This window comes from Budorcas taxicolor, chromosome 17 (genome assembly GCF_023091745.1).
Source record: "Budorcas taxicolor isolate Tak-1 chromosome 17, Takin1.1, whole genome shotgun sequence".
Lineage (NCBI taxonomy): Eukaryota > Metazoa > Chordata > Mammalia > Artiodactyla > Bovidae > Budorcas > Budorcas taxicolor.
This window is the reverse complement of record NC_068926.1, coordinates 11185427-11329605: the sequence shown is the minus strand read 5'-3', so window position 1 is coordinate 11329605 and position 144179 is coordinate 11185427. Positions and strand designations below refer to the sequence as shown.

The window sequence follows — 144179 nt, the reverse complement described above, 5'->3', positions numbered from 1 at the left end:
TGACATTAAATGGAGTTAGACACTATACAGGAATACCATAGAATCAAAAACCTTGGAACTGCTTTCGATTCTAGTCTAGGGAGACTTTCTAAGATAGTAACTTCTATGGTTGCTTAGCCTCTAAAGAGAGCAAACAAAGAATTCCTCTCCAGATAGAATCAACTTTCTTGGATAATTTCAATTTCATTGAGGTTGATATTAATCTGGAAATTCTTGGCTATCACTTTAATTAACATTAAAGTGCTAATTAAAATACATTAACATATTTCAAGTGACTGATTTTTTTTTTCTTTTTTTGCCTATAAAACTTTGTTAGCTCTTTGTTAATGTCATGACTCAGCATTTACTACAGGTTTTTACCCAGAAGAAGAGAACATGTTTAAAAACAGCTATAGAATTAAAACACCATAAATAAATGTCCAAGTAAAAAGGCTTGGTTTGGTTTGGCCACACATCACACAGCATGCGGGATCTTAAATCCCTAACCAGGGATCGAAGCTCGAGCACCCCAGTTTTATATCATATATATTTTAAAATTCTGTTTAAAGGGAGAGCACAGGTCTAAAGTTAAAATGCATACAGCTTGTGGGGTTCACACCCAAAATCTTTTCCATACATTATGAAAGTGTATTCTTTGGAATTTAATCCAAGTTCACTTAATTTAGTGTTCAAAAAAGAAGAGAGTAACTGACAGCTGCTTTTCCTCACTAACAAGTCAACTTTAAGATCAGTCATCACAAAAATGCCATTATTTAGATCACCACTTGTGTTACGGTTTTACACGACACACTGATTTAGAAGGGGTGGATATTTGATGAATATTTGGTTTCATCTTTGGACTATTGTGAAAAATGCTTCTGTGAATGTTAACATAAAAATATTTGTTTAACTGTTTTTACTTCTTTTGGATACATAAACTAGTAGTAGGGTTGTTGGGTCATACAGTTATTTTCTGTTGAATCTTTTTAGAAACGGCCAAACTATTTCCCATGGCAGTGGAACCACTTTGCATTCTCACCCACAAAAGTTAAGAGGGTTTCAACTTTCCCACATCCTCGCCAACACTTGTGATTTTTCATCTTGCTTTGGGTTTCCACTTTTAATTATAGCTATACAAAGGGATGCGAAGCAATACCTCATTGTGGACTTTCCATTGTTTTGGTATAAAGCGTGTGTGTGTGTGTGTGTGTGTGTGTGTGTGTGTGTGTGTGTGTGTGTGTGTGTGTGTGTGTGTGTGTGTGTATTTTATTCACTCAGTCATGTCCAACTCTGCAACCCCGTGGAATGTAGCCCGCCAGGCTCCTATGTCCATGGGACCTCCTGGGCAAGAATACTGGAGTGGGTTGTCATCTCCTTCTCAAGGGAATCTTCCCAACCCAGCGATCGAAACTGCATCTGCTGTGTCTCCTACATTGCAGGCAGATTCCTTACCACTGAGTCACCCAGGAAGTTGTCCGGAATATTGTCCGAAATATTAAGACTGAATGATACTTTATTCTACATATATATGATATTTTAACATTTCTTTATTTATTTGGCTGTGCTGGGTCTTCAATGCTGTGCAGGCTTTTCTCTAGTTGCGGCAAGCAGGGATACTCTCAAGTTGCAGGGTGCAGGCTTCTCACTGCAGTGGCGTTTCTTGTGGGGCACAACTCCATGAGGTAGGTACTACTATTTGCTCCAGTTTACAGATGAGGCAACTGGGGCACTAAGATCTCAAGTGACTTGTCCAAGCTCTATAACCAGTAAATCGCGAAGCTGTGACTCAAACCCACCCAGTCTAACAGTAGAGCTTATTTTATTCTTCTGTTGCCAGCTGTGCCCCAAAGTAGCTGAAGGCCCGAGGCCTTATAGATCGATATAAAGCTGGTGAAGGTAATTTAATTACAATATAGAATTCAAATTCAGGCCCTCATGCTGTGTTTAAAATATAAATGTGTGATTAGGGTTTTAGGTCTTTGTTTTTAAAGGACTGTTGTTCAGTGAATTTATTTACAAAACAGAAACAGACTCACAGACTCAGAAATAATTTATGGCTACAGGGGGTGGGGGGAAGATTGGGGGGAAGGGATAGTTCGGAAGTTTGGGATCAACATGTGTACACTGCTATATTTAAAATGGATTACCAGCAAGGACCTACTGTATAGCACAAGGAACTCTGCTCAATGCTACATGGCAGCCTGGATGGGAGGGGAGTTTGGGGGAGAATGGATACATGTATACGCGTGGCTGAGTCCCTTTGCTGTCCACCTGAAACTATCACAACACTGTTCATTGGCTCTACTCCAATATAAAATTAAAAGTTTTGTGTATGTGTGTTTTTTTAATGACTGTCATTATATGTGACCCTGAATGCACTTCCACTTTTAGTAAGGGTCAAACACCCTTTTGAACTGTGGTGTTGGAGAAGACTCTTGAGAGTCCCTTGGACTGCAAGGACATCCAACCAGTCCATTCTGAAGGAGATCAGCCCTGGGATTTCTTTGCAAGGAATGATGCTAAAGCTGAAGCTCCAATACTTTGGCCACCTCATGTGAAGAGCTGACTCATTGGAAAAGACTCTGATGCTGGGAGGGATTGAGGGCAGGAGGAGAAGGGGACGACAGAGGATGAGATGGCTGGGTGGCATCACCGACTCAATGGACGTGAGTTTGAGTGAACTCTGGGAGTTGGTGATAGACAGGGAGGCCTGGCATGCTGCAATTCATGGGGTCACAAAGAGCCAGACACGACTAAGCGACTGAACTACCTAACTAACTAAACACCCTTCATCCCTGCTGGGTGGGTAATGCATGCTCAGTCATATCTAGTTCTTTGTGAAGCCATGGACTATAGCCCACCAAATTCCTCTGTCCACAGGATTTCCCAGGCAAAGAATGCTGGAGTGGGTTGCCATTTCCTTCTCCAGGAGAGCTTGACCCAGGGATCGAACCTGTGTCTCCTGCACTGGCAGGCAGACTCTTTACCGCTGAGCCACCTGGGCAGCCCCAGATGGGTCATGAGAGAGCCTGATGGTCAGGCCCTAGGTAGCCCAAGCGGCTTTCTGCTACCATAATGCTGCCACCTCCTACCCGGAGGAGGCGCCATTCCACTCCACCACCCAGTAAGGACAGCTCTGACACTTTGTCTCCACCAACCTCGCCTCTCCTGGCCCCATGAACAGAGGCAAAATCTGAGCAAGCCAGTAAGAAACTATAACCTTTAGCTTTCCTAGTTAGACTTGCTCCATCTTCCCCCAGGCCTCTGAACACTGGAAGCAAATTCCGTGTCTCTGTGCAGAGGGGAAAAGAGTCCATTTCTCCTCTGCCTTTGGAACTTGACACTCAGTACCTCATCGGCAGTTCCCAATTCAACTCCAAACTGAGAGAAAGAAACTCCTCTCCTTGACCTTACAGCACATGCAGAATTTCAGGTAAAAAGAACATTCTTTTCAAACACCTCCTCATTCTACCCAAACCACAGCAATCAGTCTTCAACTGGTTAAGAAAAACTAGTTTTTAAAAAAAAAAAACATGATAGTAACAAAAATCATGAACTGCTGCTAAGGATGTAATCAAAAATTACCACAATATGACAAAGAGTGACTCAGAAGGTTATATAATGTTCTAGAATCCCCCAGAGGGTCCAGAGAGCTCTGCAACCTTTGCCCTCCTCATGCTTATCATTCCAGCCCAAGTGACCAGTGTCTAGGCGGTGTTTGTGGTGTGCGGCCATCCCACCAGACGAGAGAGAGCAGGCTTTGAAAGTACCATTGACATGTATACACACTGCCATGTGTAAAACAGAGTCGTGGGAAGCTGCTGTACAGCCCAGGAGCTCGGCTGGGTGCTCTGTGATGACCTAGAGGGGTGGGATGTGGGAAGTGGGAGGGAGGCTCACAAGGGAGAAGATATATGTATGCATATAGTCGACTCACTGTATTGTACAGCAGAAACTAACACAACATTGTAAAGCAATCATATTCCAAAAAAAAATTTTTTTTAAAAAAAGAGCAGTCTTGCCCTTCCAGCCCATCACCACCCAGAAACGAAGGACCATCCAGTGAGCATCTATGTGCCAGGCACTTTATCAAGCATTTTACAGACACAGCAGTAGCAACTGGATTTGAGGAGGGCAGGGGAGTCAGGGAGACCAAGGCGTGACACTCAAGGTCAACTCTCATCACCTGACCAACTCCAGGCAAGGTACCTAACTACTCTGCATCTCGCTTTGTATACTAGTCACGGTCGTGTCCAGTTCTTTGTAAGCCCATGGACTGTAGCCCACCAGGCTCCTCTGTCCCTGGGATTTTCCAGGCAAGAATATTGGAGTGGGTTGCCATGCCCTCCTCCAGGGGATCTTCCTGACCCAGGAGTCAAACCCAGGTCTCCCACCTTACAGGCAGATTCTTCAACATTTGAGCCACCAGGGAAGCTACATCTCATTTGCATATCTGTAAAATGTAATGGCTCAAGTCTCCTAAAGACTGCATTACATACCATTTTCTAGGGCTCTGCACATAGCCTGGAACAGTGGGATGGCTCAGTGAGCATTTGCTATGAATAGCAGCACTGTCATTATTATTGTTCCATTAGTTCACATTCTCTTCCTAAGCAAATTCAGAGAAAGCTCAGAATGGGAAGAACTCTAAGATTTAAGTTAGCTCTTCCCAGTTAGCCCCAAGAGACACTCTGGAATGTAAAGTGTTCCTTTCTCTTGGATGTCCCTGCCATTAGGAAGCATCAAAGCAGGCAGCAGGATTCAGTGCATTGCTCTCAACCTTAATAAAGTCTGTTCCATCGCTGCCAAAAGCATGAGTCCTTACGGTTCTTTCTAAAAGGACTTATGAAGACAGGGTTCTTCCCCAAATGTGGACTTATGCCCCTCACAGCAACAAAAAATGCCATTTCAATTGCTGTCACAGGTCAGGGGTGGGACTAAAACGAAAGACCAGCACCTCACTGCGAGGAAAACCGACTCCTTCCTGTTAAGGGTTTCCATCGCTAGTGAATGGATGAAAAGTCTTCTTTAAAATACCTCATGCAAGATGGGTCTGCTGAAAACGTTTGCCCATTTTTAGAACAAAATTGGAATGGGCCTTTTACGGTGATTCAAAAGCAGGCCGATAGTATCTGCAATTATTTGCTTCTTTGCATTTATGGAATTGCTCTTTCCCCCAAAGCAGGTGGCCTAAAGCAAACTGCCAGCTGTTTCCAGAATAATCCATGTTTGTACATTCACTCCCCACACACACACTCGAAAAAAATCAGACAGGAACTAAACAGAAACAGGCCCATGGGAAAAACAGGTCGCTGACGCATGCACCTCCTCAGCCCACGGTCGGCCAGACTTCTTGTCCTCCCTTTTCGCTCTTGGATACTTTTTTAGCTCTAGTCTTACTGACTCTTTGAATACTTTCTGAAGCACTTACACTGTTATGTAATGGAAACTTTACAGCTTTCTGGCAAGTGCCTCATCCCAGTCCTGGTGACTTCCTGCTCCCCAGGCTCTCCTGACATCTTTCTGCTCCTCTGTCTCCTCCTCTCTGGGTGCATCTTCCTGGCTTCCCTACTCATATTGTCATGTCTCCCAAGATGTTCACCTCTGTGCCCGCCTCTTCTCAGTGCGTATGAGTTGCATCGTGTGTGTGCATGCACACACACTCAGTCGTGTCCAACTCTTTGTGACCCCATGGACTGTAGTCCACCAGAGTCCACCAGTCTCCTCTGTCTATGAGATTCTCCACACAAGAATACTGGAGTGGGTTGCCATTTCCTGCTCCAGGGGACCTTCCAGAACCTGGGATCAAACTTGTGTCTCCTGAATCTCCTGCCACGTAGATTCTTTACCACTGTGCCACCTGGGAAGCCTCGTGGTACATATAATCTATTACTGGGAGGAATGGCATCTGAATAACATATTTTATAGAGAGAGAACTGTAAAGTTAAAATCTTCCTTTTTTAAAATAAAGTAGGAGCTCATGCATTTTTCAAAGGTACTTGTGTGCCTCCAATAAAGCAGCTTAACATAAAGCTCTAGATCATGTGTCGTTTACAAGAAGGCTGGGACACAGGCCTGCTAGACATAGCTAGCAGGAAAATTAAACTGCTATAACCATCTTGAAAGCACTTTAGCAATAATTATCAAAAAGCCATTACAGGGACTTCCCTGGGGGTCGAGTGGTTGGGACTTCACCTTCCAACGTGGGGAGTGCGGGCTGGATCCCGGGTCCGGGACTGGGATCCTACGTGGCTTGGGGCCAAAAGACTAAAGCATAAAACAGAGGCAGTGTTGTAACAGGTTCAATAAAGGCTTTAAAAAAATGGTCCACATCAAAAATAAATCTTACAAAGAAATGCTGTTACAACGTCGGTACACTTTGATGCAACGATTCTATTTCCACATAATAATTAGGAATATATACTAATATTCATCTTAAAGCTTGATTTGAAATAGCTTGAAATGTGAAAGTAATCTAAATAGTTTGATAAACTATGGCATATCCATATAATGACACTATAGAATCTCCCAAATATCGGGAATTCCCTGGCAGTCCAGTGGTTAGAATTCTGTGCTTCCATTGCAGGGGACCCGGTTTAATCCCCGATGGAGGAATTAAGATCCCAGCAGTGGTGGAGAGCCAAAAAACAAGTAAATAAGTAAAATCTCCAAGATACATTCTTACACAAAAAAGTTAAAAATAACAAGTAGAGTAAGACCCCAATTCTTAATATATGTATATATATTTGAACAGACATATAGAAAACAAGAGAGGGAATATGGAAAGAGGTCACACCCAATACTGCTAAAGAGTCTTTCTCAGTATAAGAAAAATGGATGACTTGTATTTTACTCTAGGGGCTTTTCTATATTTTTGAAATACACTGAAACATCATGGATTACTATTATAATAGGAGGAAATAAACTTTTTAGGAAAAAGTTTAAAAACTTCTGAGAGAGGTCATATAAACATAATGAGAGGAAATAAACTTTTTAGGAAAAAGTTTTAAAAACTTCTGAGAAAAGAGAGAGGTCATATAAATAAAGATAATATAGTAACTATTCTCCTAGAACTTGTAACTCCAGTAAGTTATATGTTACATGTAAGAAAATTATAAAGGAACTTCCCAAGCAGCTCAGCAGTAAAGAATCCACCTGCCAGTACAAGAGACACAGGTTCAATCTCTGAGTCAGGAAGATCCCCTGGAGAAGAAAAGGGCAACCCACTCCAGTATTTCCGGCCTGGAGAATTCCACGGACAGAGGAGTCTGGAGGGCTACAGCCCATGGGGTCATAGAAGTGTCAGACATGACTCAGCAACTAAAACAACAAAGAACATTATAAAAAGTTACAGATAAGAAAAGTTGATGCACCAAGACTATTTGAAATATATTTCAGAAGAGATGTATTTGATTTAACAGACTTTCAATCCCGCTTGAGGTTGGTCTAGGGATAAACATCTAAGGGGAGATGTCTCACCATAACTCTAAGCAGGGAAGAGAATAGCACCTGGTTGACTTCAGAATTTGTCTAGAATTAGCTCAGCTTTCTCCAATGAAGTGAGACACAAAGTGTAAAGATGGAAACACTGCCTTTGGAATTAGAGTAACGTTGTTCACTGTCTACCCACCCCACTGACTAGCTGGCTAGGTTTATAGAAATGATTCAGCAACCTTAAACCTCAGAAATTTTTTTAATTGTGAAATAAACATAACTCCTACTTCACACAATCTAAATGAAGAAATCAGTGGATTCTTATTGTCCACAATTCCCTATTTGTGAATTCCCTACCAGCTAAAATTTATTTGGAACCTCAAAACAACACTCACATGACTTTTCCTGATCATTTGTGAATATGCCCTAAGCAGGAAACATTTTGACTGTACAACCCACACATTCAGGCTAAGGTGGAATAAGTAACTAAGACTGTGAACAAATGTCTTTTCCATGGTCTATTTAAGGCCATGTTTTTCACATTTTTGTGGCCACCTAGAATGGAAACTGAAGAACAGCCACTATGGAGAACAATACAGAGGTTCCTTCAAAAACTAAAAATACAGTTACCAAAGGATCCAGCTACTGGGTTTATATCCCCAAAAGATGAACACACTAACTCAAAATGATACATTTTGAACATGTAAGTGGAAAAACAGTGACACAATGTTCACAGCAACACTATTAACAATAACCAAAACATCAAAGCTACCTAAGTGTCCATCAACAGATGAATGGATAAGATTCCATACACAGTGGAATATTGCTCAGCCATAAAAAAGAACAAAATACTCCATCTGCACCACAGGGATGGACCTAGAGATTATTATACTAAGTGAAGTCGATTGAGAAACAAAATGCCATATATTATTTACCTGTGGAATCTAAAAAAAAAAAAAACAAATCAACTTATTTACAAAACAGAAACAGAGTCACAGATATAGAAAACAAACTTATGGTTACCAAAGGGCAAAAGGGGAGGAATAAATTAGGAGCATGAGATTAACAGATACAAACTACTATTTATTTTATTTACTTATTTATTTTGGAGGTTAATTACTTTACAATATTGTATTGGTGTTGCCATACATTGACATGAATCCACCACGGGTGTACACGTTCCCCATCCTGAACCTCCCTCCCTCCTCCCTCCCCATCCTATCCCTCTGGGTCATCCCAGTGCACCAGCCCTGAGCATCCTGTATCATGCATCAAACCTGGGCTGGCGATTCGTTTCACACATGATATTATACATGTTTCAATACCATCTTCCCAAATCATCCCACCCTCACCCTCTCCCACAGAATCCAAAAGACGGTTCTATATATCTGTGTCTCTTTTGCTGTCTCGCATACAGGGTTATCATTACCATCTTTCTAAATTCCATATATGTGTGTTATTATACTGTATTTGAACTAAAAAGCCTCTTGATGAAAGTGAGAGAGGAGAGTGAAAAAGTTGGCTTACAGCTCAACATTTAGAAAACGAAGATCATGGCATCTGGTCCCATCACTTCATGAGAAATAGATGGGGAAACAGTGGAAACAGTGTCAGACTTTATTTTGGGGGGGCTCCAAAATCACTGCAGATGGTGACTGCAGCCATGAAATTCAAAGGCGCTTACTCCTTGGAAGGAAAGTTATGACCAACCTAGATAGCATATTCAAAAGCAGAGACATTACTTTGGCAACAAAGGTCCATCTAGTCAAGGCTATGGTTTTTCCAGTAGTCATGTATGGATGTGAGAGTTGGACTGTGAAGAAAGCTGAGCACCGAAGAATTGATGCTTTTGAACTGTGGTGTTGGAGAAGACTTTTGAGAGTCCCTTGGACTGCAAGGACATCCAACCAGTCCATTCTGAAGGAGACCAGCCCTGGGATTTCTTTGCAGGGAATGATGCTGAAGCTGAAACTCAAGTACTTTGGCCACCTCATGCGAAGAGTTGACTCACTCACTGGAAAAGACTCTGATGCTGGGAGGGATTGGGGGCAGGAGGAGAAGGGGACGACAGAGGATGAGATGGCTGGATGGCATCACGGACTCAATGGACGTGAGTCTGAGTGAACTCCGGGAGTTGGTGATGGACAGGGAGACCTGGCGTGCTGTGTTTCATGGTGTCACAAAGAGTCGGACATGACTGAGTGACTGAACTGAACTGATACTGTATTGGTAGTTTTCTTTCTGGCTTATTTCACTCTGTATAATAGGCTCCAGTTTCATCCACCTCATTAGAACTGATTCAAATGTATTCTTTTGAATGGGTGAGTAATATTCCATTGTGTATATGTACTATGGCTTTCTTATCCATTCATCTGCCGATGGACATCTAGGTTGCTTCCATGTCCTGGCTATTATAAACAGTGCTGCGATGGACATTGGGGTACAGGTGTCTCTTTCAATTCTGGTTTCCTCGGTGTGTATGCCCAGCAGTGGGATTGCTGGGTCATAAGGCAGTTCTAGGTCCAGTTTTTTAAGGAATCTCCACACTGTTCTCCATAGTGGCTGTACTAGTTTGCATTCCCACCAACAGTGTAAGAGGATTCCCTTTTCTCCACACCCTCTCCAGCATTTATTGCTTGTAGACTTTTGGATAGCAGCCATTCTGACTGGAGTGAAATGGTACCTCATTGTGGTTTTGATTTGCATTTCTCTGATAATGAGTGACGTGGAGCATCTTTCCATGTGTTTGTTAGCCATCTGTATGTCTTCTTTGGAGAAACGTCTGTTTAGTTCTTTGGCCCATTTTTTGACTGGGTCATTTATTTTTCTGGAATTGAGCTGCAGGAGTTGCTTGTGTATTTTTGAGATTAGTTGTTTGTCAGTTGCTTCATTGGCTATTATCTTCTCCCATTCTGAAGGCCGTCTTTTCACTTGCTTACAGTTTCCTTTGTTGTGCAGAAGCTTGTAATTTTAATTAGGTCCCATTTGTTTATTTTTGCTTTTATTTCTAATATTCTGGAAGGTGGATCATAGAAGATCCTGTCGTGGTTTATGTCGGAGAGTGTTTTGCCTATTTTCTCCTCTAGGAGTTTTATAGTTTCTGGCCTTATGTTTAGATCTTTAATCCATTTTGACTTTATTTTTGTGTATGGTGTTAGAAAGTGTTCTAGTTTCATTCTTTTACAAGTGGTTGACCAGTTTTCCCAGCACCACTTGTTAAAGAGTTTGTCTTTTCTATATTGTATATTCTTGCCTCCTTTCTCAAAAATAAGGTGTCCGTAGGTGCGTAGATTTATCTCTGGGCTTTCTATTTTGTTCTATGGATCTATATTTCTGTCTTTGTGCCTGTACCATACTGTCTTGATGACTGTGGCTTTGTAGTAGAGCCTGAAGTCAGGCAGGTTGATTCCTCCAGTTCCATTCTTCCTTCTCAAGATTGCTTTGGCTATTTGAGGTTTTTTGTATTTCCATACAACTTGTGAAATTACTTGTTCTAGTTCTGTGAAAAATACCGTTGGTAGCTTGACAGGGATTGCATTGAATCTGTAGATTGCTTTGGGTAGTATACTCATTTTCACTATATTGATTCTTCTGATCCATGAACACAGTGTATTTCTCCATCTATTTGTGTCCTCCCTGATTTCTTTCACCAGTGTTTTATAGTTTTCTGTATATAGGTCTTTTGTTTCTTTAGGTAGATATATTCCTAAGTATTTTGTTCTTTTCATTGCAATGGTGAATGGAATCGTTTCCTTAATTTCTCTGTTTTCCTATTGTTAGTGTATAGGAATGCAAGGGATTTATGTGTGTTGATTTTATATCCTGCAACTTTACTATATTCATTAACTAGCTCTAGTAATTTTCTGGTGGAGTCTTTAGGGTTTTCTATGTAGAGGATCATGTCATCTGCAAACAGTGAGAGTTTTACTTCTTCTTTTCCAATCTGGATTCCTTTTATTTCTTTTTCTGCTCTGATTGCTGTGGCCAAAACTTCCAGAACTATGTTGAGTAGTAGTGGTGAGATTGGGCACCCTTGTCTTGTTCCTGACTTTAGGGGAAATGCTTTCAGTTTTTCACCATTGAGGATAATGTTTGCTGTGGGTGTGTCATATATAGCTTTTATTATGTTGAGGTATGTTCCTTCTATTCCTGCTTTCTGGAGGGTTTTTATCATAAATGGATGTTGAATTTTGTCAGAGGCCTTCTCTGCATCTATTGAGATAATCATACGGTTTTTATTATATAAATAAGCATTCACTGTACAGGGAACTGTACAGCACAGGGAACTGTATTCAGTATCTTGTAACCACCTGGAAAAGATCTCTAAAGCTGTACACCCAAACCCAACACAATAGTGTACATCAGCTATAGTTAAATAAAAATAATGAATTAATTTAAATTCAATGGCCAGCTGGTGTAGTGCTGAAGTGTCACCTAGTGTCCGTAAGTGCAAGAAGGCTATGCTGTGCCTTAAGGGAAAAGTACATGTGTTAGATAAGTTTCATGGAGACATGAGTTACAGTGCTGCTGGCTGTGAATGTTAATGCCTCAACAATATATGTTAAATAAGGTGTTTTTAGACAGAAGCACATATAAAACAAGATGACATGTACTGATTAACTGACCAAAAACTGCATGACAAGAGGCTTCTAGGAACCTAACTTTGTACCTCCCCTAGAAGCAGTGCTGTTGCTAATGTGTTAGTCACCCAGTCCTCTTTGCAACTTCATGGACTATAGCCTGCCAAACTCCTGTCCACTGAATTTTCCAGGCAAGAACAGTGGAGTGGGTCGCCATTTCCTTCTCCAGGGGATCTTCCTAACCCAGGGATCAAACCCACATCTCCTGCATTACAGGCAGATTCTTTGCTGTCCGAGCCACTCTATATGTGTCAATCAGTTGGCAAAAAACATGTATGACCAGAGCTTCCTAGGAACCTAATCTTGTAGTTGCCCCTAGGAGCAACGCTGTGGTATTTGTGAATTTACTGTTCACAGCAACCTTATAAAGACCATAAACTGCCACAAATAATGAGAACCAACTGAAGATAGGATTCGCTCATGCTTTCTACAAATATCAAATTAATTGCATCATGAGCTAGACTTAACACAGTATCTAGGTGAAGAAAAATGGGTAATAAATATCTGTTGAATAAACTTAATGTTGCCTTAAATAGAAATGACAGATGTCATAATACACCTGTTTTTAATCCAACATTTACGTACCCTTTCTGAAAAACCTCAAGCATTATAACTTTATAAACTTCCTTTTCCTGGGCTATCTTTGTTTGCAATGGCAATTAAACCTCCATTTCTTACAAGCCAACCCAACACTTTGATAACCAAATATTCTTACAGAGGAGAACATCCAAAACAGCTTCACAATTACATCCTGGCCTAAAGGTAACTGTTGATTCTCCTTGAGGAGAGCTTTCTATTCATTTAAGTTATTTCTTCAAAGGGCATTTAGTTTTTCTCCAGCCCAATCTATTCTCCTCCTGCATAGGGATACAACTGCAATGTCCTTTTCATTCACTAATGGAGGTACAATGATTCTACAACATTCAATATCCATATTTCCGAAAGAAAAGGGAAGAAGAAAACAAACTGTTCAAAGAGAAAAGGAAATATCCATAACCTCAATCTAACTATGAAGAAACATCAGAAAAATTCAAACTGAGGCACATTCTACAAAATACCAGTACCCTTGAAAAGTTTCAAGGTGACAAAAGACAGAGGAGTTGCCACAGACTTGAGAAGACTAAGGAGGAAGGACATGTAAATATATGATCCTAGGTTGGGTCTGAAAACAGAAAAAGACATCAGTGGAAAACTGAAGAAATATGAATCAAGTCTTTAGCTTAGTTAAGAATATTGTATCAATGTCATTTCTTAGCTTTGCCAGTTACATCTCAGTTATGTTTAGTCTTAACATTACAGGAAATCAGGTGAAAACTATGAGAAATCTCTGTAATCACTTTGCAATTCATCCCTGAGTCTAAAATTAAATTTGAAAAAAGATTTTAAAAGAGAGAGAGAGGAGAGGGTAAGAGAAGAAAGAGATGGCTCATCCTATAGTCCAAGTATAAATGTTGAGTTGAAGCCAGGATGGGGAGGAGGGAGGGACTGACTAATAGTTACTTTGATTAATCCGGCAAATTCCCTGGAGCCCATAGGGGCCCATCATTTTCTGAAAGAACTGACCAGAAGTAGTTCCTTACTAATACGACATGGGAAGCCACTTTCTCCAGAGCCCTTACCTTCCTGTCCCCCAGAAGATTTCTCCAGGCACCCTGAGTGCTAAGACATGTTCTGGACTGGAATGATCCAGACAGAGGAGAGACCTGGAAAGCTGGAACTCTGCAAATTCAGGGCACTTTGGGAACCTGTATCTCCCCTGAAATTGTAACATACAAGGCTCTTCATGGCCTGGCAGTGTTTCCTCCGGGCATGAACGCTATGTCAGAGGGACAAGTGTCTTCAGATGACCTGAGAAAACAGAAGCCCTTGAGCCCCAGTATCATGCCGTCACAGGACCTTGATGATTCTGGTTCTTATTCATCACAGGCTACAATTTCCCCCAAGTTCTTTTGAAAGTCTGTTTTTGTGTAAACCTTTGCCTTGGTGTGATTACTAAAAATCACAATGGGCATGATCCAAAGAGAGGGTAGGGAACTACACAACCCCTTCCTGAAAATATATCAAAGCTGGAAAGTGTTCATCTGCAATACTGGGAAATTTCTTAATTTTCATGAGTTATATGAGCCCTGATGCTGGGAAAGATTTGAAGGTGGGAGGAGAAGGGAACAACAGAGGATGAGATGGTTGGATGGCATCACTGACTCAATGGATATGAGTTTGGGTAAACTCCGGGAGTTGGTGATGGACAAGGAGGCCTGGAGTGCTGCAGTCCATGGGGTGACAAGGAGTTGGACACGACTGAGCAACTGAACTGAACTGATATGAGCCAGTCTTTCCTGACAGTCAGCTGGTGAGTAAAAGGCACTGATCCCTGAGACTAGAGATCTGAACGTCCATGGGGCATCTTTCCAACTTTGGAACCATCTTCGTGATCACAACCTACATCTAGCCAGGAAACAGGAGAGCTCAGAGCTATACACCAAAGTCAGTCTATCAGATGCAAGAAATCCAAAATACTTGCCTGAGAGTGTCTGTCCATGAGATTCTCCAGGCAAGAATACTGGAGTGTGTTGCCATACCCTCCTCTAGGGGATCTTCCCAACCCAGGAATCAAACCCAGGTCTCCAGTAGTGCAGGTGGTCTTTACCATCTAAGCTACCAGCGAAGCCCAGGAAATAGCAGAGCTCAGAGCTACACCAAGGTCAGTCTATCAGATGCAGGAAATCCAGATACTCACCTAAGAGTGTCACACTTCCTTTCCCCAGAAAAATTCAAGGCCATAAACTTTGAGTCTGCTTGGAAGAAATGCTTAAATTCTGGGATATATTGAGGCATAGATGACCCGAATGTGGCGGCAGTAATGACAGGGTAGAACTGTAACACAGTAGCAGTAATAATAATGATGGGGACTTCTCTGGTGGGCCAGTGGTTAGGAATCCATCTTGCAATGCAAGGGACCCGGGTCTGACTCCTGCTCGGTGAACGAAGATCCCCCATGCCACAAACGAACTAAGCCCCTATTCCACAACTACTCAGCGCACACACTCCAGGGCCTGCACACCACAACTAGAGTTCATGCGCCAAAACTAGAGAGTTGGTACACCACAATAAAAGGTCCTACACGATGTGACAAAGATCCCGCATGCCACAACTAGCACCCAATGCAGCCAAATAAATATTAAAAAAAAAGAATGATGGTAACAAAAATGCCAACATTTCTGAGCATTTACTATGTCCCAGGCACTGTATTACACACTTGATGTGTGTAATCTCATATAATCCTCTCCATAACCTTCTGAGGTCAACTGGATTACTGTCTGCCATTTGAATGTAAAGCAACCAAGGCTTTACGAGATTAATAATTAGTCAATGATCGCAGAGCTAGTAAATGTAGCAAATGAACAAAACTGCTGTGACCCAAAGCCTACCAGCTTAACCACTACACTGCACTGAACGCTGTGTCCGTGATAAATTCCAGGGTATCCTGTCAACCTAATTTCTGTAACAACATGGCCTCTATGAGATGCTTCTGGGAAGAGTAAAATGCTGAGAAACCATCTTTGGTCCCTTCCCACTCCCTTCTGCCTCCCTACAGACACACCTTGCTCAGGCACTGAGGCTTCACTCTTGAAACCATCTGTACAGTCCAAGAGGCTTTGACTCACAAGGGAGTTTCCTACCCAGTGTTTGAATGCTCCCTGGTCCTCAGGGAAAGCTCTCCTCTAGCTGATAAGGGAAAGAGCCAGGAATAAGGCCTGTTTTCTGATCCTACCTCTGTCTCTAACCATCTCCTTGGTCTTGATTAAACCTCTATTTCTGTGGGTTTACCTCTGGATGCATATTCACATTTACTTCATGGAGATGTTTCAAGACACAAGAATTTATATTCTCAAGAGGGAGGGGATATGTGTATGCTGCTGCTGCTGCTACATATAGCTTATTCATTTTGCTATACAGCAGAAACTAACACAACATTGCAAAGCAATCATACTTTAATAAAAAAATTTATCTGGGCATTAAAATACTTATTACTAAACCAAATTGATTTAATACTGAAAAATCCTGAGAGTTTAGAGTCACTCTTTGGGATGTAAAAGTCATCTCACTGCTATATTACATATCTATATCACAGCCTCACGTTACATATGAGGCTCACCATCTACATTACAGATACCACCCAGTCTCTTTAGCGGAATCACTGTCACAGCTGCAGGTAGGCTGGCAGTGTGGCATGGGTTGTTTGTTTTGTTTTGTTTTGTTTTTTTTGGTAAATTTCCTCTGGCTCTCCAAGTCATTCTGTTGAGTCCATCCATCACAAACCTCTACATCCCCTGCCATAGATGGTAGACATATCACCCAAGATGACCAATCCAAAAAAAATGTATCTTCCTCACTGCTGAACAGCCCAAGAAGGGTTCACCCAAGTCCTTTCTGACATATTGACATGAATGTCTCTGTTGCACTTTGATCCCAAGCTGTAAGAATGCGTGTGTCCACTGGGGATGTGTTGCCATAGAGAGAGCCTAAGAATAAAACAGAGTAGTGAAAAGTAATACTTATCACTCAGAGACATGCGAGTCAGACAAACAGAGACTGTGATGGAAACAGCAACAGACAGAGAGCTGATGAGTTGGTCTGAACCCCTGGATTCAGCCATGTCTGAAACCAGACCTACCACTTGAAGTTCCCAGTTAAATAAACCAAAAATGTCCCCTTGTATATTTGGTTTGTATACGGAATTGTCTCTCACTTGCAACGTATTAATTCAGTCCTAACATACATTACAAGGTCACTGATACCAATGTCTCCTAGTAAGTCCTTTTAATTTAACTGTTGAGAAAGTAGAAAAGTATAAAATAGTAAATTTTCTCTTACAAAATAGAGAATCATAATTTTTCATGGACTAGCAGTTCTAAAGTTGAACAGAAAAATTACAGTAGTATGTTTGGGAAGTTAAAATAATAAGCTAAAAATGCCCAGAGGTTGTTAGCTTCAGAAATAGTGAATAACATTACATATAAATTAAATGTGCATATTAAAACCACATTTAATCTAGAAAACTCCGTGTGTGTGTGTGTGTGTGTGTGTGTGTGTGTGTGTGTGAACCTGCTAAGTCACTTTAGTCGTGTCTAACTCTTTGCAACTCTGTGGACTGTAAACTGCCAGGCTCCTCCGTCCCTGAGATTCTCCAGGCAAGGATACTTGAAGGGATCTTCCTGACCCAGGGATCAAACCCGTGTCTCTTACGTCTCCTACATTGGCAGGTGTATTCTTTACCACTAACACCACATGGGAAGCCCATGTATGTGTATATGTACGTATGAATGACTTCCAGCACCTCGCCCCTAAATGCAAGACTCATTTGTCCATTTGCCAACTGGATATCTCCTCTATGATGTCACTAGGCATCCAATGTCAAAAAAACAATTCTGGATCCCTCTGTAAAACCCGATCCTCTTTAGAGCTTTCTTTTTCAATAAAAATCTTTAATTCACCTAAAGGCTAAGGTACAGTCTTCAAGTTATACTTGATTCTATTCCTTCTTTCACCTCACATCTAATCAATCTACAAATTCTGTTGTTTCTGCTTGAAAACATATCCTGAACCCAACTACTTCTATCTCCACCAGTATGAGCCCGGCCCAACCCACACCACCTCTCCTCTGGGTTACTGCCACAGTCTCTTAACTAGGATTTCTGCCTTCACTCACAACCCCTTCAAGCTGCTTGCTCACACAGTAGTCAGGGGTATAACTTTTAAAATATAAATCTTATCATGTCACACCTGTTTAGAACCTACCCACCCCCACCATGGCTTCCCATTACATTCAGAAGAAAAGCCCAAGTATTTACCATCATCTGCATGATGACTTGGCCCCTGGCAACCTATGATGTCATCTTTATTCGTGCTTACCTCATTCATTCTGCTTGAGTAGCAATCACCACAATACAGCCAGCATGCACTCACAGCAGTGCCTTTGCACTTCCTATTTCTTCTGTCTAGAATGCTCTATCCCTCAGCTATCCTCACGGCTTGTTTCCCCTCTTCATTCAGGTCTTCACTCAAATGCCACCTCAACCAAGAAAACTTCTTGGCAGCCTGAGCAAATGCACCTCTCCTTTCAGCTGCTGCTGCTGCTGAGTCACTTCAGTCATGTCCGACTCTGTGCGACCCCATAGACGGCAGCCCACCAGGCTCCCCCGTCCCTGGGATTCTCCAGGCAAGAACACTGGAGTGGGTTGCCATTTCCTTCTCCAATGCATGAAAGTGAAAAGTGAAAGTGAAGTCGCTCAGTCCTGTCCGACTCTTAGCAACCCCATGGGCTGCAGCCCACCAGGCTCCTCCATCCATGGGACTTTCCAGGCAAGAGTGCTGGAGTGGGGTGCCATTGCCTTCTCCGTCTCCTTTCAGAGGTGGCATTAAATTCCCCAACCTCTACCATAAGAGTAGGCTGCATGAGTGACTTGTTCCTGAAGAACAGAGTATGGAAAGTGAAAAAATAGTAATTTCACAACAGAAAAACCTGGCAATCACCACCAGAACACAAAGATCAAGGTTAATATCCCAGCGCTAAGTCATGCTGACAGGCATGTGCCCCATGATAGGATGTGATGAAAAAGGCCTCTGGCCTCTGTGGTATTCTTCCCAAACACCTACCTTCCCAATCGAACCATGAGAAAACATCAGACAAACCCAAAGTGGGAGATATTCCACAAAATATCTGACCAGTACTCTTGAAAATGTCATGGTTGTGAAAAAAATAAGACTGAAAAACTGCTACATATTACGGGCAACTAAAGATACATGAAGATTAAATGCAATGTGATACCCTGGACTGGATCCTAGAATAGAAAGAGGACATTTGTGGAAAAACTAGTGAAATCTAAATAAAGTCTGAAGTTTAGCTGACAGTGATGTACTAATGTTAGTTTCTTAGTTGTTAGACATGGACCACAATGAGGCAAAATGTTATATGGGAGACACAGGAACTTTCTGTACCACCTTTGCAGCTCTCCTGTAAATGCAAAATTGTTCCAAAATAAACACCTATTTTCCTTTAAATGGACAAGGAGAATGAATAGGCAAATCATTAAAGAAATACATATGATCAGAAATCTATGGGGACTTCCCTGGTGGTCCAGGGGTTAAGACTTCTTTCAGTGTAGGTAGTACCAGTTTGATCCCTGGTTGAGGAGTTAAGACCTCACGTGGCTCATAGCCAAAAAACCAAGACAATGAAGCAGAAGCAATATTGTAACAAATTCAATAAAGATTTTTTAAATGGTCCACATTAAAAAAAAAAAACTTTTTAAAAAAACTATGAAAATTATGTACAATACAGATAATCAAAGACATTTAAATGATGAGTTTTCACCTATCAGAATGATGATGATTTTCAAAAAGGATAATACCTAAAGTTCCTTAAAAGCGAGTGGATTATGAGTGACTTATTTTTCCTTCTACATAGTTTTTGCATTTTCTGATTTTCTGCAATGAAAATGTATAATTCTGATTATGGGAAGCATACAAATCTTTTTAAAGAAAAAATTCAACACCAAAAATATGTAATTTGCCAATGGAATCTAACGTCTTTATCAAATACATACCTCAATTCATTTCCCAAGGAAAAAAGCAAGTACTCAATGTAATAAATAATATTTATTGAACACTTGCAATGTGCCAGACACTCTGAAAAACAGTACATAAGCATGGGATCATTTGATTCTGCTGCTGCTGCTGCTACTGCTAAGTCGCTTCAGTTGTGTCCGACTCTGTGCGAGCCCATAGACAGCCACCCACCAAGCTCCTCTGACGATGGGATTCTTCAGGCAAGAGTACTGGAGTAGTGGGTTGCCATTGCCTTCTGATGATAGTTCTATAAAGCAGATCCTCTTATGATCATCTACATTTCAAGGAAGAGAAGCCTAAAGTGTAACCTTGCTAGATTATTCATTACAGCAATGGCTGTTCCACTAGCCATGCCTCGCTGTGTCTATGGCCTGGCACAGCCCCTCCCAAAGTGACTCTGGGTTTGTCCATCTCACTTGTTTGAGCCAACAAGATATAAAGCACACACTGCAAATAGAGGATCTGCTTTTGAAATCTTGCCTCAATGTTAAAAAAATTCTCAGCCACTGACGATTCAAGGTCAGCCAACAGCCACCACCAACTACCAGATATGGGAGAGAAGTCAGTTGAGACCATCCAGCTTCTGGTGAGTGCTCAAGTGATTTTAGCCATGTTAAGGGACTCCAGGTGAAAGAAGCTGAAGATCCACCAAGCTGATTCCAGAACACATACATTCATGAGCAAATAAAATGCTTATTTCAAACCACCAAGTTTGGGGATAGTTTGTTCTGCAGAAATAGATAACTAGTCACCTTATGAGAATTTGTTCTTTCTAGTTTATACCTGAAGAATCTAAGACTTAGTAATTTGTCTAGTATGTGGCAGAGCTGGGCTTTACAGAGACATAGTAATTCATTTTTTTGTTTGTTTTTTTGGCCACACCATGCAGCACCCAAGATCTTAGTACCTCAACCAGGTAACGAGTCCACATCCCCTGCATTGGAAAGGCAGAATCTAACCACTGGACTGCCAGGGAAGTCAGGGACATAGTAATTTTAATTTTAAAAGTCAGCATTCTTTCACTCTGTACTGATCCTCCCATCACTCAATGCAGTAAAGTTTAAAAATGAGAAATTACAATTGAAGGATTGCAAAAGGGGGTTGTTTCAGTAATCTATGATACAGATACAACAGATGATACAAGAAAGTATCACTAATGACAGAATGGAAGGTAGTTATTCTCCTAGCCATACAAATCTATGGTTGAGATGAGAAGATAATGAAAGCTCACTTTTGCTGGGTGTTACTATGTATCAGACATTATTCTTGGAGTATTTTACATTCTCTATTTCATTTGTTGTTCATGACAATTCTGTGGATAGACTGTAAATTATTCTCATTAATTATTATTCTCAATTATTTCAGGTCCTCACTTCCCTAAAAATAAGGAAATAGGTTCAGAGTAATTAAACAACTTGCTGAAGGTCACAGAACTAACAAGTGGCAAAGCTGAGATGCAAACCCAGGGACAAATGGCAAAGCTGAGATGCAAACCCAAATGTCCAAGGCCAGATTCCTAATCACATCATGCTATTCTTTCCACGATGTATTTTTCTGTGAGAAAGATCAGATTACAAAAACAATAGGTGCTTCCATTTTGGTAACAGAAAAGAAAGGGTGGGTGGTCGTGGTGTGGATTTACATAGGCACAGAAAAGAATACAAAGGAACTTCTAAACATCAGGGTCAACAGCAGTGACTCCTGAGTGGCTTGTGAGTGACTTATTTCTTCTATACTGTTTTCTGTATTTTCTGATTTTCTGAAGTAAAAATTTATAACTCTGATTATAGGTAACAGACAATTCCTTTTAAAAAAAAATGCAATACTGCAATATTTAAAAATAAGAGATTTACAAATTCACAGAATAACTATCAAGTCCCACATGACCATGTAAAGAAATACAAACAGTTTTGTACCTATGTCTGGTGCCAGATGTTAACCAGACTTATTTTGGTGAACTCTTTGCAATATATACAAATATGGAATCATTATACTATACACCTGAAACTAATATAATGTCATATATCAACTATACTTCATTTTTAAAAAAGAAAATATGGTACAAACTAAAACAATCAATTAAAGTAATTCATCAGTTACAATAATTGACTAGTCTTTTTTCATCAAATGGGCATCTTTTAAATGTCAATTATACGTGCATATTAGGGTTCTGGATGCAATCTTCAGCTGCTGTCACTGGGAACATTATTGACAGAATCTTTCTGGAATTAAATTTAGCAACATATATCAAGAAGTAATTCATATCACATGAAATAGTAGCAATGAAGTACTACTTAAAAGGCAACAAATTGAAAAAAAACCTAAGTCTGAAGATAAGAATGGCTCAAAAGGTAATGCAGTGTTTATCTAATAGGAAAGAATACAGCCATTAAAAATGTTGTTTTCATAAAATATTTGATAACATTCATTATCCCATATTGCTTTACTTATCATATTAAAGAGTAGAATATTGGTAATTATCAATATAATTCATATGGAAGTGAATATGTATATATGCATGTGTAAATGCCCTCCCCAAAAGACCTTTGAAATTAAATACACAAAATTTAAAGCATTATCTCTGATAGATAAACTTCAATTTTCTGCTGCAGAGCTGTCAAGCACCCATGATAAGCCCATGTTGAAAGCAGTGGATACTAAGAGGCACAGAGGTTACTTACATTCAAGGTCAGGCTCTCTGGGCCGGTTCTGGGTCTGGGCGGCCACTGCACATTTGAATCCTGGCACATGGAGGACCACCACAGGGGCAAAGGCTGGGGGAAACTTTGTGTGCATCAGTAGAGCACACACGGTACAGTTAGAGAATCTACACACTGAAATTCTCAAGAAAGGGAACTCACAAAGCTGCAAGTATTTCAGGGGAGTCAGATACACACTAGATCCCCAGTCAGAGCACAGAAGGGTCTTCTCAAGCTGCTTTGGCTTGTAAGTCATTTTGGAATTGCACCTGTTAAAGAATAGCACCCATAAGCACCTGCCACTGGTGTGTGGACCAGTTCAGTTCAGTTCAGTTCAGTCGTGTCCGACTCTTTGCGACACCATGAATCACAGCACGCCAGGCCTCTCTGTCTATCACCAACTCCCAGAGTTCACCTAAAGTCATGTCCATCGAGTCAGTGATGCTATCCAGCCATCTTGACCTCTGTCATACCCTCCTCCTCCTGCCCCCAATCCCTCCCAGCATCAGGGTCTTTTCTAATGAGTCAACTCTTCGCATGAGGTGGCCAAAGTACTGGAGTTTCAGCTTCAGCATCAGTCCTTCCAATGAACACCCAGGACTGATCTCCTTTAGGATGGACTGGTTCGATCTCCTTGCAGTCCAAGGGCCTCTCAGGAGTCTTCTCCAACACCACAGTCCAAAAGCATCAATTCTTCGGCGCTCAGCTTTCTTCACCAGATCACCCCAAATCATAACATCACATCTTGAATGCAGCCACAGTAATCAGAATCTTCCATTGTGAGTACTTCTAACCTGCCAAGCCACCTTGTAGGAGGAGCAGAGGAGACCTCAGATCCTTTCTGAGAGATGGAGAGCTACCTCTGAGTCAGTGTTGTCATCTCATCCATACAAATAAATGAACAAGCCAGGATTCAAACTGTCAGACTGCAAAGCCCAGGATAAATTTTAACCTGGGCTTTCAGTCTTCTCCCCATCTGCTCCCTATTAAGATCATGGGAGGAAAGCACTGTACAGTGTGGGCTTAACCTAATGGAATGGATGAACTCATGGGTCTGATGGCAATTCCTAAGTTTGATCCAAATTAACTAAATCTTGACTTGTAGTCCAAATTATTATTTGTTAATTTTTATCCCCACTTCATTACCAAAACACAGCTTAAAAAATGCATAAAGTAAAATGAATTAGAAGTAGATGAGAAAGAAAAGTGAATGCAGATAGGGGCACAAAAAGGTGCCAAGATTGATGCTAAGACAAAATCACAGAACAACAATGTCCTTCTATGTACTTGAGTGTTCATTCTTTTGTAAACTTACATGGCATTTTAGAGTTCTGCCAATAAAACTCCAAGTCACATGATTTACCACCTAGTACCTAGTTACGTCCTAAAAAGACAGGTCAGCTTTGGTATAAATTGCTTTACGTGAACACTCATCACAGGTCAGAAAAGTTTCGTAGTTCAGAATTGCTTTTAGAAACTAAGACATTATCATGGATTGTGGATCAAAAGACAGTGAGGGACTCGTGACACCAGTGTTCCAACTTCTCTATCACACAGGTTGCGGTTACCAGTGCCTACAGGGGATAAAGATTTAATTTAAAATCGGGTAAATGTTAAATTCACTACCCACTATCATATGCCTCTATCATATGCTACAACTTTCGTTCCCCCAAATAATGATAGAACGGTGCTATCTAGAACAATGATAGAACAGTATACAGCAATCATAAACATACAGCATTCAACATTTATGGTGTTTAATGCTATTAAGATATTAATAATATCTTGAAAAGTGACTTACTTGATAGGAAACAGAAAACAAATGCAGATGTTCATTTGCACTTTGAAGAGCTATCAGTGAACTACACTGCCTATCACAAAGCACAAGTAGGTACTTACTTGGAAGCAAAGATTTTTCACTTTAAGATAAAGTCCTAAGATTCAAACATGGTACCCTCTTACGTCAAGAGAGCAAGGAAAAAGGTTTAGAGCTGATGTGTTGCCGTTGTTGTTTAGTCGCTCAGCTGTGTCAGATTCTTTGTGAGCCCATGGACTATACATAGCCCATCAGGCTCCTCTGTCCATGGGCTTTCCCACCCAAGAATACTGGACTGCATTGCCTTCTCCTCCTCCAGGGGATCTTCCCAACCCGAGGATCAAATGTGCACCTCCTGCATTGGCAGGTGGATCCTTACCACTGAGCCACCTGGGAAGCCCAAAGGGATGTGAAAAGAGCTAGAAAAACATCACTCTGGGGTGTGTCTGTGAGCACTTTTTCCAGAAGAGATTATCATCTGAATCAGTAAAACTGAGTGACGATCACCTCTCACCCCTGCAGGTGGCCACTGCCCAATCTGTTGAGCGCCTGGATAGAACAGAAAGGTGGAGGAAGGACAAACTTTCTCTGCTTATGCCAAGACATTCATCTTCTCCTGCCCTCGAACATCAGTCTCCAGATTCCTGTGACTTTGGTCTCAGACTGGATTCCACCATTGGCTTCCCTGGTTCTCCAGCTTGCAGACAGCAGATCATGAGACAGCCTCCATAGCTGCATGAGCCAATTCCTACAAGAATCTTCTCTTGTCTGTCTCCAGCTCTATCTCTGATCTGTATTTCTCTCTCTTACTTCTATTTCAAGCTCTTAACTCCATCTCTATCTCTCTTTTCTCTATCTCTATTTATCTCCATCTCTAATCTCTACTTCTTCTTGTTGTTGTTCAGTTGCTAAGTCTTGTTCGGCTCTTTGTGACCCCATGGACTGCAGCATGCCAGGCTTCCCTGTCCTTCACCATCTCCCAGAGTTTGCTCAAGCTCATGTCCATTGAGTCAGTGATGCCATCCAACTATCTCATTCTCTGTCGCTCCCTTCTCCTCCTGCCCTCAATCTTTCCCAGCATGAGGGTCTTTTCCAATGAATCAGCTCTTTGCATCAGGTGACCAAAATATTGGAGCTTCAGCGTCAGTCCTTCCAATGGATGTTCCGGGTTGATTTCCTTTAGGATTGACAGGTTGGATCTCCTTGCAGTCCAAGGGACTCTCAAGAGTCTTCTCTAGCACCACAGTTCAAAAGCATCAATTCTTTGGTGCTCAGCCTTCTTTATTGTCCAATTCTCACATCAGTACATGACCACTGGAAAAATCCTATCTTTGACTAGTTCTGCCTCTCTCTCTCTCTATCTCTACTTCTACCTCAGTCTGAATATCTGTATCTCCTATTGGTTCTATTTCTCTGGAGAACCCTAACTAAAACACTCGAGTAAAAACAAACTGGACCTTGTATGCATAACTGACTCACTTTGCTGTACAGCAGAAACTAACACATTATAAATCAACTATACTGCAATAAAAAAATAAGCTTAAAAAAATACTGGATTTCACAGATTTCTCAGATGCTCTTTCCCAGTTATAATCCTCAAATTTGGCTCACATAAAAATTTTCAATTCCTACTCAAAAAAAAAAAAAAAATACTGGAAATCGATATTTGGAAACAGCTGGATCTGTACTATGCAATATGGTAAATTCTAGCCTTGTGTGGCTATTTCATTTTAAGTGTAAATGACTTCAGATGAAATAAATCTTAAAATTTAGTTCCTCAGCCACATTAGCCACATGTTTAAGTGCTTACAGACACATGTGTCTAGTGGCTACCATACTGGGCAGCATGGAAGTACATTTCCATTACCATAGGAAGTTCTATGGAGCAGTGAGATGGTTCCATTACCAAGCATGAATTTAAAGAATAAACTACCAAGTTTACTCCACTGTAAAACAAATCAAAAAGTGACATCTTACACTGTCATCTGTAAAATTCCAGCCACCTTTGCTCAGGGGGCGGGGGGGGGGGGGGGGGGGGGGAACAAGCATGTGTCAGGACAACATGAAACCCATTAATAAAAGCAGCTTACATTCCTTCTTCCCAGCAAAGAGCAGTACAGCTCAGCCTCAAATGGAACATGACATTAATGGGCTAAAAGAGAGAGATGGGTAACAGAGAACAGCTGAAGCTAAACAGAACATGCCCCAGACTCTGCATACTTCATTCCAAAGTCATTCTTAACTGTTATCAGTCTATCTCGTGACCTGATGAGGAAACTAATACCAGTGAGAAAGTGGCTAGGTAATGGGGAGCATCATTCTGTGTCCAGCTCTCTCACAAGCAACAACAGCCAAAAAAAGAAAAAAGAATGTATTAGTCAGGGTTCTCCAGAAAAACAGAACCCATAAGAGACAGATAGGCAGACAGATATAAAGATAAAAAGATAGATATAGATAGAATTATATATATATATAATTTTAATTTTATAATTTATTGTTAGAGAGAGAGGATTTCTTTTAAGGAGTAGGGGCATGGGATTGTGAGGACTGGCACATCTGAATCCAAGGGGGGGCCCGCAGACTGGAACCCCAGGAAAAGCTGATATTGTACTTTCGAGTTTGCAGACAGTCTGACGGCCAAATTCCTTCTTCTTTGTCAGGCCTAGGCTTCTCATGTAAGACCTTCAACTTATTGGATGAGGCCTGCCCACATAGAGGAAACACCTGCTTGACTCAAAGGCTACTGATTTAAATGTCCCATCTAAAAAATACCTTCACAGAAATATCTAGACTGGTGTTTGACCCAACAGCTGGGCATCACAGCCTAGTTAACAAAGGAAATTAACCATTACAGGAGCACAGAGGTGATAAAAATCCTTGGATCCAGGTGCCTAGTATTTAAAGGCTACCTACCCAGAGTCCCTGATGGCTCGGCTGGTAAAGAATCTGCCTGCAGTATGGGAGACCTGGGTTGGGAAGATCCCCTGGAGAAGGGAACAGCTACACACTCCAGTTTTCTGGCCTGGAGAATTCCATGGAGTATCTATAGTCCATGGGGTTGCAAAGACTGGGACACGATTGAGCAACTTTCACTTCACATTCTACCCAGATCCTTTCCTTTCTCCTTTCCTCCAACTCATCAGTGGAAACTACAATGATATTGATGTTGTAATAAAGGCAGACTGAGCTGTAGGGACCCCTGTCACCAGTCCCACTTAAGTTTGCTGACAAAGTCACCATGAGCCTTCAGAATGGAACACCTGATGTCAACCCTGAAATTGTTCCAGGACAAGGGAAGAATGGAAAGCGTTGGCATTTCTCTTTTCCCCAAACTCTCCCTTGCCAAGGCCCACCTAAGATAGTGAAAATTGAAATTGCCTGTCACTTATTATATAATCACTTGGGAAATCTGGAAAATAAATGAGATGTTTGTCAACTATGTTGAATATTTCAAAGAAACAAGCATGGCTCAAAGGGAAAAGGGGCTTTCATTAAAACAGCCTTTCTAACCTGCTAAACACAACTTGAATTTTTCCCTGGATTAGGTAGGTGGAGAAGGTAATTTGCTCATCTTCTAGGAAAAGGGGAAAAAAAAAAAATTCTTTCAGACCATGGATTTCATGGTCTATGAAAGATTATCAGTTTATACTCCCACTAGAAAGTTCCTTCTGCCTTTCATTATTCCTAATTTTATATTCAGAACTGATGAATACATAGCCTGCAGTGGTGTTATCTGAGTGAGAAGAAACTAAGTTATAAATCTATAGAAAGCCTTCCTCCTCACAAATGATATTAAATATTGAGGAAGCAGGTTTATGGATTGATTTCTTTTAGCACTTATTTCAAAGTCTAATCATAAACTTTGTCAATCACAGATACTAATATCCAACTATACAACTTTGAATCCAACTGCAGCTCTCTGCCATTGCCTTGGCATAATCCTTGGGGTGTTTTTTTCCTAAGCATTTTGGTCAGAGACAGAGCCCCCCTTGGAATATCACAAGCCACATTATCTGCAGCTGCTTAATCCACAAGACACCGCTAAAATCCACGATTACCAGTTTCTCTCAGTTGTTGGTGAGAAAAGATTAGCAAAAACACAATTATTTAAATCCATAAAAGTATCGATTTATTTCCACTCCATGCAGACTTTGAAAGATTCCATGGACCAAATGCCACCATAATTGGGTTTCATAGGAAGTAGAAGGATTCTATGTGACTAAAGGGACTTGTTTCCACAGTCAATGTAAGTTCAAGGAACTAGTAAACTCATTCATATGGGATGAAAAATTAGAGTGAGAATATGTCCCTTCTACAACTTGGCCTTCTACCCACCTTTCCACACTCCAGACTTACTTCTTGCTACCCTTACCTACCCTGTCTTAAATCCCACCTTCTCAAATTCATCCTTCCCTTTGAATTAATCCAATCTATTCCCATTTATTAGACTCATTGAAAGTCTCATTTGAAGAACCCAGAAAAATAGTATGCTGCTGCAAAGTCGCTTCAGTCGTGTCCGACTCTGTGTGACCCCATAGACGGCAGCCCACCAGGCTCCCCTGTCCCTGGGATTCTCCAGGCAAGAACACTGGAGTGGTTTGCCATTTCCTTCTCCAATGCATCAAAGTGAAAAGTGAAAGTGAAGTCACTCAGTCATGTCCGACTCTTAGCGACCCCATGGACTGTAGCCCACCAGGCTCCTCCATCCATGGGATTTTCCAGACAAGGTTACTGGAGTGGGGTGCCATTGCCTTCTCCAGAAAAACAGTATAGATGATCTTATTTGCAAAGCAGAAAGAGAGACAAGAACAAATGTATGGATACCAAGGGGAGAAGGGGGGGAATTGGGAGGTTAGGACTGACACATATACACTATTAATACTGCGTATAAAATAGACAGGGGCTCCCCAGTGGCTCAGCAGCTACAGAACCCACCTGCAATGCAGGAAACACAGGAGAAGCAAGTTTGATCCCTGGGTTGGGAAGATCCCCTAGAGGAGGAAATGGCAACCTGCTCCAGGATTCCTGCCTGAAAAACCTCATGGACAGAGGAGCCTGGCAGGTTAGAGTCCAGAGAGTTGCAAAGAGTCGGACACAACTGAGCGACTAAACACACACATAAAACAGATAACTAATGAGAACCTAATATGCAGCACAAGGAACTTGGCTGTATGCTCTGTGGCAGCCTGAATGAGGAGGAGGTCCAAAAGAGGGAGGGGATGTATGTGTGGCTGGTTCATTTTGCTGTACAGTAGAATTTAACACAACATCGTAAAGCAAAGTTAGTTTTAAAAAAAAAAAAATCCCATCTGCTAGGTACTTACCATTCAAATCTCACATCTTTCATAAGCCTTCTAGTTCACGTCTCTAAGCACTGAGAATTTAACCTCTCCACCTCCATACTCTCAGAATGCACTGCCTTCACCAAATTAAAGCCTTTAGACATTTCAGATTGGGGTTCCTCATGTTTCTTTCTCATTATTTGTGAACTCTGATTCAAAAATTTACTGTGTATCATTTTTCTAGCATTTAACACAACCATATGCCCAAATAAATGGTGTGTTTATTTAAACAGAATGGGAGAGGAGGGAATGGAAGTAGTTCTAAGGGATAGCTTTGCAGGACCAAGTTAAGTTGCCAAAACAGCTTTTCTGAAGGTCCAGGAATTCTGTAATATAATACAATGTCTTTAGGCCATGGGACCCTAAAAATAGGGGACAAAATGTCCTTAGAGAAACTGACACAGAGAATTAGAAGAGGACAGAGTGTCCAGTAAAGGGGATACTTTAGCAAAAATCAAGGTGTACTCACTCTTCCGGAACTGCCTTAAATTCCTTCTTCTTGCAAGAAGAATCTCCCAACTCTGCCACTGAATCTTCCCCCATCAAGGTGAACTATGACTCCCTGCCGCCACCCCTACACCACAGACCACAATAACAGAGTAAGTGCAATTAAAAGCTCCTCCATACACACTTCCACGTTCCATTCCCTTGTACCTTGCGAGGGCAGTTTTCCTCATTTTATAGATGAAGAAAGAGAATCACAGAGATTCAGTCATTTCCCTGAGGTCCCATAAGCAGTTTATGGCAGAGCTGGGACTGTCAGCCAGGTCTTTTTTATCCCTGTTTGAGAACTGGAGTTGCCGTCTACCCTCCCACTTTGTAGGAGTAAGATTTCCAAGCCTTGGCTACAATTGAACCTTTGGGGGTTGCAGAGGGAAGAGTAGCAAGCAGTTCCAGCTGTGGAAGCAGGGGGCTCAGGCAAGGCAAGGCGAGGAGGGAAGAGGGTGAGCCCTGAGGCTGCAGTTTATTGGGAAGTTCAGAAGCAGAACCTTCCTCTAGCAGCATACTCTTTGTTCTATTCAGTTAAGATAAACCCTTCAAAGAGAAGCAGTAATTCAAGTCAAGTTCAAGGAAAGGACTCTATTCCTGCTGGCAGGCTGGGATGAGAGAGTGCTTGTGACCCACTCAGGAGTCGTAGGTCCAGTTAGGGTGGAAAGGATGAGAAAGGAAAAGGCAGGATCCTTTGAGCCCTGAAAATATGCAAACTTGAGACAACCGATCTTCAGAGACAGTGCAAATACCTCCTTGACTAAAGTCCATGACATCCAGCCACAGGCTGAAGTAGCCACTTCTCATGGACAAGAGCTGCTGACAAGGATGCCAAATTCAATGTTGTGACATTTCATGGCAATTAACCCAACACCCATGGTTATATATTAATGATAGGCTGGATAGAAAAGATGGTCCACAATTCAGGGCAAGTTTCTTCAAGAAAACTTTTTGACTCTTTGACATTTGGTATGAAGCCAGCATCAACATATTAAGTCAACATTGAACTAATGCAAAAGATACATCTAGTACTGAAAGGAAAAAAGCAAAACAAGATGATGGAAAGAGATAATTTAAAATGGAGATAGAAAATAAGCAAATCTCTAAATATGAACATCTGCTCATCATAAAAAGATTTTACATTTTAACATAGGTTGTATGAGTACGAATTTATAAATTTATTTTAAATATTATTCTATCTTGCTTCAGTAGGTTTAAGATATGCAAAAAGAATCTGAAATTATAAGTGTATGTGTATATACACATACACACATATATATACACACACACATATATACATACATATATACCTATATACACATACATATATACGTATACACACACACACGTATATATATACACATGTACATGCTACATGGCTTCCCTTGTAGCTCAGTTGGTAAAGAATCTGCCTAGAGTGCAGGAGACCTGGGTTCGATCCCTGGGTTGGGAAGATCCCCTGGAGAAGGAAATGGCAACCCACTCCAGTACCCTTGCCTGGAAAATCTCATGGGCAGAGGAGCCTTGTGGGCTGCAGTCCATGGGATCATAAAGAGTTGGGCATGACTGAGCGACTAACATTTACTTACTTACATGCATATCTACTTTCCTTTAAGATATTGGCAAAGACACAGAAATCTTAAGCAGGTTGTGAACTTTGGGTTCACTAGGCTAAACAGAATAATAATTGAGCTAAACAAACAAATTTTAAATGTCCATCAACAAAGGAATGCATCAAGATGGTGTGGTACATATATACAACAGCAGATTGCTCAGCCATAAAAAGGAACGAAGTTGGGCCATTTGCAGAGATGTGGATGGATCCAGAGCCTGTCATACAGAGTGAAGTAAGTCATAAAAAGAGGAACAAAATTAACTCATATATGTGGAATCTAGAGAAATGGTATAGATGATCTTACCTGCAAAGCAGCATAGAGACACTTATGTAGAGATCAAACATACGGATACCAAAGGGGATAGAAAGGCGGGTGGGTTGGATGAATCAGGAGATTGGGATTGACATATATAGCCTACTTATACTATGTATAAAATAGAAACTCACACAACACTGTAAAGCAACTATACTCCAATAAAAATTAACTTTAAAAAATTAATAAATTTCGAGAGGAATGAATGACTGTGCTGATAAGGGAATTTTCTCCTGGCTGGTCCAAAAAGCTACAGGGAAAGACTGAAAGTAGGAGCTGTCCTCACTCCCTCCCACACTCACAACTCCCAGATGTCAGCCACTAGCAAGTGAAGCGGGAAAGAAAAAGACTCAGTAGAGTGGTCTCTGGAGAGCTGGAGACCATGAGAAATTCAAAGAACCAAACAGAAAAACCACTTCCTCCTTTCCTGATCTAGAGGAAGAAATTTAAGACTCAGTTACAGCATTGCTATAGAGTGTGTGCGCATGTATGTTCTAATGCAAACTTAAACCAAGTTCTAAATGACTGTCAGATAAGCAGAACTTAGAAGCCTAGGAAAAATCCAAAAGAACTGTATTTTATCTGAAGAAGTAAATCCATTATTATTTATCTATTATGATTTCTTGCCTAATTAAAAGATGGTAGGGGGATTTGATATAGCTTTTTGCTAAAGTCAGGCATAAATACTGTTCGAATAGAAATTAAAACCAGAAAAGGAGTAAGAAACAAATATCCTAACCACAAAGGATAATACGGATACTGTGACTGAACGCCACGCCTGGCCCCAAGCTTCTTGGCAGTCAAGACCAAAAGGAAAACACAGTGAGTTATACAGTGCCAATGAAGGAAAGCCTACAAATGCTTCAAGGGAGAAAACCTTTGTTTCTGGTAATAAATTTTCCAAAAAGCATTCATCACTAAATTAAACAATAATTGATAACAGTTGAGGCCTTGCGGAAGGAGCTTGCATTTGTATTTCTGAAAGAGAACTATTTTTTATCGTGGCATAAATGTATAATTCCTCTCTTACTTATGAGAGGTTAATATGTCTGTGACTGATGCTACAATTAATTGTATACCTATACAAAAATGTCTAAGATCATGGACAATATGTTAAAAGTCTCTCTCGGTTTTTTTAATTAGCAAACTTTACCATTTCAATCAAAGCCAAATGCCAGTCCATGCTGGCACCCAGCAGAACTGATTTTAATCTTCAAATCTACTAAGAGATACAAGGCACCATCTCTAGCTTCATAAGTGAGTGAGCATTCTAGTCCCAATGGGATTTTTAAATAGCTTGGATATTTTACTATAGTCCAAAGGGTTTTTTTTAGTACAGTGGGTTTGTTCTCATTTTGATTTCAGAAGTGGCAGAATGGTTTTCTGCTTCTGCGTTGGAACAATGACACATGGAAAAGGGTTATAGAAAAGATTAAGAAGTGAAAAACAAAGTTGCAAAACAAGAGACAAAACAGGAAATTCAAATATCAAGGGAAAGAGTGTCAGCTATGAAGGACACAAGAAACATTTGCAGGTGGATTTTCAAGGAATAGATAACTTTTAGAAAGGACTGAAAGTCGCTGAAAATCTGCTTTAAAAGCAGAACTCATGAACTAATAGGAAGAAAAACTTACAAAGACTATTGACATTTTGGAAATCCAAGGGGTTATTACTTAAGAGTTCAAGGGGCCTTATTCTAGAATATATATCAAGTGTAAGAACAGAAATAATCACATCCACATGGGGATTTAAAGCCTGTGACTATTGCTAGCAGAGTTGAACAAAGTGTAAAGAAGAGGGTAGACAGGATAGGAGATTTGGTACAGAAATAAGAAGAGAAAGACCACCTACAGAGCAGCAGCATAGAAGGGCCAGTAGAAAGAGGCTGGACTGGGAGCTGGACGCACTTGGATGTGACTTCTCTTTTACCACTCACTGTCCTATCATGTGAGTCAAGTTACAAAACTTCTCCAAGCGTCGCATTCTTCATTCATAAAAATAAGGATAAGAACAGAGTTATCAGGCAAGGTAAGTGGCATCATACAAAAGATACCAAGCATAGTGCCCTCCACAAAGGCTGCTGCTGCTGCTGCTAAGTCGCTTCAGTCGTGTCCGACTCTGTGTGACCCCAGAGACGGCAGCCCACAGGCTCCCCCATCCCTGGGATTCTCCAGGCAAGAACACTGGAGTGGGTTGCCATTTCCTTCTCCAATGCATCAAAGTGAAAAGTGAAAGTGAAGTCACTCAGTCGTGTCCAACTCTTTGCGACCCCATGGACTGCAGCCTACCAGGCTCCTCCACCCATGGGATTCTCCAGGCAAGAGTACTGGAGTGGGGTGCCATTGCCTTCTCCGCCACAAAGACTACTGAGGCATTTACAGGGACTAGAGGTGGGGTCAGAGAAAGAGTGAGAGGTGAAAAAGGAAGGATGGGGAGAGAGAAGGGAAGGATGAGAGAGGGAGTAAGGAGGGAAGGGAGGAGAGGAAAAGGAGGAGACCCAGAGGAAGAAACGAAGGATGGAAGGAAAGGAGGGAATGAGGAAAGAGAAAGAGGGAGGGAGGAAGGAAAAGAGGCAGGAAGGGAGAAAGAGAGAAAGAAAGGCGAGGGAAGAGGAAGAAGGAAGCAAAGAAAGAGAAGAATCTCTACTCAGGGAGCCTGGAAAAAAATACAGACAGCCAAGTAAAATAGCGAAGAAAGCCCATGCTGTTATACACTACTGGACAGAGTATACTGGAGTAGCTATGCCTCAGAGACCGTGGTCCATGGGGTCGCATAGAGTCGGACACGACTGAAGTGACTGAGCAAGCAAGGTGCCTCAGAGATGAGTTCAACTCCAATCTCATAGAGAGTTAAGTCGTGTCCACCTCTTTGTGACCCCATGGACTGTACAGTCCATGGAATTCTCCAGCCAGAATACTGGAGTGGGTAACCATTCCCTTCACCAGATCTTCCCAACCCAGGATTGAACTCAGGTCTCCCACTCGGCAAGCAGATTCTTCACCAGCTGAGCCGCCATGGAAGCCCACATATAGTTAAACTGATGCCCAAAGTGGTTCTATCTCAAGATCTCACTGTGAGTTTGCAATAGATCTCTTCTCTGGGGGGAAAAAAGCTATTATACTCATTTTAGAAAATTAATGTCAGGCAAGATTGGGTGATTATTTACAATCATAAACAGGGGATGAGCATAGCCCTGGCTGACCTACATTTCCAAAATTTATTGCCTGAATTTTTTTACTTGCTTTTGGCCTAGTCACTTGAAGACATTCTCCTAAGTTTAATGAATAGTGTCTCAGATTCTACTTAAGTATAAATCTAAAGAACCTATTGTACATTTTATTCATTATAAGACTGCCAAGACTGAGCATGTTGCTCTTTGGAGTAAATAATTATTACCTCTTTGTTACTGTAACCACTGTCTCTGAAGGCAATTTAGCCCAGACATGTCAATTAATACCAGAATCATTAGTTCTTGGCAGCCAGTGCCCCTTGATACCTTCTCCCTTATTCTAGCCAAATCCTAGCAGCTATAACAACAGAGATCCTTTTCAGTGTCCTGTATCCTTGGTTGTTATTTTTGAATTGTAGCTAGAAAGTGCATTTCTGAAAGATTAAAAAAAAAAAAAACTTTTGTTTTGAAAAAAACTTACATATCCCAGCCAATGAAGCCTATTGTTGAATACTTATAGGGAATACAGGAACATGTTTCAGTTCTTTCTTTCATTGCTTCAAAGTCCAAACTAAAAAGTCACTAAAAAAATACTCATTGGAATGGGATTTGGGTTTATGCTTATTTTTGACATCAGCATATGCCCCAGGATCCACTCAGGTTGAGTTCATCTTAGGAAAATGGCAGAAGGACTTGGTTCCACCTTTTAATCAGATTTCACTTGGTGACCGCTATCAATCTCTTTTCAGGGATCAGACGTCAGCTCCGTTTTTAGACTCCTACATCTTTACAGAAAAGTACCAGGCAGATCCCCTCATTTCCTGAAGAAGCTTAGCATCTAAAAGGGGAGATGATACTTAAAAAGTTTAAAAGATGATCCGACGAGTTGGTAAACATATTAAAATTTTTATTGCATTCTAAAAACAAAGGTAATTACCACACAAGAGAAGACATCATCCTGTCAGTTACCAAATGTGTGTGTGCATGCTCAGTCACTTCAGTCATGTCTGACTCTTTGTGACCCCACGGACTGAAGCCCTCAAGGCTTCTCTGTCCATAGGATTTCTCAGGCAAGAATTCTGGAACAGGTTGCCATCTCCTCCTCCAGAGGGTCTTCCCAACCCAGGGATTGAACCGGTGGCTCCCGCAGCTCCTGCCTTGGCAGATGGATTATTTACCACTGAGCTACTTGGGAAGCCCAATTACTAAATGAGTAATTATTAAATGCATAATTTAGTCAATAAATGCTGAGCTGAGAGGGGTAAGATGGTCAAAGAAGACCTGCTTTCTCATCATGTCATCATCATCAATATCAAAATCACCATGTATCTAACATGAAAATTGCTTATCATGTGCCACTGGCTAGTTTAAGTACTTTATGCACACTACCTCATTTAATTTTCATAGCAACTTATGAGGTCAGTGATATTATCTTCACGTACAGATGAGGAAACTGAAGCTCAGAAAGGTTAAGTGACTTGTCCAAGATCACACAATTAGTAAGTACCAGAGCTGAGACTTGAATCCACACATTCTGGCTTCACAGTCTAAACCCAAAGGAAGTAAGGTTTGATCTCGGTCTTGAAGGACTGATAAGATTTCACTAAATGAGGAGGAGACTGAAGGGGGAAAGTATGTGCAAAATCAAAAAGGTGATAAAACTCAGTCCACCAAAGTGGAGAAATATGATTGGAGAGTTGTTGTTAACAACAACAAAACAACTGAGACTTCTTAGCAAGAAACAGAAAAATCAAAATGACATTTTAGGAAGATGACTCTGACAGTAATGTGCTTCAGTTCAGTTCAGTCTCTCAGTCGTGTCCGACTCTTTGCCAGATGGATTCAAACAGCTAAAGGACTAGTCGACAGACCTTCGTTATAAGTCAGGCTTGGGGATGTAAAGACTTGGAGAAGCAGTAATGAGAAGAACGAAATCAATGAGAAACATTACAATAAGAAGTGTCCGTCTCAGTCACTGAATGAGCCTAAGGGGTCAGAGAAAATGGAGCCCCAAAGATGGCTCTGAATTCAACCTGGACAAATAGGAATACGGTGTCATCCTGACAAATTTGGAGAGTTGATTTTGCAAAGACAAGGATGAACTAAATTGATAATTTCCCTGAAGTCTCTGGTTTTCCTATACAACTCAGTTCTTCGTTGCTTACTTCTGTCTCTGACATGCCATGTTTCTATTCCCCAAGGCTTAGTCTTTGATCCTCTTGTCTTCTTTCCCATCCTTTACCCTACATTTTCACGAGCACTCTTGACAGAAGTGTGATAGATCACCCTTCTCACGATCACTCTGAAGGTTTGGATAGGTTTTCATAGGGACAGTTGTGATAATATGGATTGCCTAAAATATTTTGCTCCCCCTTTGCATGAAGATGGCCTGAAAGTCTGGCATACCCTGTAGCCTGCACACTTCAGGATAGCACCCTTGCTGAGATCTCTGTGTCTAGCTTTGCATTCAGAGGATCTGGGCTGGCTGAATGATGCCTCTAGAATATTGTCATGTTTGCCTTAATGATATTTCCAAACAAGCTGTGATCAGAATGCCTAAAAGTGGACTAAGATTTGAGATTTGTGTACCCTTTTGTGCCTGCTTGCTAGTAAATGTTGCACGTGTGTTCAGATGTGTTCCAAAACTTGCTTTCATTGTAACCTGGTAATTAGGTGGTGAAGGAATGGCAAAACCTTTCTGGCCTCTCTTGATGGCTGTACCCAAAGGAACAGAATAATCATACATAACCAATTAGTCTGGGCTAGTTCATATTCTGTGGATTTAAGAGAGAACAAGGGAAAATAGAAACTGGGGACAGTAAGTACAGACAATTCTTTCAAGACATTTTGTAAATGAAACAGATTTAGGACCATGATGTGGTCAGGCTGGTGGAGGGGGGCAGGGTAGTGAAGTCAAGATGGATTATTGCATTCTTTCTGAGTCGTCAATAAACTAATCCTCCTTTCTAACTTCTTAAAAAAATATTTTCCCAATACACGAAAAGTATTACAAAGAAAAATAATTGAGAGCGTGTGATGCTCAAAGGTGTTCTAAGTTAATTCACATCTTAATAATTATTGTCTATATTTGAATGCACACATATGTGATCTATTTATTATTCCAAAGAGTTTGGCAAGTTAAGCAGTTTACTTAGACCAATAAAATCAGTTTTTAAGTTTTTCACATTTTAACCACTGAGAAAGAGGACAGTCTTGGGCTTTTCAGAAGGCATCTGTTATTCTGTTCCATTTCTATGGAATGCCATTCCCCTTCAACCACCACAAACAAACATTCAACAGTATTTGTTCTTTGGAGCATTTTGTTTCCATAACTTCAGGTCACAGGAAGGTTGGACAGAAGAGAGGGACTTCTTGTTAACGAATCCTTCTCTTTTTCCAAAGGCTTAACCCTGATCCATTAGAATGCTTGATTTTCTTCTACAATAAATATACCCCAAGGTTATTTTCCTTGGTGAATTAGCTGGGCACAAATGAATCCTGAATTTTCATGGCCTGACTTCAATTTTTTTTTTCTTTTACAATTCTCTGCCTGGCAGAATTCTCAGATTAAAGACTGACTCACACAGATGGCCAGATTAGGCATTCTGATTAAAAGAATGAGTCTTTTCAGCTGATGCTAGTTATTGTAAGGAACTAACCAAGGAAAGGTGAGTCCTAAATATCCATTTTAGAGGAAAGACTTAGCCAGCCAAAATAAATTAAGTACATTTAGACAAGGCACATTCTAAACATTTCTAAATCCACTATCCAGATGTTTCTATGCAAACATCTCCAAATTGGTTCCTTTTGGGAAGCATAATTTTGAAACACTGATGAAAACAAATGTCCATGTTTCAACAGATCTAATGAACTGTTCAACTTTATTAAACAGAGAACTTATTATTCTGCATTTTTCTTCCTATATAAAAGGTCTCATTTTCGTAATCAAAAAATAATATACTTGAGTTCAAGTTGTCCTCCACTTGAAGGAAGCCATGAATTCTATCGATCTTAAAAATCCACCTTTGAAGAGATATCATTGGCAAGGTATGAGGACATTAATAACTGACACATTTATTTACTTTAATTTCTTAAAGGAACTTCAGATTCATTCTCTCACAACCTACGCAATACAATAGAGACAGACAGGCATTATCATCACCATTTTGCAAATGGGTAAACTGAGGTTCAGAAATTTAAGGGACTTACTCAAGGTCCCAAAGCTTGGAATGCTAAAGGCAAAACACAATTATATGACTTCAAACTCCAACCCCACAGCTTTTCATGACATCACTTATGTCTTGTTTCAGTATCTGAGAAGACAGTGAATCTACCAGTACAGTTCCTATTTCCAACAGGTTTCATAACAACCATTTCTCAGCTGATTTAGTGACTGAATTCCATACGGGCCTTTCTGAATAGATTACTATAAAGATCATAGCTTCTATAGTTTAAAAAAATTTCAGCCACAAAATCTGTAATGCTCAAATAAGTTGATGGATCAAACATAATGAGTCTAAAGATTCAGAAGTGATTGAAATAAATATTTCTAGTTAATACTGCATTCATACTATAATGTTAAATGATTTTTTAACTCTAATATTAACTCCTCAACAGTTAGAAAGAGGGAAGGAAAGAGTGTATGTTTGTTTAAAAAGAGACTAAACAAGGTCTAATGAAGTCATAAACAATTGCTGTACAGAGCTCACGAAGTTTTCAGTTCAAGGTGGCAGAAGAAACACATGTTAACTTTTTATTCCTTCCCAAAACCCATTTGAAAATAAGAAGTTCTTTTTAAAGAATAAACCCCTAACAGCAATGGAAACAAGAAATAACATAATCAGTAGACCAGCAACTTTGAGGAAATAAAAAGCAGATGAGATCAAACTGATGGAAAATCCAAACCAGAGAAGACCGCAACACACAGTAGGTGTGGGAAAGACAGCCGTGAAAGAGACATTCATCTCTAAGGACTCGTCACAGAGAAACTGCAAGTTCCGAATCCACAAACGAGAGGGGCAGAGTGGATGATGAGGAGATTACCAAGATAAGCAATCGAAGAAACACTGATAGAACAGGTGAGCAAGGGTGGCCCTGAATCTCCCCATCTATGGAAATTTTCTGGCTGGGTATTGCTTCCACAGGATCTGACTAAGAAGGGCTCCCAGCATAGGGCATGAAATGGAAGCATAGCCAAGGCTGGGTTGCCATTCCCTTCCCCAGAGGATCTTCCGGATCCAGGGATCAAACCTGGGTCCCTGCATTGCAGGCAGATTCTTTACAGCCGGAGCCACCAGGCAAGCCCAGAGGTAACTCTAGACACCCACAATGGACACACGCACAAAAGGAAGCAATTTCCACACCCAAATATTTATTGCACTGGAAGTCCTGCGGTCTCAGCCTGAACAGCTGCTCCCAGTATGTAGTCTAGAAGAAACCATGTCTGCTTACACAGAAATTTTAAAATTCTCAATGAAATGCTATGTTCCTAGAAAACATAAATATACACAGTTCCAGAAGAAATTGTAAACCCAAACTAGATAATAATTTAGGGGCAAATTAAGTACATACGTGTGATCCCAAAAGGGTACTGGGTCCAGATCATTTTATGGGTGAATTTGTCACACAAAAAAATAAATAAATAAAATTAATTCTATTTTATTTAAATTGTCCCTTGACATTTAAGAAGAGAATAGCCTCCTAACTCATTCTGTGAGGCTGGCACAAATACATACACAAATATACTAAATGCTACTAGCTGGGTTCTCTGGGCCATGCCTATCTTGCCAATGATCATACTTAGCATTTGTAATGCTGAATATACATGTTATAGGAGAAGGAAAAGGCAACCTACTCCAGCACCCTTGCCTGGAAAATCCCACGGATGGAGAAGCCTGGAAGGTTAGAGTCCATGGCCTCGCAAAGAGTCAGACCTGACTGAGCGACTGAGCATACATATCAAGAGACCCAATATCCGTTCTATTACCACACTCTCCACTTCTCTGTGAGCCTCATCTACTCTACTTAAACTTTTTAGACAAATTAGCTCCTCTAGGCATCTGAGTTTACAGATCTTACCATAAACTAATTTCACGTGTGGGCGGTAATTTTAACTTCTTTTTAAAATATTAGCAAATTAAGACTATTCTTTAACTAGAGTAAAAAGAATAGAGCCTTATAACTAAATACAGCTTTACAAGGCCTCATTTATCATTGGAAACTTAATTCACAGAACTCACTCTGTTAGCATAATAAAGAACCATTTGATGGATGGACACACATACACAAACTTGAACACTTTATATCCATTCCTGACTCTTTCATAATTCTTAGTAAGTTAAGAATAGAAGGAAACTATTTGAAAACCATTAAATTGATAAAAAGAATGTATCTGAAACATGGGGCAGATAACATTCTTAAGGGTAAAAGATAAGAAAGAATTAAGAAAAAGACAAATCACCACTATTACTCAAACTTATCTTGAAGTTACTAGACAAGAAAGGAAATGAAGCATAAATATTAGAAAGAAAATAGACAAGTCTATGAATAGTTATAGTTCAAGATAATCAATTGAAAATTATTGGAACTAATAGTTTCCTGAGGGATCAAGATGTAAGATACATCAAATAATTACATTACCATAAAGCAATAATACCATTAAATGAAATTTAAAAATCATATTTATAATAATTTATTCATATATTTAAGAAAAACCAAAAGGTGTAAGAAAATGTTTAAATATTTCTGAGAAACTTTTTCAAAAGTCTGAATAAATATCAAAATGCATAAATAACTATATCAGTATTCTTTTATACATAGGACTATCCTATTGGTAAATGTATCGATTTTTGGCAAATCAATAGCTACAAATTCCAGGTGACTCTGATAAAAATCCAAACTATTTTTAATGGAACTTGAAGAGTTGATTTTAAAGTTTATTTGTAAATGTGACCAGAAAAAGAGCTTAACGTTGAAAAGAACAATTGAGACATTCTTCCCCAGCAAATAATAAAATGAACTATAAAATCATACGAACTAAAACAGAATTCATAATAAAAATATGTGAAGATGACACAGTAGTAAAGAAGCCTGCCAATGGAGGAGACCCAGGTTCAACCCCTGGGTCGGGAAGACCCCTGGAGGAGGAAATGGCAACCCACTCCAGTATTCGTCTGGAGAATCCCATGGACGGAGGAGCCTAGCGGGCTACAGTCCACAAGGTCACAGAGTCCAACACAACTGAGCACCTGAGCACACGTATATACATAGATACACACACACGAATCTCCAGAATATATCCACAATAGTGAAGAAAACACATGAAACAAGGAAATAAATGAATCTTACTAAGCACTGCCCTTTCAGTGCAGCAGTATCAGCCAGAGAAAAGTCTATGAGACTGCACAGTTGATAAACACTTTAAATGAAGTGTGGGACAGCTGTAAAGACAAAATGCCAGTAACCTGTTAGGGATATTATATATAAATGTAACAGTGATAATCTGGTTAAGGGTGAGCATTTCAGTTATTTTTAATCACGGGTCACTGTTGGCTTTTTCTTTGAAATACATGAAGTATGACCCAGTGGCAAAAGAATGGATGGAGGAGCCTGGGAGGCTGCAGTCCATGGGGTCGCTAGGGGTCGGACACGACTGAGTGAATTCACTTTCACTTTTCACTTTCATGCATTGGAGAAGGAAATGGCAACCCACTCCAGTGTTCTTGCCTGGAGAATCCCAGGGGTGGGAGAGCCTGGTGGGCTGATGTCTATGGGGTCGCACAGAGTCGGACACGACTGAAGCGACTTAGCAGCAGCAGCAGCAGCAAAGAAAACACTTGTACTTGGAAACATGTGGACCAAGGTTTCTCAGCTGACGTTATGGAAATCTGCAGCATCTAATCCTCGGTTGTGGGCATGTCCCTGTGCATTTTAGGATGTTTAGCAGCATCCCTGGCTTCTACCCAGGCCAGAAAAGCATTTGTTATAAATAAATCAGAGCACCTTTCTCCCTTATTCAAAATTCTCCAATGACTTCCCATTCAGTTCAATCGCTCAGTCGTGTCCAACTCTTTGTGACCCCATGAACCGCAGCACACTAGGCCTCCCTGTCCATCACCAACTCCCGGAGTTCACCCATACCCATGTCCATTGAGTCAGTGATGCGATCCAACCATCTCATCCTCTGTCATCCCCTTCTCCAGACGTGGCAAAGTAATGTCTCTGCCTTTAATATGTTGTCTAGGTTGGTCATAACTTTCCATCCAAGGAGTAAGCATCTTTTAATTTCATGGCTGCAATCACAATCTGCAGTGATTTTGGAGCCCCAAAAAATAAAGTCAGCCACTGTTTCCACATCTATTTCCCATGAAGTGATGGGACTGGATGCCATGATCTTCGTTTTCTGAATGTTGAGCTTTAAGCCAACTTCTTCACTCTCCTCTTTCACTTTCATCAAGAGGCTCTTTAGTTCCTCTTCACTGTCTAACATAAGGGTGGTGTCATCTCCATATCTGAGGTTATTGATATTTCTCCCGGCATTCTTGATTCCAGCTTGTGCTTCTTCCAGCCTAGCATTTCTCATGATGTACTCTGCATATAAGTTAAATAAGCAAGGTGACAATATACAGCTTTGATGTACTCCTTTTCCTATTTGGAATCAGCCTGTTGTTCCATGTCCAGTTCTAACTGTTGCTTCCTGACCTGCATACAGGTTTCTCAAGAGGCAGGTCAGGTGGTCTGGTATTCCCATCTCTTGAAGAATTTTCCACAGTTTATTGTGATCCCCACAGTCAAAGGTTTTGGCATAGTCAATAAAGCAGAAATAGACATTTTTCTGGAACTCTCTTGCTTTTTCAATGACATTACTTTACAGTAAATTCCAAGTTCTCCTCTGCTCTGTAGCTGCCTGAAGAATACACCACACAGGTCTCCAACCCTAGATGGGGAGAACCCTTCTCCCCACTCACCCACCTTCACAGCTGTGAAACCAAAAAGGTCTCCAGACACCACCAAATGTCCCCTTGGGGGCAAAATTACCTCTAGTTGAGGACCACTACTGTGAACAATTGAAATCAAGTCTCTTCCTCCTCCAGGTCTGAAGAACACCCCCCAGTGGGTTTGGCCTCATTTCACAAGTATTGTTAACACTCATCTCTGACCATCCCTTTGTATTGCCTGGACTTCTGACACTGCACACTCATGGGTCACTCTCCCAGAGTCCAGGACCAGAAACAACAGTTTCATCCCTTCTCTTTTCCTCAAATCTCCATCATTCTCCATCCTCGCGTTCAACTAACGGCTTTACTTCCTATTTTACTGAGAAAATAGAGGCAATTTTAAAATACCTTTCTCATCTTTCTATTACAAATCCTACCAGCATCCATGTGTCTGTACCTCTACACTCAACCTTTCCTCTTATTAGAGTGGGTGATTCCTCCCTGCTCTTAGCTACACTCATATAATGAGAGGTGGCACACACATTAATTTTCTAGCCATTAATAATGCATATTTGCCACCATCCAAAGTATATGCAATACTTTAATCAAGATACTACCTTATTCTAGTTGTAGAACTATTGTGATAATGCTCCATTTTTTATATCTGATTCTATAGCCTGGTAACATTATTTATAGACATAAATAAAGTGTGAGGAAACTTGATATATGATAGCTATTGACAAACTGTTTGGAGGCCCAGTGTCTTTTCAAAGAATGGATGACTCCATCCATCTGGTATCAAGCAACCACATTTATAACTTTGAATAAATTGAGGATGTTGACGCGAGTAAAGGTGAAAGTCATTGGGTGTTATTTTTAAGAACAATTCAGTGAGGAAAAAATATGAAAGCATTTTGTCAGGGATTTTATTGAGAACCTACTACACTGCTTTTAGACTACCTCTAAGGTAAGTGGAAGTCTTCAGTAAGGTAAGTAACCTCAAAGGTTAACTTTTTCTATTTGGGGGGAACAGGATATCCTTACAATGATTCACCTTATGGTGCAGTTCCCTGAGAAACTCTGGTAATAAAATAAGATTTCCCTATTCCTGCCCCACTTTTCTTATAGGGATGCTATGAGGCTTCACAAATGTTGGCTATACATGGAATTTGAAAAAGTTAAGTGAATTAAATGCAAACTATTACCCCCTTCAAAAAATTTCACTCCCCACCCTGGAAATATTCCATCCTAAGGTAGGCAGAATGATTGCTCTACGGTGCTCTTATAAGCTCCTTTTAGCTTATAAAATTTGCAGAACCAGGGACTAGTGTATTCTTTTCCATTATGAAGCCTAAATAAGGGGGGGGGAGGGAATACAATTAAATAAGCATTTAAGTTATCTAGAAGACAGAGGAAATGGACATATTCTAACTTCTGGAGTGATGAGTATAAATGAACTCAGCTGGCCACATCTGGAAAGAGCTCACAGGTGAGGTGAGTCAGAGGCTGTGATGGAAGAATGAGTGTGTTTCTGAAAAGGACCTGGGAGGGTGCTCTGGTCATGGTGGGTGGCAAGTGCCAAGGCTAGACATCAGGACAGGGCGGAACTGGAGAGCCTTGCTAGAGAGTTGTCAAATGTATTTGCCCAACTAAATTCAGAGAACATGTAGGCTTTAAAGTTAGTGCCTATGGAGTAACACATTAAGTGAAATAAGTCAAAGACAAATAGCATGATATCACTTATATGTGAAGTTTTAAAATGATACAAGTGAACTTATTTATGAAACAAATAGACTCACAGACACAGAAAACAAACTTATGGTTACCAAAGAGGAAACATGGGGGAAGTGGGGGGAAAATACATTAGGACTTAGGTATCAACATATACACACTGCTGCTGCTGCTGCTAAGTCGCTTCAGTCGTGTACAACTCTGTGAGACCCCACAGACGGCAGCTCACCAGGCTCCCCCCATCCCTGGGATTCTCCAGTAAAGAACACTGGAGTCGGTTGCCATTTCCTTCTCCAATGCATGAAAGTGAAAAGAGAAAGTGAAGTCACTCAGTCGTGTCCAACTCTTAGCGACCCCATGGACTGTAGCCTACCAGGCCCTTCTGTCCATGGGATTTTCCAGGCAAGAGTACTGGAGTGGGGTGCCACTGCCTTCTCCCATATACACACTATAATATATAAAATGGATCACCAACAAAGACCTACTGTATAGCACAGGAAACCATACTCAGTATTTTGGAATAACCAGGGAAAAGAATCTGAAAAAAGAACAGATATATACATATATATTTATAACTAAATCACTTTGTTATACACCTGAAACTAATACATCGTAAATCAACTATATTTCAATTCTTTTAATGGTTAAAAATAAAGCTTAAAAAAAAGGTAGGGCCTGACCTGTAACAAATTATAAATACAGACTAGTAGGATTTCAGTTTGCAAGGCTGTGGAGAGATAAGGCAAGAAATAAGGTGTTTAAGTTTTACATAGTTCAAGGTAGAAAATAGTGAAATACTGGCAGCGTCCTGGCAAGAGAGTGTACATGTGACTAAGTGTGGTTCTAAGGATGTAGAGTTGGCTCTGAATAAAGACAGGAAGGGGGATGGGGTGGGGTCATTTATACAACTCTTAAGTTAGCTCCTGCTGCTGCTGCTAAGTCGCTTCAGTCGTGTCTGACTGTGCGACCCCATAGACAGCAGCCCACTAGGCTCCCCCGCCCCTGGGATTCTCCAGGCAAGTACACTGGAGTGGGTTGCCATTTCCTTCTCCAATGCATGAAAGTGAAAAGTGAAGTGAATTCACTCAGTCGTGTCCGACTCTTACCGACCCCATGGACTGCAGCCTACCAGTCTCCTCTGCCCATGGGATTTTCCAGGCAAGAGTACTGGAGTGGGTTGCCATTGCCTTCTCCAAAGTTAGTTCCTACCAGGTATCAAATTACCAGGTATCCAAAAAAAAACTTTTTTTTAATGTTTTGGGGAAATATTACCATGTCCCAAAAATGAAAAAAAGAACATCTCCAAGGATAAAGTAGGCAATGGCTCAACATAAAAGAGCTTAAAACGCTTTTTTTTTTAATGTCTAAAATGTAATATCCTGGAGGCATGATTTTTTTTTAATCTCATGTGGACAGAAATCACAAAACTAGAGCATGAATAAAGCTTCTCTGTAGTGACTAACAGCAACACAGTACAGCTAAAATGGTGACTAATAACATCACCACATCCTTGAGACTCAGCTAATACCAGCATTGCCTAACATTACTTAACCACAGAACACTTTGTCGATGATAAAATGTTGATGAAACACCAACCTAGAAGATGGTCTGCACACTTGACTAAAAGGGGACAGCAAAATATAACTGCTTCAGGAAGATCTCAAAGTTGAATTCATACATTTGAAAAGAAACATTTAACAAAATCACAAGTGAATTCAATACAAAAAGATTCTTATGGGACTTCCCTGGAGGGCTTGTGGTTGAGACTGTGCCTTCCATTGCAGGGGGTGTATCCCACATACCCCAGGGCAAAAAACAACCCAAAAACATAAAACAGAAGCAATACTGTAACAAATTCAATGAAGATTTTTTAAATGGTCCACATCAAAAAATCTTTAAAAGAAGAAAAAGTTCTTACAGTTGAGAAATAATCAAATATCTAGACATGAAGCTTATAATGTCTATGATTTACTTTAAAATATTTCCACAGAAGCACAGACACTTGTGAAGCACGTACAGCAAAGGGCAGTACACGAAGCAGGACCAGACCCTGGAGCGCGGGGCTTCCATGCTGCCATTTTAGACCCAGAGAGCACGTATTAGATGCAGTCATGGCAAATATCGTATATTAACGCATATATATGGAGTCTAGAAAGAGTACTGATGATCCCACTTGCCAGGCAGCAAAGGAAACACATCTTGGACACAGTGGGGTAAGGAGAGGGTGGGATGATATGAGAGCACAGCACTGAAACACATACCTCATCATATGTAAAGTAGGCCACCAGTGGGAGCTTGCTGTATGTTGCAGGGAACCCAAAGGCAGCGCTCTGTGGCAGCCTAGAGGGGTGGGGGCTCAGGAGGGAGGGGACACGTGTATACCAGTGGCGGATTCCTGTTGCTGCATGGCAGAAACCATCACAGTATTGTAAAGTAATCATCCTCTAATTTTAAAAATTATATATACATATATATATAAAGTTGTAGTCATAGAGGAGCTGTATCTCGTCTAAGATGCCTATGTTAAACTCCTAACCTCAATAACTGCATGCGGAGACAGGGCTTTTAAAGTGCTAATTAAGGCAAAATGAGATCATGCGGTGGGCCCTAAACAAACAGAATTAGTGTCCTTGTAGAATGTTAAGACTAAAAACAAACATGAACTCACATGAGCAAAGACCAGATGAAGACACAGCAAGAAGGCTGCCATCTACAAGGCAAAGAGAGAGGAAATCTCAGAGCAAACCAAACCTACTAACACCTGGATCTCAGACCTACAGCTCCCAGAACTGTGAGAAACCAATTTCTGTTGCTGAAGTCACTCAGTCTGCGGTATTTTGTTACAGCACCCCTAGCAAACGAATACAGGTGCCTGCCCAAAAATATTCAAACCAGAGAGCTGTCAACAAATGTCCTTGAGACGCTGTCTAATCCACCCATCCTCCTTTAGGCAAAGCCACCTCTAAGTCTTCCAGTTGAGAGATAAAAAGTGCCTGGGAAGGAGACTTCATTCATGGAAGATGGCTGAGCTGTTGGTAATGGCACATTGAGAAAATTCTGAAATCTATATTTTAAGCCCTATAGAGCACAAAACCCATCATCAGTTTCGGACATCTAAGTTTTAGTCCTAAAGCCCTGATTGACAAATTAATATGAAAAACATTGGAAAGCTATGTTACAGAACTTTCCATTAAACATTACTTAAAAATCATCAATATACATGAAAAGCCAGAAGTCTTGATTTTTCTTGTATTTTTTTGTTTCATTCTTTAAATTTAAATTCTTGATTCATCTGCTATTTATTTAACAAACAAAACAGAGGTAAAGCCCATCCCTAATGCTTAGTCATTTCTCAGATAGTCTTTTTCCCACCGACCAATGATTTGTAACAGTTTATTGATACCACTGAGACTTCTGGAGTCAGACTGCCAGGCTTAAACACTTACCAGTGATGGCTTTAGGTAACACTATAAAATCAAGATAGTAATTGCACCTATCGGAGGGTCAAAAAAAATAATCTGGGAAAGGGTCCCAGTAGTTGACATGTAAGCCCTCAACAGACGTGAGCTACTATGATTATATTAAGCACTTATACATACACAGCAGTTTATTTCTGGATTCTATATTCTGTTGACTGGTAACTCTCCCACATCGAGGTGATCCAGACATAAACACTCCATAACCCAACTCCCTGCCCCACCTAAAAGCTCCGCTTCCCTCATTTTGAAACCAAGGAGGACATGTGGGGCTGCTGGGCACAAAGGTCTTTCTGTGTCCCTGATTTCTTTTTTAGACACACTGTGCAGCTTACAGGATCTTAGTTCCCCAACCAGGGATTGAACCCAGGCTCTGCAGTGAAAGCACCAAGTCCTAACCACTGGTCCACCAGAGAATTCCCTCCAATTTCTCGATTATAGGAAATAGGTGTCCTTCAGCCTCCATGACCTTCCCTGAGTTCCAGTGAGCAGGTTCAAACAGTTGCTAATCAGGGAAGGGAGGCGCGGAGGAGACAAGGGAGGAACAATCAATAAACAATCAATCAATAAACAAAGGACTTCCTTGGTGGCTGAGTGGTAAAGAATCCACCCGCCAATGCAGAGGACATGGGTTCCATCCCTGCTCCAGGCAGATTCCACATTCCTCGGAGCAACCAAGTCCCTGCACTGTAACTACTGAACCCACACTAGAGGCCATGCTCTGCAACAAGAGAACCCACTGCAACGAAAAACCTGAGCACCACAGCTAGAGACAGCCCAGGTGTGGCAACAAAGACCCGGGGCAACCAAGAATAAACAAAGAAACAATAGAACAGGCTTGGGGCAAGGTCTTGGCTCCCCCTCAAAGGATACACAGAACTCTACCTTTGAGCTGTTTTGCAGATATGGAAACCCCCACCAGGTGGGAGAAGTTAACCGTGTGCCGCCCACAAGCACAGAGACCTCAGACCAGTTGAAACCAGAGGTTGATGATACTGACTCCCATTTACCCACCACCAACCAATCAGAAGAAGGTCCAGGAGCTGGTCTCAATCACGCCTTCTTTGATCCATTACAATAAAGGCACCTTACTACCCCCTCAAGGTGGGGACACACAGTCTTGACAGCATTAACCGGCTGTGGCCCATTTTGTGTGGCAAAGCAAAAACAAAAAAAAAAAAGGTATTCTTTTCTACTTCACTCAAAATGCTGTCTCTGAGGCTTCAATTCTGTGTCAGGGTACCAAAGTCAGATTCAGCATCCATTTCAGCAAAAAATGTCTTATCTCAACTGCCTTTCTAATTGTAACTAGAGCCTGAAACTGTGAACCTTGGTGAGGTCTGGGTGGAAATAAGCCCCTGCTTCACAAGAGAGCAAGAATCAAAATCCAATCAAGGAACCAAACACTGGTAGGGGAAGGGGCCAGGTTGGGGGCAGGGGGCGGTGAGCAAGTTCCGCTGCCTCATTTTCTGGAAGGTCTCAGCCCTCACCATATAACTGAGGTTCTCAAAAATCAGTACCTGTCTTCCTACTCTAGTTTGCAGCTAGGCAAAGTCATTCACCTTGGTACCCCAGTGGGCCCTGAACTAGAGGTCACAAGTTTGAAGATTTGGAGCCACCGGCGTGAGGAAGGATTCCTACCTGGGCCTGGGTCCCGACCTGGCCATTTCCTCTTGGCTGATGGTGGGCAGGAGACTTCTGGACCTCTGAAATGTGCAGGGTCCAGCACAAGGGCAGGCAAGACAGGACCGCCAACAGAGCCCTCACAGAGAAGACGGCGGGGAGAGGCGGCAGGGAGGAGAAACGAGGGACTAAGAAGAAACCCTGACACCTTGTCTAGGGGAGGAGCCAAGGGAGAGCCGCTTCCTGCTCAACTGCGCAGGCGTGACTCCGGTGCCTGGAAGCCGGTGCGGTCCCTGGGCTGTGTGTCCGCTTCAGCTCCAAGCATCCCTGCTGTGCGCCAGTACCCCCATACTTCACCAATCGCTTGCTTCTCCTGCCCTAACCTGCTCACTTCCTGTGCATGCGTGTTAAGTCGCTTCAGTCGTGTCCGACTCTTTGTAACCGTATGGACTGTGGCCTTCCAGGCTCCCCTGTCCATGAGGTTCCCCAGGCAAGAATACTGGAGTGGGTAGCCATTTCCTTTTCCAGGAGACCTTCCCGACCCAGGGATCAAACCTGGGTCTTTGACATCTCCTGCACTGGCAGGCGGGTTCTTCACCACCAGCACCACTTGGGAAGACCACTCACTTCCTGCCTCTCTCCATGACTGCTTCTTTCCTTTTTTTAAGTTTTAAATTTTATATTGGGGCATCATTGATTTATGGGCTTCCCTCGTAGCTCAGTGGTAAAGAATCTACCCGAGATGCAGAAGACACGAATTTGATCCCTGGGTCAGGAGGATCCCCCTGGAGGAGGAAATGGCAACCCACTCCAGTATTCTTGCCTGGGAAATCCCATGGACAGAGGAGCCTGACAGGCTACAGTCCATGGGGTCGCAAAAGAATCTGACAGCACTTAGCAACTATCCAACAGCAACATAATTGATTCACTATGTTGTGTTAGTTTCAGGTGTACAGTAAAGCGGTTGTTAAGCACATATATCTATTCTTGTTAAATTCTTTTCCCACTTAGGTTATTATAGAACATTCAGTAGGGTTCCCTGTGCTACACAAGAGGGCCTGGCGATGATCTATTTTATATATAATAGTGTGTACATGTTCATGCCAAACTCCTACTTCATTCCTCCCCACAACCTCTCCCCTTTGGTAACCATGAATTTGTTTTCTTAGTCTGTGTTCTGTCGTGTAGATAAGTTCATGGGTATCCTTCTTTTTTTTTAGATTCCACACACATGCTGTCTTTCTCTGCCATACGTCACTTGCTATGATAATCTTTGGGTCCATCCGTGTTGCTGCAAACGGCACTATTTCATTTGTTTTAATGGCTAATATTCCATTGTGTGTGTGTGTGTGTGTGTGTGTCATACATATATAATACATATAAATACACACCACATCTTCTTCAGACATTCATCTGTCGATGGACACTTAGGTTCCTTTAACTCAGCATTCAGATAAAGCCACGGAAAACATCTTCACTTTTTTAAAATGTAAATTAGAAATTAGCAAAAGGCTTTGCTTCGAGCTTTACTTTACATGCAGACTTCCTTGTCACTTGTTCCCCTCCATATAAATGTAGAAATGGAACTATTTCCCAAGAAAATTATTTTCCAAAAGTTACCAGTCTTGAAAAAAAGCTTAATGTAGCACACACTAATTGTAGATGATGTTGATTTTTCTTCCACCTATTACAAAAATAAACTTAACAAAAAGAGTTATACTCGCTATTTAGCAATGTTTCCGCATGTCTTTCTGCACTGTTTCTAATTACTAAGCTATTTTGAATGTGTGTAAAGCAGAAAAGTTTCCCTAAAGGCTCGACTTGGCAGCCTTAGAACAATATCCCCCTTATTGCCCATCTCCGTGACCCGTCTCCACTCTTCATTCCCTTTGACCTCTCTTGACCACTCATTCATTCCTGAAACCCTCTTCTTTCTCTGTGCCACCAACACTGCCCTTCTCTGGTTCTTTCTCGGATATTCTCTCCGTTTGACCAGCTTCTTATTGAATGCTTGGTATGAAGCTCATCTTTGTTTCTTTGCCCTTTTCTTTACACATTCTCCAAGTGAAATGCATCCAACTCTTGGCTTCAGTTACTGATAACTATAATTTTATTTCAAGCCTGAAGCTCTCCTATGCCCTTAGATTCAAGCTGTTTAAAAACTGAATTTCTCTTCTTCCCACATAAACTCCACTTGCCCCATCAAACCTGGTTTCCCTTTCCAGGCACCCTAATGGATTCACTGTCCATCTTTTTCACCTGGTCAGTTGTATTCTAAGGCTCCTTTCAAGTGATCACAGCAGAGTTCACTGGTTGTGGTAGAGGCTATTGGGTTCACAGAGACAAAACTATTCACTAGACATCACTTTACAGAGAATGTTTCCCAGCCCCTTATCTAAGGATATCTAAGACCCAGATAGGTCTAATCCTAACACTTACTGAATTGTTTTTAAGCTGATTGCATAACTTTTCCCCATTAGATTCAAGGCTTCTTTAGGATAGGGTCCTATCTTATTTGTTGTTACTTTTTCAAATCTCTGTTCCTAGCTGAACCTAATACAGCTTTTGCTCAATAAATATTGATGAACAGTTCTGAAGTCCCTCCAGGAAATTTTAGTGTCATTCTTTAGACTCTTCTCACTTCATCCTATAGATCCTATCTGCACTCCTTCATCAAAAAAAAAAAAAAAAAAAATTCTGCGCTGCATTAGCTGATTTGCACAAATGACTAGTATAATTTCCTTTCTCTTTTTTCATGTCATTGTCTAGTCTTCTTCAGTTCTGACCCTGGGGCTTGTGTCACTTGCTTTGGCCAATAGATTAATAGCAAATATGAAGTTCTCAAAAAGTACTTGTTCATTGGGGCTTACCCTTCCTCGCTGCCCTGGGAACCCTGATACCACTAGATGAATGGGCCAGGAAAGCCTGCTGGATGATGAAAGACACATGACCCTGATAACTAACCCCTTACTCCAGCCAAGAGCCAAATATGTGAGCAAGGACATCTAATGCTAGCTGACGGCATTATGTGAGCCATCAGCATATCTGACAGCAGATATGTGAGCACACTCTACCGCGTGAAGGAGCCTAGGCAAGGCCAACAAAACGAACCACCCAGATGACTGAGCCCACATTTCTGATGTACAGAATCTTGAGCTAGGAAACCACTGTTGCTTTCAGCCAATATGTCTTTGGTGGGGGGAGGGGGAAGGATTTGTTTATACAGCATAAGCAGCGTAAGCTAGCTGCTACACCAGTCTTCTTCATTTTAAATGTCTCCAGGACTTTTGCCTTAAACATTACCTCCAAACCACCAAAGCGGTGACCATTACCACTTTATTCTCTGCCTCCATGCTTCATACTAAGATACACCAACCTAACCTGTCCTCTTGCCCCTAGTTACTACTAAGACATGTAAAACACTTTTGCCAAATTAGTCTTCCTGAAACTTTTCTTTCACATATCCTGATCAATGATAAATAAGGACATCTTTTTCCTAAACACAAGGTCCATTTTATCTCCTGAATATCTATTTTTATATTCAAAATATCCATTTTGATCCTAAAGCCAAGGAGCTTATATGATAAGCTCCATGCAAAAAGAATTGTAGAATTATAAAGCACCAAAAAGCCTAAAGTTAATATGATTTTACAACTTCCCGTTACATATGAGGAAACTGTCTATCCTATGACTATCCCACCATTGTTTTTGTAAGCATATGGCTTGTCTGGTTTCACAGGTTCACAGCAGGAGAGAACTTTTGTCTCAGGGTGAATCATACCTTGAGTCTACTTGTATCTTATTTAGATAATGTTTAAGTGAAACTTTTGGACCTTAGACTTAAGAATTGATGCTGGAATGAATTAAGATTTGGGAGCTGTTGGACCAGAATGAATGTATTTTGGGAGTTTTTATTAATTTGTCTATTTATTCATTGGCCATACTGTGTGGCTTGTGGGATCTTAATTTCCCAGCCAGGGACTGAACCTGGGCCCTTGGCCGTGAGAGCGCAGAGTCCTAACCACTAGACCACCAGGGAAGACCAAGGAATGTATTTTGCGTGTGAGAAGATCATGAATTTTGGTGTGGAGTGATATGAACTGAATGTCTGTATCCTATCCTCCATTCATATGTTAAAGACTTAGCCTCCATTGTGATGGCATTTCAAGATGAGGCTTTGGGAGGTAATTCAGATTAGATGAGGTCATGAGAGTTGGGCCCTGAGGACAGGATTCAGTTCAGTTCAGTCCTGCAGTCATGTCTGGCTCTTTGTGACCCCATGGACTGCAGCATACCAGGCTTCCCTGTTCATCACCGAAACCTGGAGCTTACTCAGACTCATGTCCATCGAGTCAGTGATGCCATCCAACCATCTCATCCTCTGTCATCCCCTTCTTTTCCCACCTTCAATCTTTCCCAGCATCAGGGTCTTTTCCAATGAGTCAGTTCTTCACATCGGGTGACCAGAATATTGGAGTTTCAGCTTCAGCATCAATCCTTCCAATGAATATTCAGGACTAATTTCCTTTAGGATGGACTGGTTGGATCACCTTGCAGTCCAAGGGACTCTCAAGAGTCTTCTCCAACACCACAGTTCAAAAGCATCAATTCTTCAGTGTTCAACTTTCTTTATAGTCCAACTCTCACATCCAAACAAGACCACTGGAAAAACCATAGCCTTGACTAGATGGACCTTTGTTGGCAACGTAATGTCTCTGCTTTTTAATATGCTGCCTAGGATGGTCATAGCTTTTCTATGGGATTAGTGCCCTCATAAGAAGATACCAGAGTATTCTTTCTATCATCTCATTCTTTCTCTCTGCCATGTGAGGACAGAGCAAGAAGGCAGTAATCTGTAAGGCAGGAAGAGAGGACGCTTATCACACCCTGAACATAATAGTCCCTGATGTTGGAATTTCAGGCCTCCAAAACAACAAAATTTCTGTTGTTTTAGCCATCCGGTTTGTGTATTTCATTGTGGCAGCGCCAGCTGACAATATCAGCATCCACAAGGCACTAACTAGTCAGGACACCTACCAATCTTTTCTGTCAATGTCAAAGTCTACCATGTTTCCCTGATATACCTAAATAACAATTAAAACCTAATTGCCTTTCCCTCTCCTGATATGAAGTTTCTACATATGAGACCTGCTATTGCCTTGTATGGCCAGACCGTTCAAGATGGCTGTTCTCTTGCTCTCTGCACATTCCCTGCTTGTCTACAACCTACGCACATAAGTGACCTTCTCACGTAATCAGAGAGCCCAATCAACAAATACCTACATATTTGCCCCCTGCCTTAGTTGGTGATTTTTCTAATCTTTAGATCAGAATGGCTCCCCTACAATAATTTATCAAATGGAAGACCTCTGCCCCTTAAAGGTACTTAGATCAAGGGGCTAAGAGGGCTGTAACTCTCTGCTGGTTTCCTTGGTAACTGATGAGTCAATTCCCCTTATAACTCATGGTCTTCCTATTTGCCTCAGGACTGAAGACTACTGCTGTGTCCTGCCGGCTGTCTGCTCTCCACAGTGGGCTATCACTTCAGGACACTTTTGCTTCAGACGTGTAAGATCTCCCATCTAAGAAAGCTCCGATGTGCCTGTCACTGACTCCAGGCTCTTTCTTCAGTCTTAAGGCTGGGCAATACAGGGCCTGCAGGTCTGTGGGGTGCAGCCCAACACACCTCCTTTCACTAAGTCTCCTTAATTCGCAATCAGGCTTTTTGTTTGTCTTCTTTGATTACAAGCGCAACTCACAATTCTCAAGCCCATTTCAGCCTAAGGATCATTCAAGAGCCAGAGACACAGTGATGTCATGAGAGGACCCATCTTGGCCTGTCCCCACTAACAAACTCTGGAACACTTAGGCCCCTCCATCTCTTTTAATTTCTTTTGGCCACACCACGCAGCATGTGGGATCTAAGTCCCCCAACCAGGGACTGAACCCTTACTCTCTGCCGTGGAAGCACAGAGGCCTAACCACTGGACCACCAGGGAAGTCCCAGGCCACTTGCGTCTTGTTAAGGATTCCTGCCGCAGTGTTGGCATCAGCTCTGCTGTGGATAAGTATTCTCCTCCTGACCAACTCAAGGCAGCAGAGCCCCTGCCAGCTTTTACCTTGTGCCGCTGGTCTCCCTGGCCTTAGTCCCTCCACTGCGCCACCTTCCTGAAGTGACCCAGGCCATCACATGATGCTGCTCATTCTGCTCCACCAGTCACCACACAGACAAACCAGGAAGGAACCCATGAACGTGAAAAAAGCTATCATTTATTGCCATTACTCCTGTCATGTGCCAAGACTGCAGGTATTAACACTTTCTTCTTTTTTTTTCCCTTAACTCTTATCTTTTTCATTTCTTCTTTGGTAGTTAAAAGTAAATTCTATCTCTCCTAAGAGAATCTTGAAAAGATAAGACAATTCTTCTATATGCCTCTCAATATCACTGAATAAATTAATAATTTCTTAATAACATCTCATACCTTGTGGTGGTGGTTGTTCAGTCACTAAGTCGTATCCGACTCTTTGCAGATCCCTTGGGTTGCAGCATGCCAGGCCTCCCTGTCCTTCACCATCGCCCAGAGTCTGCCCAAGTTCATCTCCATTGAGTCAGTGACACCATCCAACCACCTCATCACCCTCTTCTCCTCCTGCCCTCAATCTTTCCCAGCAGCAGGGTCTTTTCCCATGAGTAGGCTCTTCACATCAGATGGCCAAAGTATTGGCAATTCAGCTCTTCCCTGTTAGCTCAAATAGTAAAGAATCTAAAAAAAAAAAAAAAAGAAAAGAAAAGAAGCAGAATATTCTCAAAAAAAAAAAAAAAGAATCTAATGCCTAGTCCAAATCTAAATTTTCCTAGTTCTCAAAAAAATGTCCTTTATAATTGGTTTATGAAAACCAGGATCCAATCCAGGACAATGTAACTCCTCTATGTTTCTAATCTAATCCTTTTTTAATTGATTAATTCATTGAAGAGACAGGGTTAATTGTCCTGTAAAATGTCATAGTTTCTGGATTTATCTATCTGCTTCACTATGGTATTTGTTTAACTTGTGTGTTCATCTTCCATCTTTCCTGGAAACAAGAATAGCTAAAGTTTTGATTCAGGTTAAACATTTTGGGCCAGATGGAATATGTCATAAGAGGACACCTAATATCTACTCAGCCAATCATGAGTGATGCTTGATTTTTCAGCCCTCCAATGAGGCCACCAGCAGTTTATAAAACACCTGGGCTACATTCTACCTTCAGTATATTTGGATGAGATATCCTGCAGTCTTGACCACCAGGTGCAAAACACTGTTGCAGTGAGAAAACACTTTAGAGGGACTTTGCTGGCAATTTAATGGTTACGAATCTGCCCTCCAAAGCAGGGGACAATCCCTAGTCGGGAACTAAGATCCCACATACTGCAGGGTAACCAAGCCTGAGCATTGCAACTCCTGAGCCCGCAACTACTGAGCTCCCACGTGCTACAACTAGAGAGCCCACGAGCTGCAACTTAGACCCAATGCACCCAAATTAAATAATCAATCATTTATTTATTTGAAAAGCAACAGTTTAAAATACTTCCTTTTGTGAATTTAGATTAAAAATGGACCTTCAACTCCCAGGGCTTGCTTTTTCGCCTCCAGACCAGTGACACTCACTGCTAACAGCAAGTCTCAGCTCTGATAATGCCTAGTGCTGCTCTAACAGCTTCAGGATCTGGGGTACGCTTCTCCAATCTCTCAGTATCTCTCTTCTCACAACCAGCTGTCCAGCCTTTATCTCTGTGGTTCACACTGTGAGAGTCAGACCTTTTATTGCAGTTCAGATTTGGGGAGCTAAGGAATTAGCAATTGTGGAATGGGTCTGCACATTTGAATTAAGGAACTTAAATTAAATTCATAAGAACATTTACCCCAAGGACACATGAAAAGTTGCTTTTTAAGTGCTATCTTGAGTATGTCTTAATCTTCTGCAATTATTCTTCAGGAGATCAATGATAATATGACACTGAGAAAACCCACTGTAACTGCCATTACAGTAAGTCTCCACTTAATGAGCAGCTTGAACCAGAAGTCAAGTGCACCTGAGAAAGACTCCCTGCAACCTAGAAGATCTGCATATTGCATCCAATCCACCTTCCAGGGAAAATAAACAACCTTTGGGAGCTGAGTTGAAAAACTTGGTCGAAATATAAATTATATGTTTTTTAAAAGTATAAAGCAGAGAATACAGAAGTGGGGCAAGTATTTAAAGTCTTGGCTATGGGGAGAGGGTACATAATTTAAATAGCTGGTTTAAAATCCACTGAAGTCATTTTCCCCAAAGTAAAGCAGAGAGGATGAGAAAATAAATCTCCAAAAACTAAGGAAGGTTTGGATTGTTCTCACCTAGAATGAGGCAAATGTCTTACCAAGGCAGATCTATGCTGGCGATCCATATAAACATATTTGTTTGTATCTGAAGATCTTTCCAGAGAGACAGAAAGCTCTTTAATGAACTTATAGAGCAGGTCAAAAGATAATATTATAGGTGGGAAGATTTCATCTTAATGTCAGGAAGAATTTTTTTTATTGTGGTAAAATATACATAAAATCAATTTCTCATTTTAACCATTTTTAAGTGTATGGTTGTGGCATTAAGTGCAACCGTTACCACTGTCCACCTCCAGAACATTTTCATCATCCTATACTGAAACTCTGAAGCTCATTAAATAATAAATCCTCCTTCCCAGAGTCCCTCTTAACCACCATTCTACTTTCTGTCTCTGTGATGTCAACAACCACTTCAACTACCTCATATAGAAAGAAAGAAAGTGAATTCGCTCAGTCGTGTCCAACTCTTTGCAACCCCACAGACTGTAGCCCACCAGGCTTCTCCATCCATGGAATTTTCTAGGCAAGAGCACTGGAGTGGGTTGCCATTTTCTTCTCCAGGGGATCTTCCCAACCCAGGGATTGAACCCAGGTCTTCCGCATCGTGGGCCGATGCTTTACACTTTGAGCCACCTACCACCTAAATGAGCTGCAATGCCTCTCCTTCTGCGTTTGGCTTATTTCACTTACATCATGTCTACAAGTTTCATCTATGTTGTAGCCTGTGTCAGAATTGTACGCCTTTATAAGCCTGAATAATATTTCATTTACATGTATATACTACATTTTATTTGTCCATTCATCCATAGACGGACATCTGAATCGTTTCCATCTTTTGGCTATTGTAAATTATGCTGCTATGCTATTGTAAAATATGCTTCTATGAATTATGTGTATCTGTTCAAATTCCTGCTTTCAATTATTTTGGGTATGTACCCCAAAATGGACTTACAGTGATTTTATGTTTAATTTTTTGAGGAACGGCTAAACTGTTGTCCACAACTGCTGCGCTGTCTACATTCCCACCAGCAACACACACGGGTTCCAATCTCTCCACATTATTACCAACACTTGTTTTCTACTTTTTGATAACACCTAGCCTAATGAGTGTAAAGAAAGAACTTTGAATAATTAGACCTGTACCACAGCAGGATGAACTGTTCCAAAAGGTAGGGACTGACGGATGTGCTCTACCAGAGAATGACAGACTGACAGGTTCAGTTGTGCAAATATCCAAGTCATGCAGATATCCAAGTGCATCTGGTCACAAAGTAAATAAAGGCTGAAAATGAACACATGTTTTACATGCCAAGGTTTGAGCCCTGGTATAGAACATTTTCTTCCCTGAAAATATTATCAGCTTGCTAAGCCATGTGCCTGAAGTGGCACCTTTTATAATGCAAACAAAGGCACTTATAAAAGCTGTTAATTATTCTGACTGACTGACTCTTCATCATGAGGAAGATGCAGGTAGAACAGATTGATGCACAGGCTAACATCCAGTCTATTGGACTAGATGACTATTAAGGTCCTTTCCAATGGTGGTATTCTGTGGATCTCTTCGATACTATTACAAAATGAACCTTGAATCCTTTGACACGCCTTGCCTTGACAGGTGAAGTCGATAACCCCTTACCTTGAATCTGTGATCCGTGACTGCTTCACTAATAGGAGTAACTGGAATAGGAATAGGAATTCTGCAGGAGTAACACTGTATCAGTTTCTAAGCCCAGACTTTAAGAAACTGGCAGCTACCATTTCCTGTCTCTTGGGACACGCCTTCTTGGAACCCAGCCACCACTCTGTGAAGAAACATAAACCACTTTGTAGGGAGACACACATGGAGAAAACCCAATACTCATTACCAAGAAAGCAAACTATCCTGGAAGTGGAGCCTCCAGCCCCAATAAAGAGGATGATCTGTCCCAGCCAAACCCTGCCCAAATTGCAGATTGATGAGTAAGGTATGTTGTTTTAAACCACTACCATTTTAGGGTGATTTTTCTTTAGCTGCAGCTGATAATCAGAACAGTCTGGAATATAATGTGACCTGTGCTCCAAACTCACATTTCCACAACATGCCTCACACCAACAGTGCACTGAAGGATTCCCGGGTGAGGTCTTCCCTAAGGAGCCCTTGATTAATTTTTTTCGATAGAATGTTTTATTTTGATTATTTACTTGATATTAAACAATCAGATTATTAAATATTCTCTCATGATTTTTTATCAAGGTGTAGTTAATTTACAATATGATGTAAGTTACAAGTATGTAACAGTGATTTGTAATTTTTACAGATTATACTCCATTTAAAGTTATTATATTACCTATATTCCCTGTGCTATATATCTTTGTAGATTATTTTATACATAGCAACTTATACTTCTTAATCCCCAATTCCTGTCTAATCTCTTCCCTCTCTCTCCTCACTGGTAACCACTAATTCATTTTCTATATCTGTGTGGTTTCTTTTTGTTATATTTATTGTTGTTTAGTCACTCAGTCATGTCTGACTCTTTGCAACACCATGGATTATGGCCCACCAGGCTCCTCTGTCCATGGAATTTTCCAGACAAGATTACTGGAGTGGGTTGTCATTTCCGTCTTATATTTATTAGTTTGTTTTATTCTTTAGATCCCTCATATAAGTGATTACATACAGTACTTGTCTTTTGCTGCCTTATTTCACTAAACATAATATCCTTTGAATCCATCCATGTTGCAAATGACAAAATTTTGGGGTTTTTTATGGCTTAGTAGTATTCCATAATATATATATGTACTTTATTAAAAATCAGAGACATTACTTTGCCAACAAAGGTCCATCTATCAAAGGTATGGTTTTTCCAGTAGTCCTGTATGAATGTGAGAGTTGGAACATAAAGAAGGCTGAGTGCTGAAGAACTAATGGTTTTGAACTGTGGCGTTGGAGAAGACTCTTGAAAGTCCCTTGGTCTGCAAGGAGATCAGACCAGTCAATCCTAAAGGAAATCAATCCTGAATATTCATTAGAAGGACTGATGCTGAAGCTGAAGCTCCAATACTTTGGCCACCTGATGCGAAGAGCTGACTCATTAGAAAAGAGCCTGATGCCAGGAAAGATTAACGTCAGGAGAAGGGGACAACAGAGGACAAGATGGTTGGATGGCATCACCGACTCAATGGACATGAGTTTGAGCAAGCTCAGGGAGATGGTAAAGGACAGGGGAGCCTGGTGTGCTGCAGTCCATGGGCTCACAAAGAGTCAAACATGACTCAGTGACTGAACAACAACAACTTCTTTATCCATTCATCTATTGATGCATACTTGGGTTGCTTCCAAATTTTGGTGATTGTAAATAATGCACTGGGGTGCATGTATCTTTTTGAATTAGTGTTTTCAGTTTTCTTCAGAGATATACCTAGGACTGGAATTGCTGGATCATATGGTAGCTCTATTTTTAGTTTTTCAAGAAATCTCCCTACTGTGTTCCACAGTGGCTGCACCAATTTACATGCCCATCAAGAGCATATAAGGGTTTCCTTTCTAAGGAGTTTTTATTTCTTTTCCTCATCTGCCTCATCTCCTCTCCCATATTCCCATTTAAGATAAAACTGTTGAAACCCACCTTTGGCAGCATCTGCATCCTCCCTGATTGGATTTCTTGAGGAATCATAGGTTTCTCAGAGCCACACACTGGACCTTTCCACAGTCTCTTCAGATGCTCCTATTTCACCCTGAGCTGGTAGTATATAGACTTCACGGGACAACATAGACACAAAACGTCCTTGAAACAGTCAGCTGCTGTGCGTACTGGCTCTTTGTTGTTGCTGTTCAGTTGCAAAGTTCTGTTGGACTCTGCCACCCATGGACTGCAGCACACCAGGCTTCCCTGTCCTTCACTATCTCTTGGAGTTCGCGCAAATTCATGTCCACTGAATGGATGATGCAACCTAACCATCTCATCCTCTGCCGCCCCCTTCTCCTTTTGCCTTCAATCTTTCCCAGCACTTTAACTTGCTATAAACTTAAGAGGGAGCTTAGAAGCAAGCAAAGGGGCAGGGAACGCAGAGCATAAACCGCTGGTTCCGGACCCTGACTCTCTGCAGCTGCTCCAAGCAGAAAAAAAATCTGCTTGCACTCACTGGGGAGGGAAAGGTTTCTCAGCCAGCCCTTCCTTAGTTCTGGGTCTTGTTTGTTAAACTACCCTCCTCCTCGACGACCGCCCCCTCATCACCACCACTTTCATTTCAGGAAGGAAATAGTTAAAAAGACTCCAGCCCTTCAGGGCCTGGGAGGGGGCGGCCGCCTAGTGCTTATTGTGGCTGCATCCCTGGAGGGCTGGAAGGCTGGGACTTTCTCGCCGCCCTTGAGTGGACTAGATCTGGGAGCTTTGCGAGGAGAAGTGGAGGACAGACGCGAGGCGCGTTCCTTCGGAGTTTTCTTTTTCTCGCGAACCCTCGCGCGCGCACACAGCCAGCCCTTTGGTCTGGCGATTGCGGATCAGAGGTGGAGAAGCTCCATCCCACCAAGTGGCTGAAGCCTGGCGGCTCGGGGAGGACCTCCCCAGAGAAGCTGTGCCCAGGAAGTTTTCCGAAGCGGAGGCAACGGTGCAACCGGGGCCGCCGCCGCGCCGGATCCCGGGACACTCGCTATTCACCCTCGCCTGTTCGGCTTCAACTCGCCCGGGCGCCGCACAGGGACCGCGCAGCCGTCTGAGCCCGCGGAGCTCCACGGTCGGTGCAACTCTTTCCTCTGCGGGTCCCGAGTCGGGTGGGGGAGACGCTGGTGGGCCCCTGCGCAGGGAGGAGAGGTGACCTCCGACCGTTGTCGCCCGGCGCCGGCACCTCCTGCACCGGGGCTGGCATCACCTGCCCGCCGGGGCGCGTGGCTGCGCGGGCGCCTTCCTGGGCGGGTGCGCGCCCGGGAAAGTTTGGGGTTTGGGAAACTGATGCAAAGCCCCTCAGCCTTCCCGGGCGGGCGGCGGAGTTTTCGTCAAAAGAAAACCTGGGTCTCCCTTTATCAGGCGTGCGAGAACTTTGTGGACCATCACGCCCGTGTCGCTGGCTCCAAAGCCCGCTTGTGAAGTTTGCCCCGCAGCCCGCTGCTCCCGCACGCCCGGGACGTGCCAAGGGTAGCCAAGGGCACCGGGTGTGAGCGGCGGATGTGTTCGGGAAAGATGTTTTTGGAGAACCCCCAGGGCAGCTACTTTGGAAACCTGCCTGTGGAGGTCTGGGCGTTTTGATCTGTGTCCTCCTTTTAAAGGACACTTGTCGCCCTTCACGTGCGGAAAACGAGGGCCGTTCCCACATAATAATCAGCCTCTGTTTAACGCCATCCTAATGGCGTTCTGGGTACTTGGCGGCAGAGGAGGTGGGCTGGGAGGCATATTAAAGACAGGCGTTGTCAGTCAAAAGAGTTACTAATTTCTTACTCAGTGAGCAAAACCCACCAAAGTGGGGGGAGGGGGGCGGGGCGGGAAACTTATTTAAAAGTTCCTAGTTTATCTGTTTTTCTTTTTTCTCTTGTAGATTATTTATGTTCCCTCGCCCCCGCCCTCCGTTTTGTGTTAACTAATTGAGAAATACCCTGGCAATCATTTCATGTAAATTACCTGCTCTAAGCTCATGCCATGTGGGTAAGGCTGGAATTTCCAAATCACAAATTTGATGAACTTTGATCTGGAGAGTCCCCAGATGTGAAAAGGTTTAAGCATCAGGATAGAGTCCTCTTGCTTCATAATAGCTTTTGAACTCCAGCAAATCTTTAGACCCCAAAGATGAAGAATGCTGAATCTGTAAACCAGGTTCCTCAGGTCTGAACCTGAGAGGCTTCACTAGAGCTATGACTGATGATGAGTGATGATCTGAAGCCAGCATGACTTAGATCCGTGGAGATGAGCTAAGACTCATCCTTGGAGGAACATGCAGTTCAGAGGGTTTTTTCCCTCTGGTTTTGTGTCTTTCAGCCAATGATGATATGGCAGTCACATGCCTTTGCCAAGTATACCTTAGTTCTGCAGCTTCATGTGTGTACAGACAAGGCTGAGCGAGATGACTTCAGAAATGGTGGTGTCACTGTTGGAGGAGGGAGACAAGTGGTTTTTATGGTAGCCAGCTCACACTTTGATAACAACCCACAGTTTGATAAGACTCCTCAACTCTTGCAGTAATCAGCTCACCAAGCGAACCGAAGTGCTGATGTTCAAACAGTAGTGCTACTTTTGTGAACCACCTAGCCAGGTCCGTTCACAAAATATTCTCCTAGCAGACTATGATGGGCACAAAGCCATTCCATTTCTGAGAAAGGCCTTCTTGTCTCTTACTTTGAAGAAAACTCATTAAGGTTCATTCCCATTGGGAAACTGGAAGGCATTAATCACTTAAATAGCATAAGATATTGAAGAATTTCCTTTTTTCATCTCTGATCTGAAGAGGAGGGTGACGATATGCTTTATTCTTGGAGCGGTGTGGGGTGGAGTCCTGATCACCACTGTGTAACTGAAATAGCAGCGTTTCATAGGTCTATCAATATTTTGTCAGATACTCCAAACCGTAAGCAAGGGAAAAAAGAAAAACAAAACTGCGTACTATTTGACTTGGTCAAAAAGTTAATTTTGTACCAGCTTTTTCCATAAGCTGGTACAAAAAACCCAAATGAACTTTTTGGCCAATCCAATACTTGCAATTGTCTAGGCAGAACCGTGTGCCCAGTATGCTCGTAGCTTAGAAAAATTGATATTTGAATCACTTAATCAGACTGAATCAAGTCCTATGATTAATTAGACTGAAGGGTTATACCTGGCCTACCACTTCTTGGTCACAAAAACGTAACTTCTTCAAGGCTGTTTCCTCTTGATATTCTCCCTGCCTATCTAGAGCTGTAAAGCTCAAGTCAGATAACAAATAGGTGTAAAATAGATTACCATAGCACGTAAACTTTTTTTGGCCTCGTGGCATAGTTGCCTGACCAGGGTTGGAACCCATGCTCCCTGCAGTGAAAGCACAGGGTCTTAACCACTGGACCACCAGGGAAATCCCAAATTAATTCAGGTTCCTGGGGAAAACATCTCTGGGGAAGGCAGAAGTATACAGTATTGCACCTTACATTTACTTTAGACCTGTACACCTTGCATAAATCTCATTTCTTCATATATTAACTATGCCCTAAGCTTTATTAATAACCAAGATAACTGTCAAACTCCTAAACATGGTTGATATCAACCATGGATAGATTCAAAAGGGCACAATTCTTAAAACTTAAATTGTGACCTGGGTGTGTTCATCCTATACATACACTACATCATAAATGAAAGATTCACAAAAACTCACAGAAAATATCCAAAAGATCAAAATGGGAAGCGCCATTTTTATATATGATAGTTGTGCAATCACCAGCCTCCCTCATTTCCCAGCATCTTTTCTTTAAGCACTGAAGTAGAAATCTAGACTCCTGAACAAGAAGGACCACTTGCTCTCTGCGAGTGACTAAAACAAAACAATGAAATGGTCTTCTGCAATCACATCTAAGCACCCTGCAATGTCTGTTACTTCTTCAGAATGCTTGAAACATTGTTGAATGTTTTAAGTGCTGAGTGTACCGTCTAGCAGTTAGGAGCTCAGACTCAAAGTCAGACTCACCTGCCTCGGTGTCATAGAAGGGCCACATCAGCTATGGTCTTGACAAGCTACTTGACCTTCCTGAGCCTGTTTCCCTGTGTTTATAATGGAAACAGATATACAGTTCTCGTGGTCATTGTATGGATGAGATGACATCACACGTGTGAAGTGCTCAACGTGGTGAATGGCTGGTCAGAATCAATGTAGCTATAAAGCATGTTTAAAGAATGTATAAAGGATATTTGGAAAATCAAATAGTATACCTGGTCTGGGAAAGTCCATTACTCCTAGTTCTACTCATTGACAAATCTTCTTACAGTAATTTCTGACAAATGGAAGAGCAAAAAACTCCTGTCAGAGGATGTAGATTGGACTTCCCTGAAGGTTAAGACCTGTGGTTAAGACTTCCTGTGGTTACGACTCCACGCTCCCAAAGCAGGGGGCGTGTATTCAATCCCTGGTCAGGGAACTAGGATCCTACATGCCGTGCGATGCCCACCCCCCAAAAAAGAGGTAGACTGTACGCATTATTCATCCAAGTTTTTAATAAAATGAATGTTGTCTTTATCAACTATCTTATTTTTAATTGACTAAGATTGTTAAATGTATTGATGGTTTACTCACAGTTCTGATTTTCAGTGAACATGATACTTAATAGCACCTGAGCTGCACTTTATTTCTATTTTATTAAACACATACATGTGCATTTTATTTCTATGTTCATCGTAGAAATAAACACATACATGTTAACAGCACACGTGTTGAAATACTAGATTGTTAATTATAAAATTTGGTGATCTTATGCCTTACTACTATATGACTTTCACTCAGTATGTAATGTCTTTTCCATTAGTAAATAAAATATTGTTATCTCAACTCTTGAAGATTTTCTGTAATTCAGGCTATCAGCCTAAGTGTAAGGGAGAAAAGAAAGTAACTTCTGTTCTACCTAAAGAGGAAACTGTCAAGGCCTCATTCACATTATCATCTGTAGATGTAGACGTGTGCATGCGTGTCCAGTTGCTTCAGTCGTGTCCGACTCTGTGTGACCCTATCGACTGTAGCCCGCCAGGCTCCTCTGTCCACGGGACTTCCCAGGCAAGAATACTGGAGTGGTTTGCCATGCCTCCTCCAGGGGATCCTCCCAACCCAGCGATTGAACCTGAGGCAGCTCCTTCATCTTCTGTGCCGCAGGCGGACTCTTTACCACTGAGCCATCCAGGAGGCCCCAGGCGTAGGTATAGCTATGGGAGAAAGGTGAGGGAGACAGAGGCAGTGGCAGAGATGCAGAGATATAACTCGCCCTGAGAGAGAGCTTTGATCTTGCCTGCTTTTGCTCTCCCGTGGGGTGACCTGACACAGATGTTATCTGCTTACCAAATAAATCCTGCTTTTTAACTGAGGCAGCAAATTATCATCAACTGCAATCTTACTGGCAGCTGGACTTGTAACCAAAATCATTTTTTCTCTTTTCTTTTTCCAGGTGGAGAAAGGAAGGAAAAAAAAAAAAAAGAGGGTGTCAAATCAACAGATTAAGTGACATTTCCTGAAATTTGCATCAAGATGGAAACCTTTTTGCTCAGGGTGTCCTTCTGGGTGGCGCTGGTTGGAGGTGTCATCAGTGATAACCCTGAAAGCTACAGCACAAACCTAAGCATCCGTGTGGACAGTGTCACCACTTTCCGTGGGACAGAACTCAGCTTCGTGGTTACCACACATCAGCCCACAAATTTGGCCCTCCCCAGCAATGGCTCAATGCACAACTATTGCCCACAACAGACTAAGATTACTTCAGCTTTCAAGTACATTAACACTGTGATATCATGTACTATTTTCATCGTGGGAATGGTGGGGAATGCAACCCTGCTCAGGATCATTTACCAGAACAAGTGCATGAGGAATGGCCCCAACGCGCTGATAGCCAGCCTTGCCCTTGGAGACCTTATCTATGTGGTCATTGATCTCCCTATCAATGTATTTAAGGTAGGAAATCACCGCACGTGCGTTTGCAGGTTGGAATGCATGCTCTGGTTCCATAGTTGAGAGAGGTGCTACAGACCTTTCTGTCCTTTGGAATTTCAGTCTGTGCTTTTACTGAGAGCCATTTCTGCTGTCTTGAAACTGGGTGACATTTCCTATTTTTATTATTTCTTCAATGTGACACTGATTTTCTGACTTATTTATTAACAAAAGAGTATCTCAGGGATGACTCTTCAAAGTTATGGTCTTCCATGAATGGGGTACTCATGCCAGTCCTAAGCTGGCTGAGTGGATGGGCAATATGGGAAAAGAGCAGTGGATGTTTTTGAGATTCCATTTCTGGGGTGAGACCTACTGAGCCCAACAAGTATTTAAAATAAATGTATCTTCAGTTTTAGTTACCTTTACGGTGTGATGCTGTCTGGGAGCCAGATATCCACAGTGTGACTTGAAATGAGAGGGCTTGTTTTATTTTGACTGTCTGGCTGATTGAAGTCAAAGGTCATGCTGGCTTCTGCAGTTATCTGGGTGACTTAGAGATAACAGGGTGCATGTGATGGCAAGCCTGGTGACCACGTTGAGCAGCGTTGCTAAAACCATTTAAAACAGGCATCGCTTTACCACTGCCTCCTTGCTTGTTTCAGCTTACATTTATGGAGCACCCACTGTGTGCCTGCGTGCACCCACTGTCCAGAGCTAGGGAGTAGGACCCAAGGTAGTGCCTCGGTGGGAGAAAATGGTAACTCACCCATTGTTGGTGTGATCACCTTGCTTTCGGGACTGCTGCTGCTACTAAGTCACTTCAGTCGTGTCCGACTCTGCGCGACCCCATAGATGGCAGCCCACCAGGCTCCGCCATCCCTGGGATTCTCCAGGCAAGAGCACTGGAGTAGCTCTCGGGACTAGTTAGTACCAAAACAACCACAGCCAAAAGCAATTAGTTGTTCCATATTTGGTTTAGTGGTTGTGAGGGGAAAACTGCTGCAAGAATTCAAATGAGCTAAAATTCAAATGAAATTTCATGGTCTTTGCCAGATGTTTCGGAATGTCTTTATTCCTAGCCCAGGGAAAGCACGTTCCTCAACCTTCTTCTTTTTTTTTTCTCCTTCTATGTATTATCTGTAGAAACAAAACTATTCTGAGCAAGAATACTCTGAAATATGACTGAGAGTGGAAAGTTTTGTCAGTTACAGACATGATTAGTTTTACGAGAAATAATAGCCTCTCGGTTTTAAGTAAATAGACTGCGACCGTGGTGAAATGACACTGGCCTACTAGAAGAAGCAGTGGTCTGACGACAAAGATGAAAACACTGATGAAAACTTTGAACATTACAAGGAAATAAATCATCTCACAATTATTCCAGTACTCTGCCAAATTGGGGGAATTAGACAACAAAAAGTTAAAAATCACATACCATCTCTTTCCACAGAAGGGCATGAACACATGTGTTTTCTATTTGAACTTAAAGCAGAATTTCAGAACCAAATTAGGAGGCAAAATTGTAAATAGGAGGCAAATGTGTAAATAATTTAAAATATTTAGCATATGCTACAGAACTTTATTTTTTTCTTTTCAAAGTTTATTTTCTCTTTGTGAAATAGTATATGTACTCAGCATAGCTTCCTCAAGACATCTCTTTAGTAAGAGATTAAAAAATGTCGACATGACTTATTCACAATCATGGTGTAGAATATTAAATAAACATTGATTATTCATATTTATACAGCTAGTTAACCAACCCATTATGGCTCAGGAAAACAACAGAACTGTCTCTGAATAATAATCCCTATCTGACCATGTGCAAAAGCAGCTTTTTGGCACATCAGTATCTGCTGAGAAGGAGACTTCTCTCTTTGAGGTGCTACCTGCCACTCACCAGACTAAACTTCATTTCTATTCCATAATAACATTTTAAGTCAGATCACATGGAATAACTCCAAATTTGGTGAAAATTCAAATAAATCTTTGTTTTACACTCATACAGCAATGCATGAAAACTAGCATTTCCTTATTTGACTTTATAAGTCTTCCATCTTGGGAATGCAATACTTTATAGTGCCATTTTCAACAATGTGGACAGTTTGATGTGTTTCTTTATTGTGGGAGTACTTTCATATAATTCCTGTTTTTCTAAAACTCATGTAATGAGTCATTTAACCAATGGTTATTTTAGAAAGTAAACCTTTGGGGTTAAAAAAAATTACTCTTTAGTCATTTCAGTCTTCTTTCAGGGGAAAAGAGAAAAGCACTGGAGTGAGCATAAAAGTCTCACAATATTCAGGAGTTATTTCTACTTCCTCCTGGCAGTCCTCTTGTCTAGGTTAGGGAACCATAAGATGTTACTGTTTCTTTGACTTCGGCCTGAGAGGGTCAAGAGAATTCCTTCTAAGCAAGCTGCCTCCTGCTGTAAGAGTCTGATGCCTTGAAGTCTCACACATCAGACCTATGGATTCCTCTGACCATGTCGAACTGTCTCTGTATTTCAGGGCAAAATAGTAGCCATCTAGTTTCACTGTACCATTATGTTTAGGTACCAATGAAAAGTGCACAGACTTGAAGAACATTCTATTGAAGAGATGCATGAAGCTTCTTTATCTCCCCTACTATTAGAATTAGGTTGAAAGAAGAATGGTTGAAAGGACGTGCCATGTTCTTCAAAGAAAGATAAGTTTTCAAATCTCACATGTGGTCATTGTGTTTAAGAGTTCCATCACTTGCTTTTTAGACTCAGTTCTAAGGTGTCTCCAGAGGGCAAATATTGCATTGAGTTGGGTTAGAATCAGAATAAGTGAAAGCAGTGTACAGGCGGCAAGCTAGACTTGCTGATTAGACTATTACAATAAAAAGGAGAGTACGTGACAAAGTGTTCTTTCTATTCGCATTTTGTTATCTTTCTTTCACTTTGAAAGAGGTTGCACTGAAACTGTTTCATGTGTTGATGTGCTGGAAGAGCAGAGCAGCCAGTCTCAGAGGACTAGGCTGTTTCTGTTTGGTCATCATCCTGTGCAGCTGGTGTTGGGTGGCTTGGGATGCTCTGTGGGCATGGAAGAGGCGTTCACTACACATCTGAATTTCCAGGTTTCCTTGTTGATGTCTGTCGTGTCAGGATTTCTTCCTCCAGGCTGTAATGGACGTTGCCTGCACTTATCATGTGCTTCTCTGCTCGGACACCCCCAAGAGCTCCTGCTTCTTCCTAACATGCACGTGCATCTGTTGTGCGAATGCCTCACTCCCCCTAAGTAACGTTCTCCACCCTGAGGCTGGATATAGTCACCGAATTGCCTCTGCTGAAGCATGTACAAATCCTGAATTTAAAACTGAATTAGGTCTTAAGTTATATACATTGCATGGAGAAGAAATAACCCAAAAAGTGAAGAGAAATTCCTCTGGCCCTGTTTACACTTGTACGAGTACACACACACACACACACACACACACACGTCACCTGATAATAAAAATCAAACAGTCTGAGACAATAAACTATAAAGTAGAAGGAACCAAAGGATGCAAATAAATGCCAATTACCTTGTTGGCTTTCAAGTGGCAATGTTGAAGAAACACTATTGTTTATCAAGGGATTACTCTAATTTTGAATTGTACAAAAAAAAAAACAACACACATATCATTAGCTTCATGAGAAGACTGACAAAAATAGGAGAGAGGAGAGAAAAGGACTTAGTAGACCCTTTCAAATAGTCACACTTATAACCAAACTGATGATGGATTCAATCTGTCAAGAATTACACTATCTGATATCCTGAATTTTCAAGGAAGGTAAAAACGTAGCAAAATAGATCAATCTGTATATAAAATATTTACATTCATTACAATGACAAAGCATCATATCTGTGTTTCGAATGCAAAAATACCCCCTAATGACTCAATGACCATATAGATTAGAAGTATAGAATTTAATAATTGTATATATTTTTAATGACTCATTTATGTGAACTTTAGGGAGAGAGGTTTTAAACTTGAATAGAGTGGAAACCCTAAAAGTGATGTTGGTGCATGGGTGGGCCAAAGCTTGGTATCATGTGCTCTCAGTTCAGTTCAGTCGCTCAGTTGTGGCTGATTGTTTGTGACCCCACGAACTGCAGCACACCAGGCTTCCCTGTCCATCACCAACTCCTGGAGCTTACTCAAACCCGTGTCCATCGAGTCGGTGATGCCATGTGCTTTCAGGACAACAGTAACTCAGATGTACACACAGATACGCCCATATGCCATTGCACCTCAGCCTCTTAAGTAGAAGCTGGAATGTGGGGAGATTTATGTAGGAAGGAAGCAGAATGGAGAGGATGAGATTGGCAGCCATGGGAAGAGGGAAGCAGGTGAGCCCAGGGACTTGGCATGGAAATGCCATCACAGGGGGGAGCTGGAACCAGTGACGTCATAGACAGTCCTGTAGGTGAATAACGGCTCCACATAGCATGTAGGTTAAGGCAGATCTCTGAGAAGGAGCTAAGCAGCCGGTGACATATCCAGTAATTAGTTGTTGACTGATTGGGTCCACTCCAAGCAACCACCTCTTCCTGAGGACAACAAGGAAAAATAAACAAAGACAATTTCTGTATGAAATTATCAAGGATATTTTGCAATGAAAAGCCAAGGTTCCCAATATGTTGCTCTGGCAGAGGATCTGAGCAATGTGGAAACCAGAGACGTTCACACAAAGCCAGTTTATCTCCATATTCACACAGACTTTGACATCTTGTGCAACTGAAATCCATCTTGTTTGGGCAGCCATACAAGAGTTGTTTCCGGACACATCAAATCACCAGGGCAATATCTGTGTTGGAAACAAATTGCCCCAGCATATAAAGCATATGCCTCAAACATAGAACCTGTTCAATAAGTGCTTTTTAATACTGTTTAATGAAACCACGTCAAAATGATGCGATTAAAATTAACTTCTTTTTTTTCCCACTGAAGTAGAGTTGATTGGCAAGGTTGTGTTAATTTCTGCTGTACAGCAAAGTGATTCAGTCAAACAGATAGATCCTTTTTCATATTCTTTCCCATTATGGTTTTTCACAGGATATTGAATCTAGTTCCCTGTGCTACACAGTAGGGCCTTGTTGTTTATCCATCCTATAGATAAGAGTTTGCATCTCCTAATCCCAAACTCCCAATCCTTCCTCTCCCACCCTACTTCCCCCTTGGCAACCACAAGTCTGTCTTCTATGTCTGTGGGTCTCTTTCTGTTTCTTAGATAAGTAAAAAATATAGGAACACTTCACAGATTTGCATGTCATCCTTGCCCAGGGGCCTTGCTAATATCTGTATTGTTCCAGTTTTAGTATATGTGCTGCTGAAATGAGCACCAAAACACACTTGGAATCTGATTTTTCTGAGAGCTTCAAGTTAAAATATTGACGATGATAAGGACGATGATGTTGGTCTGTCAGAGGGATCTTCATTTACGAACAAGGCACAATGTATTCTCTGTGGTCTGCACATGCTACTCTCCCAAGCTGATCAAATTCCCCACCACTGCATGTGTAATCATGATGTTTGCCTTTTACTCATCATCAAGCAAATAAAAACCGGCCTTTCTCATATATTCCAGTAATAGCCCTGGAATCATAAAATTAGGTGTGCCCTGAATTTTCAGAAAGAGAACGTGTCCCTTCACTGAGCTTTCTGTCTTCTTATTGGTACCCCATACCCCAGCTCATCATGTCCTGTTAGGTGTCTCTGATTTGGCCTCATCTCTCCATGCTTCTCATCTACTCCTCTTTATCCAGCTAACCAAGCTAAGCAAGATGATCCTTCTGCCTGAAGTGTTCTCCCTCATGCCTCCTCTGGTTTATTCCACTGTATGCTTCAGATCTCAGCTGCAGCGTCTCTTTGTGTGGCAAGCGTGCCTGACCTAGACTGAGTCAGGGCCTTTCTCCTGGGCTCCCATGACGCTCTCTGTTAGCCCTGTAAGATCACGGAACACACGCTCTATTGTCTCTGACAATTCCCTTGCCTGTCTGCCCCTTCTAGACTGCAGGTCCCCTGAGGCATGCGACCATCATCCTCATTTATCACGGTTTCTCCACATCCCACAGTGCGCCCAGTTTCAAAACTACTTGATGAATGAGCAAAATAAGAAAAATGTACTGTATTTGTCTCTATAAGAATGTTTTTCTCCCATGCAATTCCAGATCTAAAGACAGGCTTGCTTTTTGAATTTATTGAATCTCTACTATGCCCCTGCAAACCAGGATAGCTCAAAGTCCATAAATCTAGGAGAGAAATGTATGCACTATCACAAGATTGTTTTCTGTTTGTCTTTAGAGGTCAAGAGTTCTTTTTCTATGGTTCTGCCATTATATTGTTTAATTTCCTCTCTCTTGAGTGGTGTAACCAATTAAAGAATCTTGTTTCAAGATTTTGTGCAATACACAGTCCTTCAGCGTAGTTGTAATTGTGGTTTCAACTGAAATATTCAACCTACAAGTGATTTAGAATATCAAAATGAACATTCATATCACCAAACATTTTATTTGCTCTTTAGAGAACAGGAAACAGATTGATTTTCTGGCATAGCTGAGACACAGGAAGATTGTAAAAGTTCATTATGCTAACTAGCTGACCTAAGGATATATGTACATATTAAATGACAGAGTGATAAATTTGTTACCCAATTTGCTGTTTATTATAAGGAAGTTGCTGTCTGAAAAGGCTTCAGAACCCTCTCCAACTCTACCTCCCCTTCTGGCTTTTCGTTTCCTGTGTCTGGGAATCTCATTGCTTTCTGTCATGGTCCTGTTAAGTAATTATTCTCATGTGAGGTTATTCAGCTAACCCTCAGCATTTGGCTCACAGCACAGTTACTCCCATTTCGCTGATGGGGGATGGAAACCATGTATCACAGCAGGATTGTTCCCAGGGCTGAGAGGTGCTTTCAGTCCCCTTCTCACTGGGAAGGTGTTGGGATGTACAGAACATTGTGACGTATACTTCTCCATCAAACAGGACAGATCACGGAAGAGGGTGCTGTGTTCTAAGCTGAAATAGTGATGCATAAATGCTTTACTTTTGAGAAAAGAATTTTCTCATATACACTGTGTGTGTGTGTGTTGCAGTAATTCCATCATTCTGTGTAGTAAAAGCAGATGTCCTGGCTATTGTATTCTGAAATATTTCTATAGTGTCTTTGTCCCATGACTTGTTAGCATGGGAGTGTCATTTCTTTATTATCATACAAAATTTACACAGTTTGTATATAGAGTGTATAAACTAAAATGAAAGAGGATGGGGTATGAAGTTTCTGTCTCTGAAGCTGATTTGAAGGCTAGAGTGGTTAAATAAGGAATGTTCTTAAGCAACTCTGTCAAAATAAACTTGATACACAGCCAGAAATTCTACTACTGCTTTCTGGATCTACCATAATCTCTTGGGACCTAGAATTATTGCTTTCTATAGCTACCATTTTATTTTTAACTAGGTCTAGTTTTTCTTGGAAAAACTTTCCTACATTTTAAAGGTAATAGTTGATATTAAACTGTAATAGATTTGAACATAAGTCTCATTCAGTGTTACTATTTGATAGCCTTATTTTCAAATTTGAACATCAAATTTTACAAAACCACATGCTCTAAAATGTTTCTTTAAATTTGAGAGGTTTGATGTCTTCATGTTCCTGAACTCAAGAAGCAAAAATCAAGTGTGCCCTCAGATTTAGTATTATTTTTGTGAATGTGCAAATTTAAATTTCTCGAAAATTTAGAGAATTTAGAATTTAGACTTCTCTAAAAGTTTCGTCAGCATCATTTGCCATCATGACTTAAACTTGGCAAATGGGATAGACAACAGAAGTTACTCAAATCGTGCTTCTCATAACACTTAAACATGGGAGTCTTATCATTTTAGATCGAGTTTTATACTAGAAAGTAATGGAGGTGGGCAACTGTTGACCATTTGGTTACTCAGTTACATCAGATCTCTCTTCTCTAAATATTCTTTATCTATTCATTCATAAATATTTATTGAGCTCCTCCTATATGTCAGTTATTGGGGAAATAGCAGTGAACAAAAGCAATCCTTGTCCTCAAAGAGTTTACATTCTAGTAGAAGAAAAAGGCAATAGTCAAGTTAAGTCTGTGAAATAGCAGCTAAGGAGAAAAGCAAAACAGAGAAGAGGAATAAAAGCGGGAGGAGTGAGTAAAGAACTCAATAGAAGGCGATGTCGAATAAAAACTAAAACTTAAAGGAGCAAACCATCCCACTGTCTATAAAGAAAGAGCATCCAGCCAGTGGAAATGGCAAGTGCAAAGGCCCTGGGGCAAGAATGTGCCCAGAGGGTCAGTGGAGCAGCAAGGAAGCCATGGTGGTTGATTGGAAGGAAGAGAATAGTAACACATGATGTCACAGAAATACTGGGGTAGGGTGAGCGATGCAGGGAAGCAGATAACCGAGGGCCTAGCAATAGATGACCATTTAATTTATTGTCCAAACCAAGATGCTTTAAGGGTAAAAGGAGACACTATCAATAATTGCATCTGGACAATAGGCATAAAAGGAGACACTATCAATAATTGCATCTGGACAATTTGTAGGCATGAGAAAAGTAGGAAGCCTAGTCACCCTACCTATACACCTTTATAAAACCTTTAGCTTCTTTCTGTGAGTGAGATAGGAAAGTTTTAGAAGGTTATGAACAGATGAGTGACATGATCTATTTTACGTTTTAACAAGAACTTGCTGGCTACTGGGTTGAGAAGCATTTCCTAAATCGACGAAGAAAATATATACAATGAAAATACATTATGTGTACCAGTTTATAGGGTTTCCCTGGTGGTCCATTCAGCAAAGAAGCTGCCTGCAATGCCAGAGAGGTGGGTGTGACCCCTGGGTTGGGGAAGATCCCCTGGAGAAGAAAATGGCAACCTGCTCCAGTATTCTTGTCTGGAAAATCCCATGGACAGAGGAGTCTGGTGGCTCACAGTCCACGGTTCACAGAGTTGGACACGACTGGGCAACTAAACCAGCACCACCATGCCAGTTTATAATGGGAGAATACTGCCCCCTAAAGCTTAGTGTTTACTCTGTACCAAGCTAACTCATTGGATCCTCACAGCAAACTTACTGCACTGCTATTGCCTGAAAATGAAGACTGAGGCACAGTGTTTAAAGAATGTTCTCAAGGTCACACAGTCAGCAAGTTGCAGAGCCAAGATCAGGATCCAGCCTGATCTCAGAGGCCATGCTGTTAGCTAAGCCGCCACACTGCTTCTCTTCCATATGCCTCGTAAGACAAACTTGACAGTCATCCAGATGTCAGCCCTAGTACAGAAATAAATTTTCAAAGACTGTTCAAAAATAGTCATCCCCCTTTCTTCCCTGCATTAAATCCAATATTTCTTTAGTTGTTTATTTAGGACAGAAGTCACACACTACAAAGGAAGGATGTATACGAAACAGAGATTGCTCTCCAGAATAGCATTTGTGTTCTAAGTCTTGCAGATTGCATTGGAACATCTGGTAAGCAGATTTTTGTATTCTATACTCATTGTCATGCTGGTGAGATCAACTGACAGAAGGAAGCCAGAAAATAAAGATAAATAAACTGTAAAAAAAAAAAAAAAAAAGGTTAAGTCCTTTGATGATCTGATTGCTTAGACATATATATCTGCTCAGAGGAACATGTTTTGCCAAACTGATGTCTCATCCAGTTATTACAGGAAAGGCTAGGCAATCTGTAGGCATGAGACAGGAACATGAATGTCTATGGCTTTACCACAGTTCCAGGTGGGATATGAACACCTGATTTTATTGATAAAACTAAATGTTGCATTTCTAGACCCTCCTCCCCAGGAGTTTACCAAATGCATAGGAATTAAATGGGGAATATGAAAAAATAATGAATGACATTTGGGGACATGTCTCAAATTATATTTAAAAAGAAGCTAGAAATAAAATGCCTAGGAGTAAACTTAACCAAGGGGGTAAAAGACCTATACTCTGAAAATTGTAAAACACTGATGAAGGAAATTGAAGATGATATAAAGAAATGTAAAGATAACTTCATGCTCTTGGACTGGAAGAATTAATAATGTTAAAATGGCCATGTTACACAAAACAATCTCCAGATTTAGTATAATTCTTATCAAAATACCCATGTCATTTTTCACAGAACTAAACAAATAATTCTAAAATTTATATAAAACCACAAAAGATCCAAATTGCCAAAGCCATCTTAGGAAAAAGAGCAAAACTGGAAGTATCACCCTTCCTGACTGCAGGCTATACTATCAGTTCAGTTCAGTTGCTCATTCGTGTCTGACTCTTTGCCACCCCATGGACTGCAGCACACCAGGCCTCCCTGTCCATCACCAACTCCCGGAGTTCACCCAGACTCATGTCCATCGAGTCAGTGATGCCATCCAACCATCTCATCCTCTGTCATCCCCTTCTCCTGCCTCAAATCTTTCCCAGCATCAGGGTCTTTTCCAATGAGTCAGTTCTTCTCATCAGGTGCCCAAAGTATTGGAATTTCAGCTTCAGTATCAGTCCTTCCAATGAATATTCAGGACTGATTTCCTTTAAGATGGACTTGTTGGATCTCCTTGCAGTCCAAGGGACTCTCAAGAGTCTTCTCCAACACCACAGTTCAAAAGCATCAGTTCTTCAGCACTCAGCTTTCTTTATAGTCCAACTCTCATGTCCATACATGACTACTAGAAAAACCATAGCTTTGACTAGATGGACCTTTGGTGGCAAAGTAATATCTCTGCTTTTTAATATGCTGTCTAGATTGGTCAAGCTTTTCTTCCAAGGAGCAAGTGTCTTTTAATTTCACAGCTGTGTCACTATCTGCAATGATTTTGGAGACCAAAAAAATAAAGTCTGTCACTGTTTCCACTGTTTCCCATCTATTTGCCATGAAGTGATGGGACCAGATGCCATGATCTTAGTTTTCTGAATGTTGAGTTTTAGGCCAACTTTTTCACTCTCCGCTTTCACTTTCATCAAGAGGCTCTTTAGCTGTTCTTTGCTATCTGCCATAAGGGTGGTGTCATCTGCATATCTGAGATTATTGATATTTCTCCCAGCAATCTTGATTCCAGCTTGTGCTTCTTCCAGCCCAGCGTTTCTCATGATGTACTCTGCATAGAAGTTAAATAAGCAGGGTGACAATATACAACCTTGACGTACACCTTTCCCGATTTGGAACCAGTCTGTTGTTCCATGTCCAGTTCTAACTGTTACTTCCTTACCTGCATACAGATTTCTCAAGAGGCAGGTCAGGTGGTCTGGTATTCCCATCTCTTGAAGAATTTTCCACAGTTTATTGTGATTCACACAGTCAAAGGCTTTGGCATAGTCAATAAAGCAGAAATAGATGTTTCTCTGGAACTGTCTTGCTTTTTCAATGATCCAGTGGATGTTGGCAATTTGATCTCTAGTTCCTCTGCCTTTTCTAAATCCAGCTTGAACATCTGGAAGTTCACAGTTCACATACTGTTGAAGCCTGGCTTGGAGAATTTTGAGCATTTGAATGCAGAGTTCCAAAGAATAGCAAGGAGAGATAAGGAAGTCTTCCTCAGTGATCAGTGCAAAGAAATAGAGAAAAACAATAGAATGAGAAAGACTAGAGATCTCTTCAAGAGAATTAGAGATACCAAGGGAACATTTCATGCAAAAATGGGCACAATAAAGGGTAGAAATGGTATGGGCCTAACAGAAGCAGAAGATATTAAGACGAGGTGGCAAGAATACACAGAAGAACTATACAAAAAAGATTTTCACAACCCAGATAATCACGATGGTATGATCACTCATCTAGAGCCAGACATCCTGGAGTGTGAAGTCAAGTGGGCCTTAGGAAGCATCACTACAAACAAAGCTAGTGGAGGTGATAGAATTCCAGTTGAGCTATTTCAAATTCTAAGAGATGATGCTGTGAAAGTGCTGCCCTCAATATGCCAGCAAATTTGGAAAACTCAGCAGTGAGCAGTGGCCACAGGACTGGAAAAGGTCAGTGTTCCTTCCAATCCCAAAGAAAGGCTATGCCAAAGAATGCTCAAACTACCACACAGACTATATATAAACCTACAGTGAACAAAATACATGGTCCTGGCACAGAAGCAGCCACATCATTGATCAGTGGAACAGAATAGGGATACGAGAAATAAACCCATGTGCCTATGGTCAGTTAATCTGCAACAAAGAAGGCAAGAATATACAGTGGAGAAAAGACACTCTCTTCAATAAGTAGTACTGAGAACTGGATGGCTACATTTCCTTATACCATATAGAAAAAAGAAAAATCACTCCAAATGGATTAAAGACCTAAATGTAAGACCAGAAACCATAAAATCACCAGAAGAGAACACAGAACACTCTTTAACAAAAATCATAACAATATGTTTTTGGATCTGTCTCATAAGGCAAAAGAAATAAAAACTAAGAGGAATAAATGAGACCTAAATAAATTTAAAAACTTGTGCATAGCAGAGGAAACCATCAGCAAACCAAAAAGACAACCTACAAAACAGGACAAAATTATCATAAATGATATGACTAACAGGGCTTAATATTCAAAATAAACAGTTTGTAGAATCAATATCAAAGAAAATTAAACAACCCAATCAAAAAATGGCCAAAGACCTGAATTTTTCCAAAGACAACATACATATGGCTAACACACACATAAAACAATAACTTGACTAATTATTAGAGAACTGCAAATCAAAATAATAATGAGATATCAGCTCATACCTGTCAGCATAGCTATCATCAAAAAGTCTACAAATAACATATGTTGGCAAGGATGTGGAAGAAAGGGAACCCTTGTACACTGTTGGTGGGAATGTGAATTGGTGTAGCCACTGTGGAAAGTGGTGTGAGAGTTCCTCAAAAAAACAAAAATAGAAATATCAAATGATACATTCTTGGGTATATATCTGAGGAAAAAATGAAAATACTAATTTGAAAAGATACATGCAACCCCATTGTTCATAGCAGCATTATATACAGTAGCCAATATGTGGAAGTAGATGAATGTACAAAGATGTGGTATATTCCTACAATGAAATATTACTCAACTATAAATAAAGAATGAAATTCTGCCATTTGTAGCAACATGGTGGACCTAAAGAATATCATGCTTTATGAAGTAAGTCAGACAGAGAAAGGCAAATCCTATATGATATAATTTATTTGAGGAATCTAAAAAATAAACCAAATGGATGTGTATCGCAAAACAGTAAAAGGCTCATGGATATAGAAAAAAAACTAGTGGTTACCATTGGTTTAGGGGAGTTAGCGTAAGAGATTAAGAGATACAAGCTACGGTGTATAAAATAAACCACAAGTATATATTGTACAGAACATGGAATTATAGCCACTATGTTGTAGTAACTTTGGTGGAATATAATCTATAAAAACACTGGATCACTATGCTGTACACCTGAAACTAATATGATATTGTAAATCAACTATGCTGCTGCTAAGTCGCTTCAGTCGTGTCCGGCTCTGTGCGACCCCATAGACGGCAGCCCACCAGGCTCCCCCGCCCCTGGGATTCTCCAGGCAAGAACACTGGAGTGGGTTGCCATTTCCTTCTCCAGTGCATGAAAATGAAAAGTGAAAGTGAAGTTGCTCAGTCGTGTCCAACTCTTATAAAAATAAGCTAGAAATTCTCAATTTTTAAAAATTTACATATGAAATTTAATGAAATGATTTCATTAAATCTGAAGCTATTTGAATAGGAACTTTATTAATATCCCTAAATTTGTTTTTTTTTAATTTTTATTGAAATATATTTGGCTTATAATATTCAGGTGTACAGCAAAGTGATTCAGTTCTTTTTTACATTCTCCTCAATTATAGATTATTACAAGATATTGAGTATAGTTTCCTGTGCTATACAGCAGGTCTTTGCTGGTTATCTATTTTATCTATAGTGATATATATATTTTAATCCCAAACTCCTAATTTACCCTCCCCCTGCTTCCCTATGGTAACCATAAATTTGTTGTCTATGTCTGTGAGTCTATTTCTGTTTTGTAAATAAGTTCACTTGAATCATTTTTTTGGATTCCACATGTATCATATGTTATTTGTTTTCATCTGGCTTACTTGACTTAGTATGATCATCTCTAATATCCCTAATTTTAAAAGCAACCAGTAAAGCTAACAATATTGAGCATGTCCAAAATATCCAGAATCATTCATTTTAAGATACAAAAAGTAATGGCACATATGTCTTTGCCAAATATTGAATAATGTAGTATGCCCCAATCCCGCATGCGTTTTATGTCACATAAAGCAATTCTATAGAATATCTGCCTTAAGAAGAATATGTGAACTTTTAACTTAGTTTCAAAAACAAAAATGTCTAGAATACTCCAGAATCTGTCTTTTGTGTCATGTATATCACAAATGCTGTGTCTCTGCCTATTTCCTTTATTTCTGCAAATTTGATGTTCTTATAAAAGCTAAACCTAAGAAAATTAAGGTAGTGTTATATCATTTAAGACTTCCCTGGTGCCTCAGACGGTAAAGCATCTGTCTACAATGCGGGAGACCCGGGTTCAGTCCCTGGGTTGGGAAGATCCCCTGGAGAAGGAAATGGCAATCCACTCCAGTACTCTTCCTGGGAAATCCCGTGGACAGAGGAGCCTGGCAGGCTATAGTCCATGGGGTCGCAAAGAGTCGGACACGACTTCACTTTCACTTTCACTTATATCATTTAAGAGCCATAATACTTCATAAACTTTTTGAGATTTTATTGAAGTGTAACATACATGCAGGAAAAAAAAAATGCACAGAAGTGTCAGCTCTGTGAATTTTCACCAAATGAACTTGATCCTGTGTACCCAGGATCAAGAATTAGGACATTACCTGCACCCAGAAGTCCCTCAGTCACTAACTACCCAAACTCCCAAGGCAGCCACTTTCCTGGCTTCTAACAGCATGAATTTGTTTTCCTACTTTTGTGTTTTATATAAATGGAACCATACAGTAAATATTCTTTTCTGTCTGACTTTCTTTGATCAACATGATGTTTGTGAGAGTAACCCATGCTGTTGGGTGTAGCTCATTCATTCTCGTTATTATATAGCACTTCACTGTCTGAATATATCACAATTTATTTATTCATTCTACTTAAGCAGGAATTTGAATAGCTTCTGATTTTGAGCTCGTACAAATAGTGTGTACATATGTATTGCTGAAATATATAGATAGATAGATATAAAGACAACATCTTATAATTTGTATATACTTAAACATCAACATATATATCTGTACACTAAATATGCTTTAAATATAAATCTTGAGCATAATCCTTTTATATTTTGATCAGAATTTTAGAGAGCCACCAGGGCATGCACAGGGAACTAGGCAGAATTTCCTAGGCAGAATTCTTTTCTAAACACTTTAAAGACTTGTGTGGCTTATGTCTGAACTTTGTTCATTGTAATTCTTCTTGGCATTTCAGGCAAATCCACTATCTGCCTTCATATTGGGTAATCCCCAAATCAATTCACACATTTACTAAGTGTCTACAAAAAGCACAAAGAAATCTGGGACAGACATGCCTTTGAGTGGCTGGCATTCCATGTTGAGGATACAAATATATATTCCATCAAGTTAGCCTGACTGCCAGGGGAATTTTATATTCCACTGTTTTGTTAAAATTTGGAGGATCACTGAACACAATTTTACTGGAAAAAAAATTACATTTTGAATGTGAAACACCTGTTAACATTTTCTTTAAAAACAGAGAAACTGTCATTTCTCCTTCTCCTAAAGTAATATATACAGCTATACTGAAATTAATCAAATTACTCCCAGAGACACAAAGATAAAATTAGGTTTCAAGCCTTTTCCATTAATGTTACAGTTAATGGTCATTTATTTTAAAACTTTACAAAGCCCCATGAAACACAGATTAAAAAGCACTGATTTCAGACAGTAAATGTTATGAGAGTTTAAGTTGGATTGATGAAATTTTCCAGACAATCTCTCTGAGGTTATTTTTGTTAAATGACATATTTGGGGTATGCCAGTTGCTTGGTAAAACTTGGAGGTTTAGTTGTAATCCGGTTGCTACATTATTCTAAGACAAGATTGGTAAGAGAGGGTTGTTACAGAAATTTACCAAATCGTAGCATATGAAGACAGATCTATTAATATTATGTAAGAAACAAATCGCCAGTCTAGGTTCGATGCAGGATACAGGATGCGTAGGGCTGGTGCACTGGGATGACCCAGAGAGATGGTATGGGGAGGGAGGTGGGAGGCGGGTTCAGGATTGGGAACTTGTGTACACCCATGGCAGATTCATGTTGATGTATGGCAAAACCAATACAGTACTGTAAAATAAAGTAAAAATAAAAATTTTTTTAAAATAAAAAGAAAAGAAAATCTTCCTAATATCAACACCCAAATTTGCATTGCAACATCCCTAATGAGAAATTTTATTTATCAAAACCACTGACTAGATTTAAATGGAACACAGCAGTGGTCTTACAAGGCACTTAATACATCCTCCAAGAAGGAACTGCGTGAACACTGAGTTTTGGAGTCTTATGATCATGCTTTTATCTTTAAAGGTAGATGATTAGTTGAGACTTTTCCTGCTTTTTGTTCTGAGGAAATTGTATCACAGGAATATTTTTATTGGTTTTATGGTGTAACCTTAAAATTGCCTCCAGCTCCTGGATTACCATAAAGGAGGGAAGTAAATCCACAGGGAGTCTGGAAGCATGAAGGTGATATTCCAGGGCCTAACTTGCAAGCAGTGAGTGCTCACCATTTCAGCTTAATCCTGTCTGATTCTCTGACCCAGGGATGGGTAAACCACAGCCGTGAACCAAATCTGGCCCAAAGCCTATTTTTGTAAATGAAATTTTATTGGAACACAGCCATACCCATTGCTTACATAAATGGTTTAGACAGATACCAGAGGATCTGCAAAGCCTAAAATATTTACTATCTAACCATTTACAGAAAAGTTTATCAACCCCTGCAGCGTCTCACCAACTGCCCTGGCCCTGCCTTTCATCTCTGTCTCTCATTCTCCTCCATTTTGTCCCATAGCAGTTCAGAGCTCAAGAACTGAACCTCAAAATATGAGTAAGCCTTCATCACCTTCGCTGTTCTTAAGTGACTGATGCCCACAACCACCAAAATAGTAGATGGCATAATCCCAAGAGATCAAAGTACGTTTCTTTTTTAAAATATTTTTGTGACTGATCTGAAATAAATCACTGATCTTTCAAATCACTATCTTTTTTCAAGATTTTTTTTCCTTAATATGGACCACTTTTAAAGTCTTTATTGAGTTTTGTTACAGTATTTCTTCTGTTTTCATTTTTTGACCACAAAGCACGTGGGATTTTAGCTCCCCAGCCAGGGATTGAACCCACACCCCTTGCATTAGAAGGTGAAATCTTAACCACTGGACAACCAGGGAAATTCCTTCAAGTCATCATCTTTGTATGAAGAAATAAAGATAGGCCATCTCATGGAATCCCACAATCAGCCTGTTCCTGAGGTGACTGCTGACATAAATGAGTCGAACAACCCAGGGCTATTACCTTCCCTCTGTCTTCCCCATTAATGTTAGCAAACTTCCAAACTTAGTTTCCTGGAAGGTCTTAGCAGCTGGGTATCCATCAAACTTGTTGGACAAAACAGTATGTTTTCTGATCAAAATTGAAGAAGTTTTCAATTCTTTGTCACACACTTAGAGACATTCATTCCATTATCTTTCAAGCAATAGGTAGCAGCTCTGAACCAAGGGGCTTAATCTTCAAGCAGCAATTCATGTTGCAGTTAAAAAAGAAAAAGAACAAAGCAAAGACAAAGTTTCCATTTATTTCAGGGAAATTTCACACAGAAGACAAAAAGAGAGATACTCTCCAGAGATCCTAAAGATAAAAGCTTTACATACTTAAAGTTATTTGATCTCAAAAATCACTGCATTTTATATTTCTTTGATAGACCAATTAAACTTTATGGTCATGATTAAACATAGATGAATTTTTATCTCTGGGCTATAAAATTCAAGGAATATGTCTTTGGTAATGGGCAGAACTATTCCAGTAGAACTCTTCCAAACCCTAAAAGAGGATGCCATCACGGTGTTGCATTCGATATGTCAGCAAATCCGGAAGACCCAGCAGTGGCCACAGGACTGGAAAAGGTCAATATCCGAATTCCCAAGAGGCATAGTACTAACAAATGTGTTAGCCATCAGACAATTGCACTCCCATGCTAGTAAGGTCATGCTTAAAATCTTGCATGCTAGGCTTCAGCATTGTGAGAACCAAGAACTTCCAGATGTCCAAGCTGGGTTTAGAAAGAAAGAGAAACCAGAGATCAAATTGCCAACAGTCGCTGGATCATAGAGAAAGCAAGGGAATTCCAGAGAAATATCTCTTCCTCTGTTTCATCAGCTATGCCACAGGTTTTGACAGTGTCGATCATAATAAACTGGGGAAGCTCTGAAAGAGATGGGAATACCAGACCATCTTACCTGTCTCCTGAGAAACCTGTATGCAGATCAAGAAGCAACAGTTAGAACCCTGTTAGGAACAATTGATTTGTTCAAGAGTGAGAAAGGAGTATGACAGGGCTGTCTGCTGTCACTCTGTTTGTTTAATGTATACACTGAGCACATCATGAGAAATGCCAGGCTGGATGAGTTACAAGCTGGAATCAAGAGAGGCAGGAGGAATATCAACAACCTCAGATACGTGGATGATACCACTCTATGGCAGAAATCGAAGAGGAACTAAAGAACCTCTTGAGGTGGGTGAAGGAGGAGAGTGAAAGAGCCGGCTTAAAACCAAATATTAAAAAAACTAAGATTATGGCATCTGACCCCACTACTTCTTGGCAAATAGAGGGAAAAGGTGGAATTAGTGACAGATTGCCTCTTCTTGGGGTCTAAAATCACCACGGATGGTGACTGCAGCCATGAAATCAGAAGACATTTGCTTCTTGGCAGGAAAGCTGTGACAAACCTAGACAATGTGTTGAAAAGCTGAGACATTACTCCTCCAACAAAAGTTTGTATAGTCAAGGCTTTCTTCCCAGTGGTCACATACAGTTTCGAGAACTGGACCGTAAAGAAGGCAGAGTGCCGAAGAATTGATGCTTTCAAAGTGTGGTGCTAGAGAAGACTCCTGAGAGTTTCTTGGACTGCAAGGAAATCAAACCAGTCAATCTTAAGGGAAATCAACCTTGAATACTTAGCAGAAGGACTGATGCTAAAGCTGAAACTCCAGTTTTTTGGTCATCTGATGCAAATAGCTGACTCATTGGAAAAGTCCCTGATGCTGGGAAAGATTTGAGGGCAGAAGGAGAAGACGGCATCAGAGGATGAGATGGCTGGATGGCATCACCAATGCAATGGACATGAACTTGGGCAAACTTCAGGAGATGGTGAGGGGCAGGGAGGCCTGGCGTGCTGCAGTCTATGGGGTCACAGAGAGTCGGACACGACTGGGTGACTGAACACAATAACAATGGACAGAAAGGCCTTGTCACAGACAAAGGGGAAGGTGGGGAAACATATGAGACCTACTCCACGTTCCTTCTTTTTAAAAACTATGTATGTATGTATGTGATTTTGTGGCACAGGTATTATCTGTATACAACAACCTTTAAAAATTATTGGGGAAGGAAGGGGGAGCTACAGGGGATGGAAGGAAGAAGACAGAGTTGGGTGATGGAGAGTCATCCTTGAGGCCCCACTTTTAGCCACTGTGTAATTCAGCAGTCACACTGAAGACTATCGGATATGTTTAAGAAAGGGGGGAAGTGAAGGAAGGAAGAAGGAAGAGAGGGAGGGAGCCTAGACTCTCAGAATGTGAGAAGTCAACGTTTGTAGTTCCAATTATGTGAACCAGAACTTGGAGCTATTTATAATTTTACAAACACTAATCCAAATTGGCCCTGCTTGCAGGCGATAGAATATAGGCAGTCTCTCAGCTGATGGGCCCAATTCTACCTTGACTGTGGTTTTGAAATTTTTTACTTGTTTGCAGTAACTGTGATGAACTCTGATGAAGTGATAAATATTTAGTTTGTGGAAATGGCCCAGAAGAAAAAGCTGGTACTAGAATTGAACATGTCTAATAAAGTGTCACATTTAATTCCATTCATCTTGAACTGACAGAGTTATTGAGATGGAGGGCAGATTAATGGTTGCCAGGGATGAGGGAGTTCAAGAGAGAGGGCAAAGGAGTGTGATTTTTATAATCACACTTATGAGGTCATTATCAGGGATCCTTGTGGTCATGAATTTGTTCCATATCTTGACTAGAGGTCAATACGCAAAACTATACCTGTGATAAAATTGCATAAATACAAACAAATAAGTAACAATGGAGACAATCTGTATATCACTGGATCACACCAATGTCAAAAAATGGTTGTACCAGTTTACATTCCCACCAGCATTATATGAGGCTCCAATTTCTCCACATCCTCACCAACATTTATTATTGTCAGTCTTTCTTATTATAGCCATTCTAATGATGTGTGGTGGTAGCTCACTGTGGCTTTAATGTACATTTCCTTTAGTGATGAATGATGTTGAGCATTTTTTATTTTCATGTACCTAGCTATTTGTGGAGAAGGCAATGGCATCCCACTCCAGTACTCTTGCTTGGAAAATCCCATGGATGGAGGAGCCTGGTAGGCTGCAGTTGATGGGATTGCGAAGAGTTCGGACATGACGGAGCGACTTCACTTTCACTTTTCACTTTGATGCATTGGAGAAGGAAATGGCAACCCACTCCAGTGTTCTTGCCTGGAGAATCCCAGGGACCGGGGAGCCTGATGGGCTGCTGTCTATGGGGTCACACAGAGTCAGACACGACTGAAGCGACAGCAGCAGCAGCAGCAGCTATTTGTATTTCTACTCTGGTGAAATGTCTATTCAGGTCTTTTACTCATTTTAACTATGATATATTTTAATTGTAGTTCTTTATCTTTTTTAACTGTAGGAGTTTTCATGTTATTGTTGTTTTGCTTCTTTTTTAATAGAGTGAAGTTGATTTATCACACACATGTCTGACAATGGACAAAATGTTGTTTACATGAAACATCATAGATTAAAAATACATAGTATTTATATTTTAATAGATAATATTTATCCTGGACAGAAGTCCTTCATCAGATATATGATTTGCAAATATTTTCCTACTCTGTGGCTTTTCTTTTCATTTTATAAATGTAGCTTTTGAAGAGCAAAATTTTAAAATTTTTATTAAATCCAATATATCAAATGTTTCCTTTGTGGATCACGTGTCTGGTGTCATATCTATGAAATCTTTGCCTCAGCCTAGATCACAAAAAAACTTTAAATTTTTTTCTGACAATATTATAATTTTAGCCCTTAAGTTAGATCTGTAATCACAATTAATGTTTTTGCAGTATGTAAGGTAAGCATCTAAGTTTATTTTTTTGCATAGGCATATCCAGTTGTTCCAATGCCATTTGCTAACAAGACTGTCCTTTCCTTACTGAATTACCTTGGCACCTTTGTTAAAATTCAATTGATAATGAATATAAGGGTTTATTTGTCTTTTCTTTCTTAGTCCAGTGACCTGTGTGTCTACTGTTGTGCCACCCTGCCTTGATTACTGTAGTTTATAGTAAGTTTTTAAACAGGTACTATAAGTCCTACTTTGTTCTTCTTTTTCCCTCCAAAAAATTTTTTGGCTATTCTCGGTCCTTTACATTTCTATCAAATTTTAAGATCAACTTGCTAATTTCTTTGAATTTACATAGGGATTGTATTGACTGTTTGGATGAATTTAGAGAAGATTGCCATCTTAACAAGGTTGATCCTTCCAATCCATAAACATTAATATACGTCTTTGATTTGTCTAGTATTTGGCAGCTTTCAGCATACGTGTCTTATACTTCTTTAGTTAGATTTATTCCTTATATCTAAGTATTTTCTTCTTTTTTGATGCAATTTTGAATGGAATTGTCTTAATTTCATTTTTGTAGTTTTCCTTTCTAGAAAAATAAATTGGTTGTATATATATAAATGCAACCAATATCTGTCTGTTGCTGTTGTGGCCTAGGACCTGGCTGGAGTCTTCACCATTTCTCTTGCAGCATAAGCTTTTTTCCCTGCTAGTGTGTGATGGGTAAGAACGCAACTAGTGTTAGAACAGTCTGGTGCCACTGCTTGATACATGCTAAAGCACCAACAGTTTTACCCACTGTCACTTTTGCACCAACAGTGCAAAGGTCAACCGGTGGAAAAGGCAGTCATCTCGGAGTTTTCCTGATCTTGCAAATGCTATGGAAGGTTCCCCTGAACCTTGACAAGGAATCTCCAGGGCTCCAAGGACAGCGCTTAGAGAATCACTGATCTAGATGACCTCTAAGCACTTGTCTAAGTCTAAAATGCTGTCGTTTTTCAGATCTAAGATAAATATCATTTACCAAACTTACAATAACATTTGCTTAAGTGACTGATTTTCATGAGTCAATATCCTTAGACAGTTACTGCATGTAGAAAAATGTGCCAAGTCTTTTGAGAGAGATTAAAAGGAAATAGAACTTTGGCCCTAAATCTCAAAGAAATAGCACAAGCCTCTCTCAGTACTCAAGTGTCTATGAAAGGAATCCCAGCGTCACTGTAGGCTAGTTACATTCGACCCCAGATTTGTATGTTTTCTGTTCTAGGTAACACTAAAAACAAACAAAATGCTTACAGTGGAAATATAGCATGTGTCAAATATCACGACTGAGAAGTAAAACTAGGTTAAACTCTATTATTCTTGACTCATACAGTTTAGTATTGTCTCATTTCCAAATGTCTGGAAAAAAGACAAAACAGGATCAAACTAATTTTCAAGGTTTTTTTAAATCCTTTATTTTACACTATGATTTATAACAAGCCCTTGACTAGAAGCTTAAAATAGCCATTAACCTACTATTTTTTCCTACATTTTATAGTATGGTGCCTATTATATTCACTGGGCAAATTTTCCATGTATTTTAACTTCTCCCTGGAGAGGAATAAAATACTATTTATATAGTGAAGGTAAATAAATAGTCTCAGGGCTTCATCTGTGGGATTCCATAATATCTGACATCCTTCATCTTTTGGGGTGGAAAAAGGACAAAGAAAAAGCAAAAAGAACTAAAGAAAAAGGCAAAAAGGACTAAAAAGAAAAAAGCAAAAAGGACTAAAATATTCATGGTTGGGAAGAATAAAAGAGAAATTGGGAAAACAAAATTAACCGTATAAAATTAAGGGACAGACTTTCCTAGTGGTCCAGAAGTTAAGAATCCATGTTTCCACTGCAAGGAGCACAGGCTTGACCCCTGGTCAGGGGACTAGATCCCACATGCTGCATGGTGCAGCCATAAATAAATTAATATATATATAATTAATAAAGTGAAGGGAGGGATTGAGGTTAGACTAGGTTAGGGATAAATGGAGCTGATAATAGTTTCAGAGAAACCACTTACAGATTGGAGTTGTGATTTTTTTTAAAAATCATGCAATCTAAGAGCTGGAAATATTGGGCAAGAACAAGATTATACGGCAGAAGAGGAAGCCACAGCCCAGAGATTTTCGACAGGGCTAGAGCTGGAAGCCAGAATTTCTCCTTCCCTGCAGTATGGTATTCTGCAGTATTCTCTTCTAATCCTTTAGTGGGTGAAGAAGCACACCGTTCTTAAGGGAAGCATGACAGTTACATGACAGGTAACTCAGACGTCTTAAACAGGTCTTCCTAATTCACTTTATGCCTCAGCTATTGCAAATTGTGAAGTCTTATTTCCCAATGAATTTCTGTTAAGTATTCAAAATCACCTCGACCTTGTTTACTGTAATACATCACCTTTAGCATCAACCATATTCTTTGTTCTCCACAAGACACATATGGTATCATTTTCTTCACACCACATACCATATCTTAGTTGGGTCATCGTTTCCAGCGACACAGGATAATTGTGAACACATGACATACTTTACAATGAACAATGAACCCCAGTTCTTAAGATTTTACACATTACATCATTCAATATGCTGCATGCTCTAAAATATGCCATTGGTTTTTGCTTTTTGCTACTTATTACCACCTTCCTGGTAAGTTTTTTGGGACTACTACCTAAAGCTACATGTAGAAATCTCTGCCGGTTATTTCATTTTGTTTTGTTCTGCTTCATTTTCACCTTCATGTTTCTTTTAAGTAAGCACTAGAGTGGCACCTCACTCCAGTACTCTTGCTTGGAAAATTTCAAGGGCAGAGGAGCCTGGTAGGCTGCAGTCCATGGGGTCACTAACAGTTGGACACGGCTGAGTGACTTCACTTTCGCTTTTCACTTTCCTGCATTGGAGAAGGAAATGGCAACCCACTCCAGTGTTCTTGCCTGGAGAATCCCAGGGATGGGGAAGCCTGGTGGGCTGCCGTCTGTGGGGTCGCACAGTGTTGGACACGACTGAAGTGACTTCGCAGCAGCAGCAGCAACATTTACTACCATAAAGAGTGCTTAAGATAAACAATAACATTTTTTCAATAAGTTTTGAGTCTCACTGTGTGTCCAGGTCGGAGCACTTATTTTATATAATTAACTATAATTGTATTTTCTCCATCCAGGAAAAGTCGACTTCATTCTTTCCAATGTCAAGCTTCTCTCCGTTATGAACTAAATTGTAAAGTACTGACAGGAAACTGTACAATCTTGATATTGAGTGCTTCTCACTTTTCTTTTTTAGAGGAGTTTAATTCTTCTCCATCCAGAGATCCTTTGGTTTAGGTGTACTGAAAAAGTGGAAGTCTGAAGTCTGTTGATTCTAGGTTGGCATCCTTACAGCAGAGTTATCTAAGAGAGATATTTCTTTTCATCCCCAGCCTCTGAGAATGAAACTCTTGGGTGACTGAGATGCTTGGAGATACTAGGCCCATATCTTGGGTGAACCATCTTCCCTCTAATGCAATAACCTTCCTGGGTTTGGAATTTGGTTTTTAAAATATTTTTTCCTCTTTTTTATTCTCTCCTTCGCCTGGTTATTAACATCTATGTATTTCAGATTCTAAAAAGTGAAGGCCTCAGCCAAAACCAAAACACTGAATATTGAATAGTTAAATAGGTGGATAGCAGATAGTAGCAACAACTCCAAGTTTCTGATCTAAGTGCAGAGTAGCCAGAGCAGTTCCTCAAAATTCATGTTTACAGGCACTCCCAGGCACGCTCTTCGATGAGTCCGGCCCTGTCCCAAGGGGCTCTGATTTCCTGTCCACATCAACCATATATGGAGCAGGTTCTCTTTCATCTCTGGTTTTCACTGAGAAAGACTTCCATTGCATGAGTCACGTAGGTCCAAGGCCTTCCTCTGCTGAGCTGCTACAGGATGCCGCTTGCAGCTTCCTTGGGGACCATTGCATCTGTTCCTCTTCTGGGTAGACACCTCCTGGTCAGTGGGGGCCTTTGTGCCCGTGGGGTCTGCCGCCACCCTGCACCTGGTAACTGGGATGACCCTCCTTCACAGTCTCACTGGAAAAAGCAGACACAAAGCAGAGACTGATAAAGGCAGGCTGTGCAAATAGCTCCCATTGCCAGATACTTACTTCTGCTAAGCGCTTTCTCTGGATCGTCTCTTCTGTCACCCACAATAAACTTGCAAGGTAGCTGCCTTCACCGTTTCCATTTTCTAGAGGAGGAAACTGAGAAGTGTGAGGTTAACCAGCATGCCAAGGTCATGTGATCTGGAATATAGAGGAGCTGGGATTTGGTCCAACCCAGGAAGTTGAGCTTCAGGGCTCACACTGTTTATAACGCTAAGCCGCTTGCTCTCATTCAAAGGAGTGCTTCTCCGTTCCCCCTTACCCCCGACCCCTAGCCCTCATCACAGAGAGCACCCAGCACCAGAGTTGGGAACATTTATGGAGTTTCTGCTCTGTGTCTGTCATGCTCTCCAAATTCTAGGGCTGGCCAGGAGGTATGAGAACCCTGTCAAAGGAAAAATCGTAGGAGTAGGGCAGAAGCCATTGGTTTTGCTTTATTGATTTGATTTGATTTCATTTGACTTCTGTGAAAATTCTGCCTCAATTCTGAAGCAATTAAAGCCTCCGGGAAGAGCAAAATTCATTCTCAGTCACGCACAGTGATTTATTTTATTACAACCAATTTGAGATTTGCAACAGCCTGAAAACATGTTCTCATGAAAGGCCTCAGCATCACAGGCTTTATTACCATGCCAGTCTGTATTGTTAGAAGATGTAGGACATCTTTACTGCTGGTTTGATGATGTACCAACTTCTAGAATACCTCCTAGCCCCACTCCCAGAAAGGAAAAGCCTCAGAACCCTACTTTTTAAAGACTATACCTGGTTCACCATGTCCAACTTCAAGTGACCTGCATAATCCATGTTGAGGGGAAGAAAACATTGTATTTACTTTGAGGTTTCCAGCTATTACAAAGTGTACTCATAAATCTCTCATTCCTCCCTAGGATGGGTGGAGTGGGATGAAGGGAAGGAGGAGAAGCCGTCAGCCTCACTGGATGGGCTGGAAGTGAAATTAGCACAAAGAAAAAGGCACCCCTGGTTTTACTTATCCCATTAATAAGATGTCATGACAATAACAAAGATAATGTCCAAATAGTGGCATTAACATCTGCAATGGATTTTAAAAGGGGGGATAAATTTATTTTTATTATCCTTTTCTTCATGGTCATGAATAATTGGTATGTTTTGGTTTATAATTACAAACTATAGCAGTTCAGAATAACTAACATCTGTGCAGTGTACATTCAGTGTGTGAAGTTCCGGCCCTCCAGATAATTCTGAAGGCAGCCAAAGCTTGAGAACAAGTACACTAAAGCAGTGAGTCTCAACCTTGGCTCTACATTGGAACCGCCTGGAAGCTTTAAAAACTCCTGGACATGGAGGAGAGAAAGAGGCGAGTAAGATGGAAGAGGAGAAGGTCACTGGGGGTTGGCGCAAGGGTTTGGGTGACCCACCAAGGACTCAGAGTCATGAGTCAGACCGTGCTGCTTGGCCACTTGCGGTCAGCAATAACAGTTTATCATGTTCTTTAATTCATTATTTGGGGATGTCAAAACACAAATGAGAACTCCTGACCACCCATGTTCAAGTGCATGTCTTCATCATGTAAAAGCAAGTTCCATTTAAAAAAAAAAAATAGGAAAACTGCTGGCCTTGTGTCCCAACCCAAGAGACTATGGGGCTTCCCCAGTGGCTCAGCGGTAAAGAATTCACCTGCAATGCAGGAGACGTGAGTTCAATCCCGGGTGTGAAAGATCCCCTGGAGAAAGGGCTCAACAACCCACGCCAGTACTCTTGCCTGGAGAATCCCATGGACAGAGGAGCCTGATGGGTTACAGCCCAAGGGGTTGCAAAGAGTCATACATGACTGAAGTGACTGAACACGCCCAAGATTCTGATTTCATTGGCCTAGGACAGGATTTTCAACCTAAGCACCATAGACATTTTGGGCTAGATAATTGTTCACTGGAGCTCCTGGCCTATGCATTGGATGTTTAGCGGTGTCCTTGGCCTCTGCCCCCAGATGTTAATAGCCTCCCAACAAGCTGTAAAAATCAAAAATGTCACAAGATGTTGCCAAATGTCCCCTGGAGGACAAGATCACCCCAGGATGAAGAGCAGTTGTCTAAGGGCATAGCCTAGACACTGGGATTTTTAAAAACTCCTTCAGTCATCCTGATGTACAGCCAAGACTAAGAACCATTCATCAGGAGGGTTCATATTAATAAGTAGCTTTGTATGTGCAATGATGAATAATAAAACAATAAACTTGTGTGTAAAGTAAAAGTAAATCAACTTGTGTGGAAGACTCAGGCAGTCTGCCCATAAGTAAAGGACAAGAGCTTTAGGGCATAAATTTCACAGCAAGCATTTGGCGCCTTACATTTTTGCTTACTTTCTGGTTGTCAGGTATGTTCCAGAAAACTGACATAAACAGGTACACTGCATTTATCTAAAAGGTCACAATCACATAGAAATTGCTTTGTACTAAATATAGTAGTGGCTGGACAACCTGCTTTGGGACGTACTCATTCTAAAACCAGGGTGCTAATCAGTGGATCATGTGGTACAAGTAGTTAAGTAAATCTGTGTCAATGGGTTAAAAAATGCAGCCTGTCAATTGCTTTTTTGATGTATTTCTAATGCAAGCATTGTATTTCAAGTGGGTATACCTTATAGAAGACATTGAGTATTTATAGGGCACTTATTGGAGAAGGAAATGGCAACCCGCTCCAGTGTTCTTCTCTGGAGAATCCCAGGGATGGGGGAGCCTGGTGGACTGCCGTCTATGGGGTCGCACAGAGTCGGACACGACTGAAGTGACTTAGCAGCAGCAGCAGGGCACTTATAAAGGGAAAAAATTACTTCTCTGGAAATAGAGGAAAATAGAAAAAAATCGCGGAGAAGGCGATGGCACCCCACTCCAGTACTCTTCCCTGGAAATTCCCATGGATGGAGGAGCCTGGTAGGCTGCAGTCCATGGGGTCGCTAAGAATCGGACACGACTGAGCGACTTCACTTTCACTTTTCACTTTCATGCATTGAGAAGGAAACGGCAACCCACTCCAGTGTTCTTGCCTGGAGAATCCCAGGGAAGGGGGAGCCTGGTGGGCTGCCGTCTCTGGGGTTGCACAGAGTCGGACACGACTGAAGCAACTTAGCAGCAGCAGAAAGAAATCTATTACATTTATTTTTTAAACTTTTTATTTTATATTGGAGTATAGCCAGTTAGCAAGGAGATCCAACCAGTCCATCCTAAAGGAGATCAGTCCTGGGTGTTCATTGGAAGGACTGATGTTGAAGCTGAAACTCCAGTACTTTGGCCACCTCATGTGAAGAGTTGACTCACTGGAAAAGGCACTGATGCCGGGAGGGATTGGGGGCAGGAGGAGAAGGGGACGACAGAGGATGAGATGGCTGGATGGCATCACTGACTCGATGGACATGAGTCTGAGTGAACTCCAGGAGTTGGTGATGGACAGGGAGGCCTGGTGTGCTGCGATTCATGGGGTCGCAAAGAATGGGACACGACTGAGCAACTGAACTGAACTGATAGCCAGTTAGCAATGTCATGATAGTTTTAGGTGGACAGCAAAGGGACTCAGCCTTTGGATCCTTTACATGAATATACATCTATCCATTCTCCTCCAGACTCCCCTCCCATCCAGGCTGCCACATAACATTGAGCAGAGTTCCCTGCGCTATATAGTAGGTCCTTGCTGGTTATCCATTTTAAATATAGTAGTGTGTACATGTCGATCCCAAACTCCCTAACTATCCCTTCCCCCGTCCTCCCTCTGTGGTTATTTTCTAAGTCTGTGAGTCTCTTTCTGTTTTGTAAATAAATTCATTTGTATCATTTCTTTTTAGATTTGGCACATAAGGGATGTCATATGATAGGTCTTCTCCATCTCACTTTTCACTCCGTACGACAATCTCTAGTTCTATCCATATCATGCAGCCTGTCAATTTCATAATGTTAATTTTGACACCATCCAAATCAGCCACACAAATACAGAACTACACTAATTGTGCTCTTTAAGTTCAGTTCAGTTCAGTTCAGTCGCTCAGTCGTGTCCGACTCTTTGCAACCCCATGAATCGCAGCACGCCAGGCCTCCCTGTCCATCACCAACTCCTGGAGTTCACTCAGACTCATGTCCATCGAGTCAGTGATGCCATCCAGCCATCTCATCCTTGGTCGTCCCCTTCTCCTCCTGCCCGCAATCCCTCCCAGCATCAGTGTCTTTCCCAATGAGTCAACTCTCCGCATGAAGTGACCAAAGTACTGGAGCTTCAGCTTTAGCATCATTCCTTCCAAAGAAATCCCAGGGCTGATCTCCTTCAGAATGGACTGGTTGGATCTCCTTGCAGTCCAAGGGACTCTCAAGAGTCAAGTAGTGCTTTAATCTTCAGGTGGAGATCAGGACTTTAACTACTTTTTGACTGAAGAAAATTCCCCTGTACTAGAGCCGCAGCAGGCATCCTAAAATGAAATCCGTATTCAGCAGATTGCCCTCTGCTGCCTCAGTGGCCCTGGACTCTTCCTCTGCAGCCCACTTGAGTGCTCGATTGGACCACAGGATGGGCGTCCTCTCAGGCGCTACGCTATGTCTCTCATCCAGCTGGACAGTCTCAGCGCAAGGGGAGGGCTCCCCACGCAGAATCTGGCAGCTCCTCTCCCCTGTGGACTTTTCAGCAGAGCTCTGATTTCCCGCCTCCTCCAACTAGTTGAAACGGTGCCTTGTTTGTTTCCACATAAAGAATGGAAATACGACTTCCGGATACTGTTAAACAACGTTTAAATAGTAAACTATAAGATGATTGCATTTTCTGAGGCAAATTGGTACTGTCAGATTTCAAAATGTGAAAGTACTTTCCTGAATTAGTGAATTGAAATCATTCATTGGTTTCCCTGGTGGCTCAGACAGTAAAGTGTCTGCCTGCAATGTGGAAGACCTGGGTTCAATCCCTGGGTTGGGAAGATCCTCTGGAGAAGGCAGCCCACTCCAGTACCCTTGCCTGGAAAATTCCATGGACGGAGGAGCCTGGTAGGCTACAGTCCATGGGGTGGCAAAGAGTCAGGCACGACTGAGCAACTTCACTATTGGTTCAACACCTACAGGGTACTAGGTACTGTGTGATGCTTTCGCCACCTCATGTGAAGAGTTGACTCATTGGAAAAGACTCTGATGCTGGGAGGGATTGGGGGCAGGAGGAGAAGGGGATGACAGAGGAGGAGATGGCTGGATGGCATCCCCGACTCGATGGATGTGAGTTTGAGTGAACTCAGGGAGATGGTGATGGACAGGGAGGCCTGGCGTGCTGCAATTCATGGGGTCGCAAAGAGTCAGACACGACTGAGCGACTGAACTGAACTGAACTGAGAACCAGTTCTCAGAAATCTGCTCTGGGAAAAAAAGATCATAGAAGACTGCTGAAAGGTATTATTTCCATATGCTCTCACTTTTTAAAAAATGGCACATGCTTTTATGTACAGAGGGAGTTTTCTGGAAGAAAACACACTTTATAATTAACTGTGACTGCCTTTGGGCAGGGAATTTAGAGTTCTTGAATAGAAGGGCGACTTCCTTTTCATTATTTAAGTTTTTATACAGCTTAACTTTTTCAATTTTAAATACTGTATTTTCCATTTTATATGCTAGTAAATAACAGAACGTGTGCATTTCCAGTAGCCTTTTTTAAGCTCCAAAATGACTCCTCTATATAAGAGAAAAATAGGTGGGCTACCCTTTATGTCTCTTTGCCTTCCTTTTGTATATGTTTTCTTGCTAAGGCAGAGTGGTCTGAAAGGAGTCTTTGAGTATAAAATTACACCAACATTGGTTCCATGAAGGAGGTTAACAGGCAGATCCTACTTGAGGTTGAGTAGGTAAGGTCATGGCAACCCACTCCAGGATTCTTGCCTGGAGAACCCCATGGACAGAGAAGCCTGGTGGGCTACAATCCGTAGGGTCACAAAGAGTCGGACACGACTGAAGCAGCTCAGCACAGCACAGTACCGTTAAGCAAGCCCTGCTTAAGAAAGCCACTTTAACCAGAAAGAGAAGTTGCCTGCAGGCAGGGACCTAATTTCCTGTTGGCAGCATTAGAATAGTCACTGTCCATACATCCCTTGAGAATAAAGTGTGGATGTACATCAGGGATGTCTACACTGTTATTGGACCTAAAATTTTTTTCCAATGATTTCTTTCATTCACCTCTGTCTATAATTCCCAAGAAGAATCAATGCTGGCAAAGAAAAAAAAGAAAGAAGAACAAAAATAACCAAACACCCATTTGTGTCAAAGAAAAACAGTTCTGTGATCTTTTTAGTGCCCATCAATGGTGGCTCAGCGGTAAAGAATCCACCTGCAATGTGGGAGATGCAGGTTCGATTCCTGGGTCGGGAAGATCGCTTAAGAAGGAAATGGCAACCCACTTCAGTATTCTTGCCTGGAGAATTTGATGGACAGAGGAGGCTGGAGGGCTTCAGGCCGTGAGGTCCCAGAAGAGTCAGACACAACTTAGAGAGTAAACAATAACAGTTCCATGGTGCTGGAGAAGCCTCTTGAGAGTCCCTTGGACTGCAAGGAGATCCAACCAGTCCATCCTAAAGGAGATCAGTCCTGGATGGTCATTGGAAGGACTCATGTTGAAGCTGAAACTCCAGTACTGTGGCCAACTGATGTGAAGAACTGACTCATTTGAAAAGACTCTGATGCTGGAAAAGATTTGGGGGCAGGAGAAGGGGACGACAGAGGATGAGATGGTTGGATGGCATCACCGACTCAATGGACATGGGTTTGGGTGAACCCCGGGAGTTGGTGATGGACAGGGAGGCCTGGCGCGCTGCGGTCCATGGGGTCGCAAGCGTCGGGCACGACTGAGTGAACTGAACTGAACTGATGCCTTTCTCTTGGGCGCTTCCTTACCCCTAACCCTAATTAAGAGCTTAAGTAAGCATTGTTGTTGTCTCCTGTTGTTGTTGTGCTCAACCCTATGGACTGTAGCCCTCCAGGCTCTTCAGCGCATAGAATTTTCCAGGCAAGAGTGCTGGAGTGGGTAGCCATTCCCTTCTCCTGGGGAATCTTCCCAACCCAGGGATCAAACCCAACTCCCCTATGTCTCTTGCATTGGCAGGCAGATTCTTTACCATCAGCGCCCCCTGGGAAGCCCAAAATCTTTTTCAGTTGAGACTGGAAGAGCCTGAAACCATGCACTGTGGGGTTTTCCAGATCATTTTCCTTAGCCCCTGTTACGTAGACTTTCACAGGATTTCAGAGTCTCCCTCGTTAAAGCCAGAAACATCCTTTTCTCTTGTTGTTGGATGTATGAATTGGAAAATCTGTTCACATGGATTTCAGGATCCTCTGTCTCCAGGAATGAACCAACCATCCAACCTTAACAGTTCAACTGTTTCAAACCTTATCCTATAACAATTCCTACATGTTTAAATTACATCTCTCTAGTCTTTACTGGAGAATTACTGTTGTGGAACAAAATACTAAACTCTCATTCTATAAAAAGTAATTTTCAGGTCTTCTTTTTAGGGGGTGATTCATCCCAGAAATAATGTTTCGTGTCTTTACTTGCATCAGGGCCTAATAACTAGCAATCAGCAATGGTATAATTATTTTTTAGCTTCATGAGAACTGAAAGTGTTTAGGGAAGTGTTTCTGTGAAGAGTTCACTGGTTATCCTTGGACAAGAGTTTACATGGAAATTCTAAGAAGACACCAAGCAAAACCAGTAAGAATGAGAGGGAAAAGATACCTGAGACAGGACTGGATTGAAGGAAAAGGCCTCTCATAAAACAATACAGAAAAAGGGGGGAAATATGTTTAAAAGTCATACAGGGTCTTAGCCATAAAAAATATAATTATAGAGAGCCCTATGTTATTAAATTTTCAAAATGCATACGTTCTGATTTTGTATTTCTGGAGTAACAGTTTCCCCGCCTCTTTCCATGGACTCATATTAATGACCACACCAGCCATGAAATTAATCCTCAATATTTTAGACATGGTAGAACAACACTGGAAGGTCAACTTAGAGTTAGCATGGCAATGGGTGCTTTGAAAAACAAGAAAATTTTGTCAGATTAGCATGGTATTATTTCCTATTGAGTAGAGTAAGTTTAAGTTCTGAGTCACTAAGCAAACATTAGAAAGGAAATCAATGCCATTTTTACTCTTGAAAAGGCATCATATATTCAGTTGGGACTTCCTCCATTTATATAGCTGCGCTGTTATTTAAGCCCATGCTTCTAGTACAATACCTAAGTAGATGAATTCCAGCAACTCACAGAGGTCTTGTGTTCTTGCTACTTATCACACACAGCCTCTAGAGGGTCATCACCCTCTCCTTAGAATTTCAAAGATTTCAAACTGTCAACATGGAAGAATAGACATTCCTGCAAACACTACAAACAGATCACAGTAACCACATTTTCCTGTGTGATAAAGAGAAATCTGAGCCTAAACAAAGATAGGTCACTGGTGTCATCCCTGCTAAAGCAAGGCAGCCTGTTAAGCACAGAGGTAAGCGTGAGTTCCAAGTGATTTTAGGTTGGCAAAGCCAGTATATCCTAAACCACTTCATTTTCCCAGTATTCTCCATAACATCTTATTCAGAGCTTTGGCTGCTTGTCAGGAGTGAATATAATCTCCCAATGCCACTGGTTGAAAATGACTCATTTAACTCATGACTTGGTAAGAACTGATCAAAGATGACTTCCTGCTTCTTGGTTAAACTGTCATCCAAACCCCCAACTTTTGCTCTTCTGAAAAGTGGGTCACGTGACCACTTCCTATAAGCTCAAAGATTTATCTCTTGTTATTATATTTATTTATCATTCTCCGCATCTTTCAGAGATTGAAAAACTCGCTGAAACATTAAATTATGAAAAGATAATGACGATGACAATCTCCTGCTATCCCTCCAACTGAAAAGCATCATAAATGATAAAATTTAGAAGTTCAGAAGTGTGATTAGAAATGTGTGTCCAAGTGTCCCATGCTGGCTCTGCCATCTGTCTTACACGCTCTTTCCCTTTTTCAGCTGCTGGCTGGGCGCTGGCCTTTTGAACAAAATGACTTTGGCGTTTTCCTCTGCAAGTTGTTCCCCTTTTTGCAGAAGTCCTCAGTGGGGATCACCGTCCTTAATCTCTGCGCACTAAGTGTTGACAGGTAATGTGGCTCTTTCTCCTCACTCTTTTGTTGGGTTTAGAAAACTGTTTTTCTCAGAAAAAAGAGAACTCAAGGAGTTTTGGGAGCGGATGCCCAGGACAGTGGTTCATTAGTTCCCAGGAATTAAACTATTATCAATCTTGCTGTACTGTTCACAATTACTTTCCACAGTTGCTTATTACTAGCCATCTTTGGTTTAGGCAAACTTGCACCTAGAACATTTTGCCAACTATATCCATTTGATATCCTTATGGCAATGAGCTATCAGAGACGCCCAAGGAATATATTAGATGGAATGAATTTTGGAAAAGGAAATTCTAGGACATCCAAACTCTATATTTTCTGTGGTAGATTTCTCATTGGAAAAAAAGAAGATATGGCTCAATTGTGTTTCTAAAGCTTGATTCCTTGAACTGAAGAATGAGTACTCAGAATTACATTCTAATCTACGCTCGAAAGTCTTCCTAAAAAGAGGACAATAGAAGTGCCCTTTCATCCATATCTGTAAAACCCATGAAGTGTCTCAAAGTCTTTCCAGAATTCTTCTCAAACATGGATGTCAAGACTTCTTTAAAGAGGTCTTTCTAAATTCCATGAATTTCTAGAAGGTATTTTATATATCTTCTAATTTTCATAGTAGGAATTTTATAAAAAAATGAAATTAGGAACTCTGGTGCTCTTTTTCATATTGAATACAGTCCTTTGAGGGCTTCCCAGGTAGCTCTAGTGGTAAAGAACCTGCCTGCCAGTGCAGGAGACATAAGAAATATAGGTTCAGTCCCTGGAGCAGGAAGATCCCCTGGAGGAAGACATGGCAACCCACTCCAATATTCTTGCCCGAAGAATCCCATGGACAGAGGAGCCTGGCGAGCTATGGTCCATAGAGTCACAAAGAGTTGGACATGACTGAAGCAACTTAGCATGCATGCATAATCCTTAGCAAACACTGTTTAATGGCCTATTTAAGTGGTTTACCTACAATTTAGAAGAGGTCTTCATTTTTCCTTTCACACTTCAACAATCACTTTATCAGAGCACCCAAGTCCCATCAACATAGAAATAAAAGGCCCAGTTTCTTAAAGAACAATGGAAGTGTTTACAGATCTTCTGTTATTTATCATTTACAATTAATTTTCAGGACCAAAACTTTTATTGTTAAACCATAAGGATACTCATTCCATTGGTAGTAGACAACTATAATAATATCCTTATTTTAAATGTATGGTTATAGTAATTGTGAAACACTGAAACAAAATGTTTAGTGGTATTTTTAAAAATAAATTTATTGCTGAAACCAAAACAAAGAACATTTCATTAGCATTTAAGTTGCAGTAAGGTATTGACAAAAATGATAAACACAGCAATGGTAAAAACAAAGATCATAAATAAAATCATGAATAATTAGGATTCACAGTGATTCTCGGGAAAACCTGAGGCATAGGTTTCTTCTGCATCACATCAGATATTAAAGGCTGTTGCATACAAATATTTACATGCCATAAGTAGCTACTGTATCACTTCAACTTAATGAATAATTGTTATTTGTGACCATGTCTCAAAATATCAGTAAATAATCTGGATTTTATTCACTAATGAATTCTCACTCTGCTGTTCCCACTCCTAGCACCCCAATAACATCAGTTTTAGATAATACAGTACTTATGATCGGAGAAGGCAATGGCACCTCACTTCAATACTCTTGCCTGGAAAATCCAATGGACAGAAGAGCCTGGTGGGCTGCAGTCCATGGGGTCGCAAAGAGTCGGACACGACTGAGCGACTTCACTTTCACTTTTCACTTCCATGCATTGGAGAAGGAAGTGGCAACCCACTCCAGTGTTCTTGCCTGGAGAATCCCAGGGACGGGGGAGCCTGGTGGGCTGCCGTCTATGCGGTTGGACAGAGTTGGACACAACTGAAGTGACTTAGCAGCAGCAGTACTTATGTAAAATAATCATGACAATTTTTTTAATTGTGTTTCCTATATGCAAATTCTTCCTAAATGATATTCTTAATTGTTACAAAACTACAATTGTGAAACAATGTGGTATACACCCATAAATACGTTGACAAATAAATGGGAGAAACAGAAACAGGTTTCAAAGTATACAAAAATATAATAGAGGCTAAAATTACTTTGATTGTAACAGGAAAAGGGAAGATTCATCAACAAATAGTGTTATGTACCATCTGGGGAAAAAACATGTTAAAGGCTTATCTTGTGCTACATATCAATAATATTAGTTACAATTACTCGGTTCAGTTCAGTCTCTCAGTTGTGTCCGACTCTTTGCGACCCCATGGACTGCAGCATGCCAGGCCTCCCGGTCCATCACCAGCTCCCAGAGTTTACTCAAACTCATGTCCTTTGAGTCGGTGATGCCATCCAGCCATCTCATCCTCTGTCGTCCCCTTCTCCTCCTGCCCCCAATCCCTCCCAGCATCAGGGTCTTTTCAAATGAGTCAGCTGGTCGCATAAGGTGGCCAAAATGTTGGAGTTTCAGCTTCAACATTAGTCCTTTCAATGAACACTCAGGACTGATCTCCTTTAGAATGGACTGGTTGGATCTCCTTGCAGTCTAAGGGACTCTCAAGAGTCTTCTCCAACACCACAGTTCAAAAGCATCAGTTCTTCGGCACTCTGCTTTCCTTATACTCCAACTCTCACATCCATCCATGACCACTGGAAAAACCATAGCCTTGACTACACAGACCTTTGTTGGCAAAGTAATGTCTCTGCTTTTAATAGGCCGTCTAGGTTGGTCATAACTTTCCTTCCAAGGAGTAAGTGTCTTTTTATTTCATGGCTGCAATCACCATCTGCAGTGATTTTGGAGCCCCATAAATAAAGTCTACCACTATTTCCACTGTTTCTCCATCTATTTGCCATGAAGTGATGGGACCAGATGCCATGATCTTAGTTTTCTGAATGTTGAGCTTTAAGCTAACTTTTTCACTCTCTTCTTTCACTTTCATCAAGAAGCTCTTTAGTTCCTCTTCACTTTCTGCCATAAGGGTGGTGTCATCTGCATATCTGAGGTTATTGATATTTCTCCCAGCAATCTTGATTCCAGCTTGTGCTTCCTCCAGCCCACCGTTTCTCATGATGTACTCTGCACATAAGTTAAATAAGCAGGGTGACAATATACACCCTTGATGTACTCCTTTTCCTATTTGGAACCAGTCTGTTGTTACAATTATTACCATTTATTAAGTATTAGTATGTACCAGGCCCTGTTAAAAATACTTCCCAGAAATTATTTTATTTAATCCTTATAACAGCTGTGATGGTGCTATAGTTATCCACATTTTACAGGTGAGGAAGCTGAAGTTGAAAGAGCTTAATCAAGGTCACTCAGCTGCTAAATTTTGGAGCCAGTCATCAAATAAAAGTAGTGTGTGTTCTTAAACACTATGCTTAAGCATGCAAAAACTCAAACCATCAGGCAGTAGAAGAAGATAAACCAGTATCTTTTTGGTCTCTAGAAAAGGAAGACTTTTTAAACCTAAAAGGGATGGTAGAAAATCTGAGTAAAACTATAAATGCATTTTAGGACATAAAATTTTAAAAGAAGATCAAAGATTCATAAAATTAAAAACCGAATAAAGCAATAATCTGGGGAATATATTTGTAGCAAAACTACATGTTAATATTCTTGCTATTTAAAGAATCCATACAGTTCATAGTTAAAATGATAATACTTTCATATTAAAAGGCATAAGTATAAAAATCACCAAATAAAAAATCAAAATGGCTAACATTAGTCATTAACATGAATAATGTTCATGTAATCAGAGAAATTCTCATTAAAAAGCATACTTCTCTGGTAATGGTAGAAACTTGAACAGCCCCTCCAGAAAGTAAAGTCCTACAAGTACTCTTGCGCTCTGTTTTAAAGTTATTTTTATTTATTGACTGTGCTAGGTCTTTGTTGCTGTGTGCAGGCTTCTCTTATTGCTGAGGACAGGCTCTAGAGCACTCAGACTTCAGTAGCTGCAATTCCCAGGCTCTAGAGCACAGGCTCAATCACTGTGGCTCACAGGCTTAGTTGCTCCAAATGGATTCTCATCCATTGAGCCATCAGGGAAACCCTGCTTTTGCCTTCTGACCCAATAATTACAATTTTTAGAATAAGTCCTATGGAAATGATCCAAAATTTGAACAAAGAAATTAGGTGCATAAAGAAGATAATTTACAGAAAATGTTGAAAGCAACATTTTAGGGAAAAGGATAGGGATGTTAAATGCAATTTAAATGTGTAGGTTTGTGAATATAAAATTCCTTGAAAGTAATATGATCAGTATTATTAGTAGTTATGTCAAAGGATAGAATAATGGGTTTTCATCATATTATTAGTAGTTGTTCTATTAATACAAGCAGAAAAAAGTTCTGAAAGTTTATTTAGTTTTATTATCTGTGACCAGTTTTCCTTATTTACTTCATGCTATTCTTTACGTTTTATTTTTCTCATTTGCCCAGCTCATTCCTATGACTTTTTTTTTATATTAACACTAATTTCCTATGACTCTAGCTCTAAAACACAAATGTATATAGGCCTTGCGTGGAGATACATGTACATACTCAGCTCAGAGATATTTCCACACCTACACTTGCCTTTACAAAAGCACCATCAAATTTGGGAAAATAGCATTTTATTTTAAAACTGACTTTTTATTTAGAAAATTTCCCAAACTTTAGGAAGAGCCACTCAGTGTTCTAAGAAAACTGCACCTCTGAGGAAACATCGAACCAAACCCAGAAAAGAACAGCCTATGACCGAAGAATAAGAAAGAAACAGGAGAAGGAAGGCAAGGAAGATGCTTGGCTTCTATAGATAGTAAAACCTTTTTAAGGCAGCTGGGTATAATCCCCTGAGAAGAGAGGCACTGATGAAAAGAGAGACCAAGGAGAGGAAACAATTTGCTTGGTTTGATAAGAAATATAGGCAACTGTTCATCTCTCCAGAATATTTTCATGTTACAAAATTTACAGTATGTACCCTAAATAGTGTTATGTGCTATAGTTTAGTGGTCCCTTTTGCAGTTCATATGAATCTTAATATAGAAAATATACATTTTTTTTCTTGGGATATTCTTGGCAGTTGGGTTCAATGCCTGGTCAGGGAACTAAGATCCCACATGCCATGAATCACAGCCAAAAAAAAAAAAAAAGAACAGTATAAAAAATTAATTTTTTTTTGATTGAAAAATATTTTAGGGCACTTATTCCTCAGTGATATACTATATCATGAATTATCCCTAGATTGAGAAGCATAAGTCATCGTTTTGTTCAACAGAACAACTGGAGAGAAGCGTATGAGGTACAGACATGAAGAATCAGGCCTGGCTGCTGTTCTTTAGAGTTTCAGTGGTTGTGAACATATGGACATGGGAACCAGGAAGAATGAAAGGCACAAGGGAGATATTCATGCAGTGGGATTCCCAAAAGTCTTCAGTCATCAACAACTTCCAATTCCTTCCTTATTTCATCTTGTTCTGCCCTCTCTCAGGGGACAATATTGCTTCACCATCCCCAGTATAAACCCTACCTGTAAAAAAGAAAAATGCCCTACCTGTAGATAGGAGGAAGGGAGCTGGGAGGAGATGATGGGGGAGGAAATGGAAGGACTGGGTCATAGGCTCCTAGTTCTGGCATAGGCCCACCTCAACCACACCCTTTCCTCCCCTGTCTCACGCAGGGAGAAAAATTAACGCAATGGTTCAGTCACCAGTTATCAGTTATGTATCAAATAAAATGTCCTTGGTTTGAAAAAAGAAAGAAAAAAGAATGCCAAGCATCTCGTTCATTAAGACTTGCTCTCAGGTGGTTTTTTTTTGTTTGTTTGGCTTCATCAGATCTTATTTGCAACATGGGGGATCTTTAGTTTCAGCATGGGAACACCTGACCGTGGCATGTGAGATTTGACTCCCTGACCAGGGTCCAACTGGGACCCCCTGCACTGGGGGCTTGGTGTCTTAGCCAGTGGACCACCAGGGAAGTCCCTAGTCTCCGTTTTAGAGCAAGGAGATGAACCATTTTAAAATTTCACTTTCTCAAAAATCTGCCTTATTCCGGGTTTTTCCCTGGTAATCAGTTCACCATCCTGTGTTCCCTCGGTCCTTTCTTTATAAACTGTTGCATTTCACTTGGTACTGACTCAACTTTGAGATCTGTATGGAAGGAATCTTTTTTGACATTTCTGTTTCAAAAGCTTTCACACTGTAAAATGAATCATTCACACTTCATTCCTGAAGATTAGATACCATTTGCTTTGCATCTTGATTTGGTTGCATTATATTCTACTAAAAATAAGAAAATTTCTTCCTTTAAAAAAAAAAAAATAAAAGCAAGGAGTAAAAAGAGGGAATTTGGATTCTGTTATGAAACAATTTGCAACTTGGGAATCTCTGCTTTCCGTTTATGAGCTGAATCAAATTATGGCCCAGGAAGAGTCTGTGATTTTTTTTTTTTTATATGTTGCTTTTGAGGGAAAATAATGGGAGTAACTGGGCTCAGTAGTAAAGAATCCACTTGACAAAGCAGGAGATGCGGGTTTGATCCCTGGGTCAGGAAGATCCCCTGCAGAAGGAAACAGCAATCCAACTCCAGTGTATTTGCCAGGATAATCCCACGAACAGAGGAGCCTGGAGAGCTACAGTCCACGGAGCTGCAAGGAGTTGGACACAATTTGTCAACTAAACAACAATTCATCCAAGCTCTATAACGATTTATCACTTCATTGATTGCTTAGTGAATACTAATACTAGAGGATCAAAAAGGAAAAAAAGGCCTACCTTTCTCAGTCTAGGTATTTGGTTTGGGTTTTTTTTGTTTTTTTTTTTTTTTTAATATTTATGTATTTATTTGGCTGCCCAGGTCTTAGTTGCTGCATGTGGGATGGATGAGGGATCAAAACCCGGCCCCCTGCTTTGGGAGTGCAGAGCCTCAGCTACTGGACCACCAGGGAAGCCCCTCCCTAGAGGTTTTTTTAATACAAATAAGGTAAACAAAACAGAAAAAGCTGATCACTTATACCAGCCACTACCAATAATTTGAACAAGTATTCTTACATGCTTTAAGTGGCAAGCACTCTATGTTACTTTGTTTCAGGGAAAAAAGGAGGGGCAGGGATTGGAAAGAGGAATTAAATGTTATTCTTTGTAAGGTTAACAGTTGTGTTTAAAGTGGGATATGATGGGGGTTAGACCAGTAAAGAGGTCTGGTTACAGCTCCAAATTGTAGTTAAAAGCTGCCTGGAAAAGGAAGCTATAAAAAGATAAAACTCCTTTAACAACTACTCCAGATGATGTGTAATTAGATACCTGGGAAAGTTGCAAGGATCCATTAATAAGGCAACTTTGATTGATTTGCGTCAGTTCCGCATCCCTCATTTCAAGTAGTAACTCGGTGGTTTCTGTGATAGTCTCAAAGATTGACCATAACTCAAGAAGCATGGAAGTGATTTTCTAAAACACTTCATTTTTACTTAGACTTGGTCTTGGTTTCTCTTTTTTTCTCCTGTGTTTTGATTTTTCTTTTACCCTGCATGTAATGGGTTTCCCTTGTGGCTCCTAGGAAGTGGTAAAGAATCCGCCTACCAAAGCAGGAGATGTGGGTTTGATTCTCGGGTCAAGAATATCTCCTGGAGAAGGAAATGGCAACCCGCTCTGGTATTCTTGCCTGGGAAATCCCATGGACAGAGGAGCCTGGCCGGCTACAGTTCATGGGGTTGCAAAGAGCTGAACACACTTAGGGACTAAACCATAAAAACTGTGTAGTGCAACTCTGCATCTCATTTTGGAGTCTGTTCCCCATTGCAAAGTTTTTCACTCTTTTAATTCTCTTGTCAAGATCAGGTGACTGGTTAATCTTGCTGCCTCATTTTTCTCTGGTAAGAAACTACCCCCAAACTGAGTGGTTTAGAACAATCGTCATTTTCTTACAGTCTGACCTTGTTGCAGGGCAGAAATTGGGGCAGTTCTTCCACTCCTTGTTACTCTGACTAGGGTCTCCTGGTGGATTTCAGGTGGCTCCTGAGCTTGTTTCATGGTTCCAAGACTCACATGACTGGCCCTTTGATAGGAACAAGTAGACATGTGAGCTCAGTGGAGCGCGTCTCCCTCTCCACGAGCCCAGGGCTGCTGAACCCTGCTCCAGCTGGCTCGGAGCTCCAGGGTAGAACCTGCTGCTCCATGGAGAGGACAGGTGTGAAACTGATAAAGCATGATTCCAGCTGTGCTCAACTGGTCAAAGCAGCCACAGGCCAGCCCAGATGACACACCCAACCAAAGAAGTGTCCGAATATCTGCAGCTAGATTCCACATGTATTCGTTAATATACAATATTTGTTTTTTTCTTTCTGACTTATTTCACTCTGTACAACACAGATGAGCCTATTGGCAAAGCAGAAATAACAGACACAGAAGTAGAGAACAAATGAATGGACACCAAGGGAGAGGAGATAGAGGGATGGGATGAACTGGGAGATTGGGATTGACATTATATGCTATTGATACTATGTATAAAATAGATAATAGTGAGAACATACTGCATAGCACAGGAAACTCAACTCAGTGCTCTGTGATGATCTAAATGGGAAGGAAATCCAAAAGAGAGGAAGCATATGCATCAGTTCAGCTCAGTCGCTCGGCCATGTCCGACTCTTTGCAACCCCATGAATCGCAGCACGCCAGGCCTCCCTGTCCATCACCAACTCCCGGAGTTCACTCAGACTCACGTCCATTGAGTCCGTGATGCCATCCAGCCATCTCATCCTGGGTCGTCCCCTTCTCCTCCTGCCCCCAATCCCTCCCAGCATCAGAGTCTTTTCCAATGAGTCAACTCTTCGCATGAGGTAGCCAAAGTACTGGAGCTTCAGCTTTAGCATCATTCCCTCCAAAGAAATCCCAGGGCTGATCTCCTTCAGAATGGACTGGTTGGATCTCCTTGCAGTCCAAGGGACTCTCCAGAGTCTTCTCCAACACCACAGTTCAAAAGCATCAATTTGCTGTACAATAGAAACTAACAAAATATTGTAAAGGAATTATACTCCAATAAAAATTGAATAATATATATATATACACATATCTGCAGCTGTCTTTGTTTTTTAATTTTTTAATTTTATTAATTTATTTTTTCTTTTTGTTGTTAAAATATAGCTGATTTATAATATTGTGTTAGTTTCTGGTGTATAGCAAGGTAATTCAGTTTTATATATATAAGCATTATTCTTTTTCAGATTTTTTCCATTATATGCTATTATGTGATATTGAATATAGTTCTCTGTGCTATACAGTAGTTCCCTTGTTGTGTATGCTGCTGCTGCTGCTGCTGCTGCTGCTAAGGCGCTTCAGTCATGTCCGACTCTGTACGACCCCATAGACGGCAGCCCACCAGGCTCCCCCGTCCCTGGGATTCTCCAGGGAAGAACACTGGAGTGGGTTGCCATTTCCTTCTCCAATGCGTTGCGTGAAAGTGAAAGTGAAGTCGCTCAATTGCGTCCGACTCTTAGCGACCCCATGGACTGTAGCCCACCAGGCTCCTCCATCCATGGTATTTTCCAGACAAGAGTACTGGAGTGGGGTGCCATTGCCTTCTCCGTTGTTGTGTATATGTTTTATATATAGTAGTGTATATCTGCCAATCCCAAACTCCTAAATTATCCTTTCCCCCAATAGCCCTTTGATAACCATAAATTTGTTTTCTATGTCTGTGAGTCTGTTTCTGTCTTATTAATAAATTCATGTGTATCATTATCTTTAGATTCAATATGTAAATGACATCATACAATATTTGTTTTTCTCTGACTTCACTGAGTATAATAATCTCTAGGTCCATCCATGTCGCTTCAAATGGCATTATTTCCTTCTTCTGCAACTATCTTTTAATCCATCTCACCTGGCTTCTCTTTAACATTCTTTCTGCTGCTGTGTTGCCCCCAAACCTCTACATGGCAATTAGTTTGCCAATCACGTAGGAGACACAAATCATAAAAAAATGTTACAAATGGTCATATTTGTTGCTAATTAATGATGTACATAAAGATGTAAGTGCTATCTTGCCTTATGAAAGTGGCAAAATTGAAGAAAAATAAATTCTAATGAAGGAAAACATAGGCAGGCACTTAGCAGAAACATTTTTTAAATGTACTTAAGCTATTTTTTCATTCCTTTGATTCAGTAACCTCAGTTAAGATTTTTAACCCAGGAAAATCACTCAAAAAACCTTATGCAAACATAATTATAGACATGTTTTTTACAACCTTGGAACACTAGAAATAATGTAACCATAGGAGGAAGATTTAGGTAAATTTTATCAATATCTTATTATACTCTGTAGCCATGAAATTAATAAATGCCATGCCTATGTAGAAACATTAAAAAGTGAATACAAAATTGTAGCAAAATTGACAAGATTATAATATATATTTAAATCATACTTATGAGAACAGAAGTGGGCAAAGGATAAGGAGAAATGAAAATAGATTTTACTGAAGTGATCCTTTGAATTTAGATTTTGTTTTACATTTTTCATTGAATAATATTTACTTTTATTTGAATGAGTTTCCCAGATCATAAAGATTCAAAAACATGTATTAATGACTCTAGCCTTGAAAACATGTGTAATAACTATTTATATACATATACAGTAGCACACATTTTGCATAAATATAACATGTAATTTATTCTTTTATTTTGCATGCCACATGACAGAGCTCAAGGTGGTGTCATGAGAAAAGACTGCCCTGGAACTTGGTAGACCAGAGCCCTAAGCCAGGCGCCCCACGCTCACTGATGACCAGGCAGAAGACTTGCTCACACACCCAGAACACAAAGAAAGAAAGGTCAGAACAGGTTCCCAACCAGAACACAAAGGAAGAAAGATCAGCCCAGAGTTCCCTCTTGGTTTTAAATTATTTCATGTTAGGATTCTAAAAGTATTAGCTGTTTATTTGTTGCCTAATTCAAGTCTGGCTTGAAAAATAAGAACACATTGGGATTGTAGATTGGCTTTGCCCAGTAAAGCCAAATGCATGGTAAGGAAACAAACAAAGATGCTTGATTCAACAGATATGTATTTGGCATCTACTGATGTAGGTCTTGTGACCAACACATGAGATGTCTGCCCTATGGACAGTATAGTCTAAAGGAAGAGGTAGACATAGAGAGTAAGCAAAATAAATAAGTAAAATATTGCGTTGCTGGCAGAAGTGTTTGGGTTTTTCCATAACATAGAAACACCTGAACAAACTTTTTGGCCAACCCAGAATTTATCACACCTAATAAGAACATATGATGTGTTATGTGTTATGTTTTTCTCTCCAGATAGAAATCATTTTTGGAACATCCAGTATTTCTTATTTTCCACATCTTTCTCCACCTCTGTCATCACAAATGATTATTTGTAATTGCTCTTGTTTTCTCAAGAAACAAGATCAGTGCAATTAAAAATAGAAAACATTCTAATTCTTAGTCCTGAGGGTCAAGAAAGGAGCAGACTGATTATGAATCATTTGCTCAACTAGATATGAAAAATTACTTCTACTTATTTTTAAATGTTGAATTTACATTGGATTATGGATATGTAATGTTCTGGCAACTCATTGGCACATTACAAAATGAAGCTGCTCTGTGAATATATTCATCATTAGAACATTTAGAACACATTTTCTTACTAAACCACCTTCTATCTCCAATCCTGCCTAAGAAATCTGGCTTTCTGACTGTCTTAAAAGATAAAGTGTTTTATTTACATCACCTTTCCTGATAAGAAGAAGGGAGAAGAAATAGATAAGATTTATCAGCAGCCTCAAGATATAGACATCCCGTCTCCATTCCTTTTAGCTTTTACTGGACATCAGCCTGCCAGTCTAATAAGGCAGCAAAGTCAACAGAAGCAGAAAGCAAAATATATTGCAGTCTTTATTCCACTGGTAATAACCATAAATTTTAAAATGCAGTGTTGGCTATATCGTAAAAGGATTTTCTTGGTCTGTTTGCATAGCTGTATTTTATCCCATTCTGGACTAGTCTGGACTTTTTCAGAGATTCTGATTGTACACCAATCTTATTTACCCTAAAAATCTTTTGCAAAACATTTCTCCAGCAAATTGAGCTATATATATGCCAAGTGGCATCATTTTGTGTACCAAACTCTAGGTTCTAACCTACAGTGAAGAACAAGGTAGCATAATTCCTAGGAGTTGTGTTTTCACACGTGTGCTTTTTAGATGCGCTGAGACAGAACACTAACTTAAGTGATCAAGGGCTCATTTCAGTGGCGATGGCTATTTTGTATCTTGCCTTGGTGTTGCTGACTAATCCTTCCGTTAAGTTGCCTGGCCTGCAAACCCACGTGCACCTGTCTCCAATGCCTTGGTCTGTTTTATGGCCTTCTTCTGGCACTCTCTAATGAAAGCTATAAAAAGAAAATGTTTCCTTTCCATTACAACAGCAGCAAAAATTTCGAGAATGAAGCCACAAAAATACTGTACCACATCCCAGGTCCTTTCTGAACTGTAAATCTGAAAACAGTTAGCACCAGACCATCACATCAGGTCAAAGAGCACAGAGTTTCTGAAAACAAACTTTCTTTAGACTTAACATTTAAATGTGATTATGATGATAAAATATTAAGGTACGAAGTAAGGCAAACACAATTTTTTTATGCCAGTTGGTGTTTTCATTGGCAAAATTGTTCAGTTACATTTATATCCTGTGCTTCTATATGAACTATTCTTTTTATATTAAATTATAAACCCTAAAGATTAGGAACCAAGGTATATTTAGTTCAGTTTTGCATAGTCTGGCACCAGGCCACATGGGAGAGCTATAGTCATTCTTTTACATTTTTAACTATTATGATTTCATTGTTGTTCAGTTGCTCAACCATGTCCAACTCTTTGCAACTCCATGGACTGTAGCACGCCAGGCTTCCCTGTGCTTCACTATCTGCCAGAGCTTGCTCAAACTCATGTCCACTGAGTGAGTGATGCCATCCAACGATCTCATCCTCTGTCGTCCCCTTCTCCTCCTGCCTTCAATCTTTCCCAGCATCAAGGTCTTTTCTAATGAGTCAGTTTTTCGCATCAGGTGGCCAAAGTATTGAGCTTCAGTTTCAGCATCAGTCCTTCTAATGAAAATCAGGATTGATTTCCTTTAAGATTGACTGTTTGGATCTCCCTGCAGCCCAAGGGACTCTGAAGAGTCTTCTCCAGCATCACTGTTCAAAAACATCAATTCTTCGGTGCTCAGCCCACTTTACGGTTCAACTCTCACATCCATACATGACTACTGGAAAAACATAGCTTTCACTATATGGACCTTTGTCAGCAAAGTAATGTCTCTGATTTTTAATACACTGTCTGGGTTTGTCATAGCTTTTCTTCCTAGGAGCAAGCATCTTTTAATTTTGTGGCTGTAGTCACCATCTGCAGTGATTTTGGAGCCCAAGAAAATAAAATCTGTCACTGTTTCCATTGTTTTCCTATCTATTTGCCGTGAAGTGATGGGACCAGATGCTATGATCTTAATTTTTTTCAATGTTGAGTTTTAAGCCAGCTTTTTCACTCTCCTTTTTCACTTTCATCAAGTTCTCTTCACTTTCTGCCATAACGGTGGTGTCATCTGCATATCTGAGGTTATTGATATTTCTCCCGGCAATCTTGATTCCAGCTGTGTTTCATTCAGCCCAGCATTTCACATGATGTACTCCACACAGAAGTTAAATAAGCAGGGTGACAATATAGAGCCTTGATGTACTCCTTGCCCAATTTTGAACCAGTTCCAAAAGTTCCAAAGAATAGCAAGGAGAGATAAGAAAGTCTTCCTAAGTGGGCAATGCAAGAAATAGAGGAAAACAATTGAATGGGGAAGACTACAGATCTCTTCAAGAAAGTTAGAGATACCAAGGGAATATTTCATGCAAAGATGGGCACAATAAAAGACAGAAATGGTATGGACCTAACAGAAGCAGAAAATGTTAAGAAGAGGTGACAAGAATACACAGGAGAGCTGCAAAAAAGATCTTAATGACCTAGATAGCCACGACAGTGTGATCACCTAGCTGGAGCCAGACATCTTGGAGTGCAAAGTGGGCCTGAGGAAGCATCCCTACGAACAAAGCTAGTGGAGGTGATGGAATTCCAGCTGAGATATTTCAAATCCTAAAAGATGATGCTGTTAAAGTGCTATACTCAGTATGCCAGCAAATTTGGAAAACTCAGCAGTGGCCACAAGACTGGAAAATGTCAGTTTTCATTCCAATCCCAAAGAAAGGCAATGCCAAAGAATGTTCAAACTACCGCACAATTGTACTCATTTCACACGCTAGCAAAGTAATGCTCAAAATTCTCCAAACCAGGCTTCAACAGTACATGAACTAAGAACTTCCAGGTGTTCAAACTGGATTTAGAAAAGGCAGAGGAACCAGAGATCAAATTGCCAACATCTGCTGGATCATCGAAAAAGCAAGAGAGTTCCAGAAAAACATCTACTTCTGTTTCATTGACTACACTAAAGTGTAATGATTAAAAATATTTATTTACTAAAATGGCCACTGTAACCATAATTTGAGGGTCAAAGAAGGGAGAAAACAATGGAATATCTATGGTCAAGTTTTTTTAATATAGAAACAGAAATAAGATATTACCATAATAAATACCAGCAGTTTTCACTACCCAATTTTCCCCACAGCTTAAAAAACATAGTACACCTGTCTTAGTGGCTGCATCCTAAACTCTCACGAGATTTTACTAAACCCCAAGTGAAGATCTCAGACTCAGGCCTGCCAAATGGGTGGAACTTTTAATGGCCCCAACTGTTTTTCACACACAGAAAATTCCTAGAAAGCCATGGTTGGTCAGTGGCCAGGGGAAGGATTTTCCAGCATTTATGAGTAGAATTTTTATTGAATTGAAATAACAAAATTTCCCAACCACTTGGTTCTATCACTCTCCTCTTTTTCCGTTGTTGTTTTCTCCCCCCAGGTACAGAGCAGTTGCCTCCTGGAGTCGTGTTCAGGGAATCGGGATTCCCTTGGTCACAGCCATCGAGATTGTCTCCATCTGGATCCTTTCCTTTATCTTGGCCATCCCTGAAGCCATCGGCTTTGTCATGGTACCTTTTGAATACAAGGGTGCACAGCACAGAACCTGTATGCTCAATGCCACGTCAAAATTCATGGAGGTATGAACAGTCTGAAGGAAATTAATTAGGGAGCGGGAGAGGTCTTCGTTTACCATCACCAGACTTGATATCGCTACACTGCCGAGCGTGATTTACGATGCTGTGTGCTGTGTGTGCTTAATTGCTCAGTCATAGCTGACTCTTTGCAACCCCATGGACTATCGCCTGCCAGGCTCCTCTGTCCATGGGATTTTGCAAGCAAGAGTACTGGAGTGGGTAGCCATTCCCTTCTCCATGGAATCTTCCCAACCCAGGGGTTGAACTCAGGTCTCCTACATTGAAGGTGGAATTTTTACTGTCTGAGCCACCAGGGAAGCCTGGTTTACTCTGTCAGTTCAGTCAAATACAGAAAGTCCCCTACAAATGAGCCCTCAAGTTGTGAACTTTCAGAGATGTGAACATGTACCTGTATGCCAGCTGTCATACTGTACTACTGTGCTTTTTCAAGATACTACGCTGTAAGATTTAAAATATTTTCTTTATATTTTTTATATATCATTTATTGTTTTTATATATTATTTGTGTGAAAAGTACAATAAACCTGTTACAGTCCAGTACTATATAACTTACTGTGTTAGTTCGGTACCTAGGCTGACTTTGTTGGGCTTATGAACATATTGGATTTATAAACGCTCTTGCACAATGTAATTCATTCACATGTAGGAGACTTACTGTAGTATTCAATTTCATGAAAAGTAGATGTTAAGCCAGGGCTTAGCTTCTTGACTAGAACAACTACTCTGTTTTCCCTTTTGTAACTGTAGACACTACTGCTGCTCTGTGCCAAACAACTCAGAATTCTGAAACTAAGAGAGATTGATGTGTGTACATGGAGTGCTATTTGTTTTGAGAATAAGGAATACAACACAACAATTTCCCTCTGACAGACACGCTGACACTTATTTGATGCTACTTTGGGAAATGCATGTTTCTCACACGTTTTTCAAAGATAGATGTACTGATTAAAAGTAGGAAGTCATTCTCATGTGTACTTATCTTAGTTCAGATTCTAATACGATATAAATTTTCAGAACTTTTTAAAAAAGCATTTTAGTGTAACAAATTCAGTTGCTGTTTATTATACCTGACCACCTTAATTTTTATCAACAGCTTACTTACATAGCTTAGCGTGTAAGGAAGCGTTTCAAATGCATATTTCCTCTGCAAAACTAGTCCCATGCAGACCAAGGAGAAAAACCAAGAGTAACTATTTCTATTTCTCTTAAATCAGCATAATTCAGTGCTTTGATGTAAGTTTCACAAAGTCTGGTTCCACCTTTAATCATTTACAGACAACTTGCGGTATGTTTTCTACCTTGGAAAATTCACAAAAATTAGTGGTCTTATGGCTGACCAGTTACCCTGCTTGGAAATTCTTGTTTTAAACTTAAAACTGTTCATGAACAGAGCCAAATTGCCAACCTTAAAATTAAAGTTTTCTACTGACCTACTGACATTTTTTACTAACTCAACATCCATAGTGAAAAACGAAGTAGTAGAAGTGCTCAGAATTTCAATTCAGTTCAGTTCAGTCGCTCAGTCATGTCTAACTTTTTGCAACCCCATGGACTGCAGCAGGCTTCCCTGCCCATCACCAGCTCCCAGAGGTTGCTCAAACTCATGTCCCTTGAGTCAGTGATGCCATCCAACCATCTCATCCTCTGTCGTCCCCTTGTCCTCCTGCCTTGTCCGCCTCCTGATGCCTTCCAACATTAGGGTCTTTTCCAATGAGTCAGTTCTTCACATCAGATGCCCAGAGTATTGGAGTTTCAGCTTCAGCATCAATCCTTCCAATGAATATTCAGAACTGATTTCCTTTAGGATGAACTGGTTGGATCTCCTTACAGTCCAAGGGACTCTCAAGAGTCTTCTCCAACACTACAGTTCAATAGCATCAATTCTTTCGTGCTCAGCTTTCTTTATAGTCCAAATCTCGCATCCATACATGACTACTGGAAAAACCATAGCTTTGACTAGACAGACCTTTGCTGGCAAAGTAATGTCTCTGCTTTTTAATATGCTGTCTAGATTGGTCATGGCTTTTCTTCCAAGGAGCAAACATCTTTTAATTTCATGGCTGCAGTCACCATCTGCAGTGATTTTTGAGCCCCCCAAAATAAAGTCTCTCACTGTTTCCAGTGTTTCCCTATCTATTTGCCATGAAGTGATGGGATCGGATGCCATGATCTTAGTTTTCTGAATGTTGAGTTTTAAGCCAATTTTTTCACTTTTCTCTTTCACTTTCAATAAAGGCTCTTTAGTTCTTCACTTTTTGCCATAAGGGTGGTGTCATCTGCTATCTGAGGTTATTGATATTTCTCCTGTTAATCTTGATTCCAGCTTGTGCTTTATCCAACCCAGCATTTCACATGATGTACTCTAGTCAAATAAGCAGAGTCACAATATACAGCCTTGATGTACTGCTTTCCCAATTTGGAAACAGTCTTTTGTTCCATGACCAGTTCTAACTGTTGCTTCCTGACCTGCATACAGATTTCTCAAGAGGCAGGTCAGGTGGTCTGGTATTCCCATCTCTTGAAGAATTTTCCACAGTTTGTTGTAATCCACACAAAGGCTTTGGCGTAGTAAATAAAGCAGAAATAGATGTTTTTCTGGAACTCTCTTGCTTTCTCGATGATCTGATGGATGTTGGCAATTTGATATCTGGTTCTGCTGCCTTTTCTAAATCCAGCTTGAACATCTGGAAGTTCACAGTTCACATACTGTTGAAGCCTGGCTTTTACAATTTTGAGCATTACTTTGCTAGTATGTGAGATGAGTGCAATTGTGCAGTAGTTTGAACATTCTTTGGCATTGCTTTTCTTTGGATTGGAATGAAAACTGACCTTTTCCAGTTTTATGGCCACTGTTGAGTTTTCCAAATTTGCTGGTATATTGAGTGCAGCACTTTAACAGCATCATTTTTTAGGATTTGAAATAGCTCCACTGGAATTCTATCATCTCCACTAGCTTTATGCTTGTCACTACACATAGTGACCAGTAAGGCCCACACATAGTCAAGTAAGGCCCACTTGACTTTGCATTCCAGGATTGTCTGGCTCTAATTCAGTGATCATACTATCGTGGTTATCTGGGTCATGAAAATCTTTTTTGTGTAGTTCTTCTGTGTATTCTGAGAATTTGGGCAGTGTGAATGAGTGATCTGGATACCTCTGACTAAAGCATTAGAGAAGAGGCTCAGTGTAACAAGGAACTTACTGATGGATCTTGCTGGGTAAAAGGAAATGCGTTTCTTCACAAGAAAGCATCTCCTTGTTAGCAATGAAGCTAAGAGTGGCTGCCCTTCAGGCAGGGGTGGGGGTGCCTGGAGGGTTGCATAAGGAGCACTGAGTTTGAACTGATAATTTTTTGGTCACACCCTTCAGCCTGCAGGATCTTACATGCACGCATACTAAGTTGCTTCAGTCACTTCCAACTCTTTGTGAGCCCAAGGACTTGAAGCTGCCAGGCTTCTCTGTCCACGGGATTCTCCAGGCAAGAATACTGGAGCGGGTTGCCATTTCCTCCTCCAGGGGATCTTCCCAACTAAGGGATCAAGCTCACGTCTCTTACAGCTACTGCATTGGCAGGCGGGTTCTTTACCCACAGTGCCACCTGGCTTCCCTGATGGCTCAGCCTGCAGGATCTCAGTTCCCTGATTACAGATCCAACCAGGAACCCCTGCATTGGAAGCACCAAGTCTCAACCACTGGACTGCCAGGGAAGTCCCATGAACTGATGATTCTGTAGATTTCTTTTCAAGTCTAAGGTTTTAGGCTTCTCTTTCCCCCTGGTCTCTTTTTCTAATTTGATTCCCCTTCTTTTTCCAGTCTTTCCTCCTCAGCTTTGCTCTAACCTAGACTGGAGGGAGGGGCTTCCCAGGTGGTGTTAGTGGTAAAGAACCCATCTGCCAATGCAGGAGACGTAAGAGACACCGGTTCAATCCCTGGGTGGGAAAGATGCCCTGGAGTGGGCATGGCAACCACTCCAGGATTCTTGCCTGGAGAATCCCCATGGACAGAGGAGCCTGGCAGGCTACAGCCCATGGGGTCACAAAGAGTCATCCACAACTGAAGTGGCTGAGGACTTACCCAGACTGGAGGGAGGCCCCTCTGTACCCTTGTTGATGACATCAGTTCAAAAGAAATGTGTGATCCCGTTCTCCACTGGCCTCTGCCATGGAAGGGGCAGGGGACTCCATCCAGCCTCCTCCAGCAAGGGCCAACTCCCAGGACCCCCACAGCTGCTTCTGGGCAGTCACACCCCCACCTGCAGTGCACCCAGAAGGAGGGGGTACAAAGGAAGGGGCTTCTTCAAGAGGTGTGTGCATTGTGCTTAAATCAAGAGTTCTTCTGAATTTTTTGTTTGTGTTTTAAGTTCAGTACTAAGATCTTTCTACAGTGGGATGTGAATAGGAAAATAATGGTATAAACAGATTTGAATACGCCAACTCCTTTGAGATTCTGCACTTAACCTGAGGCTACAATTCAGTGGTCTGTGAACTTGAAGGGAAAGGAAATTACATGTTTATTTTCACTAACTTCTAACTGAAATTTATCGTTTCCTTCTAATTAATGTGGATGTAGGCAACAAATCACAGTAGTGTTTAACAGTACCATGTTATTGTTTTTTTTCACTAAATGGAAATAACAGACATTTTCATACCATATAACATATAATCTGGAAATGTCATTTACATTCATCATTGGTTCCACATTCTGATAGAACTCATTAGACCTGTCATTTAATTTTTAATAAACCCTTATACTGTGATATTAGAATTTTCTTTCTCATATTTTTGTTAGCTATGATTTGATGTAATTTGTTTCCATTGTATTGGTACATATTTTATTTCATGAATTTAAAAGCATTATTTTCAACAAACTTATGGTTGCCAGGGGGAAAAGAATATGGCAAAGAGATAGTTAGGGAATTTGGGATCGACATGTATACACTGCTATATTTTAAATGGATAACCAACAAGGACCTACTGTATAGCACATAGAACTCTGGTCAATGTTATGTGGCAGCCTGGATGGGAGGGGACTTTGGGGGAGAATGGATACATATGTATATGCATGGCTGAGTCCCTTCATTGTTTACCTGAAACCATCACAAAATTGTTAATCAGCTATACTCCAATATAAAATAAAAAAATTTTTTAAATATTAGTCTCAGAAAGAATTATAGTCTTCACCAGAAATCCAAAGGGGTTCCTGACATAAAAATAGTTATGAACCCCTGCCCAGAACTTTTTTTCCTCAGGAACCATTTATAGCATATTTTAATAGACATGTTATAAGTGCAGCCTACTGGGCCTCTTTCTATATTCAGAAACTCTCCAGTTTTTCACAGAGCAGTGTGATTATTTTTTACTGTGGGAACTGAGATATTGCAGGAGGCTACATTATCCTTAGTAAATAAACTATCTGGAGAAACAGCATTAGGAAAGGAAAAGCGTTCTTCCCAAGTTGGTGATTAATTTAGTGAGAGGAAGAATTTAGCTATAATTTTCTTATTTCCATTTTTATTGGGTATTACATTTTCTCCTTTAAAAAGACATAACATTGAGTAATCCTAGTATTTACAAATGCTGTCCACAGGGAAATCAGGTTCACCATGCCTTCAGATAAGCTACTCTGCCTCAACAGTTTCCAGGTGGTAAGTATTAAGAGAGAGCGGAAGGACATGGTTATTGATGGCTCACACTGGCTGTCTGAGGTCGCATAGCAGACATACCAGACAAAGGGTTAACTGCCAGTAACCAGAGCTCCACAGATAAACCATTCATAACCTTCGCTCTTTCCAAACAAGACAGGCACATTAAGTACACTTTCACCACAACAGTCAGAAGTAAACCAGGCACTAGCAAAATGTTGAGAATCACCAATAAAGATACAGATTCTGTATGTCTCAAAAGCACGTTTCATGAGCTTTGAAAGGGAATTCTTTTTATTGATGAGGGTTCTTCCACTGTGTAATTCAAACCAACTTCAGTTTATTAAAAATGTTAATAATTGTTAATATTATTAAAATTAGTTAATAATTTGGGTAATTTTAAACATTATAGCTGATTTACAATGTGTTAATTTCTGCTATATAGTAGAGTTATTTTGTTATATATTTTCTTTTTCACATTCTTTTCCATTATGACTTATGAAAGGATATTGAATATAGTTCCCTGTGCTATAGAGTAGGACCTTGTTGTTTATCCATTCTATATATAATAGTTTGCAGCTGTTAATCCAGACCTTCCAACCCATCCCTCTCCCACCCGGCCTCCCACTTGGTAACCACAAGTCTGTTCTCTGTCTGTGCATCTGTTTCTGTTTCATGGATAAGTTCATTTGTGCTATATTTTAGATTCCACATAAAGTGATATCATATGTTATTTGTTTTTCTCTATCTAACTTACTTCACTTGGTATGATAATCTCTAGGTCCATCTTGTTGCTGCAAATGGCATTATTTCATTCTTTTTATGGCTGAGTAATATTCCATTGTATATGTATGTATAAGTAAGTGAAGTCGCTCAGTCGTGTCCGACTCTTTGCAACCCCGTGGACTGTAGCCCACCAGGCTCCTCCGTCCATGGGATTCTCCAGGCAAGAATACTGGAGTGGGTTGCCATTTCCTTCTCCAGGGGGTCTTCCTGACCCAGGGATCGAACCCAGGTCTCCCACATTGGAGGCAGACGGTTTAACCTCTGAGCCACCAGGGAAGCCTCTATGTATGTATGTATATATATACATATATACATATATATAATATACATATATGGTGTGTGTATATATATGGTGTATACTGTATATATATTTGGTGTGTGTGTATATATATATGGTGTGTGTATATATATGTGTGTATATATATATATATATATATATATATATACCACATTCGTCTGTCAATAGACATTTAGGTTGCTGTTATGTCTTGGCTATTGTGAACAGTATTGTCAGAATAATATTAATGCAATTTCTTTGTGTGCTGTTATAAAAACCAACACACAGCACACAACACACAGCTAAACCAGAAATTACATGTTTGGAGTTTTCAGTTTAGTTGAGTTTTGAGCACGACCTCCAAGCCCATTACTGCCAGCAGAGAGCATGAATATACAAACATAGCTGTAAGCATGAAGACCTTGAAGCCACCAGACGCTGTGCAGCGAACTTTCCTTATAATGCTTTTCCTCCTCTCTCCCTCCTCTCCTCTTTCCAGTTCTATCAAGATGTTAAGGACTGGTGGCTATTTGGGTTCTACTTCTGCATGCCCCTGGTGTGCACCGCGATCTTCTACACCCTCATGACTTGTGAGATGTTAAACCGAAGGAACGGCAGCCTGAGAATTGCCCTCAGTGAGCATCTGAAACAGGTAAACCTGATAAGATCATGACGGTCTGGCCAAGACTGGCTTGTCCTTGACAACGAAAGGACTGTGGATACTGTGTTTTGCAGATTTAGCCTGATTTCCTAAAAATTAAAATACTGTCTTGCTTGTCTGTATGCCTTGTTTTCTTTAGAGAATTGAGCATTTCTCCAGTGAAGTCAGGATCCGACCTGTGAAACAGATGGCCCTGGGGGCAGGGCCCAAATAGAGAGGAACTATTCGTTAATTTTGCCAAGAGTATCTATCAAACGTGTGTTTGTGATTAGTAGCACACTGAACTGGGCTTGGAATTGTGCCAGGACTATAAAAAAAACAGAAGCACATGACTTTCTCCCCGGCAGGCTTTGCAGTCCTGTTGTGGAAATAAAACACAAACATGAGATAATTGAAACATGGAATCACAAGGTGTGGTAAAAAGTTGCTTGTGCTGTAGAAAGCCAAGGAGGATATGATATCAAGTCATGAAGAAACTGTTCACGCATGAGGAGGATTGAACTGTTCCTGATGGGGGTCTAGCTAGAACACGCATGAGTACCATGCATTTGAGGAGAAGGGAAAGGAGGCAGACCTCATTAGAGCAACATCTAAGGTATAACTCATGGAAAGAAATGGGACTGGGTACATAAGAAGTCACATTTTGGAAAGCCTAAAGTCCTAGAAGAAATCTGAACCTTTCAGTAGGAGGCTATCTGTTTCTCCCAGGAAGCAAACAGAGCAGATAAAGCTATGAAGCTTCTGTTTGCTGACCCTGTGACACTGGGCAATTGCTTCCTCTCTCTGAACTTTTAGTTTTTTGAAAAATGTATAAAATAATATCTGCCCTTTAAAATAGTTATTTATTTGACTGTGAGATCTAGTTTCCTGCCCAGGGATCAGACCTAGGCCCCTTGTATTTTGAGTGCAGAGTCTTAGCCACTGGGTCACCAGGGATGTCCCACCTGCACTTTTCTGTACATATACTAACTCAATTTTGAGTCTTAAAAATTTTTATTGAAATGTATATAATAGTACGTCAAAGGGGTTATGTAATGCATGTACGGTGTCTAATAGAACCCAGCGGATACTAAGTAGTCAGATACTGTTGATATATATTAATTCAAAGAGTAAAACTAGGACTGTGGGTAACTGTTCAGTTTCAACAGACAAGTATGTAAAGACGACCAGCCACACCGAAAGTCAATGTGAGTTGTTGATGGAGCCTGGATAACTGTCCTGTGTGATTGCCATACATGAGCATCAGTCTTCATCGGCAACTCTTTTTGACCAGAGTACCGATTTTTTTGAGCCTTAATTCATTATCTTAAACTGGACATAATAATATATGAATCAGTATTATTATTGAGAATCAAAGGAATTAACATGCATTCACATACTTCAGAAAAATCTAACATGTTATACAAATGGTAGCTATTATCCTTTATTAAAATTTAACAGGAAACTTATCTTGAGAAACTTTAGCATGACATCATCCAGGCATGAAAGTGCGGACTACTCCAGATGTGAAACATATTAAGCTGTTATTACCTTTCATTCCTGCAATAGAGGTAACTAATTAGAATAGATTTGTGAAAAACAGTGTTTTTGAATGTCAGTTTTTGCATTAGCACCACAATTGAGCCTATTCAAGCTATGAGTGACACCTGCTCTGAAAATAATTAAATACGGATTGGGAGCAATAAGATGCTGCTGCTTCACATTTTCATAGCATTTTTTAAGTTCCCAAAGAGCATTTCCATGTCATTTTGGTATTTGATTCCTCCAAACACGCTGTGAGAAAAGCTAGACAGGCATGCACCCTTATTACACAGGTGTTTAAGAGACTAGCGCAACCAAATGGACATTAGAATCCAAAACTTGGTCCCCATGCAGTAGACATTCCCTTGAGTCCCACTCAAAGATCGACCAGGTTCTGACTGCAGGAGAGCAAGCCTAGCTGGGAGGCCTTTGGGGGTGGAGGGTGGCAGGGGAGCTAGCTTAGAGTGAAAACCCTGCCACTCCATCCAAGTCCAACATGATGCTTGATCCTGCTTCTGGTATGTTTTTCTAGAATTTCTCTTCACTATACCGACAACACCTTTATCAGCTAGGGCTTGTGTTTGGATGCTGGTAGCAGAAAATCTTCCCAGGTGGCTCAGTGGTAAAGAATCTGCCTGCCAACGCAGGAGATGTGGGTTCGATCCCTGGGTCAGGAGGATCCTCTGGAGGAGGAGACGGCAACTCTCTCCAGTATTCTTGCCTGGAGAATCCTATGGACAGAGGAGCCTGGCGGGCTACAGTTTATGGGGTGGCAAAGAGATACAACTGAGCGCATGAGCACAAGGGTGAACAGGAAACCCAAAATAACAGGGAGTAGGCCAGTAGGGGCCTATCTGTCTTGCGTAGCAGAAAGCTCAGAGGTCATCAGCTCAGTGGTCAAGGGACTCAAGAAGCCAGCATTCTGCCGCTGTGCTCGCCTTTCCTTTATTATTGGAAGACGGCAGCTACAGCTCTGCCCTTAGACCTCCTTTCCAGGCAGCCAGAAGGGGAAGAATACAGGTCACATTAGTGTGTGTGCACCAAAGGAGGAGCCCCCACGTTTAAGTAGCTTTTCCACTCTGAACACGCTTGATCTCGTCAGAAACCCCACACAATGGCTTCTGCCTAGTATAATTGCTAAGATCTGTGTGGATGAGGAAGCCAGGCTCCTCTGCTGCCATGACAAAATCAAGGATCTGACTGATAGTAAGGAAAATTCAGAAGGATGGATATTGATTAACCAAATAGCTGACTGTCGTGTGGCAAAGTATTAATATTACATTTAAAAAATTATCCTCTTGCAGACTTCCCTGGAGGTCGAGTGGTTAAGCAGCCGCACTTTCGTGGCACGGGGCATGGGTTCAATCCCTGCTGAGGGAACTAAGATCCCACATGCCATGTGGCATAGCCTAAATAAATAAATAAATTTACCCACTTTGAGGATGTGCTCCAAAGAGATAGCCTCTCCCCCAATACGCTTTCTACAGTCTTTCTGTGTACACAAAATAGCCCTTTAAAATGATCCTCCATGCCTATAGATTAATAAAGAATCCTTTATTGTCCTCAAGCATCTTTCAGTTTATACATTCTCTGAAGCCATAGCCAGCTAGCTAGCTAACTCAAAGATTAAAGAAATCCCAGTTCTTGGGGCTAAAGCCACAATTTGTGACAACTGCCCTGAGATCTTTCTAAATAGCTCTATCAATCACGTAGGTTTATTGCAGGCTTCCCCTACTTAACGCTGTATGCTTTGGATTGGACCAGCCTTACCCTTCCAAATCCTGTTTTCAATCAGTTTTATTTTGACATTAAGTGATCCCAATTACAGACAAGTTGTATTTTATGTTCCCAGTTGGGCTTCCTAATGCCATGTCCTGTAATACTCAAATACAGGGCACCCAAATGACTGGCTGCAGATAATTCCTAACCTATGATTTTACTGATCCTGTGCAGACCCCAAAGCATGTAAACCTACCATTGGAGTCAGGCCAGAGTCAACATGTCCCCGTTTTTCCAATTGTCTGTGCTGATAATCCTTTACCCTCAGGTGGTGCTAAGTGGTCAAGAACCCGCCTGCAAATGTAGGCGACAAGAGACGCAGGTTTGATCCCTGGGTCAAGAAGAAGGAAATGACAACCCACTCCATATCCTTGCCTGGAGAATCCCATGGACAGAGGAGCCTGGCGGGCTATGGTCCATAAGGTTGCAGAGTCGGCCAGGACTGAAGTGACTTGGCATGCACGCACTCTATGCTTGCAAACAATGTATCTTTGGAAGCTACCTCTCATTAATGAAAGAATTTTAAAAGCCAAAAAAGTCCAAATGCCAGCTTTCTCCAAAATCAAGAAATGGAGAAAACATGTTGTTCTTCCTTTTCCTTTTCTGTTCCGTACTATTTTGTTTTCCAAACATCTTTGTAGACTTATTCATTGTTTTGGGGGTGGGCCATGCCACACAGCTTACAGCATCTTAGTTCCCCAACCAGGGGAACTGGTTTCAGGCTAGATTGAACCCAGACCCTCAGCAATGAAAGCCAAGAATCCTCGCCACTGGACCACCAGGGAATTTCCTAGATTTGTCCCATTTTGTTATTATGGTAGGGTCAGTCACCTTGACTACCATGCCATCATTAATGCAGGTGGATTACCTGCTATGGAGACTTTTAACTAACCTTCCCCCCATATGTTCGACAGACATACAAATACACAGACATACAGACCCAGTCACAGTGTTGGCTCAGCCCCAGCCCGTCCCCCACTCTGCCCACCATCAAACCTTTGACCTGGCCCTAATAACCAGCCTGAGGCTACCATGCTTCCTGGCAGCTGCCCCAAAAGAATCCCTAACAACTCCTTGCTTAAGACAGTTGGACTCCAAACCTTATCTATTTTTTCATTTGGCCGCACTATGCTGCATGTGGGATCTTAGTTCCCCGACCAGGGATCGAATTCATGCTTCCTGGAGCAGAAGCTCAGAGTCCTAACCACTGGACCAAAGGGGTTTCCTGGACTCCAAATCTTGACGAAGTAGAGGGTGGTGAGGTGGGCTGCTCGGACTCTTCTTCGAGTACTCTGTCCCAATCTACTACTCTTTTTTTAATTGCAGTATAATTGCTTTACAATGTCGTGTGGAAACTAACATGACATTGTAGTGCTTCCTTTTGTGTATCTCCTTTCTCTAGTAGAAAAACACTGAACTTACTGTATTTTTTTCTCTCACTTTTCTTTAGCGTCGAGAAGTGGCAAAAACAGTTTTCTGCTTGGTTGTAATTTTTGCTCTGTGCTGGTTCCCTCTTCACTTAAGCCGCATTTTGAAAAAAACCGTGTATGATGAAATGGACACGAACCGGTGTGAATTACTTAGGTATGAGCCTTTGTACTCAGAAGGAAACTGGAGTTTCTCTGATCTCACATTTCTAAGACGTTTACAAAACCACCTCTGATATACTCACGTTAGCCCTGAAAATTAAATCCTCTAAGTTGATTGTTTTCCTTTGCTGTCACAGCCCGTAACCAACCTCAAAATTTTGTGCAAGCCCTATCAATAATTTTGCTGCTCCCCTCCTGGGTTAAGCAAGTGGTGGGTACATCTGCACATGTCCCGCAGAACTGCAACTGCCATTTAAACAAGGGCTTTGAAAGTGATTTTGAGTGCTACCTCTGAGAAATGTCTCCTGGGCAAGAAAAATGCTTACTTTAGAGACAAATGCTGATCAGGTCTAAACATGACGCTCTAATTCATCTCTTCTTTCTCTGTTGCTCAAGTTTCCTGCTCCTCATGGATTACATCGGCATTAACTTGGCAACCATGAACTCATGTATCAACCCAATAGCTCTGTACTTTGTGAGCAAGAAGTTTAAAAATTGTTTCCAGGTAAGTATTTCTCTGAACAAGAAGATCTTTTTCATAATAATTATTGGCATTAATGATTGGGTATATGTGACGGTCGTTGCTGTTGTTGTGTAGTCACTCAGTTCAGTTCAGTTCAGTCGCTCAGTCGTGTCCGACTCTTTGCCACCCCATGAATCACAGCACGCCAGGCCTCCCGGTCCATCACCAATTCCGGGAGTTCACTCAAACTCATGTCCATTGAGTCGGTGATGCCATCCAGCCATCCCATCCTCTATTGTCCCCTTCTCCTCCTGCCCCCAATCCCTCCCAGCATCAGGGTCTTTTCCAGTGAGTCAGCTCTTCACATGAGGTGGCCAAAGCATTGGAGTTTCAGCTTTAGCATCAGTCCTTCCAATGAACACCCAGGACTGATCTCCTTTAAAATGGACTGGTTGGATCTCCTTGCAGTCCAAGGGACTCTCAAGAGTCTTCTCCAACACCACAGTTCAAAAGCATCAGTTCTTCGGTGCTCAACTTTCTTCACAGTCCAACTCTCACATCCATACATGACCACAGGAAAAACCATAGCCTTGACTAGACGGACCTTTGTTGGCAAAGTAATGTCTCTGTGTAGTCACTCAGTCATGTCCAGTTCTTTTGTAACCCCGTGGACTGTAGCCTGCCAGGCTTCTCTGTCCGTGGGATTTTTCCAGGCAAGAATGCTGGAATGGGTTACCATTTCCTACTCTCGGGGATCTTCCCAACCTAGGGATCAAAATTGCATCTCCTAAATTGGCAGGTGGATTCTTTTTTTTTCATCAGGGGATCATTGCTTTACAATATTGTGTTGGTTTCTGCCATACATCTGCCACAGGTATCCGTATGTCCCCGCCCTCCTGAACCACCTCCCACCTCCCTCCCCATCCCATCTCTCTAGGTTGCCACAGAGCCCTGGGTTGAGCCTCCTGTGTCACACAGCAAATTCCTACCTGACAGGCAGATTCTTTACTGCTGAGCCGCCCATAGACAATAGTATATAATAGCAAATTCAATTGTTTTCATTTAATTGGATTTTTTTTTCTCTTGTCTTTTCTTTATTTTTATTTCTAATAGAGTATAATTGCTTCAGAATGCTTTATTAGTTTCTACTGTCCAGCAACATGAATCAGTGATACATATACATATATCCCCTTTTATATATATATATGTATATATATATATATATGTGTGTGTGTGTATGTGTGTGTATATATATATATATATATATATATATCCTTTGGAGAAGGTGATGGCACCTCACTCCAGTACTCTTGCCTGGAAAATCCCATGAATGGAGGAGCCTGGTGGGCTGTAGTCCAGGGGATCGCTAAGAGTCAGACACGACTGAGCGACTTCCCTTTCACTTTTCACTTTCATGCATTGGAGAAGGAAATGGCAATCCACTCCAGTGTTCTTGCCTGGAGAATCCCAGGGACAGGGGAGCCTGGTGGGCTGCCGTCTATGGGGTCGCACAGAGTCAGACACGACTGAAGTGACTTAGCAAAATAGCAATAGCAATATATATCCTTCCCATTTAGGCCACCACAGAGCGCTGAGGAGAGTTCCGGTAGATTCTCATTAGTTCTCTATTTTATACATGGTATCGGTGGTGCATATATGCCAATCCCAGTCTCCCAGTTCATCCTTCCTCCTCCCTGTCCCCTTTGGCATCCTTAACCTTTGTTCTCTACATCTGTGTCCCTATTTCTGCTTTGTAAGCAAGTATTTTTTAAGAATAGCCAACTGTGTGTATTAGATATCCAACAGGCATGGCTCATTCCAGTTGTAAATAGCACTTCATCTGCTGAACTTTTCAGATGAGAAGTGAAAATCACAATAGTACTTTCATCAGCTGAACTTTTCAGGAGAGAAGTGAAAATTACATTTTGTTACCTAGAAAGAGCGTCAAATTGTCAGCATAACAGAAAAGCAATATATATTCAAACAACATACTCAAAAGTTAAAAAGAACTAATTTAGTAGCATGCCAAATTAGTATCATGCTTTGAAAAGAAATATTCCAAGTTGAGCTCCAAGGCTAACAGAATAGATTAAGCTTATTCATGCCTTACATAGCCTTAGACTTTTAACCATAGTCTCAACAAAACATAAACTCACTGTTAAGAAAGCTCTTGCTAAATGCTACTTAATAGTATACTTCATAATAGTCTTTTCAAGAAAAGTAAATGTTTATGGCTCTGGAAATCTGAACTAATGTAATTTAATTCAAAATCAGTTTCCTTCCGTTCTTCAGACCTCCTTGTAGCTAAGCCAACACATTTTCTCCAGAAGTTCCAAGCACTTCTTACTGAAGTATTATTTTTCCAGTTCCTAGAGTGATTTTAGCATGGAATTAGTCCTAACTGGAATCCACTAACTTTGGCCAGGATGTTTAACTTCATTTTATGGTACATATTAGGAAGAGTAGCAGAGCGTTCAAGGGTGCAGGATCTGGAAGGGAACAGTCTTGGTTTACATCCCAGCTCTGCTGCTGCTGCTGCTGCGTCGCGTCAGTTGTGTCCGACTCTGTGCGACCCCATAGATGGCAGCCCGCCAGGCTCCCCCGTCCTTGAGATTCTCAAGGCAAAAACACTGGAGTGGGTTGCCATTTCCTTCTCCAGTGCAAGAAAGTGAAAAGTGAAAGTGAAGTCGTTCAGTCGTGTATGACTCTTAGCGACCCCATGGAGAAGGCAATGGCAACCCACTCCAGTACTCTTGCCTGGAAAATCCCATGGACGGAGGAGCCTGGTAGGCTGCAGTCCCAGCTCTGCACTAGCTGTCTAAAACCAGGTCCAAGTGGGGCCACTCCTGCTTCCTCAGTTTGTCCGTCAGTAAATCTGGTCCCATCACTTCATAGGAAATAGATGGGGAAACAGTAGAAACAGTGTCAGACTTTATTTTGGGGGGCTCCAAAATCACTGCAGATGGTGACTGCAGCCATGATATTAAAAGACGCTTACTCCTTGGAAGAAAAGTTATGACCAACCTAGATAGTATATTCAAAAGCAGAGACATTACTTTGCTGACTAAGGTCCGTCTAGTCAAGGCTATGGTTTTTCCTGTGGTCATGTATGGATGTGAGAGTTGGACTGTAAAGAAAGCTGAGTGCTGAAGAATTGATGCATTTGAACTGTGGTGTTGGAGAAGACTCTTGAGGGCCCCTTGGACTGCAAGGAGATCCAACCAGTCCATTCTGAAGGAGATCAGCCCTGGGATTTCTTTGGAAGGAATGATGCTAAAGCTGAAGCTCCAGTACTTTGGACACCTCATGCGAAGAGTTGATTCATTGGAAAAGACTCTGATGCTGGGAGAGATTGGGGGCAGGAGGAGAAGGGGACGACCCAGGATGAGATGGCTGAATGGCATCATGGATTCGATGGACGTGAGTCCGAGTGAACTCCGGGAGATGGTGATGGACAGGGAGGCCTGGCGTGCTACAATTCATGGGGTCACAAAGAGTCGGACACGACTGAGCGACTGAACTGAACTGAACTGAAATCAGATGCTATCTGTATCTGTATCAGATACTGTATCTATCTCATAAGGTGGAATAAGTGGGTTCGGTGCTTGAGACAACAGAAGGTGCTTGGTATGAGTTTATCAGTATTAGGGACAGAAGAGAGGAAAAACAGAAGTGACTGCCTTCATGACTCCTGCAGTCTAAAAGGAGACAGACGGATATTAACCAGAGAATTATGGGAATCAATAAAACTTGGTGTGGAAGTTCTTACTGCCACACTTTGGCAGTCTTTGGGGTCATGTTTAAAGTCATGAAATGCCCTAAGAAAGATTCTGCCCTAAGAAAGATTGACTAAAATGCAGGTCATAACAAATACATTTATGTAATCTGTAGTAAAATCAGTTGCTAATTAGTTTACATATTTTACATATAAATTAAAATTATATGTTACATATAAAATTATATTACATACAAGTTAGTTTACATATACCCCCAGAGGGTAAGGGGGGAAAAAATCCAGGTGCAAACTCTCAGAAATTAAACACAATTTTGACTGATATTCATAAAAAGGCAGCATACCCAGGGGAAAGAGTCCAACAGAGAGAGTCCTGGGTTCTGAGCTCAGTTCTGCCTCTTCTCTAAGCCTCCCTGTTCTCATCCAGGAAGAAAATAGCACCTACCCCCTAGGGCTGTTTAAGAGCCTCAGGTGAGGTGCCCGATGAAGGGAGACACGCAGGCGGTGCAGTCAAGACACGCCAGGCCCTTCCCAGTCCTTCCCACCCACGCCCACCCCAAGTCATAGAACAGTCTCCCCCCACCGACACTGCCTTCCTTTCCTGTTTGACTTGGTGAATCAATTAAAACAAGAAACGCAGGATCTGTCACTTTGCACTAGAATAAACCATTTAACTTCTCCCTAGAGCTTACAAACTCCCTACTCCAGATGACTGGCAAGGCCCACACTCTCTCCTCCAATGCCTCTGGACGTTCCCCCCTTGTTGGTGAACCTCTGTGCTCTGTTGGGAACAGGCTGGTGGCCCCTCTTAATCTGAGTCTGCTCCTTCTCCCAGTCTTGCCTCTGCTGCTGCTGTTACCAGTCCAAGAGCCTGATGACCTCGGTGCCCATGAATGGCACCAGCATCCAGTGGAAGAACCCTGAACAAAACAACCATAACACAGAGAGGAGCAGCCACAAGGACAGTATCAACTAAACTGAAGAACAGTCATCAATGTGCTTCAAGCCCGACTGGAGGAAAAAAATCAACACAGCAACTGTGTCTCCAGGAATCTGTTCCATCCTTCTCTTACGACTCAGCCCCACCCCCTGGAAAAATGGTTTCCCAAACGTTGAAGGGTTGACTGGTTTATACCCACAAATTCAATGAATCTTACTTCTTTTATTTATCTGATTTACCTATTTTGCATGTTATATTCAGCCCTAAAAAATGGTGGGAGTTGGCAGGGGGAGCGGAGATGGTTCAGTTAAACCAGAAGGATATTTACTACCTTTGCATGAAAATAGATTTTTTCGAGTACATGGCAAACGTTCATGGTGGTTCTGTAGAATGTTCAATAAGAGCAGTCACCGTGAGAAAGTTATAGAGATTGTAACAAGATTTTCTATTTTTTTTTAAGTAATTTTGGTTTTTTGGCCAAACACAGTATGGGTTGAAGTCTCCTTTATTTGAAATGTCATTCAGTGCCAGTATTTTTTACTTCATAGTAGCCTACAGATGATGATTTGAGCTCATTTACACATATTTTTGCCCCCGCAAAACAAATAAAATGGAATTCAGGTGAGAAGTTAGGTTAGTGTTTCTCATGTCACTGGCTTATTTTTTAAAACATAAATTCTCAAGCTTCAGGAGCTTACAGGACTTTAAAGCACAGACTGATATCCATATATGGCAGTTTAATAGCTGCTATGCAAACTTTTTAAGAACCTATATTTTCTTTTCTAATGGGGTTTCATTTTAGGAGCTCTTGTGCCTATTCTTCTGTTAAATTGAAAAATTATGCTTGAATCAAACAGTTCTATTTTTCACAAGCCTAGTTTTTTAATGGAAGAATTTTATGTAAAATCAAAACACCATTTACTAAAATTTAAGTGTATGTATCATTTAACTATGCCCAAGACTTTCAGTGAAATGCATAGAAGTCCAGAACAAAGCAAGAAAGAAAGGATTGCATATTTTTAGAAAATTTGGAAATTCTCATTGAGGTTTATTTTTGGTAATAGTAACATGTATATGTGTGTGCAAATATTTGCATATGTATCATGTATGTATATATATGCATATACATATATACATGTATGTATATATTCCTTTGCTTGCTTTTAAAATGTTAACTGGCAGTGAGACTTTTTTGCTCATTCCTTTTCCACATAGGAATATGGAAAACATAATTTCAAAGTGGCCAGCTGAGTTTATTGTGTCAATGAAATATAATTACTCCCAGATGCCGCCGTGAACTTAAGGTTCTTCATGTCCCTGGGTTTTCAGTATGAACCTAAATGCCTTCCCTACCGACACTCCTCACACGGTCCCCATTTCAAAAGGCCCTCAGTGACTTCTGCTGGGCATTTTCCACGATGTTTACAAACTGTGATTACAGCAGCAAATCTTTTACTGTGTGTATATAAATATATGTGTATATAAACAACCATAAATTTCTTTTAGCCAATTTTTCTATGATTGTCTCTGTGGAACGTATCCGTGTGTGTGGTATATGCATGTGATCAGATGGCATGTATGGATTTCATGTAATCTAATATTAATGCCTTGCAGTTGTGCCAAAGCACATACTCCAGATGGAATCTAGGTGGTTGTCCCTCACAACAACCAACCTGTCAGTTTTAATCTATCCATGTTCATAAATCTCACGACCATGTTACCATTACAGATGGAATGTGAGAGGCCTCATGAAAAAGGATGAGCCATGGGTTGGCAATGGATTTTGGTTTCTTGGTTGGTTGGTTAGTTGAAAAAAGCAGTATTTGGGGTTGTATTTTTTCCTGTGCTAGAGTAAAATTCATTAAAGTCTGAAGTATTATATTGTCCCAGTCCTCAACATGGTGATGAGACTGACAAGTGGGCAAATGCTTCTATCAGATTTCACCAGAAAAATGTCTGATGATGAATTAGCTCAGCTGATTCCTTGGGCTGTATTTTAGAACAGTCATGTATAAAATGATATCAGGTGCCAGCAGGCACCCAATTGCAGGGTTCCTTTGTGTGTTAGCAGTCAAATTCTGTTAGTCCGCTGGTGCGTTACATGCAGTGATATAGCCCCATAATATAAGCCATAGGTTCACACCATTTTGTTTAGACAGTGGTCTTTTTCTTTAAGATGCTTTGTCTCTTGCATATCAAAAATGCATTTTACAAGTTCAGAAAGTCATAGATTTCTGAATAACCACACGGGCTTCCATGTGCATTTTGTTTATGGACCAGTAAGTGACTGTGGTTGATAAGTAGGAATACTTTCAGTTTCTACGTTTTTCACATCTTTCCAAGTAAATCTGTAGAAATGAGCCAGAAGCCACGGCCCTGCACTGGCAGTGGCCCATAAGTACAAAATAAAAGTTTACAGAAGCCTTGTGAGTGTCTCTTCATTTGTATTAATACATAGTTCAATCTAGGAAATGTTTGCTACACAATGGTTGCAAACCACTCCCAACTAATAGCCAGGTGAGTGGTTTTCAAACAGATAATTCCTAACTGTACTGTATTCCCAACCAACTTTGTTGTATTGAACACTTAAGGCTCCCATTCAATCCTTCATTCACCTTTCCTGTAAATTTTACTGAGCATCTACTATGCACCAGGGGTTCTTCTAGAGACTGGGGGTATAGCAGGGAACAAAACAGGCCAAGTGCCTGCTCTCATGGAGCTTGCATCCTAGAAGAAGCTAGAAAATGAAAAACTATCATCAATAAGCAATATGTCAGGTGGATACCTGGACTCATGTATATATAACTGGTTATTTGACATTTTCAACTAGGGAGCTAGTCAATGGGGTTTCCCAGGTGGCACTAGTGGTAAAGAACCCATCTGCCAGTGCAGGAGATGCAGGAGATGAAGGTTCGATACCCAGCTCAGGAAGATCCCCTGGAGGAGGGCGTGGCAACCCACTCTAGTATTCTTGCCTGCAAAATCCCATGGGCGGGGGAACGTGGCAGGCTACAGTCCATAGGGTCGCAAAGAGTTGGACACGACTGAAGCGACTTAGCACACATGCACACAGCTAGTTCACAGATATACTGCATCTAAAACTAAGCTTCTAGTGGCTTTCTAACCTGTGCTGCCATATTATTCCTCTGCTCATGTATTACCCAAAATTCTCCAGGGCAACAGAACCAATAGGATAGATAAATGTTAGACAGATAAAGAGAAGACTCTGTGGCTGCTGAGATATGTATGCTATGCTGTGCTGTCTACAAGCTGCAGAAACAGGAAATTCAGAAGCATAATTCAATCCAAATCCTAAGGCCTGAAGAACACAGGAGCTGATGGTAGAGCTCCTAGTCTGAGGCCAAAAGCCTGATAACCATGGACGGCTCACGTAAGCCCCAGCGTCCAGAAGCCAGAGATCCAGGAGCACCAGTGTCAGATGGATGTCCCACCCCAAGGAGAGACAGAGGGAATTCATTCTGCAGCCTCATTGTTCCTTCCAGGTGCTCTACTGATTCCCGATGCCTGTCCCTGCTGGTGAGAACAGATCTGCTCTAGTCTTCTGATTCAAGTGCTGATCTCTTCCGGAAACACTCTCACAGATACACCCAGAGAGCACATCTTCCTAGCTACCTGGCTGTCCCTTAGCCCAGCCAAGCAACACCGAAGATGCACCATCACAGCTCAAAGAGCCCCATCCTTTGAGTTGTCACGACAGAGTCATGTCCCACTTCTTTCTCTCAGCGCTTATACCCAGCCCTATCCTCAGATTATCTCCAGAATCTGACTCTCTCTCTCCACCTCCCTTTTCTGAGCCACCACTCTCTCCTAATCTCTTGCCAGGATAACTGCAATTGGATCCCAAATGCCTACTTTTTTCCAGCCTTGGAAACATCATACTCTAATGGGAGCCTATCTCTTAACCCCCGTAGTGGTCTAAAGGTGCTGACATTTCCAAGGTAGGCGAACCAGCAATGGGGAGTTTTTAATAACAGCTAAAGTAAGAAAAAGCCCACTAGCGCAAGCCTGGAGGGTTGTGAGCTGAGGAGGTGCTAGCCACCGCTGGTGTGGGCGTTCTGAAGAAGGTTAGTCTAGAGTGTAACAAAGATGAAAAAGAGCATTTTAAGTCCTGGCTCTGGTTTTCCCTGATGCTTTCCCACAGCTTGAGCAAGCAAACTAACATATTTACCTCTGTCCCTCACTATTTACATTAAGTTTTCTCTTGCTTACAATACACATATTCTAAGAACATCTCAGCTGATTTATCTTTTCTTACTGCTGTTTTTAAACTAAGAGACCACGTGCTTTAGACTAGCTTTAGTTTTACCCCCCCCCCCCCAAAAATTGATTGGCAAATCCAGAGAGCGCCCTGTGCCCGCTTCTCCCAGATTTCTCATACACAGCTCCCCACTATTTCCTACTCCTTATGTTAGTGGGGTATATATGATGAGCCAGTACTGAAATATTGTTAACTAGAGCCCATAGTTTACACTAGGGTTCGCTCTTTTGTGTTGTACATTCAGTGGGTTTTGCCAAATGGAGAGTCACAACGATCTACCATTGTGGTATCTTTCAAAAGAGCTTCACTGCCCTGAAGCCCCTCTGTGCTCCACCTTTCCTCCCCTCCTCCTCTCCCTCTTGATTTAGCTTTTCACTCAACACAGATGTAGTAAACACCCACCACATTCCCTTGTGCTAGTTGCCAGGAACGTGAGATCGGACGCACAAATAAATACATGCCCTGACGTGCTTCGTGGAGACTCGGTAGATGTCAGCATCCAGGACAGTAAAGGCACAGAGGCAAGAGCAGTCCAAATTTGTGAAACTTCAGCTGGTGGCATCAGTGAACACACTGTGAGGACTCTTCTCTAACTCTTCTTTTTACAACTTAAAAAAAAAAAAATTCACTATCCACATGGCTTGCAGGATCTTTTTCCCCCAAAACAAGGGATTAAACCCGGGCCCCAGCAGTGAAAGCAATAGTCCTAACCACTGTACTGCCAGGGAATTCCCTGAAATCCTTCTTTTGGTGAGTATAACTGTGTCACTGCTACAGAATTACATAACACGAAGCAATATAGCATTGTCTCTACAGTAGAAGCTTTTTAAAGGTCTGTAAAGGGAATTCCATGGCGATCCAGCACTTAGGGCACCACATTTTCACTGCCAAGGACCCAAGGGCCTAGGTTCCATCCCCTGGTCAGAGAACTAAGACCTAGCAAGTGGCATAGCCCCAAAAAAAGAAGTAAAAATAATAAATATCTGCAACTGTATGTTATTCTCCATCCAAAAATAAACCTACCCAGGATAATTCAAGTTATTATGGGAGCAAAACAAATTGGAGATTAAGTCTGGGAAATAGCCAAGACAAATGTGAATCTTTCATTATTACCTCTATTGTTATTTTCAATGGTATTGTCAGTCCACGAGAGTGTATTAAACACTATATATGTGCAGAGTGAAGAAAATGCACTGTCAGTCTTCCAAAACCTTTCCAGGCCTGAAATTCTGATTCCTGTGTTTGAAATATAACCTAGCACCGTACTGAATTTACTGACTTTTCTCCATACTTCAAACAAGCAGAGTTAAGTCAAGGCACAAATCAACCATATGCAGTTGAACATTTCTAAAATTCCAATGGAGTCTTCACACTGAAAAACCTCAGGGGTTTTTAACAATCCTTCACTAAAGAAGCTACTGTCACTCTCTTCTATAAGTAGTCACAAAAACAAACTAGAACCTATATTTGGTCAGCACTGATACGCCTGCTTTTTCGTTTCTAAAACTGAAAGGAGACAAGCCACGGTCCTTAGAATCAGGGAATGAAAAAGTACTGGAAGTTATAACTACAAAGTCAGCTTTCCCTATGAAGCATGCCAGCAAAGGTCACGTGATTTGACCTTTGGTCAATTGATTTGATTTGATGAAGTCAGAAATCCTAATATCTTACGGTTTCCCAACCCTTTAGCATCAACATTATTCAGTTGACTTTCTATTTCTTCCTGGGAGGTAATAAATTAGGAACAGCAATACCAACCTAGATAGAATCAGAAGAGTCATGGAATCTTCCTAAGGGAACATAGAGAATTCCACAGATTTTTCCTTTTTGGCGCTCATTCACAGTCCCCTTACCTAATTTAAGTACATGGAACTGATCATCTTTTACTTGAATTTGATTCCGTGACGGTGTAGGCAATTGTGTACTTGATGTCATGTGACAGATTTGTCCCAGATGGGAGAGGGCAAGAGATGCTGCCCAGACCACACAGGATCACATGATCAGCCAAACCACAGGCCCCAGGCATAGCCTATCTCCCTCCATCGACATGCATTTTTACAGAATAAGACATTTCTTCATGAACTATACCTATTTCTCTCAGAGTGTAACAAGTCTGGCTAACTAGAGTTAAATTCTTGTATTTTAAAAATATCCTGAAATGAGAAAATCTGCTAAATGTGATCAAGTAAGGGGAACATATGTGCCTTTTAGCTTTTCATGGCAAGCATTCATGCATAATGAAAATTCGATCTTCCAGGTCCAGGCTTTTGTCTATTTTATGCAACCCAGTGGGGTTCGGCCTGGATCACTTGTTCTCAATCAAGACCGTGATGGGAGGGGTAGAAGTCTGTGGACCAGCTTAGGCCAAGATGGACCAGTTCCTGGAACTGGAGGTGGGGAGCGGGGGGTGCGGGAAGTAACGTCTCAAAGGAAAATCCACATCGCCTTAGAAAGGGAGAGACTAGCTGAGCCACTTCTCTACTCCGTCTTTAAGGAGATTTCTCCATCTATAAGGATATATCCCACTCCTCCTATTTTCTGCTGCTTTTTCACATTTTTCACAGTTAATTCCTCAATTTTTATTATTTTCTTTAAAAGTAACTTTTTGCCTTCAAATTATAAAAAATAAAATAGCTATAGGATATATTCAAAGACAGTGCAAGCAAAATAATAATGAATGAATGATCCAGGTATGCAAAGAGAGGAAATTCCTCTACCTGGGACATTTATATATATATATATAATATATACTATGTATGCAATATATTATATATAATGTCTTATATTTCAATATATTGCATTTAATTTATCCATTTCCTTTGTTATCACAAGCTACATTGACTGTACATCTTTGTACGAGTCTCCATGGAGATGTTGGAGAAGGCAATGGCACCCCACTCCAGTACTCTTGCCTGGAAAATCCCATGGACTGAGGAACCTGGTGGGCTGCAGTCCATGGGGTCGCTAAGAGTCAGACACAACTGAGCAACTTCACTTTGACTTTTCACTTTCATGCACTGGAGAAGGAAATGGCAACCCACTCTGGTGTTCTTGCCTGGAGAATCCCAGGGTTGGGGGAGCCTGGTGGGCTGCCGTCTGTGGGGTCACACAGATTCGGACACGACTGAAGCGACTTAGCAGCAGCAGCAGCAGCCATGGAGATATGTGTGATTTCTCTAGGAAAATTAAACAGGAGCAGGATTGCAGTCGACTCATACATCCTGCCAAACTGTCTCCAGAATGGCCCACCAGTCCTGGGTGATCCATTACTAAAGATTTCCGAGCGCTCGGTGGCTTGCAATTGCTCCTCTTTACGTGGGTGCCATCACACTGGGGGACCCTGCCGTTAGGTCTCTGTAGCCGACAGCTGGACGCCTGACCAGATCCTCCTGGATCCTTCATACTAGCTCTGTTCACCCATCTCCACTTTCGGTGTTTTTGCTACTATCTGCGCATGTCAGCGGCCTGCCCTTGGACACTGGAGCCCTCTAGCTTGAAAGGAGAAGAGGAGGAGCCTGGGGATTTTACACCCCCCTCCATCGCCACCATGACCTATGGCCAAGGACTGGCCAGTGTGGGAGTGTAAAAGCCCAGCTCTTGTGTCTCTGGGGGGGTGGTAAACAGCAAGCGCCCCAAGAGAACAGGCTGAGTCTGCAGCCTCACCTGAAGCATCACCTTAATAAAGATGAGGGAGCGTCTTCCCTTTCCCTCACTGGTTTCTGCTGCAGGACTGTGCCTTAACAAACCACAGACACCCAGACACCTGCCTTGAGGTCTTC

The 144179-nt window shown here is 41.0% G+C and overlaps 1 protein-coding gene and 1 non-coding gene across 2 annotated transcripts; one reads left to right on the top strand and one right to left on the bottom strand.

Annotated features, from left to right (window-relative positions):
• The first annotated feature begins 68416 nt into the window (after nt 1–68416).
• On the top strand, nt 68417–136157 carry EDNRA (endothelin receptor type A). Its single transcript, XM_052654812.1, has 7 exons — nt 68417–68836; nt 103401–103528; nt 118516–118714; nt 125935–126087; nt 130847–130980; nt 131382–131490; nt 136017–136157. The coding sequence occupies exons 1-7, from the start codon at nt 68417–68419 to the stop codon at nt 136155–136157; spliced, it is 1284 nt and encodes a 427-aa protein (XP_052510772.1).
• On the bottom strand, nt 74060–74163 carry LOC128062684 (U6 spliceosomal RNA). Its single transcript, XR_008200838.1, has one exon. It is a non-coding gene; the product is annotated as a U6 spliceosomal RNA (small nuclear RNA).
• Nucleotides 136158–144179: the final 8022 nt, after the last annotated feature.

Excerpts from the sequence above, each read along its gene's own strand:
- EDNRA (XM_052654812.1), top strand. The coding sequence starts at position 68,417 with ATGGAAACCTTTTTGCTCAGGGTGTCCTTCTGGGTGGCGCTGGTTGGA. Across the intron at positions 103,529-118,515 it reads TGCGCACTAAGTGTTGACAG|GTACAGAGCAGTTGCCTCCT; the intron begins GTAATGTGGCTC and ends TTCTCCCCCCAG. Across the intron at positions 126,088-130,846 it reads TCAGTGAGCATCTGAAACAG|CGTCGAGAAGTGGCAAAAAC; the intron begins GTAAACCTGATA and ends ACTTTTCTTTAG.